Genomic DNA, 144179 nt, shown 5'->3' with positions numbered 1-144179 from the left:
AGGATTTCTTTCTTATTTCAGGTTGCTGGTACTGGAATCCACAGCTCCTTCAGGAGACCTGTCCCGCCCTCACCACATTGCATCTGTTGTTCCAAACCGGTATCCCCGTTGGTTCACCCTAAGTCATATCGAATCCCAGCAGTGTGAGCTGGCATCAACCATGCTAACAGCAGCCAAAGGTACATTGCTCTCAGTTATGTACTCAACTAAATGTGTGCTTTTAATATTGCATAGGTAAACAGATCATAAAACTCATGCTTAGGAGTCCAGGTCATAGTCTGGCAGTAGTTTGAAATGGGCATAACAAACCAAACTGGCTTAAATCTGTCATGTAATTTTCTAGCAAAGTAGTTAATTTAGTTAGCTGGTAGCTAGATGAGCTTGGTATGAGGCTGATGAGACACCTTTTTATTCTCCTGACACATGACATTGACTATGAGACACAAAAGTGGACAAGTCAGTTCTAAAATTCACAAATCAGAGTGACTTTTGGCCCTGCACTGCGCTAACACCTTCAGACAGATCAGTTTGTGGTCTCTTAAATCTTTCATTCATACACAATTTAATTATTGAAGGTTTTCAAAAATAGAGTGTGTGTAATTAAACATCATACTATTGCATAGCAATGTCAGGCTCAGTTATAATGGATCTCTGGGTGTTTTGGGAGCTTATTCCATTTTGGTGATTCTGTTTACACCTTGCAGGTGATGTTCGGAGACTAGAAACAGTGTTAGAATCCATCCAGAAAAATATCCACTCCTCATCACACATCTTCAAACTTGCCCAGGATGCATTTAAAATAGCAACACTCATGGACAGCTTGCCAGATATAACTCTTCTGAAAGTTTCTCTGGAGTTGGGCCTTCAGGTATTTCCCTCATTTTTTGTTATTATAATAGAAGAAAGAAATTTTATGCAGTGTTGGTGCATGTAGCTTTTAAGCGCAGGACAGGATACTGTCTTTGGGCTCTATCTGGACTTGGTTTTAAGTTCTGTTTTCTAGTACAAAGCTTAATGTATTGGTAAACACAGACCAAGAATCTGCAAAGTCCCTTTGTGCCATTCAAGTGGAAGGTAGAGCTGGCATTTGTTGGCTGCACTCTTCTGTTCAGGGGTGAGAGAGGACCAGTGTGGTGGGTTCAGGATTATATTTAGGACTGGCTAGAAAGTAAAATTACTCTGCTTGCTGGAAATGCACTGTATTTTTCACGTGGTCTTCAGGGTTTTTTTCCTTTTCTTTCTCTTCCTTTCCCCTAAATGAGAACTGGTACATGCTTGTTGAAAGCCAAGGTCAACCATAATGACTGGTTGCTAAGGCAGAGCATGTTGACAACAGCCCTCTCACTTCCATCAACATCCTGTACTCCACAAGCTGTGGTATAGTTAGATGCATCTGAGGGTGCTTGAGGTGTACAAGTACTGCAGATCAGTTTTCAGGCTCTGACGAGAGACTTTGCAAGCTAAAAGGAGACAGCCAAAGCTGACACTTTTGAATCTTAGAATTTAAGCAGTTCATTTCAACAAAAGCAAATATCTTCATCCCTCTTTAGGGAATTCTTAAAAAAAAAAACATGCAAAGATCAGAAAACCATTTATTACTTTGCTTCAGTAAATAAAGCTCCAAAGACTTCTGGGGAAAGGATATTTTCCCAATTGCTTCTTATGCTGAAGAAAGGTACCGAAATCTTTAATCAAAAAGATGAGGGTTCTGTATGCTTTTTTAGGCTTTCATATTTCCATGGTGACTGTGGAAATCTGTTTCATTTGCCTTAAATGTTTATGTGAGAGAGAGAAAAGTCCTTAAAATTGACCTGTGTGTCACACCAAGCTTTCACCAAGTATCATTAGAAGGAAACAGCACACTTTGGGTATTCGTGTATTCATGGATACTCTCTTGTGGCTGACAGTGTCATCAGAATGTCTTCAGTGCGGTCTAGTGCAAGTTATGTCACAAACCCAACAAACTGGAACTGTTGTAAAATTTGCCCACTGTTCTGTTCCAAGCTTACTAAAGGTGTTTTAAGAATCTTAAAGATTTGTTTTCCGGAAGGAAGGTGCATAGCAGTGTAATTCCCGCCAATTCCCAGCTGTGTAGTTTCTTACAGTGAGGCTTTCCCTGCAAGAAACAGTCTCAGCGCTGTCTTTAGTGGCCTATATATGATTCCCCCTTCTTTTCTCCTCAACTTAATTGTAATTTGGTTGTCTGTGTTCAGTGTCTAGTATCTGACTACTTAAAATAATTAAATGCCCTGGAATATCACACGATGATTGCTGGTATACTTGTGCATAGAAGGAGGAGATGTTACGTAATTTCAATAATTGGTAATTGATTGTTGGTTGTTGTTGTCTGGGAGAAGGTTTTTCTATGGGATAGCGTTTTTTCTTGCCCTCAGATAAAACAGCCTTTGTCCTCTATCCCTGAAGGATCTGCAGGTGGAATTACTGTCTGCATGCTGTTCAAAAATACTCAAACAGTGTTTTTCAAATTGTTTGACATATCAGCTGAAAAAGAGGAAATGGAGTGGAGAGGGCAAGAGGCTGCCATTTTTAACTCTAGTATGTTTAAGTACTTCAAAATTGCTATCTGTTTGTCTATAGCCTTGGTTTGCTATTTAATTTTTATTTTGTTTGTGTTCTTTTAACAGGTGATGCGGATGACGCTGTCAACGCTGAATTGGCGACGGCGGGAAATGGTGAGGTGGTTGGTAACATGTGCAACAGAAGTAGGTATGTTCTGAAATGTTTCTCTTGTCAGCTACTCTTACAAGGTTTGATCTTCCTTGTCAACACCCAAGTTCTGCAAATGCTTCCCACTTCATGTTCATCTCTAAAATTCCTTTGGTGAGAACACATCATGGCAGTGATTAGTGGGTGTTTTTAGGCACAAAGCAAGTGAGACAATAGTTGAGTAATGCAGTGTGACTTCTTTCCCCCATAAGGTGGAGGTGTGCATAACCTATGGGAAGCATACAGATGCAAATACTAATACTCAAAATACTCAACACAGAAGTGGGAGATCAGTGCTCTCTCAAGTAGCATGTTTGGATCATTTTAGGCTTTGCTATAGATTTCTTGCATGTCTTCTCATAGTTTATGAGGCATCTCATAAATCTTCTGTGTTAAGGTTTACCATCTTCAGAATGATGATGCAGGGTCTGAAAATGAAGATGACTGCATTAAAAGCTGTATAGCTGTTAAAAAAAAAAAACAAAAATCAGCACCAATGCTAATGGGAACAATCTAAGTACTTGTGATAATGGAGCCATTTTAATTGCCAGTAAAGGTATTTTTGGTATTTCTGAGTTGGATTGTATTGCACAGATGCTTCTTGAGTTTCAGAACTTAGGAAGATTGCTGCTGCTTATTCTCTGGATTAATTTATTTTTTGTTTTATGCTTAGCTGGTCTTATATTGGTGTCAATAGCATGGGGAAATAGAGTTTGCCTTTGTATGCTCTCTGCCAGAAATTGGTTTGTGTCTGCAAATTTTCATGCAATCCTCTTGTTTTATTGCTTTTATATCTTTGCTGGGGTAATTTTTGCTAAGGTTATCTTACAGATATTAATGCCTGAGTATTATTTTGTGCAGCTGCATCTCAGCAGATAAAATACTAGAGTTAAAATCACTTTAAATTGGTTTACATATTCTAATATAAGTGTCCTGTAAAGAACCTAAAATGTTGTGCAAAGTACTCTTGAGACTTAATCAACACAGTAAAAAATCAATATGGTAATGCTAGGACTCTGTTTATTTAAATGAAGATACTGTGTTCTCTGGCTATGATGGTTTCCTGCAAATGAATGATTGGGTGCATGGGAAGTATCAGAGTCCTGCAGAGAAAATGAAGACCTCTGTGTGTAGTTTAGGTGGGCTCACAAATGTGTGTAAACTGCCTCTAGCAATAAGGCACTAGAGGTAATTGTAGGTTCAATTTATGGAACCCATCAGTCAGTGTTTCCTCTGCCTGCGAAACACACTGGGAATACAGTGGCACTGAGAAATCCAATATCCAGTAGTTCATATTGCTCATTGTATTTCTTTAATAAGGATCTTGCTGATCATGTACTTACAAATTTGATTGCTTTAAGGTGTGGTTTATAAGTTCTGCTAAGGTATGCTGTGGTGTTCTCTTAAGAAAGCCATTTTGCCTACTTTTCACATAAGCTGTGCCTTGAGATTCACAGTGAGAAAAGAGGTTGCAATTGCCCTGGTGTTCAAGGTGAGGGCTGCTTTTGAGTGAGATGATGAGATGAGCCAGATTTTACCCAAATTGTCTTAAGTAAAACAGCTCAGCTGTCACAACAGGAGATTAAAGCTTACCTTGCAGGCTATTTTTGCTATTTTCTGGGTTTATGGGATTGCTGCAGAGTTTGTACAGTAGTCTTAGTTTAAATGTTCTTTTCTAGCCTTGTTGTCTGTGAGCCCTTCTTGTTGGGATGTACTGGCTACCTCTTAGACTTTGTGGGAAGTATAATCTGCTGAATATCTCTGTCTGGTGGGTTCTATCAGTTGTGACTAATCCTTTCTTTCTCTCCCCAGGTGTTTATGCACTGGATAGTATCATGCAAAACTGGTTTACACTTTTCACTCCAACAGAAGCCACTAGTATTGTTGCTACAACAGTGATGTCCAACAGCACCATCGTCCGTCTGCATCTGGACTGCCATCAGCAGGAGAAGCTGGCCGGCAGTGCTAGGACACTTGCTCTACAGTGTGCCATGAAGGATCCTCAAAACTGTGCCCTTTCTGCACTGACCCTATGTGAAAAGGATCACATAGCTTTTGAGACCGCTTACCAAATCGTTCTAGATGCTGCTACAGCTGGCATGAGCTACTCGCAGCTTTTTACCATAGCACGGTACATGGAGCACCGTGGTTACCCCATGCGGGCCTACAAGCTGGCCACTTTGGCCATGACACATCTCAACCTGAGTTACAATCAGGACACACACCCTGCCATTAATGACGTTCTGTGGGCATGTGCGCTCAGCCACTCCCTTGGGAAAAATGAGCTAGCAGCTATAATACCTCTGGTGGTCAAAAGTGTCAAGTGTGCAACAGTACTGTCGGACATTTTGCGAAGGTGTACTTTGACCACTCCTGGCATGGTGGGACTTCATGGAAGGAGGAACTCTGGAAAGCTTATGTCACTGGACAAAGCCCCTTTACGGCAACTCTTGGATGCCACAATCGGAGCCTACATTAATACAACTCATTCACGTCTCACTCACATCAGCCCACGACACTATAGTGAGTTTATAGAGTTCCTCAGCAAGGCAAGAGAGACTTTCCTAATGGCTCATGATGGTCACATCCAGTTTACACAGTTTATTGACAACCTAAAACAAATCTACAAAGGCAAAAAGAAACTGATGATGCTGGTTCGTGAACGGTTTGGTTGATGAAAATGCGTGAATGGGGGACTGGGGGGGAGGGGTGGTTTGTTTTTACTTGAGCCTGCCTTTGTATCCTTTTTAACTTAAAGAAACAGAGCCACACCGGTATTATATGTGTATAGTTATATTGAGTTTGCAAACTAAACTGTCATGTTGTGAAAGTTTGTGTGTTTAATTTTCTTTTCTTTTTTCTCTTTTGTATGAGAGAGAGAGGTTAAAAAAGGTTTGGTTTACACTGAGTATATGTTGTCAAGTGGCAAAAGCCCACATCGCTCTCCTGTTATTTCTGTATATGTTCACAGCCTCAAAAACAAATATATATTGCAATGGCTTTAAAAACCAAACAAAACACCTCCATCCTGTGATAAGTACCTCGAATGGATTCAGCTTTACTCCTTTGTAACTCATCCTTACATTTCAGCATATTTAAACAAACCAACAAATGAAATACTAATAGTTAAAAGGCTGACCACGTGGCTTTGCAGTGCTGTTCATCCAGAAGCATGGCACACAATGCTTGTGCATGTGGAAACTTAGCGACTGTCAACATACATTCTCAGGGATTTATCAAAAAAATTAAAAAAAGAATGAGAGCATTTATTGTACTGTATATATATTATAGTATATGTCTGAATATTAAAAAATATAACATTAACTAATTTATAAAAAAAATCTATGTAATGCAAAATACTTGAAGCTGCAGTAGCTTGGTTTTAAACAAAAAAAGAAAAACTGTCAGAAGGACTAAAGTGCGCCTTGCTTCAGGGTTGGCTCAGGTGGTGAACTATATGCTGGGTATCTATGCAGAGCCACCTTTTGGATTGCATGGTTGGACTGATACCTATTGGGGAAAATTTTATATATATATATATTTATACAACCTGTGTATACATATATATGTATACACACATACACACATGCTTGTAACAGGCACTATCGTAAAGAGGGACAACAAAAAATACACAGCCAGAGCAGCAAGCCTTAGCATTAAGAATACAGTATGCCAGAACTGGGGTTTGTGCCTCATAGCCTAGAAAACTTAAAGAATATCCTTTTTGACACAAAACGCAAAATGTTTTCCAAAATTATTGACATAATACGTTATGCCTTTGCAGTGAGCTAATAATAAGCTAACCTTTGTGCACAAATAACATATATATATATTATATATATATATTCTGCATAGGTATTTTGACTTTGTGCAGGACAGAAAGTTGTGTAGGTATGACTGTTCTACTTTTCAGTTTGTTTTTTGAATTTATTTTATTTTCTCTAGAATTACTCAGACAAAAGCAGCCTTCTATCTTGCCTTGTCTTAATGCTTTAAAATAACCAAACTGGAGATCTAACTACCAAACTGTTCATTATATTATTAAATACCAACTTTGGTTACAGTATAGTGTCTTTACTTTAGCTGATGGTTCTGTATCCTTGTGCTTTTTAAAGCAGTTTTTATGTTTTGGTGCAAAAGTTGTCCAGTGTCTCTTGTTCCCTTCATTAGAGAACATGCTAGAGGTATGTTTGTAGGTATTTTTGTTTAGAAAAACTATTTCATGCTCTCCATTTTATTTATTATAATAGGTAAAAAGGTTGTACTTCATCACCCATGTAAACATGCTCATGAAGTTGAAAGTAATTAAGATTTGATACACTGATATCAATTTATTTATGTAACTAAATCACTGTTTTATAAACTTGTTAATGATCAACAGTTTTTTTTGTTTTGATTAAAATTAGTTTTTTGAAAGTTGATTCTGCCTCCTTTAATGGTGTCTGTTACTGGATTTGAATTGTGTTCATAGATCATGAATGCCCATCTAACGATTTCATTGCAGTGTGGTGGTATGCAATGCAACCACCAAGTCCAGGAAATAAATGTTGTGTTCTCAACAGTTCTGCTCAGGAATCATAGTGTTCACAGCTGCTGGTGGAAGAAGACCTGGTAAGGAGAGAAGGGGCCAAATGCTGCCTGTGTCTGAAGAGGTGTGTTCTGTACATCAAACAGTAAGCATTGGTGTACCATCCTGGTAGGATTCTGGACTGTGTGTTTCCACTCTGCGTTATTTGGGTGGCCATGAGAGTTGAGATGTGCTGTGGATGTATTCAAGGACAATTAGTCCTGTTTATCAATTGGTTTTTCTAAATTGTTTTGTGTATTTTGAGTCATGCAGCTCATTCTACACAGTGTGAAGTTTTTGCTCATCAGCTGATAGGTGATATTTCTATTTTTTGGAGCCCTTACTCCATAGGAATTGTGTGACTTTTCTAGCCCTTGGAGAATAATGGAATATGACATGATTGCAAATTGAAGAGGAGCTTTCTGCTTTACCACTATTTAATCATCTTAGGAATGTTACTTGATGTCATACTTGATCTGATAATTTTCAATTCCTTTTTTTTTTAGTATTTTCAGCTGAAAAGATAATTAGTATGCAGCAAACAACTAACAGAGATACTAGTGTAAACGTGAATTCTGACAGTGAGGCTCGCGTCACTGAAGATTAAGAAGGAAAAGGTCTGAATCTTTGCACAACTTGTCATGTAAAATATGAGTCTTTTACCAGGTCTTGCTAACAGCTGAGATGTCCTGATCTAATGGTGCTAACATTCTGTGACATTCTGTGACTTCAACTCCTTCCAAGAATTGAATTCTCATTACATTTTTGGTTCATTACTTTGTCCTAGATGAATTATCTGTCATGGACAGTAGCACAGGATGGAAAAGAGGAAGTATCATTTCATTTTGTAATAGGGTTTGCATGGTTGCTTTTTTATGTGGTTGTTTTAGTTGAGGTGTTTTTTTTTTTTTTTTCTACTTTTACAAATAATGCCACAGTAAGGCTAATTCTGGATTATGCAGATTGTAAAATTGAAGCCTCTTTGAAGACCAGGCGTTAGAATTAAATACAGTCGAGGTAGTTGTCACCTGGTTTAGACAAGCACATCGCTGCTTCTTGCAGAACTGATGGAATTCTATTTGGCTTATTTTCTTGACTGAGTAAAATCTCTTCTGTGCCTGCACTGGTGCTGTGCAGGGCAGTTCACACCACGTTACAAGCCCTCAAAGACTAACAGAGACTTGGCCAATCTCTCTAGTAAACATATCTCAATATGTCAAAGAAAAACCTCAGGGCTCTTGTTAGAGGCTTTCAAAAGTCTGAAAGTCACTCTTTAATATCTCTTTAGTGTTCTGTCAAATTAGTTCAAGCTTTTGCTTTCCATTTTGGTTTTGGTTTGGTTTTTTTTTTAGCAATTCAGATTTTCATGTAAGTGGGTGTAAGTAACAAATGCAACAAAACTGGGGTGCTGCTTACATGGAAATTTTATCTTCTGAGGTGTAGTTAGAGTGAATTTGCAGTAATTTGTTTTCACTGAGATGCCGTCATCTCAGTGATTTTGTAAAAATGAGGGGGGTTTTTTACTGAAAATCATACAAACCTTCCATTTCTGCTTTAATAACAAAAGTTCTAGGAGTTCATTTAATTTTAATGGAGGGTATGATTTGGGAAAGTAGCAATATAGCTGATACCTTTACCTGAATTAAGAACCCTTAGATATCCTCTTGCTCTGCAGTTTTGACTAGAGATAAAGTATTCAGAGGCAAATATTTTTCCACTATTTAAATGCTTGTCCTGTGTAAAGTATGTACTTTGTGCAAGAATAAGTGGGGAAACAAGGAACATAAACCACAAAGTGTTTTGCCAGCCCTTGCATTGCAGCAGGCAAGACTATACTGAATGTGAAATGAAAAGCTTTGTAAGAATCTTAATTGGAGAGACACCAAAGTGTCAGGTCCAGCTTTACTTGTGAGAAGAGGTTGGTCGGATCTGCCTCCTGTGGAGAAGTGTACTCTCCATACTGCACATGGGGAGGTCAGTCTTGCCTCGGCTAACACCCTGGGCAGTTAGCATCAAGTGTGCTACCTACCTGTCAGCTGAAATGTTTGCAATCCATATTTATGGTGTTGTCTGTGTCCCTGCTTTTATTAAAAATAGAGAATTGTGTACTCTGAGAAAAAAATCTGTCTTAAAAAGGAAATCACATCAGCTGCTGTATTTGCAGACAACTCCAAGGTCATAGGATCTAAGATTTCTATTAACATATATTGACTACAAAGCACAAGTTATTTCTAAAGCCAACCTTGACTGATTTCTATAGCTTTTTAGGTAGAGAGCAATAATGACTAGGAAGTAGCACAATCGTGAAGCCGCCCAGTGAGTCATCTTTTGCTGAGTTTTGTGAAAAATGCATTTAATTGTTGGGATTTTTTTCTTCCTCTTTAGCTTTTGTCCTTTTGCATATGTAGTTTAAAGAGCTTTGTATTTGGAAAAATGTTTACATGAAAGGTGATGTACTTATGGTTTGATGATGCAAAATGAGCAACAGAGCTATTGGTAACCATGGTCCATGGTGTTGGAAGAATCTGTGGAGCAGTGAATGGGAAGGGCGAGGCTGATGCAGGGGCTGGTGAGCTCAGTAAGGCCTAAAGGAGCAGCCACATCTGACGTGCAAAATCAACACTCTCTGCCTTTCCACCACTCTGACCTTGGAATTGTTTGTCTAACCACAGGGAAGTCTTGGTTTGGTGTCTCAGGCATCAAAGGCACGTCACTGTTCACAGAAGGATTCTGCAAAGTCAAAAAATGGATGAGGGTGATTAAGGACAGAGCTAAATATTCCTCTAGTGAAGCAGCTGGAATTACATCAAGGCTAATGTTGGCAGACACTTTTGAGAAGCCTGTTAGAAGAAAAAAAGTAGGAAGTACTGCCAAATTCTGCCTGGTTAGTGGGCAGGAAAAATCATTTGGGGTTTGTGGCCTTCATTTCCAGACAAACTATATTGCATTAAGCAGCATAATGTTTACTTGTAACACTATAGTGCCCGGCTTTTCCAATGCCTAGGCAACAGTCAGGCAGATGGCAACTCATCACTTTCCCAATGGTGTCCCTGAAGCCTTCTGTTGCCTCTGAAAAGGCAGGGTGTGGGACAAAGGCTGGCCTTGCTTGGGCCATCTTGCCAATATCTTGAGGAGCCCTGAGCAACACAACCAAGCCAATTTAGGAGGCCAAGGTTGCAACAGGGAAAATTACATGAAATGCTTTCCCAGCAAGATCCCATTTGTAAAACTATGAACAGCAGTTGGTCACTTAAATGAATGAAAATTCTGGGTTCTGAAGAAAATATTATTTCTTTTGTGCCTCTAAGTGATGCTTCAAACATGTTTAGTAGATGAGTAGATTAATTAAAAATATCCCAAATAAACACCAAAATGGAAGACACGCTAACTTGTCCCTGAAATGAGCAAATGTACTTGAAGGGGAATTTCATCACACTCATACTCTGCCTGTTGCATTTATGAACATGAAGGTGTGAAAGGCAGCTCTCACTAATACCATTGTGACAACCGTCACCCCTCTCCAGGTGGGTTTAGTGGGAGAGAGGTAAGGTATTTTTAGGTGGTGTTTTCTTTTCTTAGTTTAAAACCTTTTTCTCTCTAGCCACCTGATGACTGATTCCAGGTATGGCATAGATGCAGCATGGGAAAACTCTGCCTGGTAACTCAGGATGTGTTTGTTCCACCAATTCTCTGTGTCAATACAAATGTCTGACCTAGTACATACTTTTTTCTCCAGCAGCCTGCAATTTTTACGTCTTTCAGGAGGTTGTCTCCACCTCTGTCATGCTGCCAATTCTGGGGACTTTCAGTTTTGAAAAATGGGCCTCCCCAACCAGTCTTGCAAATCTGGAATCCAATTTAAAACCACTATGTGCTACAAGGCCTTTGGCTTGGCTGCTACTTAGCAATTTAGCAGGTCTTTCATATTCTTTGTCTAAATCATATAATTAGAAACTGAGAAGCCTAATAGACATGTTTGGAAATTTTAATGTGAGATGATACCAAATACTGAAAAAGAAACTTAAGCATTGCCTTACGGAGTGGTGGTTGTAGAGGGAGACTGTACTCAAGAGTTTTCATCTGCTCTGAACCTCTCAGTGTTTTATGTGAAGGAAACTCCATGTGAGAAAGACTTAACTATTACATGGTCGCTTTGGTTTCACAGCCTGCACTTTTTCAGGTATCACTATATTCTCTATATGAAATGATCCAGGACTTTTTCCATATCTCAGCATTCTTTTTTTTTTTTTTTTTTTTTTTTTTTTTTTTTTTTTTTTTTTTTTTTTTTTTTTTCCCACCAGTCGCATGGTGTATACAATGTTATAGTGTACCAAGTAGAGTTTGTCCAGATTGGGTTTGCTTTGACTTTGTATGTAAACCTTGAGCCTAACACTGGTAAGTTACTGCCCCTCACAGGTAATTAGGGGCTGTATGTGCTATCCTCATTTGTGGAAGAAGTGGCCACTGCTCATGAGGAGGCAATATGGCACTAATCAGAGTTTGATATCATTCATTTTGTGAGCATTTGGACTTCCTTGCACAGCAAATGCAGGCAATAAGAGCCAGAAGCTAAAAACCAAAATTTTTTAAAAGGCAATAATTCACAAGATTTGGTCTTTCATCAGAAAGAATAAAGTCAAGAAAACCATAATTACTGGCAAGAGCTTGAAGTGCATCCATCATTAAGCATATACACAGCCAAGGCACAAATTCTCCACTTTTAGAAAAGTTTAGGCAAACCAGACAGGATGATTTTGTCTTTTAGTTGCCAGTTTTTTAGTACCTGAATGGTCTGTATAAAGTTTGTGAGTAGTGTGTGTGAGAGACCTAATTGGATGAATTAAAATGGCACTGACTCTGTTGAGCCCAATATGAAAACACTAGTTTATGCACTTGTTTGTGCTGCTGAATTGGACAGCAATTTGTTTCTTGCACACTTGCCACACTGGCAATCACACTGGGCTATCTCGTTGCTCACCCTGCATTACTTAAAATACATCTAGGTTATCTATTACCAGCATCAATCCCAAATTTCTGTTTTCTGGTGACAGGAAATAAAATGAAAGACATTTCTAGCATTTGGACAGGTGCTTGAGAAGTGCAGCTGGAATGAGAGCTCTGATCAGAAGCTTGAGCTTTAGTATCTGCTGAGTTCAGGACCTGAATTTGCTGCTAATTTCACAGCAGTTTTGTTTTTGCTGCCACTCAAGTGTGCACTTACAAGTGAGTGTGTTCAGGAGAGACAAATGTAGACTCACCTCATGGTGTGGGGACAATGTGCATGTGTGTATCTGGATGTCCAAGCCCTAACACGGCTATTATCCATGGGCCAAAGTTTTTCTTCAGATGTTGCAGTTGGGTGAAGCATTTGTGGAACAATGGATCATCTGAGTTGGCTAGCTGATATCCATATGCATGAACATCCTGCAAGGAAGTGCTATGACCAGGTGTCCAAGACTGAGCACCAAGATGTTTCCTATTACCATCCAAGTAGCAGTTGCATCTGGACAGTTTTCCTTATCTCCTGTTAATGGGCCCACCAATGTCTTGCCGCTTGACTCAGAGATAACACTCTCCAGGAGCCAGTTCTGTTTAACAGGTGATTAAGGACACACCTCGTGACACAGAATAACATCAGCCCATTGTGAGATGCTCTGCCCAGGGGGAGAAGCTAGGCATTCCCACCTGGATAAATCCAGGAATTTCTAGACAGAAAGGCAGCCTTTCCACAGGTTTCCGAGAAGACACAGCAACCACATCTGCCACGTCAAGAAGACTGCAGCCACTCCAATTTGGACTGCTACCAGCACGCTGGCCAAAGCGGGTGTCAGGTTGTATTCTGACTTTGTCAGTGGTCTTCCTTTTGTATCATTGCATGTATTTTTGTCTTATTTTTTTTCCCTTTTCCCAATAAATTGTATTTCTGACTTGGAGTCTCTCACTGGTTTTGCTTTCAAACCAGAACACCAGGCCAGAAGTCAGCAAGGGGAACAAAAAAATGAGTCAACATGTTTGTTTCTGTCCTTAAGTCCATATCTTGATAAGCCGTGGGCACAGGTAGCCCTGGAGAGAATGGTCTTCCTATCTTTTCTTATCTTCTTTCCTATCCTTTCACTACTACTCATTGCTTCTCTGCTGTACAAATGGTGGTAAGATTCAGGCAGCAGGTTGAGCTGCTCCCTATGTTGGGTCCTCCCAACATAGCCTGACTGACTGCTGCCTTTGTTTGGAGTCAACGCTTTTCTGTGCAGCTCTTGGCTTTCTGCAGATGTTGCAACTTGCCAGCAGTTCTGGCAAGTTTCTGTAGGTAAGAATTGGGAATAATTAAAATACTTACTGAATTGCAACACTCTGGATTTGTGGTTAAATTCAGAAAGCATAGAGTTTTGGAATTTGGCTGTAAAGAATATTCCTTGCCTAGTGCAATGCATCCTTGACATCTGGCTTTTCCAAACAGTCGTGGTTGTCAGCTTGCTACATTTATGTAATGTTCAGCAGCATAACTGCAGAGCCCCTTTAATGTTACAGAAAGCACATACAAGACACAGATCTCTGGAAGCTGTAATTCAAGAATACTAAATACATGTTTTTTGGGCTTTTTTCCCCACAGATTCTTAACCTATACACTAGAAGTCCTATGGCAAGGATCCCTAAACACGAAGACCTGAAAGTCTGAAATTGTCTTTGGATTTAGCTCTATTTTAGTAAGATACGGAACCTTACAGCTGAGGTTCTCTGTACATTCACACAGTCAGTGATGTTGATGGTTAACATCCATAAAGTACTTCAGTATCAAGAGGGTTTAGAAGCCCAGTGGACTGCACAGCCCACAGCCTGTTCCTTCAGCAGCTAGTGGGAGCCCTTGCAAAGTGTATCACCCTAGGGACATCTGCCCAGAGCTGCTGGGGTGATACCCACTTCCACCCCTTTCTGCAAAGCTCCATCGATGGAACCTGGGAGGAGCCTGTCCTGCTCTGCCTGAAGAGAGCCATGCCCATGTGAGACACAGCACATCTCAGAAACAGGCTGCGGGGGAGTGTGCCAGGGAAGCTGGAGAGAGAACCTCCAAGTTTTCATAAATCGGAAACTTTTCATTTAATTTCCTTTGTTTTCATTATAACAGCTTAAAATAAAAAGCAGAATAGGAGTGAAAAATAAAACTTCAGTAAATTGCTTCTTGGCAGCTCTTTCATTCACTGATATTCTGCAAATGTATCAAAGCTCTTTTCATCCAAGTTCTTAAAAAAACTTTCCTATTTAAAGGTAGCTGTTTTAAGTGCCTGCTAAAGTAGGTTTTCAGACTACTGCTTGCTTGTTTACCAAATGGCTCACTCACCTGCTGCAGAAATGTGCATGGGGAGGAAAGGGAGATTCTCTCCTCAGGTGAAGCTCAGGCAGCAGTAATATTAGAACCCTCAGAAGAAGTGGTTGTTGTCTAGCAGCTGCTTTTAAAGTTTATAAAACAAATTACAACAGACTACAGCATGAGAGCAGTAAAAGTAAAGAGCTATGATGTTAGTGACTGAAGACAATGAATTCTTTTTGTTTAGATAATTTTGGGCTACAGAACTGCATTAAAGACTAGGATGCCATCATTGTTTTAGGTATGTGTGTATGCATGCACACTTCTTTAAAGTTCTGATATAGAAACAGGACTGTGTCTGTTTGTGTCTGTCCCTGCAAGTGCCATATGTTTTTAGCTGAGTTATAAAACACTTCAAAGCAGGGGCTTATAATGAAAATAGTAACACACCCTTAAGCATGTTGATACTAACAGGCACCGCCATAAAAGGGTTTAAAGCAGACATCTGCCTTTTTTTCTGGAAGAGGATATATTGGCTTCTGCCTGAAGTGAAGCTTGTCATTTCTGTTCTTCAAACCAATTGAATCTTCAATGGCATCTAAGAAACCCTGGGTATTGTCTGACACTTCAGTTGGTGCCAGTATGTGGCAAAGTAATGTGTTTGATATCTAAAAGCTTTTACAATTGCAATACGGAAATGACAGCCCTTTTCAGAACATGTAGTTTTTCCTATGTGTGTGTGAACAGTGCATATTTTTTCCAGCTTCTTCCCTACTTCTTATGTCCTGAAATAAATCCAAATATGTAACACTGTTTTAGTTCTTTGTGTGCTGGGTGCAATCACTACACCTGCTTTTGTTAAAATTCCTCCCATGGTAAGTTTAGCTTCTAGTCATTAATGTGTCTTACTCATTTTCTTAAAGATTTTATTTGGCTTCTGACTTTCTTATAGGCAACAATAGGCATTTAACATTGGCTGTCGCTCAAACCTTTCACCCAAGCTGTTGTGAGCACTTTTGGAGGGGATCTTTCTCGTTTGCTAACAAGCTGCAGCCAGCTTGAGACTGGAACAGGGAAGCTGCGCAGCATTTCACAGCTGCTCAGGGGCGTGAAGCTTGTCTGTCACACTTGAGATGGCAAAGCAGATTTGTAGCCTGGATAAAGTGATGCAGCTCAGACTTGAGCTGTGATCCCAGGGGATAACATACTCACTCTGCAAAGCAGCACAAGCAGCAAACAGCAGCCTTAAACACAGGAGTGCTGCTATTCTGTTGGACATGTCTGAGCCTTTCCTGGGGTCACTACCACAGTCTTTCCATGTTTTTGCATGATATATAGAAAAAACATATGTTTTTCAGTGGTTGGTTGTTGTATTTCCTTGTTGTCCCCCACAGAACATGATGTTCGCTGTCACAAAGTCTCCTGGTGTGTGCCAGCAGCCCACTGCAGCCTGGTGCCCCAAGTGAACCATGTGAGATGAAACTATGTTGACTGTAGGGTGAAAAATATGCCTGAAGAGGCTTGAAGACAAGGCAGGGAGTGTTGTTCATGGTCAGACTCTGGGGGCACACTTTCACAGGGAAATAAAAAGGGGACCGTGTTGCTTTGGGGTGAGATGCTCAACCAGCTACTGATGGGAAGGAAGATACTGAAGGAATGCTTAAAGAAAAAAAAAAAAAAGAAAAAAAAAAAAAAAGAAAAAAAAAAAAAAAAAAAAAGAGTAGGTTTAGATTAGGTATTAGGAAAAAATTGTGAGGCACTGGTGAGGCACTGGAACAGGCTACCCAGGGAAGTTGTGGATGCCCTATCCCTGGAAGTGTTCAAGACCAGAGCAACCTGGTTTATTTGAAGGTGTCCTTGGCCACAGCAGGGGGGTTGAAACTCCATAATCCTCAAGGTCCCCTTCCAAACCAAACCATTAAAAAAAAATTAAAAAGAAAATCCCAGTGATAGAGAAAATAGAATGGCTTGACTGTGTCTTCTGAGCTGTGGTGTGATCAGTAGTTTTTACAACTGGGGCAGTAGAAAACAGTCTGATATAAGATGGACTGCTTTCCCCTCTGATGGAGGCGCAGTATCACACAATTCCTTTCATATCTTCAGCAAATCTCTCCCACCAACTTCCCAGAAACTTTCAGCAGGTCCCAGAAGGCTTGGGGAGGCGGGTACCGAGTCAGTTGATGGGCAGATTGGAGAACAAAGCCATCTTCAGAACCTCAGGCCAAGGACACAAGCTGCAAGCTGGGACAGCACAGCACAGGGTGAGATGAACTTGGGTGACCTCAGTTCATGACCGTGGCAGCTCTGTCCTTTCAATAAGCCAGACAGGGGCTCAGGTGCAGTACTTCTAGTTATGATTTCAGATCTATGTGCATGAGAAATGCCTTGGTGCAAACGTTAGGTGAGAACAGTGGTCTGGAGCATTACCTAGACAGTCTCTGCAAAGTCACCATTTTCCTAAAAGTCTGCAGTCCATGCATGGGAATCTAATACTCTTTCTTCTCCAAAAGGGCACCAGAACATTTAACTCAAGATCCTGAAGCTCCATGATCTTATTTATTAGATTTTCCTCCCAAAGACTCTGGGTTTTTTAGGTTTCCCTCTAACCTGCCTTCCTTCTGCATCAATCCAGGGAGATATGACTTTCTCAGGTTAGGGCCCTATTCTTCACTATAATGGTATCCCAAAGGGGACTCAGAACATGTAACTCAGGTGGAAACAAAAAGCAAACTCTGTGAAATATATCCAATCTTTACACATGGCTGTACTTTTGTGAAAGGTGGGAGTTTACTTCAGTAAACTTCAGAACTGAAAATAATGATGACAAACATACTGTTTTGTTTTAGACTAATTGCAAATACAGCGGTGGTGTGTTACCCAAATAAATCACTCATTGCAAGCTGCTTTGTGGCTTCCTTTGATAATTAATAATACCTGAATTGAAATTGTCAGGTAAATGTTTTTATTACACTGGTGTCTGAAGACCACAGTGTGGCCCATGTCTCCTTGAATCACCTGCTTTCAAAGTAGGTATTAGAATTGGCACAGAAAGAAAAAGATTTCTCCTATTTAAAACTATATGGCACTTCCCTGGTGGCTCCTTTCCCTCCTGAGCCTGTTAACTGTTCAAGAAAGGAGAATGGCTTCTGCTGAGCAATATATTCTGGCTACTCAGTCTATGTCTCCATTGCACAGATAGTATCTATGTGGTAGCATATGAGCCTCAGATGTAAATTGCAATAACAATTTATGTAGCATTTGGAAGGAAAATGAGATAATACATTTAAAATACTTGTGAGTTTGATTACTGTCTTCCACAGAGCAGAATAAAATTGGAGGGATCAGAAGCAGCAAGTTGTTTAACTTTCTGACACAGCTGGAGAAAATCAACTTTATTTGAATAGCATTGCTGTTAGTACTAGGCTTGCTATCCATGTATTTTTCTCCTCAACAGTGGGACAATGGATGAGCTGGATCCTATTATTAACTTGTCTCAAAGTACCATGTAAAATTAATAAGTATAGAGAAAAAGTGCTTTCAGATCTTGAGAGAATTAAAGAGTGTCAGAGACAACATGGATTTAAATATGTAATGGGAAGTAAGCTGCATTCAGGGATTTCTGTAATAAAGATGATGGAATCTTGAAATGCAAGAGGGTCAGCAAGCTTTTGTTTTGATCTTATCTGCTCTGTAGAAACTGCTGTAATGATGGATATAGTTACAAAACATTGGTATCCTATTGCATTTGCAACACGACTCAGGTAATATTGATAGGAAAGACCTCTGCATTGACCGCATTCCCCGACTATGGCCCTCTGAGGTCTATTGTTAAAGTGCAGATTGGGAATTCAGTTTAAACATAGTCTGGGCTCAGTAAAACTAAGTGATGCTTCTGATTCAGTTGTACTGAGTGACTAGTTGGTCTTCTAAACTATTTTCTGCTAGGATGACATTACAGTCAATTGTCTCAAATATAGCCTAGCTGAGGTAATTTCTCCAGATGATTTTGACTACTGTTTCCCTCCTGTATGCCTTTCCAGAAAAAAAACAAGTTTAATTTCTTGTTTGTAAACTATGGCAGTTTGCTGCTCTCAGCTCATAGCAGAACTGACCATGGGAAATAACTGCTATTGAGCAGCATTTTCTGAAAAGGCAAAAAAAGTTCCATGGTTTGCTTTGTAGAGACTTTTTAATTAGCATAATTTAATCAGGTGTTTTGTTTTGTTTTTACAGGGTAGCCCTCTGTAATCTACAGGACACAGCAGAGGGCAGCCAGTCAGGGCAGTCTTAAGGTTTAAGCTTTGGGCATCCCTGGTTTGAGTGCTGACAGGAATCTTCCAAGTGACAGCAAGATTGAGACATGAGAGAAGCACTTTGATATGGCTTCTAAATAGGTTGGTTTGAGTGGAAATTTTCCTTCATCCTGCACTCTTTGGCAAATTTCTTACAGGTAAAGTAAATTTCTTACATAATATATTCAGTACTAAATATGGCACAGTAAACCAGAAACCTGGGGCAACTGAGGAATCTTGTCTGTTCATTCAAAATGTTTTAAAGTCTGTTGACCTGAAGCATGTATTGTCATTCCTGATTCAAAAGATCTCCAGTTGAAGTCATGTGCAAAAGAGATTGTTCCCAACAGTTATCCACACAGGAGTCTACTTTTCCCAAATGGCACTACAAGTCTCTCCTGAGGAAGCAGAGGCTGCCCTTAGTGATGACTTGTGAGCCAGGTGTTGGCAGATTGGAGGATGCTATAGGTTATTTAATGCCTTTTTTGCTGAAGCATAATCAGTCCCTAGGTGATCCTTTAGCAGTATCTCTTTTTTAAGATAGAGAACCAACAGTGTGACCTTAAGCTCACATAAGAGTTCCCAGGATGAGACAAAGGGGTGTCTCTGTCACTTGGGGGTGTTATGCTCACCCATACATGACCCAACAGTCAAGATCTTACAGGGAAAGGAAGCTGACTGCACCCAAGAGATTCCTCCCACAGCAGGAAGTCAACAAAAGAGCCATGCCCAAAGACCCCTAGGCTGTGTTCTGGGACAATGTGTAGTTTTGCTTTGTTACACTGATTCACGAGTGATGTGAACTGTGCTCAGAAAGACCAAAGTCAACACAGGCTAATGAAACTTGTATTATGACTGGGGTAGTCTTACTGGCTTACTAACTCATTTTTGCATGACAGCCTCCACTGAGTGCAAGAAAATTAATAGCTTCTCTCTTGATTATATTGATGTATGTCTCCAGTTATTGCAGCCAGTCCTACCCAAAATGCAAGGAGGTCCTCCACTGATGTTCTTTTAATATGCATCATGAGTAAAAATATTTAATTTATAATTACCACAAACATAGTTTGCAAATTTTTTGAATGTTTTAATATTTGCCCTAGCTTTATTTAGCTTGGGAAAAAAGGGTGAAATGACAGTCTTCAGCACAAACTACCAACAAGGTGGTCTTGCTCCATGTTTACTCACATGATTACTTTGGTGCTTAAGTTCAACAGAACAATGAATAATCATTTCTGTATAATGTTTCCCTTATTTTCAAATGTTTCTGTACATTCAAATGGGAAAGAAAAACTGCTACATTCTGTCGTGGTTTGACATGGAAGTGAATTTTTTCCAGGAAGTTGGGTCAAACCAATCAGTGGTCAGGTTTGGATATTGGCACCTGGAGTGACCACTGAAAGTATGGACATGCCTCTGAGAACACAGGGGGTTAAAAGCAAGAACTCCCAGGGGAACTGTCTCTTTTTGGTTCCGGTTGTCAGAGAGTGCAGACGCTCCCCTGCCCAGCTACGGGCTGGGTGGGGGAGGGGAAGCCACGAGGCCTTGTCCAGGTAGGCCGAGGGGCTGAGGGTCTGGAACCGAGCCAGCTCCTGTGGACGGAAGGGTGGAGAGAAGCGGAGATGCCTTTGCCCCCCCCCCCCCCCCCCAAGAGGGAAAGAGACAGAGAGCCTGGCGGCACCTGGAAATTTGCCGGCAGAGGAGAAGGAGAAAGGATGTCCAGCGTGGGAGGCGGAACACCGGACCGAGATATCAGCCATCCCGGGAGTCTGAACGTTTAACCCTTTCCAGGAAATGAGGGCTTTTTAAAAGTATTACTCCTCCTTGATTTGTAGTGGAAGAGAGATAGTCCGGGACTTGAGATGTTAGAAGAATAAATATTTAAGTGGGAGGAGATGATGAAGTAGCTTTTGGCTGGACTTTTCTTGTTAGCCAAGGACTGAACCAAAATCTCCTGCAATAGAGACTGCATTTTAGGGGGATGCAGTGGTGACCCAAGGAGACCTGTTTCAGCTTCAAACAGCACAAGAATGGCGAGAAACGAAGAAAGTTGAAGAGGGAATGGTGATACCCTCTGTCTTCGGGAAGAAGATGAGTCCTGTTTTTGGACCCCTCGGCCCCAGGGGAAAATGGGGGGGACGGTAGTCCCAGGATGAGAAACTGAGCTGTTGTATCTTTGGGTCCGTGGCAAAGCATCCTTAAAGGAGCCCTATGAGCAGTCTGTCCATGCACGGTGGTGAGAGCACTGTGACATGGAAAGGAGAGTGTCACACTGGCAGATTTTCTCCAGGCAGTTGCCATGTGTGACAGGGAAACACAGCGGGGGCAGCTGTGTTTCCTGGGGGGGTCTGTGGTGCAAGAGAGACTTCTCTCTCCCTTGATAGTTTGAGTATGGATTACCTGAAGGGTGGTAATTTGATCAGGAATCCCGGGTGATGTTTCATGGTGGGTGTTTTTGGAAATTGGGAGGAGGAGGAGTGTTTTAAAAGGTCTTCATCCTGGATTTAGTTTATGTGTTTTCTGTATTAGTAGTAGTTTAATAAAGTTTTTTTTCCTTTATTATTAAGCTTGGGCCTGCTCTGCTCCGTTCCTGATAACATCTCACAGCATTTATTTAAGAAAGGTGCATTTTCATGGGGGTGCTGGCATTGCGCCAGTGTTCAACCATGACACATTCACAGAGTAAATGAGCAGAATACAGTATGTGTGGCACTGAAACAGAATGGTCGTCATACATGAAATCTGAGAGATTCATAGTCATTGTGTAGGACACATGCAGAAAACCAGACCAAATGCAGCAATTGGAATCACTGGAGAGCTACATAGGAATTTGGAGTAGGGAAAAAAGTAAACAACATGTATTATTCATCGTTTGTCATTTGCAGTTGAGGAAATGGAATGCCTCTGACACATCTGAAGAAGTTCATGATTTATTTGGAGTAGTGTACGACCTAACAAGCCAAATAGTAATACAAACCCCTGGGGATGTGTTGCTACAGTCTTTTACATAGCATTAGAGCCACTATAAATAGTTGTACTAAGATAAAAATCCTGCCAAATATTTGGTATTAAATGCTTGAGATATGAAACTCTTCATTCTTTGAAGTCAAGAGATGTTTGTCTTGTCCAGCACCATAATACTAAGAACTTCTACCTTTATTTGAAAGTAATTCCAGTTCTCTTTCACCCTATGCCCATCTTCTTTTTACTTGAGATGCCCTAGATAATAAAGTAGTGTTAGCTACAGCACCTAGCTTTGTGGACCTGTTGTTGCAGCATGAGAGTCCCTTGAATTTACAGTAGGCATTGTGAGGTTTGCTTTTGACCTGGGAGAATGCTATCATCATTCACTTTCAGTAGCCACTACAAAGAGAAGTATTCCATAGAAACTGGCCAGATGGAACAAAGTACTCAGTAGCTTAAAAAAATAGTTGTTACCTATATTCAGTAGACATTGTAGAAATGTGGTGACCTATTTGAGTAGTTGTTTTCCAAATATTACCTATTAACTTCATTTCTGCGTGCAAGCCCAAATAAGCAAACATGTGCCTTCCTGAACTGGGAATGGCAAATACTCCTGAGAGGCAGCATCACTTCAACAAATTATAAATATGCAGCCATTCATGCCTGGACTTGATCATCTTTAACCTGACATTTGTGTCATGAACACTTACTGTTTGCTTCCTCCTACATTGCAGGTTACTTGCTTTGCTTTGTAGACCATGCATTAGAGCATGGATGGAAAAAAAGAGGATGAGGATTTAGAAGAAACTAAACCAAGAATTCACCTGTCATGGGTCTAAACTACAGAAAGCACATGCTTTCCAAGTATGCTTGCTATGGCCTTTTAAATAGCACTCACGCTGCTGAGAATAACTGGGCTCAGACAAAAGAAGGTGTTACTGGCGAGGTAGTTTGGGGCTGTTTGTTATGTAACTACTTCAAAATTCAGTTCAGTCAAGAAAGTGCACACAGCAAGTAATATGTAATAGTGCTGTGAGGAACCACATGTGAGTGTGACCAGGGTTAAACTCAGGTTTTGTGAGGTTTTGAGGTTTTGGGTTGGTTTTTCTGGGTTTTTTTTTTTTTTTTTTTTTTTTTTTAATCCTCTTGCAGTTTTAACATGAAGTTCCTTTCTGTTTTAAATATCTCTTTCTCAGATGTACAAGCACATGTCATTATTAATATTAGACCTTGCCATGGTACCCATCATTATTTTTCTCCCTATACCAGATGATTTTAGCAGCTAGCTTCAAGAATGAGGGTGTACACTTCACCTGGCTTTAGACACAACAGTTCCAAATTCCTGCACAGTTCTTGGTGCTGGGCTCCCACTCTGGCAGTTTGGCCATACAAATCACCAACCATTTAAGCAGAGTTCAAATACAGCTTGGCAATACTGCTCATAGCCTAGAGTGAGCACAGCTGAAGCTCAGGCATGCCTAGTGAGTTATTCCTAGGCATGCTGCAGGGAAGGCACATCTGTGTTTTGCAATGTGTGCAGCCAACTAGCCCAAATGACAGATAAAATATCCCCTTTTACCCATTGCCACTGAAGTCTCTGCCACCCTTCACAAGTGACTCAAAACCTACTAACATCTCTTTTCTGTGAAAAGAGTATAACACTCTGGCTTGTCTATTCTCATATTTTTCTCTAATTTTTTTCCCTTCCCAAATAATAGGTGCTTGCAATGCAGTATGATGACTTCCCAGGTGCATATCTCCTGCACACAGTTTTTTAACATGATTCACATGAGGTTTTGTTGTCCATTATATTCTTCTTTTGTTGAGGTTTTGTTGTCCATTATGTTCTTCTTTTGTTGTCCATTATAGTTTCTCAGCAGTTGAGGTATCTTTCATTATATGTTGCTGAAAGCAGGATAGCCCTTAGCCTTCCTGCCAAAGAGTTAATGTTTCTGAATGGGTCCAAGCTTCCCCTTTCTTGCCCATCTGATTTTTCTGCTGTTGTGCTGGAATTAGCAATTGCAATGAAGTTGCTTGCAGATTCCACTACCCTGATCCCTTATGGGCTATATGCCACATACATTGCCTTTCAGTGCATGCATGCTAAAGATTTTCTAGGACAGAAAAGCCCTAGAAGGGTTCTGCAGAGACTCTGAGTGAAAACATAGATGAAAGTGTAAAACTGGATTGAAAGCACTTGTTTTAAGCTCATGGAAATAAACATTTACAGCTTTTCTGACCTTTTCCTATAGATCATCTCAAGATCTTCATCAAGTTCATTGTGATTTAAAATTTAGAGGAATGCTTTCTTTAGGCTCTTACATTTAAGTCTAGATGTGAGTGAATGTTCAGACTCAGTATCAAATTTTCCACCAACTTCCAAATTCTTAACCTGCAGGCAATTGCAAGAAGGTTGGCTGCACTTGCCTATTCATTGATCCCATTCAGAGACTCTTTGTATGCAATGGCAGAGGGATGATGTAGTTTCCCCATTACTGCTTTGAAGTAGAGAATTTATTAACAATCTTTTGAGACCCTGCTTTTGGCATATTTTATTCTAGTCTTTACTTTCGAGGATGTTTTCTTATTTACTCTACTGAAATACTATCCACATATAGGATAAAGAAATATTTCTTACTGCCTAAAATTTATACTTGTACTGCAACATTAAATATTCTGCATCTGTTCTTCACTTACACTACAGACCTTGCACAGAATCCCTTAGCAAGGGTGATGCAAATAGGACTTTGGCAAACCAGTTTTGACTTCAGTCGAGAAGGTAGGACAGAATTTAGGAATATAGTTTTGGAGAAACAGCTCACATTGCTGCAGGCCCAGGGACAGGACTAAGCATGTTTTCATGCTGTACTCCCTTCTGGGGAGAAAGAGTCTTCCCCCAGCCTGAGATGCAGCTGCTCAGCCTGACCAGCAACACTGTTTGGCATTACAGGGCTACTGTGCTTTTGCAGTCCCAGCTGAAACTTCATCCTCTGTTTCTACTTAGCAATATCCTTTCCTGCTGAAAATTTGTCCAAGAGCTCATATTTCTACCCCAAATATGTAATTCTTGTGTCTACAGGGTAGACATACCTTCATAGACTAGACAGCTGTGCTGCATATTCTTTGGTCACCATTGAGTGTCAGGCCCATCTCAGACCTGTTGGCTGTTTTGGCTAAGGCTGTGAACTCTGCTCCTGCTCTTAGATCATATTCAAGACTGAGGAAACCTGGGATACATCCTGAACTCATTTGTGTATGCCATTAAAAGGCATACAGTGATGTAGTATGTTTATTATTGTTAATAATTTGCTTTAACAGGTAATGTAATTTAACAGGGTTACCTGGGTCTTTTTAGTCTAATTTTCTCATAGGTGTAGAAGCACATACGGTTGAACATCTCTCCACAAAAAGTAGAAATATACATTCTTGAGACATGGAGGCAGGAAAATAGTTCATGGATTCTTCAAATAGCCATGCTACTTAGAGATAAGAACTTTAACCTCAAATCTTTGACCCCTGTCCCACCACCCCTCCCTTCTCTGAATGTTTCAGGAGTTGGAAGTTTATGGGTGGGTGTTGCCTCTTGACCCTTCCTGCAACTTCAGTTACCGGAAAATAACACTGAATCACTCTGTTGGTGACTCTTGCACATCCTGTGTTTCTTTAAACTTCCTGATTCCCTTTCTTTCTTTTTCCACCTCATCGGCCCCATCCAGCATTGCACAAGGTATTCTGAGGTTGCACTCCCTGCTGCACACTGGTCCTGCTGTTAGGCCATGCTATACCCTAGGATTTCTCTCCTTGCCCAAGGTCAGCAGTCTTTGCTGGAACTCAGCTTTCTAACTGAACACTAGCCTGAGCTTTAAAATTATGTAGAAACTTTCAAAAATCAGGCACATTTTTAAACTCTTTGAATTTCATATGAGAATGAATCATAGAAAGAGTCATCTTGTTCTCATGCTGAATAGGGAACTGCATTAAAATTGGGAAGGAAAATGACTTGTAAAGCAACTTTATTTGTTTCATGTTAAGACAGCCACTGTAAGCTTTTTCAACTCCCCCTCTATCTTTTGTTGCCTAATTTTAAGAAAAGACACAATTCTCCTTCCCTCACTCCCTCTCAAGAAATCTTGTTTTGAGGTTGAATTAAACATTTTAATCCACTTTTTAAACATTTTAATGGTAAGGGAATGCTCCCCTACCGAAAACCAGATTAACTGGTTTAGGTTGACTTGTAACAAAAAACATCTTCTCAGTGTCAGCAACAAACTGACTGAATCTATAACTCACACAGCTCAAGGGAAAGGCCTATTTTGAGTCCAGGAGGGGATAATTGACTTGATGCTGCATTTGACTTCAGTGATCCTTGGAGAGAGAGGACATTTGAGTCAGCTACAGCTCAGTGACATTCTCAAGCAGGCAGCCAGCCACACTGGGGGCACAGGTGTGGTTGGCAGTGCCTGTTCACATCCAGTTCTTAAGCTCTGCCACAGCAGCCTCTAATTCCTGTGCCCAGGGGCAGGTGAGCTGTGGGTGTGGTGTTCTTTCCAGAAGTGATGATCAGGACCTCAGCTCCCAGCCCCACCAATTCTGTGAGCAAATGACCCAAGGCAGCTCATCTGAATCAGGCCTGCCATTTGTCAGAGACCTGTGTTCAGTTATTAGGCTGGAGCCTGCTGCTTCACTTCCAAATGTTATTAATTTCAGTGCATATTGTTCTTGGTTGTGCTTGTCAGCAGCTGGTGGGTTTTGTGCTACAGATGGGAAATGGGGGCATACAAGGAGCTGTCTTCAAATAAAAGCCTTGAGGGGCCTGAACTTGGGAGCATTCCTTTGCGCTTGTGTTTTGAAACCAAGTGCAGGTGGCAATTTAAAAGCATCTTCGTCTCTGTGCACCGGGTTGTGTTCTAGGACTTTTCTCAGTGAAGGGAAACAAAGTGACTAGAACCGGCACTGCTCAAGCAGCTTCTTAGTGCTTGTGTCCCCAACTAAGCAGGAGAGCATCCAGGCCTGCATGAGTATTTGCATTTTAATGTTGACACACAATACATCTCAATGCCAGCAAAAAAGCAGGAATAATGTGCTTGAGGTAATGCATTTGATTATCCTAGGTGGGTGGCAAGTGGCTGGGCAGGACTCCTCCAGCTAAATGGAGATGTGGGCTTTGTGCTGCCAACAAGTTTGACATGCCTTGTAATGTCACTGTAGCTTCACCAGCAGAAGCTATGTAAGTTGTGATTGTCCTACTGTTCCCAGCCCTTGGAGAAGGGATTTCTTCCACTGTCTCTGAAGCAGAATGAAGAGTGTTTTGGGATGCTTCCTTTGCCCTTCACTCCCCATTTTCACGGACACTCATCTGAGAGGGGTCCTCGGCCACAAGAATAGCTCTGGGGTGGCCACTGTGTCTTCTGGCTTTTGCTCAGTGGCAGGCCTAGAGAAGGGAATCAGCTACTACCATGCTTACATTACACTGAGATTTTAGGGTCTGTACAAAAAGCAGTGAAGTCTTGTAAAATTTGATTTTGTTAAGCACATATTTAACTGAGGTTATCCAATGTATTCTTCTGGTTCTTGGGAGATAAGGGAGGGCAACATGACCAGGGAATGACTCATTCCATCCCCTTTGAGGAAGGAATGAGTCAAGTTGAACCTTTCCCTATAGGAGACTTACCATTCTTCTGAAGGACAATAAGCAAAGAGAAATCCAAAGTGCAGAAGGGAAGATGTAAGCCAAGATGAAGCAGGGAAAAAAAGATGGAGGACAGCATAGAGGCAGAAGGAAGGACTAACTGCCATAAAGCAAAGGTATGACTGTGAAAAGAAACCCATCCAATGACAGAGGGAGCAATACCAGGAAATCTCTGTGGATATGGATTTGCTGCAAGGGCAAATCACTAAGTAGCTCTGCTCCTCTGACAGCACCTTCTGCTGCACAGCATTGTCCTCATGTTCAATATTTCTTGTTCAGTGGATACCACAGGTGAAGGTAGACAATGGAAAATATGTGTGAGTTCAGTTATTCAAGACAGAAAAACTGACACCATATTGTACCTTCTCGTTCAAATGAGTCAAGCACACTTGGAGAAAAAATACAGACATGTTTTTCAATATCTCTTTCTCTCTGTCACTGTCTCTTATAGTTGGATGTTTTGGGTAACAAAGCACAGAATATAGTGCAGAAACCACCATAATTTTTTGAGGCTAAACTCCTGGTACTTACAAAATCAATAACTTTTGTAAGAAACATGGGATCTTGCAAAGGGTTTGGGTTTTGTCACATTCCACTGTTTTGTTGCTTTTTTGTAATAAAAACTTATATATCAAATATTGCTTATACTTCTCCCTCTCTATAAAACTTTTACCTTCAGAGCTTCTCCCTGGAATTTCCTCACCTTTGGCTTTTCTGTTTTTATAGCAGGTCTGGAAGACCTTCCCCCTCCTTTCAGAAAGGTATTTGTTGCAAACTTAACCTTACTTTCTCATTGGAAATGTGAAGGATGACTTCATACCTTTCCTTGTCTCTAGCCTTGGAGTCCTCCCTGTCCCCTTCAATGCACGCAGAGCTGGAGGGAGGCAAGGTTCCTATCAGGTCTTCTGAGGCCCCACAATGTCCTGCATTTGCCCTCTGCTTCCAGGGAGAGTCACATGAGAATTATTACCAGAAGAGGGAAGTAATTAAAGATAGGGCCAAGGGGACAGGTACAGAGTTTGGGACTTTTGTATAGGCCATGCACTATCTAAAGATCTAGGTGTCCATCATGGGCAGTCTGTTTCAGAGTCAAAACAGGAGCTGTTTGGTCAATCAATGGGAAGGGTAACACAGCTCCAAATTTCCAACATTGGCTAAGCAGCAATCAGGAGTCAATTGGGGGAGATACTAAGCCAGATATTCTCCTCTCTACCTGCTCCTTCCTAGTGCCTGAATCAGAGCCGTACCCTGGCTGTTCTACATCCCCTCAGGACACAGTGACCTCCTTTGTCCTGGGGTGAGCAGATCTTGCTGCTTAGAAGCTGTTTTTCACCATGCAAGTGCAGCTCAGAGGGTTTCTCCAGAAAAATGCCTTGGGTCTAGGTCTCCCACCAACCAATTACACAGTTAAAAAATCAGATTTTCTTTATTTTTAGTAGTTTTGGTAGTTAGATTTTTTTTTTTGGTTGGTTGGCCGATTGATTGGATTTGGGTTTGTTTTGTTGGCTGGATTTTGCTGGTTAGGGTTTTTTCCCTTCTTTGGTGTGTTTTTGTGTTTTTTACTGTTTGGGTTGTTTTTTTGGTTGTTTGTTGTGTTTTGTTGTTGTTTTAGGGTTTTTTTGGTTTGTTTTTCTTTTTTTTTGGGTAGGTTTTTTTGGGGGGGGTTGTTTTTTTTTTGTTTGGTTTTGGTTGGTTTTTTTTGTTTGTTTGTTTTTTTGGTTTTGTTTTTGTTTTGTGTTTTTTTTTTTTTTTTTGTTGTTGTTGGTTTTTTTTGGTTTTTTTTTTGTTGTTGCCAGCCCCTAGCTTCAGGAAACTCATAATTTTGACTCATAAGAGGAAAATTTTCAAAGTGTTGTGTAAAGGATGTCCCTACCTGGAGACTCAGCTAGGGAGGAATGGACCTGCAGGAGCTGCAGGGATGTGACTGCATTGCCTTCAGGCTGAAAAGGAAGTTGATCACAGATTTCCCATTTCTTAGGTAAGCATTCTGCCACTAGGCTAAAAGCTGACTTTATTTATTTACCTACAATTGTAGTTTTGTTTCACATTTTATTGATGGCACATGTAAACACATAAAATTTATTTTCTTAAGGATGTGCAAAGGAATTGGAAATGTTACAGGTATTGGTAAAAAGTGCATGTGACTGATTTTCCTCATTTTTAAAACATGCAACTTGAAAATACTTCTCGGTCTGGGGATAAAAATTCTATTTTACTTTGGTGACCAATCACACAGTCCAGCTATTGAGCAAGCAGTAGTTGTGGCACAGCATTCACAAGTGAATACACAGTCTGCAAGATGTTCCCATGCATTATTCAGTGAATAATTCTAAATACTGAAAACACTGAAATCTGTGTGCTGATGTAATATGGGTGACAAAATTAAATGTGTTATTTAATAGAAGAAGCTGACCCAGCTCTAGTGGAAACCAGCACCAGATGTTCAGAGACCTGTGGGTCTGTGTAATATGAATTAATTGTGTGCTAACAACAGTAACCCAAGTCCAGCAATTACTAGTGGGTGGTAGGTATCGTTCACAGTGATGAAGCAGCTTCCAGAACACACAAGCTTCACCCACAGGCTACCTTCACTGTAGAGTCACCTTCTGAGTGATTTCCATTTTCCAGGTCGGCTCCTTGGGAGCTGACTGCAGTCGCTGGGAACCTGTTGGCATGGCACCCGCCTGGTGTCTGCAGCTCATGATGACCCTGGTGGCGGCTGCTGGGCTGTGGGCACTCAGACTCCAGCCTGTGCCCCCCTTCACACTACCTTCGTGGGCAGACCAGCCTTGAGTTCACAGCAACATACAGTTTATAACCGAAATTGATTGTTACAGGCAGTTGTAGGTGCTTGCATGTATCAGTCTGGATGATACAGCTTTGCCTGCATTTGGTGGTTTTACTCTGAGCTGTAGCACTTATTCAAATATTGCAGAGCAATAACTCTTTCATCCCTTAAGACACCCCTCAAAGTAATCATATGAATAAAAACCCTTGAACCATTGATGCAAAAATAACTCATGACCAATACTTTCTTGGAATTTTATTTGCCATATTATGATATAGAGGAGAGGGGCTAAAGCTCACAGCTGTCGTAGCAAATTTCCATGTTGCTTTCAAAATGTTCCTATGGATGCAAGGCAAAACTTCAGGAAAATTACTGAAGAGCAGCAGGCAGTGACAGTAGATTTAGATGTAAACAAGAAAAATCAGACCCTGGTAAGACGTTTGCCAAGCCATAACTTGGTAGATAAGTGAATTGAAGTAAAAAACTGCACATATTTTTATTGATTTTTGATGCATTGTTAATTTTGTCCATGCAGGTAGGACAAAATTAACAATGCATCAATGCAGTATTTCAGGCTGCAATTAAGACCTGGCAGTGGAAAAAAGAACAATAACAAGAAATTGAATCAGTCATTTGTTTGAAAATAAGAAAAAAGCAACGGTATGGCAAGAAAGGAAGGAACTTGTGAAATATCTACTTACTGCTTTATTTTCAACATTCAGCTCCTTAGTTTTAATGGTGTTTAAAATACCAGTCACAAGTCACGGCTCTGAAGGAAAACACACAATGTTTTCTGATGATTGAGAGATTTTTTCTAAAGGCACCACAGGAAAAAAAATGTCTCGAGGGTTCAGCAGGTTTGAAATATTGTACAAGAACTCAGAGTGAAATTGATCTAAAACATGCAGTAAATGGATTTACAATTCTTATTGACTACCCTGCTGAGTTGCTGCTTCCAAAAAGCTCTGAACTGCAAGTCTATAAAAAAGGTTTTCCTTTCAGTTATTCAGCCTGCACAATTTGCTGGCATCCAGCATTGATACAGGCTTTTATTTTTACTGGAAAAATGAAAGGGACAGGTTAATGCAGTTATTTTTTTCTCAGGCTTTGGTGATCTGAAATCATAGGTGGTTTGAAGTATCCAGGTTATTTTTATGAATGCCCTTGAACTTTTGAGATGTTGTAGCATGAGGCAAACTTTATTTTACTTTGGTTGTTACAGAACTCCAAAGAACTGTGGGTGCGTAGCTGTTAGGTTTTATTCAAAACACTTCAGAAATCTGGATCAGGTTGTGTTTTTACTAGAACCACAGAGTTGGATGGGAAAATCTGGATGATTTTGTTTCCCTTCCCTCCAGCCTTCAGCTTTTTTCTGCTGGGAGAAAGCATGTTTGTTATCTGAATGCGTGTTGTCACAGGCTGAAGTGCCACGCAGCCACTACGGGATCTTTTACACCCATGCCTGTAAAAGGCATGTCAAAATGAAGAATGGTGTACCAAGTGGTTTGATGAAGAAGCCATGTCTATAAATTTTGTTTTGATTTGCATTATAGAGTAGCTGTGACCTTCACTTGAGTTTTGATACTGAATTTGTTCTGGCCAGTAATGCCTTATTTAAGAAGCTATAGCTGAAGGAAGGGAGTTTGGATTTTTATTGAGGAAGAAAAGTGTCTGAGGGGAAGAGCTTCGGGTTTTGGAAAAACCTATGCTATTGCCTTTAAGAGGGCTTTAATACTATTGTTGTCCCAGGAGTCTGGGCCAGAGCTCCCATGGCCAGTTCTGGAAAATTCTCAGCTGCTCTGTCACTAAAATTGTGGGCAGCATGGAAACCTCTTAGAAAACGTGGTATCCTGAGCAGCTCTGGAACTTGTCCTTGCTTGGAGAAATTCAGCCTGGGACTGAGCAGAAATAAAACAGCAAACTCTGAGGAAGCCACAGAAATACAGAAAGGACCCATGAGTCTTCTATAAAAGTGCAAAGAATATCCCATACTCCTAATCCCCTGCTACCTAACCAAAACAGTTCCTTTGAAACTCTCTCCATGGGGGTAATGAATAATTTTAAGTTGAGAAGAAAAATAAAATTTAAAATTATTCCAGTTTATTTTGGGGAAATTACAAAGGCATGGTCTATCCTTTCTTTGAACTTTCAACATGGAGAGAGACTGGCAGAGTTTAAGGCTTAGCAGAATTTTATCTTGTTGAAGGACAGCCATTATTGAAACTATGAAAGTCATTCTGTCAGGGTTAACAGGGTTAACAAGAATGGAAATATGAGACTAGGTATGGAATCCTTAATGTCAACCCTCCTTTCATTTTCAAAAGCATTTTTTTTAAACAACATCAAAACAAGGTGTAAAAAGAAAAAGAAATGTCTGCTTTCTAAAAGGCAAAAGTTGTGAAGAAAATCTCTCCCTTTTGTAACTTCTATCTCCTAGTTTAAAATAGCTATGATATTTTGGGAAGAAGGGAAGACAAGAGTAAACTTTGAAACAATGCAATATTTCATTGTGGGGTTTTTAAGCTGAAGCAATCAACACCTTTTTTTTCTCTATTTTTTCTTAGTAACATCCTTTTCCTCACCAGGAAGTTATCACTGTCAAATTTGGAACAGGCTATCCTCCTTCTTACGGGTATTCCTTCAGTGCATTTCTAGCTTTGATGATCCTGTGATGACTTTGACCAATTTCAATAAGATTAGATAAAGCAAGCAGAGTGGTTGAAAAACCTGAGAGCTCTAACCAGGTTAGCTGTGAACCTCACTGCTCACCCAGGGCTTTCATGTTGAGTTTCATGTTGCTGTGGCACCCTGCTGGCTATACCCAAGTCAAACTACTGTCAGACTGCTGTGCCCATAGGTGGCTGCAGGAGCAGCTGATCTCAGCACTGATTGCCACAGTAATGTTCCCGCAGTGCTGGCACACTTTTAAGGCAAGATCTTTCCCTCACCACAATCCAGGCTTGCATTTTGAAGAGGGAACACTGAAAAGCTGTTATTGCAGAGTACTAGTTTCCAAAGGTTTGTTATCAGCAGTATGGGAACAGCATATTGAGCAAATTTAGATGAAGATTAGAAAAATATTTACTGACTGTGAAAGAAGAACAATATGCCAAGAATGTATATGTAGCCCATAATTTGGTGTTTTTCAGCTCCAAATGGTAAGGAACAGCTCTGCATAGTCATAAAAGGACGTAACTGCTTTAAGTGATTTAGCTTAATCTCTGCTTTTTAAAGTTTGTAATGTTTTAATGAGACACCTAGGAACACACTGGTGTTAACATAACTCTGTATGTGAATAGACTGTGAAGGTGTGTGGGCTGGTGCAAGCACGCCTCATTCTGAATGCTATTCTATACCCCTGCATGGTGGCTCACATGATAGGGAAAGGCTGGTGGCACACATCTTCAGCCAGAAAGAGGCACCAGCATCTTCCATTTCCATTCCTTCTCCCCTGTGGCTCCACTGGGCCTCCTGTGTCACCGGTGCTGTGCTCACCTTCATGGATATTTGAAACTGGGGAATTGGATACAGACTCATACTGTGCAGGGCAGGGGGAAGGGGCAACAGACAGGGAACAAGAAGAGAAATTAAATCCCCCCTGGCGCCAGGGTAAATCTCTGCCTGGAAAAAGGTCCAGTACAAAGACCTTCTGGAGCAATTTTTGGCATGCAGATAGACCACATCAGCTGTTTCTTGATTACAAGCTGAGAGCATGCTCTTGCCTATGGACTATGTGGAGTAACTCCTTCCCTGAGCAGGGAGAGAGACTTGTGTATATTTGCCCTGGAGTAAGAGCATCCCCATGGGTGGCTACCCAGAGCAGCTGACAGCATCCTATTTGTTCTCATTTCAGCTTAGCCTGTGATAAGCTGTTTGTGAACTATGTGTGTGAAGATATTAAGAAGAAAACTGCTTGTCTAAAAATTAAATATCAGCTTTCTTTTTCAGGAGGAGGAAGGATTTCCTGCCATATTTTAATTTGGAATTTGTTTATAGTATTTACATTTGTATTCAGATAAAGTTATCAACATGAACAATGCAAAATTAGTGACTCTACAGCAGCATCTCAGACAATGCCAGAAGGGCCTTTGGCATCACATGATATGATTAATATGAAATTCTCTGCTGTTGCAGTACATCACTACAGTGTGATACACTTTTTTCTCAGTGGATGCTTAAAGTGAGCATATTAGGAGAAAATTCATTATTCCAGACACAAAATCCTCTGCTACAAATCACAATATACCATCATTCAAATAAGCCACTTACAATATAGAAAATATACAGAGGAAAAAACAAATTCTCTTCTGCAATTTTTTAAACATAGTTTATATAATTGCAAACATTTTTGCAGGCAGATATTTTCAATACTGAGTTATATGGGATACAGGAATGTCCTGTTTTAGTACGTACACAACTATTCTGCAATTATGATAGCAGCAGGGGCTCTAGTCAGCCTTGTGGCACAGCAACCTTTTTGTTATGGTGCATTTTTTTTTCAGTTTTTCATACTGAAAACAAATCAATGAAGTTTTTTGTCTAAATTTTTCTGTAAATTTTAGCTTTCAGAATTGTCTTTTGACCAGTATTAGCCCCTTACATTTTGTATTTTAGCTTATTTCAGCAGGAAGTTTTTCTTAATTTTTCTTTTCTATGACATTCTGTCTTTCATTCTATATACCATACTAGGGGAATAAATTTTCCTGTAGTATTTTCAGTGGCACAAGGAATGGAAAGCACAGGGCACTTCATGCTGGTTTTGTGTTCTGTGTACAGGTGGGTAGGATGATAATAATATACATTTCAGTGGTTAATTATAGGTTAAGTCATTTTTGTCTAACTAAAATCCAGTTTAAAGTTTATTCTAAACGAAAGTTTATTCTATGAAGATAACCATTGAATAACAGGAGAAGATGTATGAGTGGAAAAAACAACTGCTGAACAAGTAAACCTTGAATGCATACATCTCATTACAGGATTCCTTTTGTGCCAGATCTGTTGTATTACTCTCTGCTCTTCATTGCTGGAGTTCACACTGACCCAGCTATCACATAATTATCAAAAACAGGACATGCACAACAATAACTACAAAGACCCAGAAAGGAATTTACAGCATCATGACCATTTGCCACTTACACAAAGACTTGCTCCAGGATGACAGATGTACGGCTTGGAAAATGCTGGTGCTGCTGTGGGACTCAGAAGAACTCATCCACTGCTTCATATGCTCAGATTCCAGACTTGAAACAATATCTAGAGGAAATGTAACATCTGTGATATTCAGAGGAGATTAGACTAGAAGCCTTCCTGCTTTTAGAGTATGTGACAATTTGCTCTTTGATTTTTTCATGTTATGTTTCTCACCACAGCAAAGCAAGGAAGAAGCAATGAAGCTGTGCTGAGAACAGTGCTCATGCTGACATGTTTTGCAACAGCAATCCCTTGTAAACTAATGAAGGCCCCACTTGACACCTCAAGCAACAGGGCAGGAGGCATGATGCCACATACATTCATGTACCTATATTTAATGCACCAAGCTTGTCACACAAGCCCCTGACCAGGGTGTCAACTACCCCTGACCTGCATGTAGCAGATGAATCTCCTGGGAGATGGGCTTGTTTTGAGCCCACTCTGCTGGTTTGTTCAGGGAAGAGGCAGAGAGCACACACCCACCACCATCATCTGGAAGGGAGATACTGATCCTACAGGGAAGCCCTGACCCTCCAGGCCGAGGAACAACTTGCCTGTGTGTGACTTTCTGAGTGTATACAGGTGCCATGAGATAGCCCTTTCCAGCCTGGCTTTCTTGGGTGATGAAGTGTCACAGAAGGAGCAGGCATGGGTCCCAGCAGGCATCAGGGAATGTCTGTGCCTCTGGGGCACTCAGGTTGAACATCAGTCAGACCATGTCTGCAGAAGTCTTACAGACCAATACATACAAGCCTCTGCAGTGGTTTTGTTCCTGTGTGTCCATGTTGTCCAAAGCCCCTGTGGCAGGTGTTGCAGTGTAACACTGACATGAGACCTGTCCTGCGAGTGCCAGGGTGGGTGCCAACAGCTCAGGTACTCTGCCACCACCAGATGTGCAGCTGATGGCAAACCTCGATGTAGCTCCCACCCGAGGGTCCATGGAGCAAGAAGCATGGCTGGGGTTTGCTGGCAGGTGGGAAGAGCCCCAGTGCTGCATGTAGGACTGGTACAAGATGGTGCAGGTGGGACTTTCCTATGTTTCCTTGCTGACAGTGCTCATCGGCCCACTGCTGCAGTGCTCTGCTTCATCTCTCACAGATTGCTCTTTGGAGGATACAAGAAAACTACCAAAAAAATTGTGGTGTGCAGAAGGTGGCCCTAAGCAGACTGATCCTGAACTCATTTTTATAGTATCTGTAAAAGTTTCCAAAATTCAATTTTCCTTGCCATTACCTTTTCTTTGTCCTTGTGAGGAGCTCCATCCCTCTCTCTTTCCTCTCTGCTCTGAGCCAGCAGGATTGTTTACTGACACTGGACGGATGAGAAAAGCCACCCCTGGCAAGTGAGGCTTAACCTCACTCTCTCCAGGGACTAGTTCATTCCTAGCGGGCTCATAAATTTTCAGAAACTTAACTTTCCAGCTGAGTGTGGCTAAAAGTCTTTAGTGGCAGACATTGTTCTGTTATTGTGGGAGGTTTTGTGTGGTGGTTTTGTTTTGGTTTGTTTTTTTGGGTTTTAAAAGATATATATATGAAATATAAACCTGAGGAGGCAGAAGAGCTGGGTATAGTGTTGTTTGTTTGTTTTTTTAAATTTCTGTTGCATAAGACAAAGATATTTTTCCCTAGATCTGGCAGACGATGAATAGTTTTTGTGAGATTGCTTATGAACTTTGATTATACAATAAAAATATAAATTCCAAGTCATGGTAATGGCCATCAGTTTGGTGACAAAAGTCTGCTTGGATGGAATGTGTGGGGAGGAACAGAATGCATGTTAATGTAGTGAAGGAGGAAGTAGGGGAGGTGTGTGTGGTGAAAAGGTTGCAAATGAGAATGAAAGGAGTGTAAAAATGCAGTCAGTAATCTAGGCTTCCTCTTGCTATTTTTGTGAAGACATTCTTTGTTCAAATTAGGAATGAGCAATTACAGTGGGCTGGGAGGGGGCTGCTGGAGGTGTAGGAAGCATTGTTGGCACTGAAGGGGATAGTGGGATCTCAGAGGAAGAACCAGATGAAATTGTGGTTGGAACCAACTGATGTGGTGTACAATTTGCTGTTGCATCTCACTCACAGGGAACAAATGTTTCTGCTATAAGGTTGTTCACTGTGACAAAAGAAAGTCCTAAGACCCTCTGCTCAGCATAAAATAGCTACAAATAAAACAGGCCTGTGGAAAAAAAAAAACAACAAAAAAACATGCAACCCTAGCCTAGTGGTGTCATTAGAATGAAATATCTTTTGCATGTCAGAGGGTGCAACACTGCAGATATCCCATCTGGAAATGAGTACCTAAGTCTGGTCTCCTCTGTTTAGGAAGGAGCTCAGATGGGAGCTGGGCAGACGGAGGCTCCTAGAACTGCCAGGGCAGTGGTAGCCTATCCAAAGGGCCAGACTCCCAGCTTCTTGTCTTTGCCAGTGGATAAAGGGACATGGCCATTCTCTGTAAATACCTTGGGAAGCAGAGTTCTTTACTGCCAAGATGGAAAACAGTCACAGCTAAGAGAAAATACTGACTTCAAAATGAATGTCTAATATCCATGCCTGGAAAAAAACTGAGCAAGCAATTAGCAGCATTTTTTTTTTTTTTGGTTTGTTTTTGTTTTTTGTTGTTGTTGTTGTTGTTGTTGTTGTTGCCATTGTATTGAAGTATTTAACATCCATTCATTCTCTTTGGGACATAAATCTGCTTTTACATTTTGCTTATTCTGATTATAAAACAATAAATTTTGATGCATTTGCCTGGGACAGCAGGGTCTGATCTCCATGTCCCTTCAAGCCTTGTCTTCCATGAAAGCTATGTTCATTGGAGGCTTTAGTTTCAGTAATGCTGAGAGCAGATCTGCAATGGAGTCAGCTTCTTATTTGTGTAATCCAGAAACTTAAGAACTGTTCTTTTAAACAGTAGGAACATACCATAAAAGACAGTCCCTTACTCAATGCCAGACTGACAATAATCAATCATATTTGCTAAGAGTCTCTGTCAATAACTATTTTATCAAAGTGTAAAATGTATATATTTATCAACATTTGCAGCTAGAAAGCCTTCAAATCTTACAGTGTTGTGCAACTCTGAGTTGACATGCAGCTTCTCCCTGGCACTGCCAAACTCTGCTGCAGCTGGCTGGGTGCCAGCTGTAACTGCATGGAAACATACTTCATCTAAGCCATACCTAGAGAGGTGGCAGTTACTGGTTTGGATCTGACCGCCTTTGTCATGGTGAATCACTCCTTCAAGACACAGAGAGAGGATTCATGCGGGGATAGCAAAGGGTCAGGTCTGAGCCTGCGGAGGAGAGAGTGCTACATTTTCTGGTTAGGTAAAACTCACATGTTCATGAACACAGCCATGAGTCAGAATGCAGAGGAATCATTTGGAAATCCTCTATGAAAAGCCCACGTGCAACTCAGCCAGACTCAGTAGCTGAGACAATCCTCCGGGGAATACTTCCCAAACCACAGGAGTTTTCACTTTGTGTATTTTCTCTTTCCAGTGTCCAATCTGGCTCCAACCCCAAGGATGGCAACATTGGCCCTCCTAATGTTTGCAAGAGAAATAGGTTGATATTTCAACCTACTTATCTTGACTGTCTCAATAAAATTCTGCCAGCGCATTCAAAACCTTGGTGATGGTCTTGGAAAAGGGATCAATATGCTGAAAGACCTGCAGTATCTTAAATGATTAAGTGGCTCCTCTCACCAGCAAAAAACATTTTAAAATATTTTGAAAAATAACGTTTTATTGTAATGCTTTCAAGGTCATCTTCTCAGTGGACATCTCTGGTATTTAAACAAAATAACAGCCAGCAATCCTGCAAGATGCAGTGATTTCTCCTGAAAATTTAGAAATGTTTTGCCCTTAGGCTGCTGCCAGTGATTATAAGCTTTGTGTTATTGGAGTAATTCTTCTGGAGCAGAAAAGTAGTAACTATGGTGCCATGGTTCCCATCACAGAAGAAAAAGAAATCTTTCTCATTTTAAGCACTGGGGCAAGCTCAGTGTCCTGCAGTGCTGGCAAATAAGGGTCAGAGTTGAGCCAAAACTCAAAAGCTTCAGAATTGCTCTAGAAGAGTTCAATTTATTGAGGAAAGACCTCCAAGACCTCTCTGGGGTTTCATAGGTCTCTTAAAATATAGAGAAAGAAGATTATTCCTTATGAAAGTTACTGTGGTTTTGAATTATTTCTTTAGATTCCTACAGACCTCAGCCCTATTACTTACAGCTTTTCCAGACAAAGGCAGGTATTAGACCTTTCAAAGGTGACAGAGCTGAGGTCTGCCATAACCCTGCTGCACTTAGCACAAAGGTTTCAACTTACTGTGAGGATGAGCTCACTTTTGTTCACCTGTTTTGTTCACCTTTGGGCAACTCTGGTGGAAAAAAAGGAACACTTTTCACAGCTAAAAATGGGTCACGAGTAAGTTTAATAGAATATGGCCTTGCACGTATAGCTATATACATGCACGGTCATCCATTGATGAACCCCAATAAGTTGTGAAAAAAATTATACTCCCATTTTATAGATGAAGAAACTTAAGAAATGGAATTCAGAATAATATTTAGAAAATTAAAGCACTCTTAGGTCCTCTTTAAGAGGTTATTTTTTGAAATGAAGAAGTTTCTGGGTCTCAGACCACCAGATAGGATAGAGGAGCCTTGAGCAAGATACCTTAGAAGTTCAGATAAAATTACAAAGTGCAAATAGTGTTACCAAAGCCCATCTCTATTTGATGTGGTTTAGAAAAGATTTATTTGTATTTAAAGGGCTAATAACTTGCTCTTTACTTTCTCATGAATGCTTTCTTCAGAAATGTAAAATACTTCATGGTGACCCCACCACAGATACATCCTAAACCAGTGTTTGCCTGCACACCATTGCAGTGATTTTAACTGTGTGCAGAATCAAACCCCATGGGGCAGGACTGGAGTCAGGCAGCACCCCCAGCTCATCCTTGGCATGTGGTGCTGCCTGCAACGTGCCAGAGCCTCTTCACCATCCTTGCACAACTGGGCGGGCACTGGGCACGTGGGCAGAGACCTTTGCTACCTGCCTGCACCTCCCTGCGCCACCAGCCAGCCACTGGAGGCAGGCTCACCATACTTACTATTTCTAGTCCTGGGAACATACTTGTTTTTCTCCAGATTGCTAATGACTTCTTGAGGAGCTCCCTTGCCTCCAAAAAAGGCCATTTGCCGTAATTTCTGGAACATGCCTCCCCAGCTGGTTTTCCACTGGTTTTCTTCCCCCCAGTAAGTTTTTCTACTCCAAAGCAGGCATTCTCACGTGTCAGAATTTTCTTCTTACACTTTCAGGATTTTCTGTTATATTTTGTCTTATCTAGCCTTTCATCAGGCTGCACCTTGTAGAATGCAGTGATTAGGAAGGGATCAGGAGCCTGAAATCCATCTTTATGTGTTCATACAAACTCTCCCTGCTACCTCTGTGCATACTCAGGGTCTGGGAAGCAGATTAAAGAGCATGTATAGAAAAGGATTATGAAAAAATAAAAAATAAAAGGAAAAAAATGCAAGGAAAAGTGTATGTAAAAAAGGCTCAGCATACCTCCTAACATGGTAGTGAGAAGATATTTAATATCAGCAAACTATCAAAGCAAGCTGAGGTCTGTGACTCTGTGGTTGTACCACCTCTGTCTGTGCTCTTGCCCAACCTTTGAATACTTTTCACTGCATTCACAACACAAGTAAAAATTGGACCAGGCAAAATCAGTAAACACACAAAACATCCCAGTGGGATGCCACTTCAACCCATGACTATATAATTGGAATTGGTAGGAGAGAGATAAAGACTAACTTTTCTAAACTGTGATATATATACACACTTGTGGATGAGCAATAGAGTAAGAAGGCATGCAGCTAGGCACACAGAGCCTTCAGACATGGGAAAAGTCCTGTCTACATCTTCCCCTCCGTGAAGCCATGTATGTGAACTTTGCTTCTGCCTGTTTCTAGGAAGTCCTATGAGAGAGAGTTCACTGGTTAAACCTGGAAAATGCAGAAACACTATATAGAGGAACTGAAATGGTCCATTTTCAGTATTTCAACTTCCCCAGCATCATAGTGCAGAGGGATGTCTGTGTTGAAATTCTCCTGCAGTTCCTGACTCAAACAGACCACGTCCCAGCCATGGTGTGATCACTGTATCAAATCTTCTCCTGGTGAGGTTAATGAGCCTTGATTACCTTACACTTTAGAGTAGCTGCAGAACAGCAGTTTTTGCTTGGTGTTGTACCCAGATCACTTCTATCATTTGCCTAAACAGAAGTGAAGAACTTGAGAGATTATCTTTATTTCCTTTACTGAAGCATTCCAGATTTTGCTTTCATCCTCCAATGCCCACAAAACTCAAACACAAAAAAAACAGGCACTAACAAACGTGCACTTTCATGTGTTGTACATTAGGCGTTTTCTTCCCAATAAGATTTTAAACCATGGAAGCTTGCCAAATTCCACTGTTTACTGAAATATTTTCTGGAAGGTGAAACGTAATTACTAATTTCTGACTAGCCATCAGTGTGGATACATAAACTCAGGAAAGGTATAATTTATTTGTCTGTGTAAAATTTTCTGAGGTGTCCTGCTAACACAGGCACATGGGATTGGGAAGTACTTGCTGTGCAACCCCATTCACTTCTGTGTTTGAAGGCAATTGTACCTGAGTAGTACACTAAAAATAGGTTATTTTTCTGATTGCACTTTTCTTCTTCTCCCTGTTCTGTTGGAAAGACATAGACAGACGTGGCCTTGCCAGAAAAGGAAGTAGGGTTAGGTTTGTTAAGTATCCATTCTGTCATTCCGTACAGCCAGTTTCAGAAGACCTACTAATGACTCAATCAAATGTCGCCTAGGCAATCATTGTTCTTCATAAGGCAAGAGCAGTCTGAGGTTCTAGTACTCAGATCTAGAAACCCAAGTGTGTGCTGCTTATGAAGAGATACTAATTGATGGAGTCTATCTACTATGAAGATAACCTACAGAACAAGTCACAGAATTACATCATCATTTATGTTGGAAAAGATCTCCAAGACCATCAGGCACAAACTTTGACCGATCACCAAGCAGTTAACTAGATCATACCACAAAGTGCCACTTCCGGTCATTTCTGGAACACCTTCAGGGATGGAGATTCCATCACCTCCTTGGGCAGCCTGTTTCAATACTTTACAATCCTTTCCATGAAGAAATTTTTGATGTACACCTGAACTGGCCTTGGGACAATTTGAGGCCATGTCATCTTATCCTGCTGCTGGTTTCCTGGGAGAAAAGACTGACCCCCACCTGGGTACAGCCTCCCTTCAGGTACTTCTAGGGAATGGTAAATCCATGAGCCTCCTTTTTTGGGCTAAACACCCCTAGCTCCCTTAGCTGCTCCTCACAGGACTTGGGATCCAGACTCTTCCCAGTTCTGGACTCACTCCAGCTCCTCAGTGTCTTTCTTGCAGTGAGGGGCCCAGAGCTGGACACAGCACTGGAGGTGTGGCCTCACCAGTGCCCAGTACAGGGGGACAATCCCTGCCCTGGTCCTGCTGGTCACACCATTGCTGATCCAGGCCAGGATGCCATTGGCCTTCTTGGCCACATGGGCACATGCCGGCTTGTGTTTAGACAGCTGTTCCACCGGGCACTTTCCAGCCACTCTGCCCTGTCCTGTGGAGCTGCCCGGGTTGCTGTGACCCAAGGGCAGGACCCAGCACTGGGCCTTGTTGAACCTCACACCATTGGCCTCAGCCCATGATCCAGCCTGCCCAGATCCCTCTGCAGAGTCTCCCTGCCCTCCAGCAGATCAGCACTCCCACCCAGCTTGGTGTCATCTACAAAGTGACAGTGCATTCTATCCCCTTATCCAGATTATCAATAAAGATATTAAACAGAGCTGGCCCCAGTATTGAACCCTGGGGAACATCACTCTTGACTGTTCACCAGCTGAATGTAACTCCATGCACCACCATGGCCTGGCCACCCAACAGTTTTTACCCAATGAAGAGTCACCTGTCCAACCCAGGCTGCCAGCTTTTCCAGGAGAGTCCTGTGGGAGTCTGTATCAAAAGGTTTGCTGAAAGCCCAGGTAGAAAACATCCACAGCATATGACCATACTGATCATGACCAATATGCTTCCTTCTAGAGGGCTGTATACACTGGTTTTTGGTTTGATGGAAAGACCCAGACTGAGCCCAGGAGACAGAAAGTTTGCTGTTTACAGAGCTGCAGGACCAAGCTCAGTATCCTGCTTTTGCTTACTCACATCATAGACACCTTTCATGAGCTGAGCAAGAACATGAGAGAGGTTAAATGCTTGTCTATGGAGAGCCACAGAGAAGCACCAGGTCTTTTAGAGTAAGAATTGTCACTGATCATGTAAGCTGACAGGAAAGGCCATAATAGAAGAGGGAAATTTCCAAAACACTGTGTGTACAAAGACTCCTTACCACTGAAGCATACCTAATCCTGTCTGTTGCAGCCTGACACTCTTGGGGATGTTAGGGGCTTAGTAGAGACCGTCCAAGTCTTCTTTGCATCCATTTCTGATGCCTACACTATCAACCTGTGTTTGACCACATTGCAGATAAACCTGGACTTTGCTAGGAATGTGTGGAATTGTGCCAAGGCTCACCTCAAAAGACAGCTATGTACCCTGTGCTTTCATTTTACCTCTTGTGTTTTTCTTCTCCAGAGCACTCTGGACCCCATATTCATTCATGGGAAAAGGTACAGATAAGAATTGTCATGGGTGCTTTCACATCTTTGAGCTCTGAGGCTATGCTGATCAGGGGGTACCAGCCAGGGCTGCTAGACCCCAAGTACACCAGAGCCTGCAAGCAAAAAAGACTCTACTGAACATGCTATCCTTTTTACTGGGTTCACAGAAAAGTTAGAATATACTAGAATTACCACAGAACCAGCCAACATGCAGTTCACGGCCTACACAGAAGACTTGGCCTCCTACTTTTGAGTTTGTACTAGAGAGGGAAGGTGATAAATTTGGTTTTTGGGTCATTCAATATGTAAAGTAAATGTAAAGGTGGCTGGGAAATGTGATACAGAGGTAAAAAACCTAAAACCTTTCTTAATGCTGAAATGTGTAGGTCTGTCTCAATCTACCAAAAATGGAAAAGGAAAAAAAAAAAGGATAGATCTGTGTTCACATAAAACTCTGAGGCTTATTAACTGGGAGATGGAGGAAATACATAAAGGTAAGATTTGCTGTCTTAATGCTTGAAGATACCACAATTTCTTTTGAGTCTTTAGTGACTACTGCTCAGCTCTTTATCTTCTGGAAGTTCAGTAAACTATGTTATTAAATTCCAGAACTGATATGTATTGCAGCACAGAAGCAGCTGGTAAATTTGAAGGAATATTTATGTTAACTGCAGTGTTCTGTGGAGACTTAATGTAAAGAAATATATTCAGGTACTCAGTTTGCTATATTGGAAATGGGAATTGGGAGCATCACTGAAAGGAGCTGCATCATTCATTTATCAGGTTTAATTTTATTAACAGATGCAAATTATTTGTTAAACAAATATAAAATAAAATTAAAAGAAGAACTAATTTTGTGTCATTGCTGGGTGCTTCATTCTAAACATCTCACTAAAAATAAGCAAAAAACCCTGGGTACCAGGTGCTTTTTATCTTGGGTTTACACTACAATGCAATGAAACACTTTGGAAGGAAACATCTGAAGAAACCACTTAAAACTTCAGTATTTTCATGTCAGTCACACATTTACTTGAAAGCCAGGTTTAGACCTCTTTAAGCTGTATTGGGTGTGGAGAGCAAAAAAGAGCTTGGTGTTATTAGGCAGAATCCCTTTTATATGCAAAGAATTGGATCAATTTGACCCTGATTTTCTCTCTCGCCACTTTTTTTTGTCCCATTACTTCAAACCCTTGACATTATCTCAAAGAAGGGGCTGATTGAACTGTAGGTCTAGCACTTGTCAGTTGTGGATAACATTGGCTTCAGTCAGTCATGTTCATACATAAATAAGCCATGACAGAAACAGACCAGTGAATAGAAAAAATAGGTTTACTGAAGGTAATGTTCTTGCATTAGTGTAACAAATAATAAAATCTGTTGTGTAAGAAAGGTGACATGTATCTTGAGTAAAATAGCAGAAATGGAAATCCTATCCCTTTGCAGTTCTCAGGGGTTTTTTGCTCTTTATTCTTGTCTGGAAGTTAGGAATCTGAAAAACATTATCTTCCATTCAAGCAAGGGAGGGAAAAACACAATTCAAATGTAGACCTTCCTAACTGGGAAAAATTAAACCCAGTATGAGCTTATTTATATCCGTGTGATGTCACTGCAACTCTGCTATGTATAGTGTGGAAAGAAATTAAAAAGAGAAAGGAGAGAATGGTGAAAGAAAGGAAGGGTTTTTTCCTAAAGCAAATACAACTCAAAGCAATTTGCATAAATGTCTCTCCCATGATTTTTTATTTATGGCCCCTAAGTTTCTAATTAAATACTGATTAATATTTTCATCAGAATTGTCTTACATTCTCAGCTCTTCATAACCTTGTCACTTTGATTAATGCATAGTCATTTATTAACTTATTTAACAAGCTGAGGTGCTTCATGAGAAACCAGATAATCCCACAGCAGTCTCATTACTGCAAAAAAGTAGTTCTTTTGGAGCTGACTGAGGGGCTGTGGCTTTCTGCCCAGTGCTGAGGGGTGCAGCACCACAAAACTGTGATGCTCCTGTAACAGCAGGGCTGGTCTCTCCCCAGGGATCACAAATCCCACTCTCTTCGCTTCCACCCCTGCTGAGATGAAAACTCACATCCCACAAGGAAGCATTTGTGCTGTGGAGGACAGAAAGGCCAGGTTTGTGTGTAATGAGGATATTCATAAGGTAGGCATGCTGGGGCTGTTGTCAGGATGCAAGGGATGTGGGAGCCCTGCGTCAGGCAATCTCTGGGGGTCCCAGAGGACCTGGGGATTTTTGAGCTGCAGCTCTACTGCTATTTGATTTTCAGGGGCAGGTAGGGTTGAAACAGGCTGGCAGGCAATTCACTGCATTTCACTGCATTTCTTCCTAGACCTCTTGTCTTCCCCTGGGCCATTTCCATGAAGATATATTTATTATTTATTCCAATTTCCTCTAACCAGGAACTTCCCATCATTCTACTTACATGCACCTTAAACAACATATACTGACCATATAAAAATAACAGGAATGTGTTTATATGATTGGGAAAAGCCTCCGTAGTACCCAGTTTCCCTCTATTCTCATACACTCACCAAAAAGGATGTAGGGGAGCAGCTTCAGGTGACAGTGAGCACATCAACACAAAAGGGAAGATATGCTTCTGAGCACAGGGGATGTGTAGAGAAGATGCTCAGTGTTCATTGTTGTGTCTGAGAAATAAATCAAATGAAATTTCAGGGGAAAATGTCCTGCTATGGACCGATAAACTGAAGTGTGTTATAACAAGTCCCCAACAACTGTATCCAAAGAGCAGTTGCACACTTAAACAGACAACAATCACTATTTTTACCACCTAAATTAGTCCCTATTTAGGTAGATAAAGGTTACCTTCCAGGGCTTTTTGTCCCTGTGTTTTACTGTGTAGTATGATCCAGAAAAGCTGGATCACCAATTATAGTAGTCATTGCACCAGCATCTGATAAATACTTGCAGCAATATGCCATTTTGCAGATGCAGAGGCTTTAGGACATAAAAAATATAAGTATGTGGCAGGTTTGAATTAAAAGCAGATGACAGGAGTCTCTTTAAAAACTATTCAACAGCCTGTACTACTATTGCATTTCTTCTGAAATAAGTCACCTTTGCCATATGCTCATTTAGAGCCTTCTCCTTATTTTTCTTTTGCCTCTTCTTACTATCTCCTACTGAGTTTTTATTTTGTGAAAGCTGAAGATGGGTGATGGCAGATTGCTGTGCAGGTAGAGATCAAGTTTGACAGGATACAGCACCCATAGGCCTTTCCTGGCTTCATTTAAGAGTCTAGTAATGAGTGTAGAGCCTGGGTTAAACCTAGGTTAAAGAAGTATGTTTTAATTTCTGCAGTTAAATAAATAAAAGCACCTTATTCTTCAGAGAAGAAAAAAAAAAACCCAGAAAAACAGGAGCTCTTTACAGGATTGCTCTATGTAATGAACACTTGCCAAATTCCCAACTATAGAGAGTGCACCTTGGTGGCAATGCAAATCAGACAGAGCACTCAGCTTCACATTCTGCATACCAGAGTGGGAGATTTCCATTCTCTCCATCCAGCTCATGGGAGCTCTGCAGAGACCTTTCACATCACACTTGGTTCCTCTATGAAGTTTATGGGTTGCTATGACAGCAAGGGTAGCTCGAAGAACCTTTGCCAGTCTCTAGTCCCTTTCAAAACCTTGAACTTCAGTGCCAAAAACATGGATATGGAAGAGTTCAAGGATTTTGAGCACCTTTTTGAATTAGATGCCTGATGCAGGGGATTGATTGCTACTAGTGACAATGAACTTATGTTAGATTCAAAAGAAAAAAGGAACAGAGGAAAAACAACAAAAGAGATCTGTGTCATTAGGTCATAAAGAATCATGGAATTAGTTCCTAACACTGGAAATGCCATTAGATATGCTACTAGGAAAAATGAAGGACTAAATTTAATGATATCTATTTTAAGTATCAGATTTAAAAATCTGATACATAGCAAATACAAAACCTCCTTAATAGTTGATCTTAAAAATAATAACTAAAAATAGTAAAATTCAGATTCTGATTTCCAGTTTATAGAGCTTCTGTTCAATCTGTCTAAAAGACACCAGTAGACATTACACATGATGCTCAATGGAAGAGGGTATACTAACAAGAAAGTTCCAACAATCTTTTTCAAATTAAAACTCAAGAATAAACCTCTAAGTAACGTTCCTCAGGTTAAAACAACAATCAGTCTTATTATTTTAATCACAGATCTTTACAGCTTCTTTTCTCATATACAACAACTTTATTATACTTGTTTCAGATCTCTCTTGAATATCAGTTGTCAAGGATGCATAATTTTGCTGAATTTTAAAGTGGTTGATCTTTCTATGTAGAAATATTTCATTTCTTGTCCTCAGTATTTATATGAGAGGGTCGTTTAGCTACCTTGCTCCCCTGGGCAAGATTTCACCTTATTACTATCTCATATTTATGCCTGTAAATGTAACATACATTGGTTCTTGCCCCTGATTGTCCCTTACCTTAAATAGCATTTCTCTAACCCCCTATTCATAAAAAATCTCCTTTAGTCTTCATTTTGTCTGCTAAAGTTATTGAGCTCCTTTCTGCTGCATTTCACAAGTGTGTACCTTGCTGGTGGTTCAGATTCAAACCCTGCTTTTCTGATACCAAAACCATTTTTTTGGCTGGTGTGTTGTTCCTAGTCAATGTAATGTTATGTGTTCTGGCCAAAGTTCCTGCCATTGATGTCTCGGCAGATGACATTCATTCTGACCATACATTTGATGCTAATTGTATTGCAGTTATCCCCAACACCATAAGGTGCTTTTAAAATGGTCTTGTGATCCTTATCTGTATTGGTGATGCCTGTAAGTGCAAATGCCCACTTGTCTATATGCATAGGGGGGAAAAAAACAAAAAAAAAAGCCTTTTTCTTTTTTTTAATACAAGAATTTCCAGTGTAAGAATCCAGAGTAGATGGTATTTTTCAGTGGGGTATATAAATCAAATAGTTTAGTCCTATGAAATTTCATATTAAGTTGTCTGACCTAATTACTCTCCCTTAAATATCTTAAACTTAAAGAAAATGAGTGGAGCAGTTTCTTTTATATTTAGTATTTACTAGTACAAGCCATTACTTGTAAGGAAAGGAATAAATGTGCCTGGACCAATTTAACTAAAGGTGTATTTTTGTTATTAAATCACATGTTGCATCTTTAATAATGTTCTCATATTTTCTTGATAAGAGTAACCTGTGAAATTTTACATGGTGCAAAAATGTACAACATCTATCTGCTAGAAGAATTGAATTTCTACAAGCAAAACCAGCATATGGTTTCCTGGGAGAATACAGAATTAATTCACTTCTTGCCCTGCTGTTGCATAAGATGTAAAGCTAAATTTCAAGGTGGAGAATCACCCAAGAGATTGCTCAGACTCCCTCAATACATGAGATATCTTTGACACCATTGCATAGGTTCTTCTGTACTTTTTACAGGGGACTTGATAAATGCATTAAATACTTGAAATATTTATTGGTTTGGGGACAGGATACAACATTACAAGAAATGAGATCATTCTCTACAGTGCTACAATATATGAAAACTGAAACCGTATTTTTCTCCTTCTCTGAAGCATTATGCAAATAACAATTTTTCTATGAAGAATTAAAGTATAGAAACGCTCTGGCAATTGAAAGTTGCAGGTTTTCAGAACCAGTTACAATTCATTCTGTTTTAAAATAAGTCCTTGTGCAAATTGAGGAAGTAATATTGCTAGCCATTTTCTCTTTAGTACATTCCAATTTAATGTCAGCTGCTAGGTAACATTTAACAACATACATCAATTTGACTACATCAAAGTAAATGGCAAGAGACTTACTTCCCTGTCAAGAGAGGAATGAAAGTTTTGTGCATATGGAAACGGGATGGCGGAATTGTTCTTGATTGCAAGGCTGTGTGCACTAACACAGTGTTTAATTATTTGAGTCAAAGAAAGATGCTGAATATATAGATGTATATATATATATATATATACACTGAAAATACATAGATGCTGAATATATAGCTCTGTTTTCATCGGAGGTGACCTCTGCAAGTGCAACTCTGGCTGCACTGGGACATTCCTGGAGGCTGGTTGTTCAATCTCCACATGCACTTGACTGTCCAGCTCAGCTAATGTGTCACTCAAGGTGAGACAGCTAATGCTTTTCATCAATGCACACACACTGTTGTGCGTGTTGTCACCATGTGTAGGCAACTCCAGCCAGCTCCAGCCGTGCTTCAACCATGGAAGAGACATTACCTATTTTATGAGCTGTCAACCTGCCCATCTTGGGCTGGAAGAAACACACAAGCTCATGCCAGAGCTGCACAGCAGAGCTGCAGTGCAATCACAGAACAGCCATTCTGGGAAAGGAAATACATCAGAGGTGGGGGCCAGGTTGGGATGTCCTGGGCTTTAAAATGGGAAACATCAAGAAATCATTATCTATTACTTTAGAGTTTGCATTGACACCAAACTGTAATTTAGTTGAATCAGTTTCATTTTTCCAGTGAGGAAAAGCATAAATTTTGTGTGTTTGCACGCATGGATGTGTAAACAGAGGCACAAAGGATGATCAGGAACTGTGAGAAGGTAGAAATCATAAAAACCTCCCATTACTGATACTTAATCAGCCCTGGTATTATGCTCTGTACCTCCACTAAGAACATAGTTGCTTCAACTCCTCAAACTGTACAGTGCTTCCAGTTGTCTTTCCTCACACCTGTTTCTGCTTTTTAATTCCTTGCAAGACAGAAGCCTGTGTGTGGATGTCATTTCCCCAGGGTCTTGTTTAGTGGTGTCACCATTTCTTACAAAACTTTGGTTTGCATTTGCTGTTCTTCTTCCACAGACCCACACAGTAGCAGTAACAGCGCATTGTCATTCTCAGAAAGATTGGAGTATCTAAATTTTTCTCCTGTTACATTATTTCCAGGTGAAAAGCTCCCTGTTTTCAGTAGAAATGTGCATAATTTCCAGGTTCCTGATCTTGCATTGGGATGGTTAATTTTAATCCTGTTTTGTAGTATCAGTCTCACTTCAGAATTTTTCCTCTGTGATGCTCTGATTGACATTCATTCCACTGCCCTGTTTTCTGTGCCATGGTAAGAGAATGAATTAATATCTGTTCTGAAATGTATTGATCAGAGGCTGCACTGGCAAATCTATGTACCTGTAGTTTTCTTTTTAGAGATCCATTGTTTTATCTCCCTTCTGTCTAGTTTAAAGCATGTATTGGAATTTTACTCACTCCTATTTTCACCATTCTAATAGCGTCCTATGTGGTGCATTATTAAATAATATGTAATTATCACATTTTATTGTTTTACTAAATATTTAATCAAGGTTATTTAAAAAATCTACTGTTTCAGTAAAACAGGATAATAAGTTGTTCTATCAGGAGTCACCTTCCCAAGGTATCTCTTACATGGTCTTCTGTCTAAAGCCTTTCTTAGTATTGAAATGAGTCTGAGAGTCCTGTTGTTCAAGTCCCTTTTCTTTGGTCCTTGATGTCAGAGTCTATGGATGCTGTTCTGCAGCCATTCAACATTACTTTTACTGGAAGGATTTACAAAAATTCCTTGTTTCTGGACCTGCAATTTCATATGACAGGTCTTTTACTGCAATGGTGGTGATCAACCATGCCCCCCATGTCAAGAGACAGCTCTTCTCGTTATCTTGGATCCGTTATGTGATGTAAGTTTTAGTTTAATCCCAGCTGTGGTGAGCTTTGTTCCTAAATCTTCATTTCCATTCCATCCTGTTCCTATCTCACTGTTCAACTTCTTCTTTCTATTAAAACTAGAGCAAACTATCTGAATTTGAACCCTAACTTTTCTGGTCTGTCCCCTATGTAGCTGCAAAGCAAACCTACTACTCCACTCTTTTTTCCTTTTTACATATATGATTTCTTCACTTTTCATAGTTTATTCATTATTTTCTCTGTAAAGTATAGCTAAACATGAATTTTAAACCCCAAAATGTGCCTACTAGTATTTTTCTTCTTTTTTTTTCCCTCTTCGCTGACTTCTAATAGTTTTTGAAAATGACAGCTTATCTGGCCATTTCTAAAGTCTTTCCAGTCTTTCTCATTTTCAATAACTTTTGTATCTTTTATTCAAGAATATTTCTGGATTCCACATGTTTAATTTCTTCACTATTTCACACTATATCAATAACTTGTTTTTATTGCAGATTTCCTTTTTAAATTGACAATGTTCTGGACCTATTTTTATATCACTCTCTGTTTTTTTTTAACTACATATTCTCATTTTCAGTCAATCCAAGTTAATTCTATATGACCAACAGTACTACAATTTTCTGAGCACCAATCAAACCCACATCTGACACAATGTTATCTCTAGTACGTCTGGTGTTTATTTGGCAAGAAATTTGGCATCCATCATATACTAGAATAACTAACATGTGCCATTAGTTATTTCATTTACTTCTTAATCCACATTTGGAAAATCAATGACTCAAAAGAGACACATCCCTGGTAGAGTTTATCTCTCTAGAAAACTTGTAGATATTCATCCATTTATAACATCCCACCTGATAGCTGACAAAGGTACTACTCCAGAAGTGTGGAATTTGCTTCTTCAATATAAATCAAATTCTCACAAGCTGCTCAGTCCTCAATGTCCTTACCCAACAGTTCAGAAAAATTCAGTCCTGTGCCAGACAATAAAGCCTCTCTGGCCAATGTTCACCCCTTACTTGTGTACTTCCTTTCTCCAGACTATCCACACATTGAGGAGTTTTGGCCTATTTCCACCTTTTTTTTAAACCAAATTTTCTAATACTTGTATGTCAGGACCCAAAGATGAGATGACTTTTCTTCATTCTAAGCCTTTTAAAGCAGGTGTGTATGTCCAGCCAAATATCAGCTATATTACAGATGAAAACAGAACATGCAGTAGGCTCTTCAGAGAGATGCTGTATAAATAAAGAAATAAACAAATAGCACAATAATTGCTCCCAATCCCACATCATAGATGTCACTGGGTGCTCAGTAAAGTAAGACCCACTTAGCTTATTCTTACACAGTCTTTTTCCTTGCTAAAATGTCATACAACTACAATACTAATACAAAAAGAGATGTCAAAAGTGGCTATAATTAGATAACATTAGGCAGATTATAGTATTTCTGTCTAAGATGCTCACGCAAAATGCTGGCTCTAATTTATCCCATAAAAGACTGCTTTTCTGGGCTACAAAGCAGATTATATAAAATAAGTAGTTACCATTATAGCATGCCACATTAAAAAATATTGTCATGAAAGTGGCAAAAGAATGATAATGAGCTGATGAACTCGTAGGTTCTGCAGTTGTTAGCTGAGTGCCTGTACAAGAGCCCCAACACTCACAGGTGCTAGGCAAGAACTTGAAGTGGGGAAGTCTGGAAATATATGCAATATGCAAACCTGCTTGATATGTTTTTTATTTCAAAGACAGATGGTATTTTGTCATGAATGGTATAATTTCATGTCTGATCCCATTAAGATGAAAGCTCTTTCCAAGTATTATTGGTACTGTACTCATACAGTTTGTTTAATAACAGAGGGCTGAGCAGACAAAGCTATTCTTCCCAGCCTCTCTTCTCAGCCTCTGCTTGCTCTAGCGTAGGGTAGATTACAAAGGAAGGATATCCATAAAATACTTTTTGAGACAAAACACTAAGAACAGTTATGGTTCGGGCAGTTGGAATTTTAAAATATCTTAGAATTACTATATACTTCTGCAAGATCAGTAGTCCTTACAGCTTTTGTAAAAAGAAACTACTACCCATCCCTGAAGGCTTGTATGCAACACCATACAGAATATGTTTTTGATAGAACTGACAGCACTTCTGTATGTTTATTTTGTTAAGAAAGTCCTCAAATGTGTTATATGCATTTAACTTGTAGCTATAAAGTCAGCAGTGCAAGATTCATGAGGATGAGTAAGTTTTCTGCTGGTTCAGTGTCCTCAGGTTCATGAAAGATGAATGGTATATATACCAGCTATGTTAACCTACTTCAGCTCTATGCAACATAAAATGATACCTTTAATCTCAACAGAACAACTTTGTAGAAGGATGAGATCAGATAAATGGCTAGTAAATAAAATGGTTTTGGGTTTGTAACCAATTTTAAGAGTGTATTACAAAGTCTAAATCATTGAACAGGAAAAGACAATATTCTGTCATATTTTGGAAACTGTCAAAGAGGTGAATAAAGATAGAATAATTTCCCACATGAAAGGAGTGGAAAGGTGATAATACTATGACTGGCATTATGACATGACTTTTTGGGTTTTCCTCTATGTACAGTAAGAATAATTTTGAGCCCTCCTTCAGCAGAGGTAAAATGTTGATGAAAGTGTTCTTAAATATTTTTGCAGAAAACTACTGAGTTGATTTCCACTGATATTCTGAAAGGTCTTTTTTTGTTGTTGTTGTGTTTCATAGTTTGTTTGTTTGTTTGTTTTTAATAATTTCAGTATTTTGTGAAAGTCTATCCTTGTAAAAATTGGGCTAGAGGTAGAAGGAGAAACTTGAATGTCAGAATTAATTTCTTCCAATATCTCTCTTCCTTCACAGTTCTGTCCTTTTAAATTTTGCCACTGAAAATGGATGAAGAAAAAAAAGGTGTATTTCCAATCACGAGTTATTAAAAAAACCAAAACAGCAGGTTCTGCATGTACAAATTATAGATTATAACCAAGCAGGGGAAGGAACAGACCCCTTCACTGCCCTGCTGACCTGATTCCCCCCTCGCCTGCTAAGAGCAGGGCTATGACTCACCAGCCCATCATGTATCAGCACTGGTCAAACACCAACTTGCAGGGGAGCCTGCAGCCTGGCAGTGGGCTGGGGCTGCTTTCTGTCAGTGGAGGAGCAGGGGAGGCTTGGAAAGGGAGCTGCTCTCGTGTTCCCGCCTTCTCAAGTGGCACCATGCTGTTGGGCCTTGCTTCCCCTGCTCCTAAACTCCATCACCTTGGAGACACCAGGTCTGCAGATGGAGCAGGCAGTGCCACAACACTGCCCTTGCAGTGGGGAATGGCTCCATGGCTCTGTGACTCACCAGGGGTCTCACATTAGAGATGGGGCCTGGGCTTCCTTGGGTGCACAGGACTCTCTGGAACAGCACTGGGGAGATCTTTGGGGAGGCGTTCTAAATTCTGAGTTCTGAGTAAGTAAGAAGTTCTGAGCCCCTAAGTAAGGAGTTCTGAGGAAACAGCTCAGACAACCTGATATTACAAGTGAAAACATAATTTAAAATTAATAATGTACTGATGATTTTCATCTCTTTCTAATTACAAATTGTGCATAAACAAGACCCAGTTTATCAAATATTCTCTTTTAAAAACACCAAATTACTGTGAATAATTAATGAGGTACAACTTGTTCTTGTGTTACTAGTTTTAAATATTTAGTGCTCAAAATATGAGTTCTTTTGATTGAACATACATGTCATGTGGTGCAGCTCTGTCATGCCCATGCATGACCCCACACCCAGCACTGAGGTCTGCAGCAAGAATGCTGATGGCAGTGGGCTCAGGGTGCTTCCTGGAGGATTTCCTTCCAGGTTGCAGAGTTTAGCAGCTTTCCTGCACGTACTCAATGAAAAACACAGAGGGGATGGAAACAAACCCAGCAGCCATGACCAAGTCACAGCAGAATTATTAAAGCCTTTCTTTGATGTACAAGCTGGGGACACATGTAGTGTTCTGTCAGGGTCTGTTTTGGTTCTTTATGGGAATACTAAAAAACGTTTACAATTCAGTAATGTTTTACAATGCAAGGTAAATCCAGCTCAAATCATGCCCATGCCTTCTTTAAAAATCTTGCATTACAGAGTTTTGCACAGGTGCTGAAACCAAGCAAACCTGCCTCTCCTTCCCTGTTTCTCCTTCTTCAAAAGTCCTTTTGGAACTTCTGGTTCCTCACCATAACTGGGGAGTGCATAACTCCCATTTTGTGCATAACTGCACAAATAGTGATAATAACTCAGCCTGTTCCCTGAGCTTATTAAGCTGGACATGACATGTGAAGATATTTAACTTTCCTCATAGTCTCTAAGCTTATCCAAGGCAGATATTTTTCTCCTTTTTCATGCTAATGTCATTTGTACTATGTACCTGCTCACAACTATTATTTTTGTAAAGCTTTCCTAGATCTCTGAAGCTGTATCACAAATACTGTTCTCTTAGTTTCTCATGCTGAAGCTATTTCACTCCTATAAATGAGAAAAAAATTTACCAGAGCAGGACTTTGAACTTGGCCAACAGCTAGAGATTGTGCAAATCAGCAGGTCATCGTGTCTTTCCTAGATTCTGATGAAAATGATACCATACCTCTTTCACTGTCATTCTGTCTGAAAGAGGGGAAAATCACTGCTCTTTGCACACATTGCATTAACACAGAATGGAGGAAGGATATTGGACAGGATAATCCAACAAAAGTTAAGCTAAGTATGTGTCTGCATATGTCTATAATAGCAAATCATATGGCAAGTAAGGGAGATTTTCAGAAATCTTAGCTGTAACTGGGTTTCTCAACTGCAGGGTGAATCAGCCTCAAGATATTTTTCTTCCCTAGACTTTGAAGAATTACATCTTGTGGGCTGTAGTACCATGTCCTCCATATTCTGCAGTGGAACATGTGAAATGGGACACATTTGTCTGGGTTCCATATGTGTGCCCATCTTGATTCATTGCACCATGTGAGGATGAGGGCTTGTCCAAACCAGAGGATGCAGGAGTGAATTTCCTAGTGAGCATCGTTAGACTGTTCAGACTGGATAAAGAATACCAGTCTGGGAAAGACTCCCAGGCCAGCAATTCCAGTTATTCCATGCAATGATATTGTAAAGCTTATTTGTACCCCTGTAGAAGGATTAGGTGTGATATTTGCTCCCGCAGTGTGTGCTACATGCTGTGGTTATTTCATACATTCCCCTTGATTTGGAGATAAAAAGGCAGAGGTACACAGCTTGGGAATGTAAGCTTGCTGTATAAATCCATACTTAAACTTCAAAATAAACAGCTAATGTTCAGAGGTACCCTGTTTCTTCGGTGTCACAGATGTAATATCACCCAAAATTGAATGTTTAACTGTTTGTTCCCCTGTTTAAAAACATTGGTCCTAGCCACCCTTCAGCTCAGATGAAGAATCTGCCAAAAGCCACAGGAACAGTTATGAAAAGAGCTGAGAATAGAAAAGAGCCTCCTGACTTGGTGTCTGATTCACCCACTTTGGTTGGGTGTTATGTAAGGAAGCCGAGTGAGCTGTTGGTGCCTTACTTAGCATTCTGCAGCTCCAGGCTGCACTGATCTCATATAGGGTAGCACAGAAATTCCTGTGTTTTGGCCTCAGCATATGGATTTGCAAAAGTGAACTAGAACAATGTTCTGATGGAAAAAAAAGGGTTTTTTTTTTTTCTTTCAGTATCTTCTTTAGTCTCACATCTCTTTTGCTGACTTCTAAAACCTAGAGATAGTCTCTTCAATGACCTAAACCTGCTGATGACTACACAGTTTGAGTGAGAACCAAATGGTTTGAGTTCTATGATTTTTAGGATTTAAGTTGATTTCCACACAATCTGATTAAAACAAGCTGCTGTCACAGATGAGGTTTTTACCACATTATTATCACTCTCTCCAGCATACCTTTGTCTAGAAGCTTCTGTACTTAAGTTTGCCAGCATACACAATAAGGTAAGTACTCAATTTAACAATGCTTTCCCTTGTGCTATTGATCTGCTACAAAGAAATTGGTTTTTGCTTCAAGGGACACTGCTGCTTACCTTCAATGAGAAACTAATTTCAAGCTTATCACTAAAATTTGCATGTATAGTCCATATTGCAATTAGATTACTCAATATTGTTAAAGGGAAAAGACTCCTGGGTCTGGAGTTTGAGGATACTATGAAGAAGGCAGAAAGAAATGTCTTGATCCAGATTTCCTTGGGGAAAAGTGTTGGAAGAAGGAGCATGGAGAAAGGGATTTTCTAATAAAATGAGTGGAATAGGAGAGGATTCCCAGAGTCTGTCTTTGGTAGGGATGTTCCGTGAGGCTGATGTCATATGTGAATAACTCTTTTATACTAACATGTTTTCTATTTTAAAATCAAGCCTAATAGACTTGCCTCATTTCAAATTTTTTAGAGATAAAATGATAAAAAATTATTCGGATCTGTGTCCAGGATATTTTCAGATTGCTGTCCCTGAGCATCTCTGCACATCAGTTGCCATGCAAGGAGTAGTCAAGCTTTCATTCTCCACTGCCCAAGCGGCAGCAACTCTGTAACAGAACTGCAACCAGGAAAAAAAGATGGCATGTCTAATATTTTTGTTTGACTTAGCTTCAACGGTAAAGTTTAAGAAAAACTTGAAAGACCATTTTATTTCAACTTCATTCTATATAATTTTACTTAGATAAGATGGAAATTATTTAATTTTTGAGAGGATTTCCCTCTGGGTTTGACTTTTCCTATGTATTGTCTTTCACATGGCACACCCACTCACAGCTTTGCTGAAGGTTTGGATTCCAACTGTTTCTTCTTTTCCAGTGAAAAACTGTCCTACAGGAACATTTTTGACAAATGGTGCTAGACAGTAAAGTTTAAACTCATTATTGAATGAAGAAGGAAGATGCTCTCTGTGCCAGTTTCTAACTGTAGCAGGAAAACTTCAGTTTGCATGACTGTTTTTAGCCTTTAACCTTGCCACAAGACTGTTAGAGCAACACAGTTGGCAAGAAAAGCAGCATAAAAGGTACTGTCAGCCTGTCTCCTACCCATGGAGTTAACACTTGGGAAAAGATTTTTTGGGTAATATTTAGTACAGCTTGCAATTGGCTTTCTGACCAGCAGTGATCAGATTTAACAGTAAACTATTAAAGATGTTCCTTTTGGGGAGATCCAGAGTGGAGCATTGTCAGTAATTGAGCATGAAGCTTTGAGAAAGAGGAAAAACATTATTGTTGGGTAAAACCAGCTGTGCCTGGGAGTGTTTCCAGGTGCTGAGAAGGGGTCCTGTGCTCAGCAGAGGTCTCACTATGGGCCCAGCACAGAGCAGGTGGCGTTCAGCACTGTTCAGGGACCATTACCTGCAAGCGGTTTGCAGGCATTCCCCCACTTTTGGTGCATCAGAGTGTTTGCTCAGATGTGGGCTGTGGTGAGCCCCTTGACCTCCTTGCCGGGGCTGATCCCTAACATGACCCCTTTTAAGAAACTCAAAGAAGCAGCAGAGCTGTGAGCCCTTTCTGCAGTGCACACATAAGACAAATAAGAGACAGATCAGAACAAAGAGAAATAATTTTTGGAGAAGAGGATAAGGGTCTTTGGAAGAAAGTCACCCTGGGAATACCTTCGTCAGAGGCATGTTTCATATCAAAAGTTTAAAGTTCATCAACCACACATCTGTTTCAGGATACACATGCTCCCATGTTGGCAGTGCTGCTTTCTCTTTGTGTACTAAGCATCCTTAGAATAGCTAATCCACTGCATGGAATGCTGTTTTGCCAGATTGATATGATTTCATACCTCTGACCTCACAGAAATTTATGCAACACTTCTTTCTAAAAGCTAAAAGCTAAAAAAAAAAAAAAAAAAAAAAAAAAAAAAAATTTATGAGATTTCATTTCTAATTACAGAAAAAGAGAAAAAGCAGTCTGTGCAGTGCTTGTTGCAGAGGACTTCTTTAAGTGAAGCAACCTTGGCACCTTAAAAATGGTTAACATAGAACTGATACAAGGGCTGTTTAAGCTAGTGGGAGATTTTAATTTTGAAAAAAGTTCATTTAGAGGTCATAGGTGGAAGTTATTGAATAACTGTACCAGAAAGATGAGGATGGAAAAGGATATATTTCTGAAGAGAGAGATGCATGGAAGTCTTCAGGTGCTTCAGAGCATCAGAGCATTGAGAGTAAGATTCTCATGTTGCAAGCATGAGGGATCAGAGGGAATGGAGTGGGGTAGCTGGCAAAAGAGAGCTCAGTTATGGTGCTTCAATGGAGATAGGAAAGTCTTGCTGTACCTAGCATGGGATCATCCATCACTTCCTTTCCCTAAAAGGGCCAGTGAGACAAACAAAGGGCTGTGATTAGCTGCCAGTGCTTTTCATATGACCCCAAATTTTTTCTAACCTCACTGATTTGTGTAAGTGATGAGCTGGACCCAGAGGAAGTGGGGAAAACAGAACTCCTGGTAGCCACTCCTGTTGTTACAGAATTTGCTGGTTTTCACAGGATGAACACTGGTCCCTGCTCATACCCTCTACATGTGACACCTTCACCTGAACATTGCCTCCCAACTGTAGATCTCATTGCTCCAATGAAAGTCAAAAATGGACTTGCTCCAATGAGAGTCAAAAAGACATGATGACATACCCCAAATGGCCAGATGAGATAACTTTTCTGCAAATCATTCCTTCACATGTCCTTCTCCTTGACTCATTTCCTTGTGTTGTGTTTTAAGTTGGATGAAACAAAGATCATCAGGAAATCTTACTGTGTCCTTGTTTGTGTCCTGTACACTGACAGATGATACTTTTTAATGGGTTCAGTCTTCCTTCACAGAGGGTTATAGTAAAAAATCACCTGTATCATGAACTATATACAAATTTTTAGTTTGTATCAGTTTATTTAGAGCAGGAAATTGGATCTCGAATTTTCCCAGCCTGAGGAAACTGGGTTTGCAGCTATTAGGACAGCTGAGCTAGAGCCTGAGCTAGAGCTAGTTTACTCATGCATGAGGAGATATGACTGTCTTAAGAAATATGAGGAGGAAGAGGAGGGGGAAGGAGGATTTCATAGTTCTATGCCAAGTCCTTAGGCAGGAATAATTCAGCAAAGGGCTGATAGTGATGTTTTCTTTTCACAGGAAGGTGGAAGCTTCTTGGTCACCTAAGCCAAAATATTGAGGCTTTATCCAGTTAAGATGGTATCTACCTCTTTAATAGGACTGTGACTCAGAGAGCAACTGATGATGATGGCTTCTTCTCTCTGATTATAGAACTACAATCCTTATCAAAGGCATAAATTACTATTATTTTCTTACCAGATTTAACATCTTTCTTAAATATATGAAAGAAAAATTGTAGGTTGTCTAGTGAATTTTCTGCCTGGAAAAACTGCCTATTCTTAGTATACAAGTTCAATGAAAGTTCAAAAGTTTATCAATACAAAGACTCTATTCTAATAATTTATCTGCCAGCTTCTCAGGTCATATTTTGATACTTTGAAATAAGAGATATTTTTGTACTGCCTTCATCTAAAAGTAATTAAACATCACTTTCCACAGGCATATCATGATATCTATTGATTAAAATCAAATAACAGATAGTGTTAGTATTGGAGAGCTCCTGTGTAACTCAATTTGTCAATCACCAAAGTGAGCTGATACTGACTACCACAGGACGTTTTCCTCAGCCAATATAATTCCAACAGGTTTCACTCTATGAAGAATTGACACAAGGCAATGCTCATGAACAATGAGTTTGAAGGTAAATAAGATTGGGTTTTTTCATACAAATCAGATGTTTTCACACTTCCTGGGCTCACTGATCCTCACTCAGAGAGAAATAAAAGAGTTGGCAGTTATTGGCTGTAGTCTCAGTGCTATTGGTATTATTGTTAACAGCCTGCTCTGGAAAAATGAGAGTGAGCAGGAAAAAACATAGTCAGAGGGCAGGCAAGAGCAAGGTATCTATCTTGATGAACTGGGCTAAAATAGGGTTCGGAACTATGGAGCTTCCAGGTTGTTCTTAGTTCTTGGAAACTGTTGAAAAAATTTAAAAAATTAACACAGTTTTAAAGTATTGGTACACAGAAGGAAGCATAGATTTTCAAGGGTAAGCAATGTCTGTTAGTCTTACACCACTTGATGAAGAGTTTTCAGGCAAAGAAATGGGAATAATTCAATATTTTTATGTTAGGGAGATTTTCATGCCAGGTTGTAAGACTTTTTTCTAGCATGACTAAGTAAAAATGACCTGGGTGAGGCAGCCCTTAAAATGGGGGCAATATTATCTGGGTGACAAGAAACTGCCAGGAGATGCTACTAAAACAAATTTTAGGTGATGAAGTTCCACAGGAGTCAGTCCTTGGTCCAGTTCGCTTCAATATTTTCAATACCAAACTACAGGGGGGAAAATTAAGCATGTTTAATCAATTTCCTGAAAGCACCTCAATAGAACAGATAACCTGGAAAATAAAGATAAAATTGAGTGTTATCCTGACAGCTGGGGACAGTGCTTTGAAAAAGTAGAATGTCAATGTAAAATGCAAGGTACTATTCTTTGGAAGGCTTCATCAACTCCTTCTGGACAGAATGTCTAGCACACAGCTGGATAAACACACCATGTGATGGGAGAGCAGCTGGTTCATGGGCCAGGCATAAAGGTTAACAGTGAATGAGGTGACATCAGAGTGGTGACATGTCAATAGGGGTGTTCCACGGGGCTCCACTTTAGGCTCTGCGCTCTTCAACATCTTCATTAAAAGAGAGACTCAGAAAGACTGAGCTATAAGGAAGGATGTCCCAGAACAGGATGCATGCCTGTGCATCCTGTACAGACCGCATGGGCTACTGGCAGGTGGAATTGGGTAAGAGAAAAGGAAGATGTGAAATAATGCCAGCAGCTACTTCATTAAAAAAAAAACAAAACCCAAAAAAACCAAAAAACCAGAATTTCCATTTGAAGCCTAATTACATTCCTTCCTACCCTAGCCTTACTGACATCAGCACTGGCAGTTTTTTCTAAGGCCAGGTCTAGCTTATCTACATAATGTATGAAAAATCAGACAACATATCCTGAACCGAACTTTCCTTAAAAAAGTAGAATAGATTGAAAGCCATACCTAGAAAAGAGCTAAAACTTATCGGATGAAACATTCTGTCATTCTGTGCTTCCTGAACTGTGACTTAATATCTGAGACCAAAATTTCTTTGATTATACAAGCTGCTTTGGTTTTTTTTTTTTGTTTGTTAGTGGTTTTTTTTGTTTGTTTGTTTGGTTGGTTTTTTTTGTTATTATTGTTGTTGTTTTCTGAGAAAGATTTTGATATGAGGATTATATGAGATGCTCAGGAAAGAATGCTCTTGCAGAAACAAATTTCAGAGCAGAAGTTTTTCAGTCTAGAGGGACATCCATAGTTCTGGTAGGGGTCTTTCTAAACCCTCTCAAGATGCTCTTTTACAGCTCACGTATAACAAACACCTTTTCTCAAGACAGATGTTTTGCAGTGAACTCAGCAGAATCATGCTGCTACAGACTTTGGGTGAGTGAGAGGCGTGTGGCTTGCATTTTTTCTCTAACTCATGTCAACAAAATGATGTTAATGTGCTGGTGGTATATTGTTCCCCTGAATGGAGTGTGGATTATGTTGCTTTCTATATGGTCCCCTGCATAGAAAGCCCTTCAAAGATAATTATAAATTAAAGAGAAATGCATTTAAAAATAAGTTTCTTATTTTGAAGCATGGAAACTTGGATCACCTTCTAGACTAAAACCAGAATTTACCATTTACCAGAAATGTAAACAAAATAGACATAATTCCTTGGTTCAGTACTTTTATATGGTGTAATAAACACTGCCATTTAGTGTGGAAAAAAGTCAGTTCTTTTTTGCCATATGTAGTAATATGGAACAATATTATGTTGCAAGTTTATTGCCTCTGACCTCATTCTTCCTAAATGGCATCAATAAATACTGGAGATACTGGTGACATATTTTTGTTATCTCAGATTACACATTTCTAGAGTTTAGGGAATGGCTGGCCAGGACTGAACTTCTCTGGCATATCATCTTTTTTTCCAGAACATATTGTTCTTGGATCTATCCCAAAACATACACAGGAATGGTCCAATGTTGACAGTCTTTTTCTTTTCCTTGGGCAATTTGACTTTTGTTTTGAATGCAAACTTAATAAAATCATCATCTAAGACTGTTTACTGTTCATCCCTGAAGAAGAAGTAAGGAATGTTCTAGAAAATTCCAATCAATTCTAGTAGAGTCAAACAATGTTAAACCAACCTATTTGTTTTGGATACTTGTTGTCTTTTCTATTTATTGTTATTCAGATTTTTCACAACATGGCAAAACACAGTTAAGAATACTCCTTTTCTGTGTTCCCAGTTTATTACCATTTCCTGAATGCCCTGTCTTGTTATTATTCAAGATAATGAAAATCTTGATTTGAATATGAGCAGAAAATTACCCTAAGTGGATGGTTTTGTCATTGGAAATTACTTATTTTTTAAAGGGCTTAGTCCTGTAAATTATTGAATGTTGACAAGCAAAGACTGATGATATTCAGCTTCCACTGAGGGGCTGAGAACACTTAGTAACTTGCAGTACTCAATTAGCAGAGAGGAATAATTTCAAGTAAAGGCAAAATACAAATACCTTCTCTGGCATCTTTATTATTTTATCACTGTATAAAACAGAATGCTGTGTGGAAATTATACCTTTTCAGATATATCAACTTTATTCCAAAGTTTAGACACATTCTTACACTGTGAAATATTTACCACATTCTATTCATGCTTGTAAGGTCGTGACTAAGATAAATAGATTTTAGAGAAATATTAGAGTGGGAGTATGTGGGAGGAATTTAATTCATATTTTTAGCAGAGAGAATTTTAAAATCTTGTTGAATTTTGTGCTCCATTCCATCAGAAGGGGATATGACAATGGATCCTGTAGAACATACATCCTTATAGAACAGCACAATTAGAATTGGTATGAAATGGAATATATCATGGAAAGCTAGTGACTAATATCTGAGGAAAACAACTTTAAATCCTGACATTTAGAACATGGCAAATGGATGCTGATGGCAACAAGATTTTAAATAACTTTGAAAGGGTGTAAGACTTGGCCCAGTTTCTCTCTAAGCTAGTGACAGGACTCCAAGTGCATGTTAATGAGAACTGGATGAAACACCAAATCCTGAAGATTTTATCTGGCTCACCATGAGTCCCCACTGTGGCACAGCTCTGCCAGAACCATGTCCTGTGCTGTTTGTTCCTTCAGGACACTGCCACTCCCACTGACCTCTGCCTGGTTGCTTCAGAGACCTGTGGCTAAGCCAAAGCAAGTCTATTTTATTTGTATTTCTGCTGCAGTGATAGGTTTATTTTGTGGAAGGTGAAGATCATATTTGGAAGGCAGAAATGAGATTTCCACAGGATGGACAATACAAGTTACTGTGAGTGAGAATGGACCAGGAAGAAATAGGGCATCCAGCTGATGCATTTAGGTCTTTGTTCAAATTGAGTGATATAGGTATAATCTGATCCAAAGACAAGCACATCTCTTGGTAACATAGGAAAGACAACAAGCCTAGGAATAAATATTTGAAGGGTGAGATCTTGAGGGACAGCAAAGGATGAATAGAGAAAGAAACTGTACAGCCTTATGCAGGAGTCAAGGAGAGGAGTCAAGAAGTCCTAGGCTGGGGAAGGCTGGAGGGGTTATCAACAGGCATAGAAATCAAAAAGTAAGAGAGGGTTTGGCAGAAAACATTTAGAAGTTTATGTAACACTATATCCTCTGTTATTTACATCCTGTTGTAAAAGAGTAAAGCTGAATTTGGGACATGACTGTAACATTTAGTAGACTGAGTATTGTAGGCACAAGACAGTGACTTTACTGGAGAATGAACACAGGAAGAAAGCTGTCATTCCAAACTAAAGAACTACCTAATCACAAAACCAATAGAAACAGGCCTGCAAATAAATCATATTTTTAAAACATGTGATTAGTTTTGCCATAATAAGGTGTTTCTTGACCCTTTAAATTGTATTAATTGGGTTCCTTAGGAGTCTTTGAGACAAAAACCTCAGAGCTTGACATAGACTCAAAATGCGTATTTTTTCCATGGCTGCTGGTAGGATGCTCTACAAACTAAACCCCATGTGCAATGTATTGCATATTCATTTTATTTCTCAGTTGGGCTGTGTCATTGACCTTTCTCTTCCCTCCCATGTGCTCAATAACACTTTTCTCAGCCTGGGACTTTGTGTCAACAGCAACTGCACAGCGGATGCTTGAGATGATCCTTTGCAGCCAACTTTAGAGGCTGGGGTGCTCTTAGGATGAAGGCAATTATGCCATGCCCAGGAACTGACTGTGCCACTCACTACAAGAGCAGTCCATGCACTTGGTCCCCTTGATGGCTAGCATGGCTTGGGAGCTGCCGTTTGCACTGGAAAGCTGAAAAGAAGAAGGGTGTCTTGCAGCACCTTAATGCTGAGGTGACTATCCAAGCATGATGCTAAGTCCCTCTCTTCCCTCAGGTGTGATCAGAGCAAGCAGTGTTGTAATGTTGGTTTTTAGACATAATGCTTATATTTGACAAGCAAAAGAATGGTTTGTTGTTTAGTGCTAGTTATTAGTGATATTTCCAAGTCCTACTCAGAAGCTGCTGTTAAAGGTTTGCCCATGCAATCTGGAGCTGGAGCCAAGATGCAACACTCAGAGGTGTTGAACCCACATGTGCCATTCCTGTTTTTAATATTCTGTGCCTTTAACTGGAATGATTGCATTCACTCTAAGATCAGTAACTGAGAATACCTGTCAAGGACTAATGAATATTTGCAGAGCACCCATGTTAATCAGCTAGTTTCAGTCTGCTTGTGTACTTAAAGCAACGTGGTTGCATGACGTGCAAAAACTGGCAGGAGCCACAGGGAGAATAGAAAAACCTCTTGGGAATACCTGTGAAGTGCTGCAGTGTGCTGCACTGGACAGTGTGCTGTGACCCCTGGGAGCAGACAGCAGGCATTTCCAGGAAGTAGGTTTCCTCTCTGGAGGGATTATGTTGGTTGTGTTGGCTTTGTTTGGTTAGATAGGTATTGCATCTTTACACTCCTAGGTGGTGGTGGCTTACTGGAAAGGAAGGGCTGAGAAGTCAGGAAAGGGAGTAAAGAAGATCCACCGCAGGATGTCTATGCTTTGGCTCCTCTGCACGTAGCTTAAGTTTTTAATCTTCATCTTAAACTTTGCCATTGCATGTTCATTTCAAATGCAGGCTCAGTGTTTTGAAGGGCATTTTGTAATGATTTTATCCAGATTCAGATTATTTGAAATCCAAAGGGAAGGCATGCATTCTTTGACAGGCAAATAGAAAACATATCTGAGCACAAATCAAAAGAATGACTACAGCCTGGACGTTCTGTACCCATTACTGAATCCCCAAGGCTCTTTCTGTTTGATTAGGTGCTTTTTCTTCTGCTGGCTCTAGTTGGATTGGATGTAAACTCAGCAGTGAATAAGAATAGTTAAAATTACATAACTTGACCTTCTTGAAAAATTCCATGTTTCAGACTTAGATTCAGGTGAAAGCTACCAAAGGAACACCTCCTAGTTGTCTCAAGTAGATCTTTCTTCAAGAATATCTTTCTCAAGTAGTTCTTTCTCTGTTTTCTTCAGCACATCAGAAGTTTGCATATCCAAATTCTGTAGGTGCTCTTCTGATATAATTTCGATCCTAGTCAGGCTCAGATTAATTGTGTAATGAAAAAAGCATATTTGCACTAAGTGGAGAGGAAAAGCATTGTTTCTACAGTACTGCTTAGGAGAAAGCATTTCCTATCCCATAAAAAAGCATTATCTGAAACTTACTGTGCATACCATAAAAAGCATCATTGTGCCTTTAAAAGAGATGTCTGATCCCTGAAAACATTTTCTCTCTCACATTTCCCTACTCACCAAGTAACTTGTGTTTATCAGGAGATCCTCTCAGCCCCCTAATAAGGACCTAGAGTAAACATCTGACATGCACTGCTTTCAAGATCATCTTTGTTTAAGCATGTATTGTTCATTTCTGTGTGTTTTGTATACTGCCAAAAGGAAAGGCACATGATAGAAGGGATGTTTTACATTATCAGTTGTGGCAGAGTTTATGCTTGTGTATATCTGATCCTCTTTTATTGCATTATAAATGATAAACTGAGCATAGAGCGGTCATTAATGTCAGGGTGTATTTTCACACTGGATTTTTATTTTTAAATGTATGAGATACAAGATAGCCAGTTGTCAAGTTTCCTAATCATTTGCAAAAACCTGTGGAAATCTCATGTAATAAAAAATTTCTTCCTAATATCACTGTTCAACTAATTTTAAAATATGAATGCCTACTCTGTTTGCATTAGGTAAGATCTCTTTCCCTGCCTGCCCAGTTACACAGTTCAATCACCTGTGTCAGGAGTGACTTATCAAGCATATCCCCAATTGCTATGCACCAGTGCCACACAAAACCTCAACACTCAAACCTGTTAAATGTCTGACAACACAAGGGAAGAGAGGAAAAACCCTATAAAAATAGAAAAAAGCCAGGTGTAGATGTTGCTGTAAAATACACATGTGCACCTCTGTCCTTGTCACAATTTTCCGTCTCGGGAGAGCTTGATAAAATCAATATAGAACTTTGAAAGGGGAAGAAAATTACATAAGGACTATGTGCTTCTTTTGTCCTGGACTTTAAATTTCTTTGCTGCGTGACAGGACCTGCTGTCGTATACACTACTTGCTTAACCTGACAGAAGCTGAAACTCCAAGCATAAATCTATCAATGAAGCAACTTGTTTTCTTGCCCTCCAGCTCTGGATCTTGCAAACAACAGCCAGATTTCAGAGCTTACTGAGAAAAAAAAAAGTGAACTAGGAAATGTTTACAGCAGAGCCTGTGCTGCAGTCTAATATCACCCTGTGAGCTGAACCATCAGCACAGCTGAGGTGGCTTAACACTTCCTTGGCAAGGTACCAGTTTTCAGCCTCTCATAGCTGAAGACATGTGGATGCCTTATTGTGCTCAGTTTTAAGCATGTGAAGGGCAATATTTAAAGATGTTGCCTTTTTCTAGGCAGGCCTTTTCAATAATCTTGACCCCTAGATTCCAGGACTGGCACAACATACAACTGCATGGCCTCTTCAGAGGACAACTTCTAACACGCCAAAAGTGATTTCTCCCCTTCTCTGTGGGGTCACCTCATTCCTTCCACCAAGAGAGAGGAAGGGTTTACCTAATTTCAAGCACTACACAACCAGATAAGTATTTCCTTTTCCACAGCAACTGTGCTTTAATTGCAATGGCTGGGGCATCTCTCCCTGCTGCTCCCCAGCTGGGATCTTCATCTGGTCCCTGGGGAGGCAGAGGGTGGATGGCAGCAGAGACCCCAGGGACCCAGGACTCCGTGTTGCACAGCCACATTCTGCACACCCTATGTGTGGGAGAGGATGTAGCCACATATCTGTTGGAACCCAAGGTGTCCCTCAGACACTCTTGGATGTTCCGGGTCTAAGGCAGAAGCCTCTGAGACCCTGGCAGGCAGCTAGGAACCCCTGTGGTCTTGAGTTTGACCCATGGAACAATTTATTAACTTTGTAGGAAGAACAAGAAATTACAAAAGTTTAGATATTATAATAGAAGTAGTCACAAAGTGAAAGGTAGGATTTTTGAGTGCTGTACAGGGGGGTTTTAGGCCTTGTACAGAGGGGTCTGAGTTTTGTACGTGGGGGTCAGAGGTTCTAAGATGGAGGGATTTGGGCGTGCCCTGTCCTCCTTCTTTCTTCTTCCTATTCCCCATGTTCTTGGTGATGCTGGCACTCACAGATTGGTTTAGAGTAGAAAGTCACTGTTCAACATAGGTAATAGGCATTAGGGAAAAACTATAAACATCTAATACGTAATGTATGATATAAAAGATGGCACCAGCCCCTCGAGAGAGAGAGACAGAGACAGAGACAAAGACAGAGACAGAGACAGAGAAGAAGACGAAGGGAGACGAAGACGGAGGGAGACGGAGAGAGACGCAGAGGGAGAAGGAGTCAGGGACAATGTCAGGGAGTCTGTGTGCCTTGAGATAACATGCAATAAACTGCCTTGAGACCGGATGACTGAAGACTACTGAGTCTTTCTTTGAAGGCACGGGTTGGAGGAGAGACTTTACCACCACCCAGGGTCACCCCAATCTGGGGGAAGGCTCCAGCACATATCCACAGTCAGCTCAGCAGCTGCGGGTGGGGTTTGAATGATTTCACTGTTTTTTATCTTGCTCCTTATGCAGTGCAGCTGGGCTGCTTCACAGAGGATGCAAGGTTTTACTGGCTCCATCCTGTGAGTATAGAAGGACATTGGTGTTAAATATGGTGCAGGACATGGGAAATGTGTGGTGTGCAGCCTCCAGGATGCTGCAAGACATTGTACATTTAGCTTTTTTTGTCACTTTCTGTGGCTGCACCAATCCTCACCAGCCCAGCTGCACAGCTCTCCAGGAAGGGAAATGATGGCAGGCTACTTGCAGGGGTGTTTTGTGTTATCTTCAGCTCCACTTCAGAGTCACACTTCCCTGGGTGTTACATCCCATTTCCAAGTCCCTCTTGCCCTTTTATCACATCCGGGTTCTCTGTATGACTCTGCACTTACTTGCTGTTATGTGTCACCTACACTACCATACCACATTGTCATGCCCCAGTTGTGTGTCTGGCAGCAGCTAGATGGATTCTCTCCATCACAAAGCACAGTGCTTGCTAACTGTCCCGATATTTGACTGGCTGCCTGGACCAATTCAGCATTCTGCACTTGACTTCATGCTGTCTCATCCCAGCTTTCCCAGTAGCCCGCTTGGATGTGCCTGACTGACACAACAGGCTCAGCACCTGGTGTAGCTACACCACACAGATACTTCCCTCTAAAGAAATCTAGTGACACAACCAAAGAAAATGAATGTTTAAAATAAATTTACTACTGTGCTCATTACCTTCTAGCCCTTAACCACCTTATTTTCCCCCAGGGTCCAATGGTTTGCATGCTTATTGAAGGATCCCGGAGACTACAACCCCCTCCCCAAAAGGTGCTCTGGCTGGGAGTGGGGGTTCTGCAAAATTCAATAATCAGCCTTATCTCCTTGTGCTCCTTCAGCTGATGCTCAGGCAAGCCAGTGACAGCGGGCCTGGTATTAGCTCCATCAGGTATTCTAAAAACATATTTTTTCATGTATATTGTTTAGAACACCAGTGAAATGGTAGATATTAACTGATGATACACATGTAAAAGCATATAAATGTATGTGATTGGGCAGCAGTTTAGTTATATCTGAAGGGATTGCTCACTACTAACACAGAAAAAAGACTGGAAACTGTTCTTGTGATCTCTCACATAAATTAAAACTACACAGGTGAAAACTGTCCATGTTTGCATTGAATGTATATCTCTTAATTGTTTACATTTTATGTTGTCTCTAGGAGTAATCAAAAATCAGAATAATTTCAATTGGGCAACTTATTATGTAGTTATAATAGAATAACAGAATTATAACATAATAACAGAATAATGAACTCTCATTACATAATATTTTATTATTTTAGTAAATATTAATATTTTACTGTTGTATATTATATATTGATAATAATATAAATCACATACTATAAAATAATACCTAAAATAATATTTATTAATTATATATAATAAATTGTTGCTATTAGTAAATTAGTCAATTATCATTATTCTCAAGAATAATTATAATAGAGTAATGGAATAATAAATTATTCCAGTAATTCTTGTTACACTGAAATAAAATCAAATAATTTCCTATGACTACAAAGGAAATAGACCTGATGCCATGAATGAGCATTTTGTCAGAGAACTGGCTTTTAATTTCTTTGTTTTCTGCTGGTTCCTTTATTGTGATATGTGGAGTACAAGGGGCTTGATCTGATCAAACAGCTTGTCTTGTGGTCAGCTGCCTCATCGGGTGCACGTCAAATGCCCTGCCAAGGTTGGTGATGATTCTGCTGAGAAGGAACAGCTTCATCAGTGACTGCGTAAGAGCCTGGGGAGTTGGTCTGGGTGACAGGCAGGTGTCACCTCAGATATATATAATATGTATGCATTTCTTCAATATTCTCAGGTGTTGCTATTTACAGCCTTTCCTGCTAAGCCTGTTAAGTCACTATATTTATGAAGTAATTGTCATCATACAAGGGATGCAACTCTACAGTCACTCTTCTCCTACCACTGTCCTCTCAGTCTATGGATCTGGCAGGTGGACAAAACAAATCCTCAAGGTGAGAGCATGCAGATCACAATCCCTGCCAGTCTCCTTGACACACATCTTTTCTTCCACCAAAGCAATTACCCTGTGATGTAGCAAGTGTCCAAAAAATCTACCCCACAAAAAGACTGAAAGACCTATCACAAAAATGAGGGAGACCCAAGAGTATCTCTCAATTACTTTCAGTATTTGTGACCCCCGACAAGCAACATGGATGGAGAACAGAACAAGGGTAAAGAGGCTTTTCTAAAAGGTTGGGAAGGAGAGATAAGTCAGAGTGACAGAAGACGGCATTTTTCTATTCTCATAGAAGACAGGACTGCTTTTCAAACTTTGACTCCACATCAGCCGGTCGCAAATTTCATTGGCAGGCTATTGCCAAAACTCAATCCCAGTGCTCCCCGTACTCACATGGATGGGGTGGCAGGTAACATAGGTGTGCACGTCTTATGTACTGTCTTATTTATTTACTGTAAAAACTGTGTAATTGGTTTCCATCTGCATTGAGCTCTTTACTGGGGTTTCATCTTACTTCTAAAGCCCTTGTGAGGGTTGTAGCAATAGGAATATTAGACATTTCAGTGATGCCTTTTCCTGCTTACCTACATAGTCTTCTCTGATATACCTGCTTTCAGATTTCAGGTCTTTCTGTCCCTTTGAATCACAGCTTTGTGAGCCGTGTTTCAAGGCAAATGTTCAATTAATGCAAATTCTCTTTAACTCAGTTGCTGCTGATAGGAGAGGTGGTTGATTCACACATCTCCACAAAATCTGAGATTTGGAGCTTTATTTTAGAGACTCCAGTGATTCAGGAGTCTGTGTGTGAAGGGAGCCCTAAATTTTGTGAGAAGCTTTCTGTTTTCCAGAGTGCAGGCAGTGGGGTTGTAAAACTGGACCAATCCTTTAAATGAAAATGACTGAAGCCACCTTTGATTGTGTCTAGATACCAAACATAAAGAAGATCAATAGGTCTAAGTAGTGGTGCCTAAAACCTGCACAACAGGTGTTTCAGAGGTTTTACTTTGAGCTGAGGATGTAGGTGTTACTCATCTCTTTAAGATACTGCTGCCTCAGGCCTGTAATGCACACTTAACTGGACCCTGTCCCAGCCCCATGTTATATCACAGCAGATACAAGTCTTCCACAATGTTTTTATGTTCACTGTCCAATGCTGAATTTATTCCTGGGAATTAATGGTTAAAGAGGTGATGTCACCACTTCACCCAGGTATTTTTCTATCTAATGTCAGGTCCCACTCTGAGTTAACTGGTGGGCTTCTGCACTCCCTCAAAGGCACTCTTTCCCATGAAGCTCAGTTCTGTTCTCAACAAAATATTAATAAATAGGTAGGAATGTGCATAATTTTTAGAATTACAGAATAAGGAGATTAATAAAGAATGACATCTGTAGTGTACATGCAATTGTTTCTGCCATCTTCCATGTGATCTCCCTGCAATTGCCCAGGCACTTGCACAAGTGCAAAGCAAGTCATGCTGTCAGGCTATTGCATTTTGGTTTTTTAGAAGTGACTGGACAAGGTAATTTCCCATCTTAAATAATTATAATTCTGTGCTGTTCATCCTATTTGCTGGTAAATTTCTCTTTTTTCTGCCAGTTTTTTAGAAAGCTTCCTGTGAACTTCAAGAAGACACTGTCATTATTATCCTATCTTACTTTCACTTTTCCACAGTGCCTATAGGAGCCCAACACTGCTCAGGCTGCTGATTTGCTCTAAGTGTTCCTACCCTGGTAAAAAACAGTACTGGATATGACAACAGACCTCAGCCTTTGAATGTATGAAAGTTGGTGGCATCTGAAATTGGGTAGGCAAAATTGATCTACTAAATTTTCTCAATTTTGGCTTCCACAAAAATAATTTTAAAAAACCACATGGTTTTCCTGCTCAGAAAACATGTTAAGATGTTAAGAATGATGTGCTTTTTGAGGTAGGGGTGTTCCAGAAAACTTCATACTGAAGCTAAGTGATGAACTCTAAAGAAGTAAGCCATGGTTCAGTGCAAGCCAAACATCACCACCTTTAAGGAGGCTTAGAGAATATGTTGAGCTGAAGCACTCACAACTTAACTGAAACTGGAAAATCTGGCTAATGTTTATTCATGAAATATGCTATATTTACCTCTAAATGTGAACGACCTAGAAAATCTGGCATAATAGTTTTTGAATTTTTTAATTATAATTAAAACAAACAAACAAAAAACCGCTAAAGAACCAAATGGAGTCAAATTAGCACATTTTTTCAAAAAGAAGTGGTGGCTCTCTAACCTTCTAGAATGTAGAAATAAATTCCTATGAGGTAAAAATTATATGGACTTTAAATGACTTGGTAAAGCCTACCAAGAGAAGCTGCAAAAGAAACAAAGAGGACAAATACACATAGGAAAAACTTCCTTTTTAGAAGGGACACTGGCTAAGGGAGAATAAAGAATAGGAGGTAAACTGCTGACATAGCAAAGCAGAAACTTTAAAAAGTGTTTTCAATAGAATAGGTTTCTGCTCTAGAAACAATAAAGTAAAACTATTTGAATCACATTGTCTCACATGAACTTGTCAATTTCAATGAAATTTGCTATGAAAAGGGTAAAATTGAGTAATCTGCACATTGCAGTTTTAAATATGCTGCAACATTTCTTTATAACTATAATTTAATTTCGTGGCCTGAACATTTAATGTTACTATTCTATTATATTTTCAATTTATTATAAAATTATATTCTACAGCAAGAATATTTGGGCAAACTCATGATAACTACAGATGAAAAGTATCCCAATTGTCCTAAAATCTTTTTTCCCCATAAGTTTTTGCTCTGCATGAAATTGAAATTTTCCTTCTGGACAAGAATTAAAAAAGAAACAAAAACCAAACAAAAAATCCCAAGTTTTCAAACCATTAACATTTTATTTAGGATACTGCTTTTCCATTTAATAATAAAAAGATGGACCAAGTCACTCTCTAGAACTAACATTCACACACATACGTTATTCCTCAGATGCCCATGGCATGTCTACAGGGCACATCTACAATGAATTTACTGATTCTCTACCTAAGACAGCTCATTCGTTGTGCTTACAAATAGTGTTGTATGGAGATATCTGTAATTACGTGCAGATGTTGAGAAAACAGACCCAGAGTATAATTTTCCAAAGTGTGTAGAAGTCTCAGGCAGTCACCAGTCTGGACAAACAGAGGTGTTCTCAACAGACCTTAGCTCAGCAGCAGTGAGTGTCAGCAACCCTACCAGGCTATAAGGATCCACCACAAAAAGCTCCAAGAGACCACAATTCAATCACATAAATAAGAGTATGTTCTCACCTGGAGGGCTGTGTTCAGTTCTCACCTCTCCATCCCACAGGTGAGACAGAAATGTTAAAAACTCAGGGACACCTTCACACACAAGAAAAGCTTAGAGGCCTGGAAAAGCTTTCATGCCACAAAGTGTAGAAAAGACCAGCAGCACTCTTGTTTGTGTTTTGCTCTGAAAGGAGCACCCAAAGGGTCGATAAGTTGCTAAGCTCTGTTCCCTGAGTGAGCACTGGTGTTCAAATGTGTGTAAGTGTGAGCCTGGGCAAAGAATGTACATAGCTTCAGACAGGTTCAGAATAACTTAGAACAAAATTAGGAGCTGAGGTAGAGTGCAGGAAAATTCAGTGGTAAATAGTTTTAAGCAGTGCTCTTCACTCATAAATGGTCTTGCACTCAGGTATAGTCTTTCTGTGATGGAGTTTAAAAAGAAAAAAATGTTAATTAGGAGTCTTTAAAAGGGAATTTAAATTTTTTTAATGTAGTACTGAAAGTCTTTGTGTAATTCTGGAGATGGTGGCAAACATCTAGTTTATACAAGTGTATAACTGTTAAATCAATTTAGTCAGTGTCCTTGACAGAATGGTAACTTCCAAAAGGTTCTGCAAACAGATTTTAAATTGTATAATGAGTTAGGGACTGTTTTCATTTGAACCCAGTGTTTTCTGAGTGGGTAAGCCTAAAGATTGATAGATGCTCTCTGAAACCAGCTTAGCTGATTTGAACAGTCCATGAGGAGGGCTTTATTCCATCCGCAGTTCCTGTAGGTGAGCCCCTTCTCATAAGTGTAGATCTCTCACATAATGTCAGGAAGGGCTCCTGAGGCCTTGGGGGTTTGCCAAGGATGTTTTCCCTGCGGTACTGGGAGAGAACAGTGTCTGAGCAGCAGCCCTTGAGAGGTGTGCATCACTGGGTGACTCTGGGGAGGAGAAGAGGCCATGCCCCGGTCCAGCCCATGCCTGGCAGGAGTCAATGCTTCTTGCTCCTGCTGGCTCAGGTCAGCATCCCTGAAACCGCATTCTCTGGCTTTTTGGAGTGAGCTTTTCCACCCCTGTTAAGGACATTCTCTTTGTTTTTCAAGAAAAACTTTTGCATGACTTGAAATGACCACCAAAACCACAGTGGTTTTGTGCAACTAAATGGACCAATTCAAAGTCATGTGTAAAAGAGATATGCAAAATAAGACCCATAGACATCTGGGAGGCTCCTTGTCCCATTTGGTGACCTTGTTTTTGATTAATCTCTGACATAATATCTGGACAGCTCTACCTCTTTCCAAAAAAAACCTGCCTTCTATCAAATTCAAAATTTTCCCATATTTGTTTAGGTGAAATCAGTTATTTTGCAAGTTACTCTGTATGCCTTGTGCAAATTTAGGTTCTTTTCTGGCCTATAGATGTCTAAAACCACTGCTCCAATATTTCAGTTTTTTCTTATGGATTAGAAAAATTTCACAGCCTCTTTCTGTGAACAGAAAAAAAGTGATTTCTTCTACATTGCTACATGCAGAAACTTTTTTTAGCACATGGCAGATATCTGTGTGATTCAAGTGAAGCTGATTATTTTTAATGCAATATGAAATACATCTTAATATAAATACATTCCATGTGGAATTCAGTGATAGTGTCTTGAAAATATTGTAATCATTAGTGCAAAGCCACAACAAAAAAACCTGTTAACTCTGTGCTGCTATTCTCCCATTTCTCCCTGCTAGAATGGGTCACATCTGCAGTATTATGTAGGTGTTTTTTTGATATACAGTACTGCATTATACACATATTCAAAATGGTGAGAACACTAAAGTGTGAAATAGCTTACTCCTGAAAATGTTCATGGCAGGATGTAGGTGCAGCATCTTGCTTCTAAGCCAGCACATATGTCTGGATCAATGACCTGAACTGGCAAGGGTCTGCTGTAAGGAATCCATTACCAGGGTCTGCCACAATGCAGTTTTGTGCAGAGAAGCTGAATAGTGAGATAGGAGCAATCAAAATACATATATCATAAATCACCAGTAAAATTTGCTATGTTCAGTTCCCGTAACATTTCCCCTCCGTTATTACCTTCTATTACAACTGATTTAGCAGAACAATGATAATGAAAATGTTTTGTTGGAGACTAGGCCTCTTCAATTGTGCTGCTGCCCTTGGAATCAATTTCTTTTCTTTCAGCTTGACCTTGCTATCTATTTTCCTCAGTATTCATCTGTAAAATCTTGAACTTCCTTAGACCTTCCCCCATCCCCCAGATACCTGCTGCAAGGAACATTTTTACAAGGAAACTGGAGACTGAAAGGCTCAACAGAACCTGAATGCACTCTATCTAACATGTGCCTCATTAACACAAAACACATTAGCCCAATCCTGTTTCCTCAGAGTACAGCAGAGGCAACTTAGTTTGCATGTCTGAATAGACTGCTTTAGATAATATTATGTGTCTTCAGACTTGCAAGAATTATTTCCATGATGTATAAGGAAATATTTACTCTATCACCAGTGGATTCATGGAGCATAATAAGCATTTAATTTTTTCCCATTCTTATATCGCCACTTGCATTAATGTTAGGCTGGGATTGAACTGAAAATAAAGTGCCAATTTCAGCATACAAGCTAGGGAAGACAAGCAATAAATAAAACAGAAAAAGAGCCATCCTACCAGCCATGAAAACAAAACCATATTTAAAAAGAATAACATTGCAGAATCCCAAGTTGTCTCTCCATGCTCCATGCAAGCCCTGCTGGGAAGCCATTAGTGAGGAGCAGTCTGCTGCACTAGGGACACTGGTCACTGGCAGAGAGGAGTGAGGAGGGTGGGCTGTGGTGGCATGACCAATGTGCCCCTTCAGATGAGTGTGCATCAAATGCATGGCAGCCAGCAGAACAGCCACAGCCCATGAGCCTGACACTGCCATCCTTCTCCCTGAGGGTTTCAGCCTGCAAGTAGTGGTGCTCCCAGAACAGGCATGCATACCAGGAGCTCAGCAAAATGAAAAAAAAGCAACCAGTCAGGAAAGAAGTACAGGGAAGGTGCTGGTTTTCCCTGGTCAGTTCTGCCATGTTAGTGCAGAGAGCCTGGGTTGCAGTTTACCTACTTCAAGCAGTCCAGTCTCCATGGAAATCAGCTAAGAAGGGCTGTGAGCCTGTGTTTGGGGTACCTTTGGTTTACAGAGGACACAGCATGATGTTCCAGCATGGGATGCTCTGCTACCATGTTAAGACTTCCTCCTGGGCAGGTTTCTGTTGGGGTGCATCTCATGAGTGAGGGGTGGGTGCAGAAGGTGCCTTGGGCCCCTGTATGGAAAGAAATGTGCCCTCTGGGTGAGGACTGGAAAGATTCTTGCTAATGTGTTTGGGTCTAAGACGTAACAGCATCCATGCTTTCCCCAGGATGCTTCTTTCTCTCTGCAGCTCCAAGGCAGGATTGATTGGCCTCCTCCAACACATGTATGGCTTCCCCAGTTCTGGAGTAACTGTGGGGGTAAAGAAATAATGAGCAAAACTGTAGAAGTGTGTACTTTTTTCATCTGGAATAGAGTTAATTTTCTTAAACCAAGAAAAAGTGTATTAGCATGAGAATTTGAAATAAAAGAAATAATGAAATATATTCGCTATGTTAGAGAGCACAGCTGTACTGGTGATATAGAGAAGTCCCTTGCCTGGCCGGGGCTTGCAGATGTCAGATGTGAGAAACATTGTGAGATGTTTCATTCTTGTTACCACAGTCAAGCAATCTGTCAGGGAACCAGTTTTGCTTTAGCTAACAGCTGAGACAAGAGAATGATATTCAGTTACAAGCTGCTCTTCCGAGTGCTCAGAGGCAGTCCTGGCCCCTCTGGGTATGCTCTATGTCCCAGGTTGGGGTTGCTTCCCTCAGGAGCACACTGGTTTCACAAGAAGTGGAGTGTGGTCACCTCGGGGCTGCCAAGCTGATCTCTGCCTACCACTGCTGCCTGGTCCCACTGCTGTCTCCATCCAAAAAGTGAATTAATAACCAGAAAATGAGATAGAAATGGGGAATGGAAGGGTCTTGACATTTGAATGTAATCAGGAGCACGCAGCGTGGGAGAGTAAAGGTTTCTTCCTGTCCCTGTGTTTACTGCTGCCTGCACATTGACTTGTTTCCTGACATATGAGCCATGACTTGAAAGGAATTCAGACTCCTGCAAATTTTGCATCGCACTTCAATGTGGCCTCTGGGATTGAATGAAGGCAAGTCTATTACACAGTTGCTATGGTAACCCTGGCAAAGCCATGATGAAGAGTGCTGATGCCATCGGCCCAGCAGAGGCACAGGTGGTGGCACAGGCAGCGCAGTCTGGCAGGGTTGCACCATGAGGGGTGCAGTGCCTGTGCATTCACCTTGCCTGCACCCCGCCAGGCTGCCCCTTGGACAGGCCTGTGCCTTGTGGATGGAGAATCAGAAGACACCAAGTCCCCTTCCAGGGTCTGTCAAAATTAGCCCTTACTTTATTCTGGGGGAATCAGGCTCCTGCGGTAAAGGTGAGAGGGGTGTCCGTCGTTTGATACAGGTGACATGAATCCTGTTGTCTGGCTCTTGGAGGATCAGTGGTGAGCCTGTAAGGACAGCCTGTGCTTGCTAAAGAGGGCATTTATAGTGATGGATTTTAATCATTAAAATGATTTTATAACAAAGAAACAAAGGAAGCTTGATTTCTCTTTTCTCCTTCTCTTGTGAGCAATCTCAGCTTTGCAGATATTGATTCTTCTTGCTCAGGTGGACTTCATTTATTTTCTGTCATGGAGATGAATATTTATTTTTAGTAAATTCTATTCTAGCCTTTTTGCCTTCATCTTTTTCCCTTCTGAATGGTCAGTTATGGAAGACCATATTTCCCCTTTTTGCTTGAGCAACAACAGTACAGTTTGTCGTGACCTGCAATTGTGATAATAGTTCAATTCAAAGCGTCCCAGCTTCAGCTTCAGTGTGCAGTAACTAAATCCAGGATTGAAAAGCACTGACAATGGGAGAGTAAAACCTGCCTCTGACACTTGATAAGATGATGATGATTATTATTATTATTATAGAAAGCAAAAAGCTTTTGCTTTATTTTCTATTGCTTTGCAGACCTCATAAGGCCCTGCTCAGATTTCTGCATAGTTAATTTGGCAGTTTATAAATTACCACATTATGTTAACACTGAATGCTTCAAAACACAAATATATGCACAGAGGGCTTGAATATTTGAAGTGTTTTAGTACTATAGGGAAATAATTTTGTTGTCAAGCTGTGGCAAATATAGAAGTGCTAGGGGATACATGACCATTTCATCGGGACGGTGTCAATGATGACCTGTGAACATCCAAGGGGAGAAATCATCTTTTATCACTGTTGTATATGATGCAGGTCCAGATGGAGGATAAAACATGCATGAGTTGCCTGCAGCTCTGAAAATAATTATACTCATTTGCCAGAAATGTAGAAAGTGCATTCAACCAAGTTACCACCCATCATAGTGACACTCCGTTTGCATACTGATGAAGTTTAAAGCCAGAGACAATGATGTTGGTATCAATAGCAGAGGGGGCTGGGAATCACCAGTGCTATAGGATTAACAGTGCCATCATTTTATATTACGCAGCATTTCACTTATCTGCATATCAAAAACTCCTAGTGCTGACACTTGTGTAGCTGTTTAAAAGATGGGTTTGCTTTGAGGCTCCAAACATTACAAGACATTCTGGGGAACAGAGAATGAAGACTATTATATCCACCCCCTGTGAAGAGTTTCTCTGCAATTACGTTGGGTGTGCTGCGAATGTACACACAGACCTGTGTGTGCAGGGCAGGGAGTCACACATGCTCTGCACACTTGCAGTGCCTCCCCTCGCCTCCAGAAGGCTGCACTGCAATGTGAGCAAAAACCAGCATGCACATGCTAGGCTCTGGTGCCACTGCAGAGTAATTGATGAATGGGTTTTATAGTTATTTCATTCACTGATGTGTACAGCATCTTTTCCTATTATAATGAAGAACCTTAGGTACAGTGACAAACATACTGATCATTATTAAGAAAAATAACTAACTAAATCTTGTAAAAGGATGTTAACATAGCACATACCCAGGTCTAGGGGGAAGATCTTGTTTACCTATATTCTGTAGTATACTGCAAGCTAGAGGACATATGTCATAAAAACATGTAAGTCAGTTATGTTTTATAAAATCATAATTTAAGCATCCAACTTTATTTTGGTTCTGGTAAATCTAGTATGTAATCACCATAATGACATAAGGACCCGAGATGATCTCTGATGTAATTCCATAGATAATTTATGTGACACTACTAATGAATCACATCCATGTGTTTTATAGTTTCATATAATCCCTACAGTTTGATACTTTATTTTTTCAGTTCTTTAAAAAAATGTCTTTGAAAGGAAAATGGATGACTAAATTATAAAAGTGTGCTTGCTCAACAATGTAGCAGGCTGGCCTAGATCTAAGTGTACCACTAGGCAAAATTAATCCTTGTTTTATGCAAACAAAAAAGAGCAAAGGAACTATGGTCTTTGCAGTCTCACTGCTTGTGAGCCCATTTTCTTTTCTTAGTGCCACATTTTACTGAGCAATAATGCAGTTTTTATGAAGTCCAGCTGCCATCAGAGGCCTCAGAACAGCATACACTAATGCTGCCATTAGTGTACGTTGTCTTATTAACATGTACTCTATGCCATTTATAGGGACACTCCTGGCATTCAGCTGAAGAGCAACCAATCAGAAGAAATATCTTTCAGTTCTTTGGCCAGGAAAAAAACAATGATGGTGATTTGAGTAAGGAAAAATCTAGGAATTGAAATGCATCCAGATCAGACCTGAAAAGTAAATTCTTGGGCCAGAGGGATTAAAAAAAAAGAAAAAACTTGATTGAACTAAGGATGCATAAAGTAAGTAAAACTTTATTATGAAGAAATTAGTCTACCAGAGAAGCAAAACAAGGCCATGAGATTGTTTTCAGCCCTAATTTCACAGCATAACTCAACATCTAAAATAAAGAAAAAATACCAATACCTGCAGGAAAAAAAGAAAAAAGTTTGAATTACCCCAAACATAAAACATGACCTTACAACAGTATTTCTGCAGCCATAGTAAGGGAGATACTCAGTACTCAGGTGGGTATCTAAGCATAAGGGAAGCCAAAGGTAGTTGGAACCAAGTTTCATAAGGGAACATTCTGAAGCATAGAGCATGGTTGCACAATCTCATCCCTGGCCTTTGTGCTACAGAAACCTGACTGTCAGGGACCTTTCCAGTTGCCAGTTTATTAATAACTCCTTAACTTACAAACAGGCATTGCAGTCTTGGCAAAAGGGCAAGGTCAGCTACCATCTGACTGGGCAAGGGTATTTTCAGTGGGAAGCGGTACCTCTGGGGGTCTCTGAAATGCACCAGTGGGACCATCTCCTGCATCATTCACTGGGCCAAATGAAGCAGAAGCTTCTAGAAATCTTGATTCTGTCCAGCTGCTGAACAAGACCTGCCACTACCTATAATGCAAAATTCATAAAAATTCCAGTGTCAAAAGGGATCAGTTAAAAACTGCATAATGAAATTGCAAGAACAAGTGGAGATAATTTAACCAGGACTTTCCCCTCTCTCTGCAAGCTGTAACCACAAGGAGGTAACTCAACAGAAAGAAGCTTTATTTCTGGCAATGAGTGGTTCTCAGATAGTTGATGCTCTTAGCAGGCTTCATTGAACTCATGCAGAGAGGACAAACTACAAAGATGTCATACATAAATTCGAGAAATCCTGAGCCCTGCATAAGCATATTTGCTTTCATAAGACTGTTCAGCATATGGTTTCTATGTTTTTAGATCAAGACAAGATGAAGAAAGGAAGAAAACAGAAGTCCTCTGAATGATTGAACCCCAAGGGATCAATCTAGCTGGCGGGCTGGAATGGTTAACTGTGCCCCTGATTGGGCATGAGGCCCTTGTGCCAGACAATCTGGGGAACAAATAGAGGACCCATAAATAACTTATGACAAGACAGTGAGAATTTGCCAGGCAAACATAGTTGGGTACTTCTGCCTGAAGCTGAGGGAAAGCAGAGAGTACTGTACAGTGTGTGCACTGGGGGATCTGAAACAGCATGAAAATAGTCAAGTGCCAAGAAGAGTCATAAGGATCAAAGTTGGAATTGATAAAAACTAGCACTGATATAAATACACTTTGGCAAAATATACAAGTCCAGACAGTGTTCAGCATTTAAAAAAGGATTAATTCCAAAGGATAACACAGTTTCAAAAAACTTCTAAGGATTTGCATAGTGCTCAACTTCGAGAGGATGACAACACTACCATTACACTCACAGGAAACCCTTTGCAAAGCAAGCCCTTTGCAACCCTTTGCAGTGCAAAGCATTCAGAATGACAGCTCAGGGTGGATGGACAACTCATAAAAGAAATGAAAGAATGCTGATCAGGAGGTGACCACTAGTCTACCCTTCTGCTCAAAGCAGCACTGTGACCAGCACCACATGAATCTGACATGACTTTTTCCATTCCAGTCTGTAAGACCTGCAAGGCTGGGGATTCACAATTGACTTTCAGTAACCCACCTCAGGGCTATGCTGCCCACCCTGACAAACTATTCTCCAATGGCCATTCAGTAACAACAGAATGGGAATGTGTGCCCACAGTGCTAGAAACTGTGATGTGAGCATGGCAAGGAAAGAGGCAGAAGAGGTGACTAATGAAACTGAACACTTACAGAGTAATCTATTTCTAAAAAAGGAATTTTGATCCAGGATATCAAAGACACATGAAGGCAAACCTTAAATATTGAGATAACTATTGAGGTCGTACTCTGAGCAAAAGTCTGTCTTACTCACAGGTGCCTCTGAAGATCATACTGATGCTGTGCTCATACATCTGACAGGTCTTATTTGAAGAGTTACAATGTATATGCCATAGGTATCAGTAAAAACTGGAAATTGGTACTTGTACATAGACCAGGATGCTTAGTCCTTATATGCAAAAGCTTTCAGAACTTTTTTTTCTGAGAGGTTAGTGTCAGTGCAGAGTGATTATATAACATTCATCATGATGGCCAAAATAGATGTTATTCAAGACTAAGGGGATTTCATTTTCTGTTAAGGTTTATGATTTGCCTCTTGAATGTAATAGTAAGAAAGATCTGCCTATTGCAAAAGCACTTTGTAGAGCACTTGACAATAGGAATAAAATGAAATCCAGAAGATTTCATATATTTATCAATGGGCTCAAAAAATATCTGAAATGAAAAATGGATTCTGATTGCTGTTGACATAGCTGGAAATAAAAATGAAATTAAAGTTAAAGAGGATACATCTAAATTAGATATTAGGAATAAATTCTTTACTGTGTGGTTGGTGATGCACTGGAACAGGTTGCCCAGAAAAGTTGTGCATGACCCATCCCTGGCAGTGTTCAAGGCCAGGCTGAATGGGGCCCTAAGTAACCTGGTGTAGTGGAAGATGTCCCTGCCCATGACAGGGGGGTTGGAAAAGGATGATTTTTGAGGTCACTTCCAACCCAAACCAATCTATGATTCTACGAAATGAGACCAGGCTCATGGTATGACATCCCAAATCACTGTAGATATGTTTATACTCTTTGATGAAGCCAAGTAATGTAGTCATGTCACAGACTATTGTTTCCAACACAAAAGGCAATACAACCAAAAATGTGATCATGCATATCACAGCTATTATTACCAGATGTAGAAACCTTGACATTTTGCAGTCTGAAAAAGGCCATGTATGTTTGTTGAACAAGACTTTCAAGCATGGAAGCCTTGTTTAGACAAGATAGTCTTGTTATCTTTCATGTAGTTTGGTGGAAAATGTCACCAAAATAGTAAACTTACTTTTGTTCACCATGACTATTCACTGCTTCTATTATGGAAAATGCAAAAAGGAAAAGTTGTCCCACATTGCTGTTCTAGTAAACAAAAGTCTGTAAAAACACCCCAAAACAACCCCTGAAAAACAGAATGCAAAGAAAGAGTTCCTATCATGTGAGGTTGTCTCCTAAAATGGGCACAAAGTACCAACAGTAGCTGAGCTGTTCTCCCTATCTCAGAAGTCTCATAGCAATAAGGGTATGAATAAAGTAAACACTTCAAGGAAAGGTGTCACACAAGCTTCAATAATTCTTTCTGGAAGCAGCTGAAAACAGAAGGGTTTGGACATGAGCAGAGTGTTACAGCTATGCAGAAGTTAGTTCTTTTAGTTAATACATGGGTTATAAGATTTCAAAACATTGTGTCAGAATAATTGTTAGTTATTATCAATTACATCTTTCATTGGAAGGGGTAAATAGGGAGATCTGAATCTTGAAAGGCTCCAATAGCACCTGATCGAAACAGGGGACAGAGATAATTGTGTTGTACAGACTTGATGTACTACAGCTTTCATTGGCAGTGGGTGGGCTTGGTCAGGCTCTTGGTGCTGAGCAATTAGTGAATATCTAAATACTGCAGAGATAAAAGCTGAGTTTCCTGGCAGATCTGATACTTCCAACAAAGGTATAGATGTCTAATATTTGTCTGGAGGTTAAAATCAGCACCAAGGACCAGTCTCAGCCAGGGTACTCAGAGGGCCTGGTAATAACAAGTCCACATCTCTGTTCAAAAGTATGCATAACTTCTGGTCTCACAACTGATCAAAGAGATTATGTTTTCGTAATGACCTGTTTCTTCACACTCAGAAACAGGAGTGCAACCTGGGGATTGTGAAACTTAAATATAAATTAATTGGAAAAACAAACAAATAAAAATTACTTGACTAAATATGTGTGTCAAAGAATAAAATAATTTTTAAAAAGCTTACATCAGCAAAAAGCAATGTGTTGGCTTGGGGTAAAATATTAGAATTTCCCAATCTAAGGAAAACATGTGTGAGCTAGAGTAGAATTTATAATCACTACTACATGCTGTAAAATATGTACCAATGTTGCAAGTTACTAATTCCAAGAAAAGGTGGGAAAAGACTTGATGGAAGAAGATGACTATAATGAGGCAGGTGTCGTTAAGTGAGATTGCAGGGGTGGGGATCCATTTGTCTTTCTACCTTGGTAATGTGTGTGTGTGTGGGGTGTTGTAACAATAAACATATGTATCAGTGTATTCCAGTTTTTATTATTCCAATTCTGGGTAAATAAATCATTACATAACCTATAAACCAAAACCTTCAGATCACTGGTCTTTTAGATATATGTTTTTCCATATGCACGGAATGAGTAATTTACCAAAGAAATGAGAAGCCATTGGACAGAAAATTCTCAAGAAACACTAGAAAATATACTATGTCTGGACTTCAGTCCAGATTTTACACACAGGTTTCTGCATGCACATGAACCCCTCACTAGAAAAATATTCTCTCATACAAGGAACATAGTGAGAAAACTTGCCACACACTTTAAAACTCTGCATCTAAGGCTGCATCAGCACAATTTACTTCAAGGAGTCTCCAGACAAGAACACACAGAAACACACACTAAACGTCCACCTGTGAAAAACTCATTCATCCCAACAACTTGATAATTAGTTTCAACTATTTACTAACATTTTTCAAACATTAACCAAATGTCCAAAGACACTCCAGACACTCAACAACCAGAGAAATGGGGCCCCATTAGAGAGCTGGAAGTGCATGAGGAGTAGGGATGCGTCACTGGTCCCATCAGGGGATGGGACCACGTCTGGGGAGACACTACTTCCAATGACCCTACTCTGGCTGAATGCCCAGGGAGGAATTTGAGCAGACATGAATTGATATCACTGCCAGGCACCAATGTATCTTGTACCTGTCCTTTTCCTGGATGATACATAAATAACTGGCTGTTCATCCACTGACAGATCATCCCACTTGCAGATGCTGGAAAGTGTCGTAACAAACCTTCTGTCCACACCTTTAAGCTCCTGGTCTAATTTCACAGCTGGAGCTTTGGCTTTCTGGGTGTAAGGAGCAAGCAGTTAAGAGCAGTCACCCTGACAGTCCATTTTATCCTAGCCCTGACAGGACTTGAGTCTTGCACAGAAGCAGCTCCTAAGCACACCAAGCTGAAGTGAACATTTGCTCCAGAAGACATACCACTGGCTTGCTCCACTAGTCCCCCTTACCATTGCTACCTTGCCCAGCCTTCGCCGTGAATAAAACTTACAGGTCAAACCAAAGCTCTTGATTGTTCTGCCTGCCTCTACCTCCACATCTACTTCTCTTCATTGTTACCTATTTAGAGCAGAACCTAAAAATGCAACAGGATGCACCAATACTTTAACAGCAAATAGCAGCTCCTCGTGCCGTCTCAGTGCACTGGCATGCGAGGAGGACCTGAAAAACATTCCTTCCCGGGAAGCCTGTCTATAAATATATGCTTTTCAGCATCTCTGAGATGTAACAGGGGAAAGATACAATAAAAAGTCATGTGGGAGGATTTCTTCATTTCGATTCAAAAGTTAATGCTTAAAGAAGAGTTAATGCTTAAAGAAGTTAGGAAGTTGATTAAATATCGGATTTGGACAGTCAGTTTCATTTATATTGGTAGAGGCTGTTGACTGGGCTTTAGTATGGTACTGCACATGCCAACAACCTGCAACATTGCTGTTAGCACTAGGGAAGTCCCTTGCTGTGTGTTTCGGCTTAACATGGAAAGAGCTATATGAACTAGACACGAATCTAGCATATTTAAAAAAAAAAGGTCAAGTCATATACAACATCTCCACATAGATATAGCTAACACCTCTGCTGTGGAAAAAAACCTTAAATGTCACCCAACCAATAAGGCATTTCTGATAAAAATGTCTCCAAGAAAGCAAAGGATCTCTGGGCCCTGAAAAAGTACTACTCTCTCAAAATCCTCACCTCCCTCCAGCCAGCAGTCTATGTGAAATTTTGTGAAGTGAAAAAAGTACATACTTACTTATTTCTGAGTGCACAATAAAAAAACTTGTGTATAACTGAGAAATCTTTGAGATCTGGAGTGTAATGGAAAAGCAGACAAAATTGCTATTCCTTTTTTTGTAAGTGCTCAGGAGAAGCACACTGGAGCAAAGTGAATCCTCTAGTAATTGACCCCCATGGAAGCACTGAGGGACAGCAGAGTCAGAGGGAGACAGGGCTTAATTCAGATCAGGTGTGACTATGTTATGTTGAGTTGTTAAGACCATGTCAAAAGAATTGTTTCTCTGTCCTTTTTCTCCACCCTATTCCTATGCGGTTGGGCTCTTTGGAGCCCCTTGTTTTACATCCAGATATGGAAATAGTCACAATCAATTTTAAACTAGTTAACTGTGCCCAAATCTGTCCTTTCAGGTTGCTGAGCTCACTTTTTTTTATAGTGTTTTCCTTTTTTATTTTTTCCCCTTTGTTTTAATACAGTTCTGGCACATAAGTAGTTTGTATAAAAACTTTGTAATATTGTACATTCCTAATCCTGTGCTATCACTTTTCATGTTGTGGCTGGTAGATACATTTGGTTGTAAACATTTGATCTGGATTATTTTTGTTTAGTATTTTCGATATTTTGATTATAGATTGAGATATTCCTGAATATTATTTTCCTCAAAAAAAAGAGTAAGAAGAGTGATAGGTCCATCCTTTCCTTCATATGAGGCCACCATGTGCCAGTGCACTGAGGATCATTTGTGGCTCTGGTAGCCTAACATAAAACCACACACTGATAGTGCAAAACAGGCAGGTATGGAAATAGGAAGCGACCACTACTGAGGGCAGACCAAGCCCAGATACAGACCAGAGAGAGCAGGGGACACCATAGCCCAAGCCGTCTCACAGGAGCTGGGCATGCAGAGAGCCAAGGTCAGCAGCACAAGGAAAGTTTCAGCTCCAAGCCCTCACCTGTACCTTCACAACTGACCAGCTGGCATGTGTCTTCACAGACACTCTCAGTGTGACCTTCAGCAAGTACAAATTAGGGTAAAAGAGAGGAGGGAGGCAAGACTCCAAGGAGAAAAATGGATATTTGAGGGGAGTTTCTTCTACCAGCACCAGGGACAGAATCACAATAAATAACTGGATGTTTGCTTTAAAATAAAGAGGGATGACTGCAGCAGGCAGGTCAGCAGAGACACGTTCAAGGTCACTGTCTTTGTAGAGGAGATGGGGAGAGAAAGGTTTGCTATGATGGAGGGAGATCAGGAGGTGGGCACACACGAAGTGTCTCTGCAAGGTACCACCTTGAGTGTACAACACATGTTGGAAGAAACCTCAGTGGCATCTCTGACAACCACACCAAAGATTTTTTTTTTTTTTTTGTTTTTTTTTTTTTTTTTTTTTTTGGTATTTTTGTTTACCTCTCTTGGTTTCTCTGGAGCACCTCTCCACTGACTAGTTGCTGGTAGTGCCTATTCCCAATTAAAGTAAGTTTTTCCCTGTATAAAAAAAATACAAAATAATAATACCCCCCACCCCTAAAACTCTGAAACTTAAAACCAAGCCTATGTTAACATAAAATTGTTAAGTACATTTAAAGTAGCTGATAAGGTGATATAGAGATGGACAATATGACCAGTACTGTGAAATTCACATCAGTTTTAAATCACCACTTATATTCAGGGGACCGTAGATGACTAGAGATCAATAATTGCAATGAAATCTTTATATTGCCATTTTTGAAATTACATCCATTAATGGACCTGAACAATTAAACAAATTTTAAAGAGCAAGAAATCTGTCAAAGTATGTCTATATATTTATATTTACAGATACAGTCTGTAAGATTACAATGAATATAACTTTCTCTCAACAGTATATACAGATATGCACTGCCTACATACATTTGTGAAAATGTCTTTGAAATGTATTCATTGAAGTTAATTATACAGGTGTAATACTTCTCTTCATTTAATGCTATAAAATTAATCATTTTTATCTCCAATGCAAATGATCATGTCATTTCCAACTGCACCCAGCTCTTTCTCTCATATGCTGAATATGATTAGTTTTCCTTTAGCAGAATTAGAGCATGTGATTATCTGAAGTTAAGCAAGAGCAATGTCTCCTGATGTTATTTCAGAGTTTCTGTTATGCTATAGTATTCTCAACAAACAGGATTTCAGAAATGCATGCTGCAAAAATGTTAGCCAAGTGAGCTCTAGAGGCTGTGGCCTTTTGTGAGCGCAGAGAAACCAACAATGGCAACTCATAAATCTTCAGAATCTTCATAAGAGATTAGCTAGACATTACAGCAAACACTTGGAAAAACAAAAGGAATACAGCTACTTCCAAAAGTATAGGCTGTCTCATTTGGAAATACTTCCACTGAGTTGCAGCTGAAGTGAATGTCTTGAATGATTTCAATGGGAACCAGGTAGAGCTTGTAACAGCCTCTTTTTAAATCAATATTCCATATTTGAATGAGAGAGAACTAGACAGGTGTCACCTAATTTTCTAGAAGTTAGACATCAAAGCTCAAAGCCCAGAGACATGCGCACTTACAGCAGATATTAATTTTCTTCCTCCATTTTGGTTGTCAATCAACTGCTTGTGCATGATGATGATGGAGCACACATCTACTGTTCGATGTGAAAAACAGACATAATTTTAAACAAGTGTTTCTAGCTTTCAGATATTCTGCTTGCAAACACGGCAGACAAATTCTGCACTCATAAATGTAATTAGTGATTGAATGATTTTAAGATATATTCTCCATAGAAATTAACTCAGAGTGTTCTGTATAATGGCAATTAAAAAAATATATTCTTCTCTTTCTTCAAGCAAGACAGGGGAACTTTAGAATATAATTTAAAACATAATAAAATTAGATGAAAAAAATTTTCTAAATTATGCATTGCAGGTATCACTTAACAATTTTTTGCTTCTTTATCAAGTCAAAATGTCAAGCACAAGTTTGGGAACAGGGTATGCCAACAGGGTGCAGTTGGAAATGACATGATCATTTGCCAGTGGTGGAGCATTGTTTTGTGCTCAAAGCATTTGCAATGTAATTTGGTTTTCTTTGCTTTCTTTCTAGCATAACTGAAGTGTCCTGTTGCTATAGAGGCCAGAGCTGAGCTGGCACCAACAACTGTACATACACCTGAAGCATTAAAAATCCTGATTAAAAGCTGCCCTCACAGCTCCATAGATATACATCTTGTAGAGGGCATCTGTCTGTAAATGCCAGATGCATTGTCAAACATCAACTTTTGCTTTTGGCTCTATACATACCAAAGTTCTTTACCTGCTCTTTCAGCTTTCTATTGCCATTTTTCGTGTATTAGGTTTAGATTTCTAGAAATTGAGTAGGTCACTGTAACCAGCTATTGTTTGGGTGAATGACACAATTCTTATCTGCTCCTTTCTGCTTCTTAGATGTGTTTTGAACTACATATTTCCATGTATGTATATAAGGCAACCCTGCTAGTAACTATGCTCTTAGAGCATAAATGTAATACAGTAAACACCTAGGCAGAAACAGAAGGCAGTTCATGATGATATATGTTAGGAGTGAAAAAGCCTGCTAAATCAGCAACCCACCAGAACTGAGAGGTAATCTAAGGCCAAATACCTAATTTGTATGTGGGTTTAATTCTTATAAAGAAACAAGCCTTTGTATCTCACACTCAGTACTTTTGGGAAGAAAAGATTCAGATCAGTCCTCTGTAAAGCCTTTTGCAATGCCACATTATTGGCAAGGAACATGTATTTTTCTAGTGCAGCCAAGTTTTGTACTAACTACCTCTTCATTGGAGTCTGTGTGGTATGTTCTCATAGCTTCATTTCACATTGCAGATTTATAAAAGTGGAAAAACTACAAGCTGAACCAAAATGGTAAGGGCAGTGGATTTCATATACGCCACACACAGCTGATAATTTCCCTGATTTTCACAGAGAATTGCAGATTTTCCCTTCTCACTTGGAAAAGCTGCAGGCCACAGTGAATTTGAGAATAACTTGGCTTGGTGTGTGCCATGTGTACCAAAATGAGCTCAGGAGAGCGGGAGAATGGGGGCAGAAGGGCTGCTGCGTGTGCACCATACTACTTGTTAGACAGGATGTGGGAATGTAATGGGTGCAGTTCCAGGGTGTCCTTCTCAACTGAAAAGGAGATCTTACAAAAAGTATAATTCTGAGAATGACATCAACGACTTGTAGGGATGACCTCATGTCTGCAGTTCTGGGTCACAGATCTGATTAGGATGCACTGCAAGGAAAGCAGTGGGGATCACTTCTGGATCTCCTTGTAGAGCCTGGAGAAGGAACGTCCAAATAAAATAAGAAGTGGAGAATAAAAGGTGGTGATGATAGAACAAGGAAAAAAGCAGTGAACCCTTTCCAGCTTAATTTTAAAATCTGTGGGGAGCTACCACTTTGTATTAACATTAGATAAACCCATTTCTCTGATGCCTTTGTCCTTCATGCTCCTCACAGAACAGTCTCTAGTAAATTGCTATGTTTCAACTCCCAGGTGATCCTATTCTTGTATTTATTCTTAGTTGGCTATGGTGATTGTTACATGGAAAAAACCCACAGATTTTGAATCATTTGTGACCCACTCAGGCTTTTTCAGTCTGTCTACAGCTTGACTGTTGCTGCAATGTCTACTAGTAACAAACAAGAATTCCCATGGGCTTAGAAATGTTTCAGCAGTAAAAACACTAAGGTGCTACCCAGAGTAAATCTCTGTGCAGCAGCCTGCAGCACTGCCCTTCAGAAAAGAAAACATAGTCCAGAATAGGGGGTGGCAGTGTAATTTTTTTGTTGCTGTTGGACACTATCTTTGGAACTGTATCCATCCAACAACATGGTCATTTTTAATGACACAGATGATTTAATGTTATCTTGCTCCTCAGTAATTGTGGAGAAAGCTGTGATACAGAGAGCACCAGTACATAGAGCATGTCTATATACACTTGCAGTTGTATTGCAAGAGCAACCCTAGCCCTGCTCTGCACTGTGGTTTTGCTCTCTGTGCAGCTGTTGGGAAGCCTGAGAGAGTCACACTACCATGGGATGAGCCTCAGCTCAGGATGTTGATGGGTCTACACCCTCTCTGTCCTCCCCTAGGCCTCCTTCTTTCAGAGGAAAGATTTGTTGAAAGAAAGGGAGTTATGGCTGATGTTACTTTTTGTAGCTGCTTTTGCTCATCCTGAATTTTGTGGTCAACATACTTGAGCCTGTAATAAGAAAAATCCTCTGCCTACCAGCTCATTCTGTTTGGTGTCCTAAGGTCTCCCACCATGAATGGTCAGCAAGCTCCAGGAGGAAGACTGGGGCAGAAAGCCCTGCTGGGTGATGCACCAACAGATAGGTTCATAAATGAAGTTCTATGTTTGGCTACAAGTCAGGATGACCTCAGGAGCACTCCTTTGTCATTTGCAGCTCTTAAACTCAGGACTCCTTATTGAATTTATCAGAAAATTGCAGTAATTTGAGCAGTAGCTACAAGACATATTGAAGTGGGCTAGCTAAATGAAACAGCAGTCTTTGAAACCATTTTAAAAAACCACTCTTCTCTCCGATGAGTTCTAGCAAAGAACTATATCCACTGAAATCATGGGGAATTATCTGCCACTAAATCAAAGGAAAGCTGTTTTAACAAGATGACTGTGTCAGTCCATCTTCTCTTGCTGCCTATCGGGTATGTCAGCAGTATCAAAAAACTTGGGTAATTTCTTACTTCTTACAAGATCAGTCCCTGTACAGCAATGGTTGTGCAGGAGTGGGAACTCTCTCCTGCCCATTTCTGCTAGCAGTGAAGTTTTTGAGCAAATCTGCATTTATTTACATACCTTGCAGCAGCAGTAACCATAACCTCACACTATAATTATGCAGCAACCAAACTCCAAACAGGGAGTTTAAATGAAGTTAATTTCTGAAGTGCTTTATTTGTAAAAGAAAAGTACAGTATCATGTTGATGGTTCTGAATTCCTTGAAGGAAGGTAAAGCTTGTCTACTACCCATTTACTACTTGCTGCTTGCCAGTCTATCAAAAGTAATGGGAGACAAAAATTGTTTTCAACATTGTCTTTTCATATGCAGGTGTCCTCTTTCTTAATTTTTTTCCTGAAAAATCTGCAATGCTGACCTCTGTTACAAGATGCCTCACATCTAATTGAACACTTTACTATCCGAGCGCTGGTCATAAGACATGAGCCTTAATCCTGAATCCTTGAATCCCAGAATCAGAGAATCATTATGGTTGGAAAGGACTCCTGGAGATCATCTTGTCCAACTGCACTACCAAGGGAGGATCACCCAGAGCAGGTGGCACAGAAACATGTCCAGCTGGGTTTTGAGTGTCTCCAGAGAGGGAGAATCCATGACCTCCTTGGGCTGCTTGTTCTAGTGCTCTGCCACCCTTAATATAAAGTTCTTCCTCAAGCTGAGGTGGAACTTCTTGTGGTTTTGTTTATGACCATTGCTCCTCATCCTGTATCTGGGCACCACTGAAAAGAGTCTGGCACCATCCTCTTGGCACTCACCTTTCAGATATTTATATGCATTGATGAGATCCCCTCTCAGTCTTCTCTTCTCTAGACTAAACAGGCCCAACTCTCTCAGTCTCTCCTCATAAGAGAGATGCTCCAGACCCCTCATCATCTTTGTGACCCTTTGCCAGACACTCTCCAGGAGCTCCTTGTCTCTCTGGCACTGAGGAGCCCAGAACTGGACACAGCACTCCAGATGTGCCCTCACCAGGGCCCAGTAGACGGGGAGGATCAGTTCCCTTGACCTGCTGGCCACACTCTTCCCAGTGGAGCCCAGGATCCCACTGGGCCTCCTGGCCACAGGGCCACACTGCTGGCTCATTGTCACCCTGTGATCCACCAAGACTCCCAGGTCCTTCTCCGCAGAGCTGCTCTTTAGTGGGGCAGCCCCAGCCTGTGCTGGTACTTGGGGTTATTCCTCCCCAGGTGCAGGACCCTGCACTTGCCCTTGTTGAGCCTCATTGGGATTTTCTCTGCTCAGCTTTTCAGCCTATCAAGGTCCTGCTGAATGGCAGCTTTCCTCCAGTCATTTGGCACCTCTTCAGTTCTCCATGATTTTTCAAAGGTGATGGACAGCAGCTAACAACATCTGCCAGCTCCCTAATACCCATGGGTGTATCTATCAAGGCTCATGGATTTATGTGTGTTCAGTCTCCTCAGCTGATATTTCACCCAGCCCTCCACAACCAAGGGGAAATCTTCCCTTCTCCAGCCTCCCTCTCTTACCTCCACGATCTAGGTTTCCTAAGGAAACAGCAGTAAAAACTGAGGCAAATAAGGCATTCAGCAATTCTGCTTTCTCTGTGTCTTCCCTCACCATGACATCCATCTGATTTAGCAGTGGCACCACATTTTCCATAGTATTCCTTTTGCTACTGATGTACTTTTAGAAGCCCTTCTAGTCCTTGATATCCCTTGCCAGACACAATTCCAAGCAGGCCTTGTCCTTCCTTTTCACATCCCTTCATACCAATGATGTTCCTACAGCCCTCCCATGCGACCTGTTCCTTTTTCCATATTCCATAAATTTCTTTCTTCCAACCCAGATTAACTAGAAAGTCCCCGCTCATTCATACAGGTCTCTTGCCCATGAACTATTTCTGATTCATGGGAATACACTGGTCTTGAGCTTGGAGGAAGTGATGCTTGAATATTGACCAGCTCTCTTGGACTCCCTTATCTCCTAGGGCCCTAAATGATGGAATTCCTCTAAATAGGTCTTTGAAATGGTTGAAGTTTTCTAAGAGTTTGGAGTTCTAGTCCTGCTTATTGCTTTGCTTCCTCCATGCAGGGTCCCAGTTTCCACTGTCTCATGATCACTGCAGTCATGTCTGCTCCTGACATTCACATCTTCAACCTGTCCTTCCTGGTTTGTTAGTACAAGATCCAGCAATACACCTTCCTTGTTGGTTCCTCCACCACTTACATCAGAAAGTTAGCTTCGATGCTCTGCAGAAACTTCTTGTGTGTGCTGAGTTGTGTTGTCTCTCCAACAATACCAGGGTGGTTGAAGTTCCCCAAGAGAATCAGGACCTGTGATTGTGAGGTTACTTCTAGCTGTTCACAGAAAGCCCCATGAACTTCATTCAGGTAGCCTGTATTGAACACTCACAATAGTGTCACCTCTATTAGCCTGTACCTTAATTCTTACCCATAAGCTCTCAATTCTTTCATCTATGCTTGAGTAGAGCTTGATACATTCCAGTTGCTCTCTCACACCAAGAGCAATTCCACACCTCACTGACCTGTCCTTTCTAGAAAATACATAGCCACCCATGACAACACTGTAATTTTGTGAGCTATCCCACCACGTCTTGTAATTGCAATGAGATTGTGGCCCTGCTACCACACATAGAGATTTCTAGTTCTTGCTGTTTATTCCCCATGCTGTGTGTATTTTTATGTACAGCCACTTCAGAAAGGTAATCAAGCATCCAGCTTCCCCAGAAAAGGGTTTTAGAGGATTCATCATAACCATATGTTGCATCCTGGGATTGGGTTTTAAGGGTTCTTATTTGTGTTAGCTAGCCGAGTCCTGGGTACCCCCACGCTTCCCCCATGTCGTTCCCCTCCTCGCGGTGTCTGGCCCCATGCTGCCTGCTGTTGGGCTTTCCCCTCTGCCGCTCCTGTAACCACTCCCCCATCCGGCCCCGGGAACCCCCATGTCCACCGCCCCATCCCCACGATCCCACTCAGCCCGAGGCTCGGTGCCTGCCCCTGCAGTTCTCGGGTTGGTCACCGTCCTATGTCACCATCGCATCACCCGCATGGACTGGGGGGGGGCATCTACCCTCCCTATCACATCCCCTATATCATCCCACTCCCTCACGGGTTCCGGCGCCATTTCCCCCACATGGAGTGGGAAGTGCAGGTCGCTACCCCCCTACCGCAATTCTCAGTGACAATAAAGTCTTCCTGCCTTCCTCGTGGGTGATCTGGACATTCCTTCCCTCTTTACCTTGGATCCTGTAGCACGGGCGACAGAACCCGGCAGACCCTGACCCGTGTGCCGGTGCCAGCGGCACGCAGGAGAGAAGTGGCGAACCTGGAAGTCCGGGAGGAGGTGGCGCTGGAGGGCGTTGGAGCTGCCCTGGACTGCAGAGAAAGAGAGAATGCCGCAACCATACACACACTTGATGTGGTTAGCCCTATGATTCTCATCTTGAGAAGCAGTCAAGGAACATCTGTCACCGCACTGGTTGAAATTACCTACTGCCCAGGAGGAAGAGATGGCACAAGCATTGCGACTTTGGACCTCATCATCTGACTCCTTCATTTTAAAACCTATCTCACCAAACTGACCAGCCTGCTGCCAAAGATTCTCTTGCCCTTTTTAGATGGAATGATCCCATCCTTCTCTATCAGACTACAATCATTAAAGCACAATCCATTGTCACAAAAGCCAAAACCAGCACCAGCCACAGACCAGATGTTGATTTGAACTATGTGCCTACTTCTGGCTTCTTTTCTAACTTGGAAAAATAAGCAGACGTTGACCATGTTAGAAATTGTGTAATATACTCTTTATATTACAGTGGAGAAAAATATGAGCCCTACTTTTCTTGCTCTGACCAACATTTACTTCTCTTTGTTGGTGTATTTCAGCCAGTAAAAAGGGGAAAGCAATAAAAGATGCGCTAAAGTATAAAGTAAGAGGAAGCTTATCTTTACAACTGTTAGATCTGTGAATTTTATTTATTTTTAGTGGTAAGTACAGCACTTCCGTGACCCACATCCACAGCACTCTATCCTTGACGACAAAGAATCATTTTACTAGGTTGAGTTGTATTACTTCATGCTGCTACCCAAATACTGCCTGGCTTCCAGTTTCTTAATGTATGTGGTTTGGGTCCTGGTTGCTAGTTGGAGGTCTTTCTAGAAAGGCTTTTTTTTCCTCCTAAAATAGCTGTTTAAAAACTTTGAGTATTGTTTGCACTTTCTACTGTGTAAGCATCTTGGTAAGCATAGAGACATATATCTAGATAATCTATGGTTATTTCCTAAGGCTGTTACACACATTCCTTTCACTTACCTGTTCTTCTGGCCTAGCATGGTCCCTTACCTATACCAGAAGAAAGACTATTAGTGGTAGCTTTCAGATGCACTCTCCAGCTAGAAAACAAAGCAAAATATAGAGGGTTGGGGTGTTGGTCTGTATGGTGTTTTCAGGATGGCAGTAAAGAGGGGAAGTATGTCCAACAGGCAACCCAAGCAGGGCCGCTACTGACTGGGAGACTTTGCAGCCTGCTGGAGAGATGCTCTGCCTCAATTCCTGGAGTTGTGGGACCTCCTTGCTATGTCCAACCAACTCTCAATTTCCCATTAGCTCTAGATCTAACCTGAGGCAGACTATCCCTGTGCTTTACTTTGAAAAAATTATAGTTTTAAGAAACATGATGTCCTAGGGTGACTTTATGATGCTTCTATCCACAGTTGTCTGTTCTTTTTATGCTGGATATTATATTCTGTGACGTCAAGATGGGCTCTGAGAGCAAAGGTGGGGAGAAGAAGAAGCACAGAGTTGTTGTCAGCCTGCACTCACTCCTCTAAAAGCAACACTCTTCCACATTCTGCCCTGGACTGTGTTGTCTGGGCACGGACAGAGCAGAACAGAGCCCTCCTTTGCTTTTTAGTTAGTTTAGCTAGCTGAGGCAGTCCAAGTTTTCCCTGGACTGTTTTTCTTTCCCTGTTCTTGGATCCATTCAAACCTGCTCCGGACTGGGACCTGGGGAAACACGGAGAGCTCACACTTTGTGGCCCACCAGGACCTACTGTGGGCAGCAGCAGCCTTTCCCAGCGCCGGAGGGACTGAAAACAGAGACACCACCCACCAGACAGACTTTCTGACTTTGTCATCTCTTTAGAGCGGCAAATTAGTTTTGTCATCTGGTATTGTTCATTTTGTGTGCTGGGGAGTGCTTTGCCTGTTAAATAAACAGGTTTTTTTCCACTTCTCTCTGAGGAAATTTTTCCCAAACTGGTTGAGGGGGAGGGGCTGCATAGGTTGGCTTTCTGGGGTGGCCCCTTTTGAAGGTTTTCTCCCAGATTTGCCCTAAACCAGGACACATGGGTATAACTAATTTTTTTTTTCTTTTTTAGTTAGTGTTTATTTCCTGAATTGATACTGCAGTCCAAAAAGAGCATGAAAATGAAATGACAGGTGAGTGCAGAGAGAAACTAATCATGATGGTGTGAAAGAAATTTTCTATAAATTTGGAACTAAAGGTTACTTAAACAAATTAAAAATATCTATGTAGATAGGAGTCATCACCTATACATCCCTTTATGGCCTCATTTACACCACTGGCATCCCATCACTGGTGTCAGCTTTGTAGGATTTGTACCATTTCCAGGAGGCTTTACCCTTCCACTCATGTGTTGAGCAGCAAACGGTGAGGCAGGGCTGCTCCTGGCCCAGCATTCTGTAACTGGACCAGAGAGGGTGCCATGCACTTTTTGTGCACAGATCAGCCTTCACCCCTCAGTTCTGTCTGTGTGTTGCTGTCTGGAACAATGGTTTTCCCTGATCTGCCATTTCTCAAAGTGTTCAAAGACCAGGAACTCGACTTCTTGTGTGGTTTTCTGGGTCTTTTCTGGCCAATAGCAGAGATATCTTTATACTGTTGGCTGCAAGTAAAGTAATATAAGGCTCTTTTTTGAGTTTACGGATCTAGCTATTCTCGTGCCATGACATTCACTTGAGATATATTTTCCTATCTCGTTTTCCTTAGTGCCAACCCTATTTTTCTGCAATATCCTCTTCCTGCCACAAGACAGACTCCCCTGACACCTACCATTACCCTCTCTTGTCCAATGAGCTGCTCACCCAGGAGAAGTTTCTTTCAAACCACCTCACATAGTATTTCTTGAAAGGGTGACACTGATATCCACAGAAATAGGTTTCTACTGTGAAATTCTGACATCCAAATGAGTTTAAAATTTCTTTCTCTGCTATCTCAGTGACTGTGCAAGTTGTGACTGAAGCAATAATTGACGGGTTTTGACAAGTGCAGATTTTAAGTAACTATTGAGGATGCAAATGCCTAGAATAACTATATAAAACAATAAATATAAACCAGTTTGAAGTAAAAAGATTCATACTAATCTTTCATGTGAATAGATAAAAAAATGTCCATTTTTTTGCAGAATTTTTCTATCTTACAAAAAAGGAATGTGCAGATCCTTGCATGTCATACTTCCATGGCATTATTTAGCATTTAAAGCAAAAATCTGTGTGCAGTAGGGATATGTGTGTATAACTAATGGCAGCATTTAGGCCTTTATCTATCATGTCATTGAAAATGGTGTTAATTTAAAAATAAAACAAGGCTTTGGGAATTTTTCAGGGTCCTATTAATTAATTTCAAAAGTTCCATTAGTTTGATGGAAGAAAGGCTGTACACTATAATCATCTGCCAGCTGGTGATTTGTAATTTTAAGTAGATTTAGGAACACAGTCTCAGCCTCTGGCTTCTTTGCTTTACAGAGCAAACAGAGAGTCTACAGTGGCCTCCAAAGACTATCAGACATATCAGATTGGACGTTCTCCACCAGTTTCCCAATTGTTTCCTAGCCTTGAAATGAAAAAGGCAAAAAACACCAGATTTCCCTGGTGGATACTCCAGCTCTGGGTCAGCATGACAAAACATCTTTCAGGACAGTCCATGATGTGCTGTAAACTACATCACACTCTTTTGGCTCCAGGAAAGGCCAGTCATGGGGAAGGAGGAACAAGCTCTTCTCATCTTGTTGGTGTCTGCTCAGCTGTCAGAGTAACACTTTTATTTGGCTGGGGACCCCATCTTACAAGGATTTCTTCCAAAGTGGCATTCTGAGAACAACATTGATGCCAAATTTGTCTTATCTCATTAGGTCCTAGATATGATTTGCTCAATGTCCAAATAAACTGTCTTCCCTAAGTCCTGACCTTGAAAGTGAATTTGACAGCCAATCTGGGTTGGTCTTTCTTTTCTCTGCTAATGATATGTGAAAGTGGAAATTCAGAAGTTTCCACAGAAGTGCTACTTTCCATATTTCACTTTTCTTCTTTATTTAGAGACATGGCGAAACACTGGAGTTTAGTGAGAAGTTGGCTGTACTCTGGAATTCACCAGCACCAGGGTCCAGGACTTTGTTGATGCATGAACAAGGGAGGACAGAGCTGTGACTGGTAATGCATGCAATCCTACTCCTGATGAACTCAATAATCAATTTACTGCCATGCTAGGATCAGCACTGAGAGGAGAATGGAACAGCTGTGATGGAGAGCTGAGATTAACAGACACCTGTGCCAGGATATGAGTCATGAAGCAGCAAAAGCAGCAGAAAAGAAGAGGGTCATGACTGTAGAGGAGGAAGTGGACACCCAAAGTTGTGTGAAACATTAAAATCATAGAATCATGAAACACTTTAGTTTGGAAGGGATCTTTAAAGGATGTCTAGTCCAGTCCCCCTGAAATGGACACCTTCTGTTATGGTGAATTGCGATGAAAAAATTAAGACCCTACAATTCCTATAAAGATTTGTAGGGATGGTATGTTTATTCAGTGCTGGAGGCATGTAAGGGATTTTTCCCTTTCAAAGAACATGCATGCCCCTGAAAACACCTGATCTTTTTTTATTACTCTAGCTAATTTACATATTTATAGAATTTCACAATAATTTCATGCATATTCATTCTTCTGATTTCATGTTACAGTTAGTTACACTTGTACTCAGTTTTTGTCAGAAAGTACAGAAAAAACTCCTGGGTCACTCTGCGCTGTCTGTTTCAAGGTCTGAAGAGTCTTCCTTATCTCTTATCTCTTTAGCTTGGAAATTTGCATTCTTTCTCCTTAGCTGGGGCAGTTTTGCTAGTGCTGCAGTTACCAGACTAAACAGCATATTTTAGCAAGCTCAAAGTAGCACATTTCACCTAAATCCAGAAGAATTTTTACCTTGTTAAATTTTCATTCTGTTTCAATGGGACATCTTCAAGTAGTTGAGGTGGTTCAGAGTTCTTTCCAATATGACTTTGAATGAGCCCCAAGAATGGGGCATCTACCACTTTTCTGGTCAGCCTGTTCCACTGTTTCACCACCCTCACTGTAAAAAATTGATTCCTTATACCTAGTCTGAATCTAAAAAAACCAAAACCTCTTTTGGTTTAAAACCATTAGTTCTTTTCCTGTTGCAATTGACCCTGCTAAAATCCTGTACCCATATTTCTTATAAAACATCTTTAAGTACTGGGGAATTAAGGTCTCCCTGGAATGTCTTCTCTTCAGGCTAAAGAGCCCCAACTCTCTCAGTCCTTCTATATAGGAGAAGTGCTCCAGCCCTCTGATCATTTCTGTGGTCTCCTTTAGCCTTGCTCCAGCAAGCTGATGCCTTTCCTGTGCTGAGGACTGCAGAGCTGGATGCAACACTCCTAGTGGGATCTCGCCAGAGCAGAGCAGAGGGGCAGAGTCCTCGCCCTCAGCCTACTCAGTCTTTGGATTCACCCCAGGATATAGCTGGCTCTCTGGGCTGTCAGTGTACGTTGTTAGTCATGTCCAGCTTTTCATCCAAGAGCACCCCCAAGTCCTTCTCGGCAGGGTTGCTCTCAATCCCTTCAACCCCCAGCTATATTGATACTGGGGTTGCTCCTATCCAGGTGCAGGACCTTGTTCTTGGCCTTGTTAAAACTTATGAGTACTTGGGCCACTTCTTGTGCTTGTCCAGGTCTCTCTGGATGACATCTCATCCTTCAGGTGTGCCAATAGCACCATGCAGCTTGGGGTCATCTGCAAATCTGCTGAGGGTGCACTCGACCCCACAGTATCACTGATGAAAATATTAAACAATCCTGGGTCCAGTATAGATACCTTAGGGATACTACTTGTCACTGATCTTCATTTGAAAGCGTATTTTTCACAACTCTCTGGCTCTGTCCATTGATCCAATTCCTTATACACCAACAAGTACACCCTTGAAATCTGTTTGGATTCAGTTTGGACTTCAGAATGTTGGGTGGGACCCTGTCAAAGACATTACAGAAATCCAGATAAACATCATCCATAGGTTTTCACTTGTCCACTCATGCAGACACTGCACCAGTTCACTGCACTAATTCACTGCATTTCCACTGCAGCTCTGGTTGCCTCCTACCTCAATGTCACCCATAAGCTCACTTGCACTGGTGACCCTCAGGTTCAGTAACAGATCCCCTCTGCAGGGCTGTGAACTACCTGTCTTAAGAAGTTATCCTCCCTGCATTCCAGCAGTCCCCTGGATTGCCTACAGCTCACCAGAGATGTTGGGGGTTGAAGTTCCCCAGCAGAACAAGGTCCTGTGAGCATGATGCCTCCCATAGCTGGAGCAAGATTTTGTAGTCAATAGATTCTCAGTGATCAGGGGGCCTGTAAAAGGCACAATCCAAAAGCTTCCTTCTGTTACCTCATTCTCTGATTCTCACACAAAAATTCTCGATCTGTTTGCAGCTGTTCTTCAGAGAGACCCCTTCATATTCCATTCATTTCTTGATGTAGAGCGCAATCCCTTATGAACAGCCTGTAGCCATCGGTAGCCACACTCATCACAAGATTCATCCCACCATCTTTCAGAGATGATAACTAGTTCATATCCTTTTAGCAGCACAGTGACTTCCAGCTCCTCCTGATTGTTACCCACAACTGCATCCATTGGTGTAGAGGCACTTCAGCTGAGCTGTCATCTATGTAGTATTTTTAGAGGCATGCTCTTTAATCTTTCTGAGATTTTTCACCAGTGTTCACCTCTACACTTCTATTACCTTGAGTCATCTCTGTAAGACTATTATTTTCTTCTAAAATAGGGTATCTTTACGAAAGTGTCACTGTTATCTTTGATATATCATGCCCATCTTGGCAAATCTTTGCAATTAAGAGGTTGAGTTGTACCTTAAAAATGAAGAGTAGTCAAATAGTTTTCCAGATGAAGAGGACTTCTGGCTGCGTCTATGACCTAGCAATTTTAACCTCTATATTCTTGAATTTTCTAGTCACCAGCTTTGGAGTACCCATTAGATTATTTATGCAGAGGGCACAGATCCAGTTTAATGATATGCCACCATCACTCAATAAATATGAAATAAATATATTGTTTTCAAATTTATATTTTAAATATCTGCTTAATCAAGTACAATGAACGAAGTGAGTACCTACATGTAGCATTACAGTCCCTGGGTGGGCATGGATAGTTTGGATTTAAATTTACACAGGGACTGCACCTATCACATTCCATCCTAAGCAGCAGACATCTCACTGTTCAGCTGTGTGGGGATCAAATCAATCAGCAGTTGAGATCAGGGTGTTTCAAACTCCCTGTATATACTAGGTTTGGACAATAAAACAGGCTGTTTGTTGCATGAAGCTTTGAGGTGTGTGTGTTGTCCCTGTCTTTGACTACTGGCCCCATGAGACACGTGGCCTTAACGTACCATGTGATGACGTCCGTGGAGAGCAGCCAGACCAGCAAAAAGCTGGAAATGACCAGAGGCGTGCATGGAGACCCACCCAAATTATACAGTGAGCAGAGCTGTTTTGTGGCAGAAAGCTGATTAAAAAAAATCTGTATTTCCTTTGTATATACCCATTTTAAATAGAAGAAAAACTCCACTGGAAAACATAGTAGAATCCATCTCTGTGGAAGAACATCCAGCGATGCAGGTATGGAGTAACTTTCTAAGGGAACAGGACATAGATTTTGAAGAAGAGAATTTATTAGATTTAATAATCTGAACTAGAAATAGAGGATTGGAACCTACCAAAGAGAATGCATTAAATAGACACACAGACTGGTAAATATATAATGGATGCAGCTTACAAGGGTGACAATAGTGCAGTTAAAATCCTAAGACCTTGGAAACAAATATTGAACTTAATAATACAGATAAAAACCAAGACGCATAGTGAGGACTGGGTGCTGGGAAAAGCAGCTGCGTTGTGCCATACAGCACTGAAAAGGCATCACGTGCAGGAGCAACAGCCACATGAGCAGCGGGGCCAGGAAGGACAGCTGAATCCCAGCAGGCGGCAAGAGCCCACGTGGTGCTGATACCTCAGCATGTGCAGGCAGTTCCCCGGCCACTGGTGCAGCCTTGGAAAGCAGCAGGGGTACAGCTGGCATAGACAGTCCGCTTGCTGCTTGCAGTCGGCGGCTGCTGGTGCTTGCATGGGTGGCATGCTAGATTGCGCTATTCAGCCACATGAGTCAGTGCATGGCAGGGCAGAAGCCAACACAGCCATGGCACCCACCCAGCACCGCTGTGCTGGGCTGAGTCCCCTTCCAGCCACCCTGAGCTATCATCCCGGGTTAGGCTGTGCCACCGCAGCAGCCAAGCACCCCAGGACCATCCCACAGTGCCACGTGGTCCCTGGGGCCGCCCACGCACTGCCTGCACTGGGCTGCTGTGCTGGGTGGGACCATGTTGTTGGTGTGGGTGGGTACACTGCACTGCCCTGCTCTGTGTGGCCAGACCACGAGGCGGCCGCTCCGGCACCTCCCTGCACCATCAGTTGGGTGAGAATCCCACAGCCATGGTGCCACGCCATGCAGATACAGCAACTGCCCCACCACCATTTGCACCAGAGCAGCCCACACCTCCTATCACCATGGAAGCGCTAAGACAGCCTCCTTCTGAGACCAAATGGCCCAGCTCCAAACCTATTTGGGGGGGTGGGGCTCCGCCTCCCCACCCCCAGTCCAACCTCTGTGGAGCATGGCTTTGCCTCTAGTGGATGTGGCCCCACCCCCAACCCTGCCTCCATGGGAGAGTCTGGGAATTACATCACCAGGTGCTCCTGCAGACATCATACCTAGAAGCAGGGCCACTATCCCTACCGCACCACCTCTGCCGGAGCTACAGGCTTCCCTGTAATATACGCTGTCAAGGAACACAAGAAATACCATCAAAGAAAGCCAGAACCATTGTTGTCCTGCATAACACTGTGAGAATGCTGCAGCTGCTTGGCTGCCAGCAGCCCTACCAAATCCTGCCACCACTGGAGCCTCTCCAAGCCTTCCTACATCTCTGACCATCAATTGCAAGTTTCCCAGGGCTGTGGGAGGACCAAATGATACCAAAGAAGGCAGTGCCGGGTTCTTAGTCCACATACCTAGCAAAACCTCACAGCTGCCTTGCCTGTTACTGCTCTAACTCTACCAAAGTTCTCGTACCCTACAGACTAATAAACTGATGCTGAGTGAAAGAAAGGATAGGGCTAGTTTAACAGCCCCTTCCTCAAAAGGGAAGACTGCAGCATTTGAATGTGCTGGGGTTGAAACCGATTCATATGTCATGTCTTTGTTAACTAGCCCTATTGCAGTCACTATAAAAGTGTTAAGTCAATATTTCAAATATGGGCTACTGTTTACAGAATATGAGTTAAGACTTGCTGTAGAATGCTTATTGGTTTTGCTTTTGTACACTCTGCAAACATCATATTTACTCCAACAACCTGAGATTCTTTTTTCCTCTCCCAAAAATCTTACCATTTTGGTTACAGGATTTCAAAATCTAAAATAAATAATTTAGATTCCTTCCTGCCTCAAGAGACAACTTTGTAAGTGTCCTTTAGATGTCAAAGTGATTCACTTTTGTTATCTCTGTTCTATAGTACTACAGACTATCTGGGTGTATAGTTTTAGATTGGTTTATTTATAATGGGAGGCTAAATGGTGCTTTCAAGAGATTTATTTACATGTGTATGTAGTTATAGTTGCTTATAGGGTCTTTATAGCATCATTGATTGTTTAGCTGAGAATAGATAGCAAACCACCTGTTCCGTAAGTTATTACTGAAAGATTTTATTTGAGGATATGAAAGGGAAGCCCACCCAGTCTGGGTCTCAGCTTTGGCCAAGCTGTGGCCTTTACTGTTGGGAGGTGTGTTCCATCATGCCTTCGCAGACTAGGTGTAAGAGACGGTCAGAAGTTCCCCTCATTTTTGCCTCACGACTGTTGCAATGGCAGAGACTAAGATCCTGAAGACCCCAACTGGAGTTCTGGCCTGGTTGAGGTGGATGCTCACCAAGTGATTGTTTGCAGGTGTGTTTGCTGTGTTGCCACACTACACTGCTTTGAGCAGGGCCTGGCAAGGAGCGGCTTGCTCTGTAGGCTTACACCTGCTTCACGATCCCTGCTCATCACAATAACCCATGAATTTTCCCACCTCTTGGCCAAATGAACTTTCTGGGGTAACTTTGGTGATCTCCCATGGAAGATCCCTCATCTGCCTCACGACCACCAGACAGACAGGGATTGAAGCTCCCTCCCAAGGACTGAGACTGAGACTCCTATAATCCTAACACAAGGGCGCTAGCCTCACTGAAGCAGGATGTTTGCCAAGTGTTTCCTGCAGGTGTGTTTACTCGGCCAAGAAAACAATGGGTCTCACTCACTGCTGAAATTAACTTGCCCTGCTTTGGACTGTCTGTACCCATTTTTCAATAGACTCATTTCTCCATTGTCTTTTACTGGTTCCCCCCCTCGGCAGAGGACTATAAAAGACCCCTGAGTTAACCAGAGACTCTGAGACTCTCCCTGATGGACACAACTGATCTATTGGCTGGACCATGAGGATTTCGTCTCTCTGTTGGTAGCTACATCCCCGTTCCCCTCTTTCTCTCTCTCTCTCTCTCTATCTCTCTCTCTCTCTCTCTCCTTCATTTCCTTTCTAATCCTTCTATCACATTTGCTGTGGGCACTCAATAAAAGGTGCATTTGTTGTGATTAAACCAATAGTCCCCTGCTGTTTGTCTTTTGCACTTTTGGGATCAGTAAATGAACCATCACGACTCCCACTTGTACCAGTGGATTGTGACACTAGGTCATAGCCCTGGCCAGGCTATGGCTTTGACTGGCAGGTAAAGTTATCAAAACCAAGTGTTTCTGTACAAGAAAGATGAAATAAAGTCACTTTGACTAGCTAATTTGGCTTTGCAAAAGCTAAACAGCTTTCCTTTGAGATAAATGTGGAGACTTTGTCTGGAAGAAGCCCTCCAAGTCCTTATTGTGAGAAAGAGGCCCCTCAGCAATGGTAGACCCTGGGTGATAGCAAAGCATATAGGCAGTAGTATGTTTCATCTGATTGATTTTGTTCAAAAGTACCTATTTTGTTCTTGTTAAAATTGCTGGAATGAAGAAAGAGGGTGTTGCGGTGTGTTTTTGTTGTACTGTTATTCTCAGTGGTTTGTTCTGTACACTCCCTACCCTTCTCTCTGAGGCATTGGTTTAGTCCTAGTTGTCTATTGTATCCTAAACATGCCCCTTCTTCCTCATTATTCTCTGCCCATCCTTCTTCTTAGTTATCAATCCTACCTTGGACCAACCCCCAACCCTGGAAAACCCTTAATCCTTGACACCCCATTAGTTTGTTTAAACTGTTCCCCTCCCCTGTAACTCCTTATTGGTTTGAACATTGTAATCCCCACTTTGTGTTCCTCCCCAGTCTCTTTGCTATTGGTCCCCAACTCTAAACTCCACCCTTGTCCTATCCCTTTAAAAACCACTGCCCTGCCCTTGTTTGAGGTCCTTACCCCTGTTCCATATTTGAATTATGGACACTTATATTTCACTACTTTTATGATGTAATAATTTATTTATTTTTCATCTCGCAGTTTCTACGCTGATCCACCAGTGACTGCTTAGGAAGTTCAGGGCCCCGGAGGAGGTGTCACGCCCCCGTCAAGCACACAACATCGAGCGCATCACAAAAGGGGAAGAAGAGGAAGAAGAGATGTACACCCCTCACAAAGGTTTTGAGTGTTCTCATGTTCTCATATTTTTCTCACGTCTTTCAATCAATTCACAAAAAAAAAGGACAAATTGTGTTACAGTGCACTTGGGCTGTACTTTCCTCCCTTTCGGGGACCACTGTGACTAGAATCACATAAACAGGGTCCCTTCCTTTCTGCTCCCCTGGGGTTGGCCGAGAGCCAGAAAGCCCTACCTGTCCAGAGCCTAGATAAGGCCATGATCCTTCCCGTTCGGGCTGTCTTTTCCCCTCCATCTCATGGATTAAACAAGCTTGGAGAACCACATTGGGAATTGGAGCCTCTTTTGTACCTGTGCCCATCTCCTGACATGCCTTCCCTCAAGGCTCCATATATCTGGGCTGGCCTGGTGATTTGGGGGGGCTGAGAGGGTAGGCTCCTGAAAATTGTTTTTCCTGTTTACAAATTCTTTTCCAAGTAGCTGGGATCTTCTAAGAGTTCTAAGGGTTAAATGGTTGCTTGGTTTTAGTATTAATTTCTAACTTTGTAACTTCTAAGCAAATTGCCTCTGACAAGCTAGCCTGAGTTCTCACTTAACAGCTTCTAGTTTTGAGTGCTGCATCTCCAGTGATACATGAGAAACATCGCTAACTGAGAAAGCTAAGTTTGTCAATTTGAGTAAAACACTCATGTTGTCTTTGTCATCCTATCAGGTAACAAAGAACACTTTTATATTTTTTTTATATAACTCAAAGGGTGAGTTGTAGCATTACAGTCCTTGGGTGGGCAAGGATAGGTTGGATTTAAATCTGCACAGGGACTTTGTGGGAGGTGGTCCTGGGGGGGATCCACCAGGAATGCCCTGGGACACTACAATGGTCTAAGGAAAAGCATTGTCCTAGGATTCCCTCCTTCCCTCATGTCTATCACTAGTTGTACCCTCCCCTGTTAATGTCTATCAACCAGTTGTACCATCCCCAGTTCTGGAAAGTTCCTAGTTATATGTACTGTGATTGGTTCTCTCCCCGAAACTACTCCTTCCCCTCTCTCCCACTGGATCACCCCATTCCTACTCCTCCCATGAGCCCCTATCCCATTGGCCCCTATGTACCCTGACCCCGCCTCTCCTTCCCCGGTTATAATTCCTGACCCCTCCTCTGAAGGAGGCTCTCAGTGTCAGCTTCCCTCTCGAAAGGTGGTCTCCCTGCATCTTCCCTGCCTTTTCCTGCCTTCCTCTACCCCTGCTGAACCTGCAATAAACCCTCGAGAACAACAGCGCTCTGGGTGTCGTCCTGTCATTTGGTGGATTAATCCTCATCGCTATCTGGGCTCCTGCCGACCGGCCAGCAGTGGGCTTCCCTGCAGGACCAAGGTCCAGGGCGGCCACAGGACTTCACCTATCCATCCTAAGCTGCAGACATCTCACTGTTCAGAAGCTGGGCTGTGTGGTGATCAGATCAATCAGCAGTTGAGACCAGGATGCTTCAAATTCCCTATATATACACTAAGTTTGGACAATAAAACAGGCCGTTTGTTGCATGAAGTTTTGAGGTGTGTGTGTTGTCCCTGTCTCTGACCACCAACCCCATGAAACACGTGGCCCTAACATAGTACCTAAGGAATTACATTGGAGTCCATTCATTTTAACTCTTGCCACCTAACTCTGAAGCAATATCACCAAAGCCAATTCATCAGCTGTACGGGTATTCCTCATTTAGGCAGCTTGATAAGTGGATGGACAGGACAGAGAGAAATGCACCACTATTACTAAGAGAGATGCACTAAACAGTGACAATACCTGTTGTACTGCATTCAGGGCTTTCCAAGAAAACATTGCCATAACAAAATCAGTATGTCCTTGCCTCCTACCTCAGACATCAAAATCTAGGCACTTTAAGTTAAATGTTTCTTTAAAGTCAGTGAAGGTACAAGGATACTGGATTGAGAAGGTACAAGGATACTGGATTGAGAAGAATCAGAGCCCTAAAATGTTTGTGATGGTAGAAGGGAAATCCTGAAGTGGAACAAACAACTCAAAGAGAAGATTTCAGCTTACCCCAGTCTGGACAAGATCATTGCTTTTCCCTGTGCCATTTCCCTGTGCAGAAATTCTTTGGAGCAACAGGTTGAGCATTGGAAATAGGCATGATCAGAACAGAGCATGAGGATCTCCTGAACAAGATAATGAGCTTCAGCTAGCTCAGACCAAAGCTACTTAAATAGCTCCCCATACCTTCCTTCTTCAGTAACAGTAATACTTAAAAAAAGACATTGGCAGTGCTTCATTTTAGGTACTTACCAGCCCTGTCTACCTGAATTCTGGTGTGCCATGCACTACTGCATTGGTTCTGCTGTGGTGGGATGCTGGGTGCAGTCACCTGTCCTGCTGTTGCAGCTGCTTGCCTGAGGCCTTATGAATCCTAATTCCATTTTGGGATATGGACTTGCTGCCAAGTTTGGTATGATACATTTGCCTTGGGGTCCTAGATGCATGTTGCCTGCAAGACTGCCTCTTGTGATATTCCTGCTGTCTGCCAACCTTGTCTCCCATTCTAAGTGCTGGCAGAGTCATTTTGGAAAAGGAAGTGTCAGGTTCTCAGCATATCAATTTAGGCTTTTGATGCTGTGTTATACACTTGATAGTCCCGTAAATTCTCACATGAGTTTCAAAACATTCCAGTGCTCCAGCTTTGGGTACTCAGTGGGATAAAAGGCTAGCATGTGACATCCATGACTCATTGCTCACATCCAGGAAATGCTATAGGCAGACTACACTCCTGGTCCACATAGGTGGAGTTGGAATGAGCCCTATGGGTGGGAGTCCTGTGCTCCTCAGAGTTGCAGTCATTGCAGAGCTTCTCCCAAAACTCCCCTGTGCCCTGAATTCACCTCATCCCCTAAGTACTGCTGGGTGCTTAGAGTTTCTTTCCTCCAGAACAGAGCTGACAGCTGTAAGCAGAAAATAGAGGGGAAGTTCCTTGTTGTTTTCAGCTAAATTAAAAAAAAAATAAAGTACAGAAGACCAGGAAATTTCTTGATTACTTGATTTATTCAAAGATCTGTGTTTCTGGGTTATTTCTTATCCTGAATGAGTGTAGTGAATTTTGAAACATTTGTCTTTCCTTTACACCTTAAAGTAAGCAGCATCTGTTAAGGCATAGAGTAGTTTAAAATATATACCTGTGTTACTGGGAAAACAGGACTTATGTAGGAAAGAAAATGGTGCCTTCTAACTAGCATATCCTATAAAGCAAGAGAAAGCCCTATACCTCCATTAATTTATGTTGGTCCCTTAATTTCAATATTATTAGTTACACAAATTAGTGTACACCAGTTTAGTGGCAACTATTTCTCTTTTATTCTTTGAGTTAATTCATTCATTTGCAATTTCCCACTGGAGATCCGAAGTGTGGCTTTGAATGCAAACAGTCACCATGGGCAGTTTCTGCAAACCAGAATAAAGTTATTCAAAGGAATTAGTGGCTTTGTTTTGATCTTCTTGTTCATCCCCTCCATGGAAGAAAATTGGAAGACAATTAAAGTTTCATTTACATAACACTCAGTGCTAGGGTTTTGACTTGTACATATTGGACAGAAAATAAAAGGGTTAATTTAGTCCTCTAATTTATTGTTATAAGCCTAATTATTTTACATGTCTTCATTTCATTAATGAATTCCAGTTTTTTTCCATGCATCTCCTTCCCCATTGCTTTTGTTTAAATCTCCTGGTGGGAAGGGATAGATTAATTTTGTTGTGCCTTACTGGAACTGTATGCTACATTAGATTTAACCATTTGGCATGCACTGCCAACATCACCATTATGCATAATGAATTACTTTTTTTGAGTCCCAAACTAACATAGATCTTCAATGTTCCTCTGTAGATATTGCAACTACACAGCTGGCAAATATCGTTACCTTGAACTTACATGGAAACCTAGAGCTTGACTGAAGAAATCTTCAGAAATATTTCCATAAAAATATGAGAATTTCTTTTTAAAAATGCAGGTGCTTTCAAGAAAAGATGTGGAAAGCTCATTAAGCTTTGCTGTTGTCTTCCATTAACTGTTTGATATAAGTGTGCATATCCTGGGCTTACAGCCACATGCGGAACCCCCAGTGAGGCAGTGTGTGCTTTGTGTCAGGACCAGACAAACTTCCTATCCTCTGAACAGTCTGCCTGTGAGTATGAGATTAACATTTGTCTCAGCTGCTGAAGCTTTTCATGCATGAACCCTTTGCCTCAGCAGTCAGTCTGAGGACACTGATAGGATTTCTCTCGCACAGCTTACTGCCAATGGAACAACATAGGGAGAAAATTGATTGAACATGCAAACCAAGCTCCTTTCTCCCAGGTCCAGTGTCCGGTCACCTCTGTTTTTTTTGTTTGTTCTTCATCAGAGGTGCTTATCAGCTCATCAGCAGGGCACTATATGCAGTACTTCATGAGTCAGGCAGTTGGACGCTTCTTTCACTACTCCTGCAGTCACCTGGTTAAACGTTAGGACATGGAGATCCCACATGCAATCGACCACAACAGGGTCCTTTCCTAGGAGCATAATGGTTGAGCTACCCAAGGAGAGGAGAATTAAATGCAGTCCATGCACCTGCTCTTGCACCTTGTTCCAGGACCAGCTAAAGTCTGGCTACTGCAGCTCAACCTAAATCACACCTGTCAACCCTTCCACCTGGGACATCTGTCATGGTTTGACACTGGCACAATGCCAGCGCCCCCATGAAAATGCACCTTCCCTAAATAAATGCTGTGAGATGTTATCAGGAACAGAGCAGAGCAGGCCCAAGCTTAATAACAAAAGGGAAAAACTTTATTAAACTACTACTAATACAGAAAACACATAAACTAAATCCAGGATGAAGACCTTTTAAAACACCCCTCCTCCTCCCAATTTCCAAAAACACCCACCATGAAACATCACCTGGGATTCCTGATCAAATTACCACCCTTCAGATAATCAATACGCAAACTATCAAGGGAGAGAGAAGTCTCTCTTGCACCACAGACCCCCCAGGAAACACAGTCGCCACCTCCTGTGTTTCCCTGTCACACATGGCAACCGCCCGGAGAAAATCTGCCAGTGTGACACTCTCCTTTCCATGTCACAGTGCTCTCACCACCGTGCATGGACAGACTGCTCATAGGGCTCCTTTAAGGATGCTTTGCCACAGACCCAAAGATACAACAGTTCAGCTTCTCATCTTGGGACTACCGTCCCCCCCATTTTCCCCTGGGGCCAAGGGTCCAAGAACAGAACTCATCTTCTTTCCCGAAGACAGAGGACATCACCATTCCCTCCTCAGCTTTCTTCTGTTCTTGCCATTCCTGTGTGGTTAGAAGCTGAAGCAGGTCTCCTTGAGTCACCACTGCATCCCCTTAAAATGCAGTCTCTATTGCAGGAGATTTTGGTTCAGTCCATGGCTAACAAGAAAAGTCCAGCCAAAAGCTACTCCATCATCTCCTCCCACCTAAATATTTCTTCTTCTAACATCTCAGGTCCCGGACTATCTCTCTTCCACTACAAATCAAGGAGGAGTAATATTTTACAAAGCCCTCATTTCCTGTAAAGGGTTAAAAGTTCAGACTCCTGGGACGGCTGATATCTCGGTCCAGCGTTCCGTCTCCCACGCTGGACATTCCCCCCCTTCTCCTTCTCCTCTGCCGGCAAATTTCCAGGTGCCGCCAGGCTCTCTGTCACTTTCCCTCTGGGGGGGGCGGGGGGGGGGAACAAAGACATCTCCGCTTCTCTCCACCCTTCCGTCCAGGAGCTGGCTCGGTTCCCGACCCTCAGCCCCTCGGCCTACCTGGACAAGGCCGTGTGGCTTCCCCTCCCCCACCCAGCCCGTAGCTGGGCAGGGGAGGTCTGCACTCTCTGACAACCGGAACAAAAAAGAGACAGTTCCCCTGGGAGTTCTTGCTTTTAACCCCCTGTGTTCTCAGAGGTGTGTCCATACTTTCAGTGGTCACTCCAGGTGCCAATATCCAAACCTGACCACTGATTGGTTTGACCCAACTTCCTGGAAAAAATTCACTTCCATGTCAAACCACGACAGCATCTCAGAGTCAGGACAGTTACAAAGCTGTTTGTCCAGGAGTAACAGAAGTCGTTCAAACCAAGAGACAAATGTGGCATACCCCAGCACAAGTCTAATATCTGATAATTGGTCAATGTATGCTGAAAAGCCTCTACTGACAATGTCTGCCTCTGTCTGCTAACCTCCACCACCACCCACTTTCAGTCTCCTTGGTACCCAGCTCTGAACACTCAACTCTGTCTTATTCCCAAGCCCCCTCTGAGCTCTCTTGTTTTTGCTGGACACAACAAAATTAACCCTGAAGCAACACTGAGCTCTCAGGTAGAGACACAGGAGTTTGAAACACTACCTATATATCTTTGCCATGCCAGTACAGCTTTCTGTGATCACTAATGTGTGTGTTAAGCTAAAAAAAGTTTTCAGACAAAATCTGACATTAGGCAAAACAAAGCATAGGAAAAGCCAGTTCTGTGAACCTTTAACTCATCAAGAACTCAGTGTTCAGAACTCATCAAGGAAAGCTAGTAATATTCTGTGCATATGCCCTGCAATTTTTAATTACAGACACTGAAACTAATGAGTGCAGTGTTAGACTGCAAGCAGGGACACTGACTATAAAACTAAATTTAACTTGTGGCGATCTACTCCTTTTTTGTTCAAATGTCCTTGAAAATTACAAATAAAACTGCTTGGCAGCACCAAGGCAAGCCAATACTTTCTTCAGCTGGCAAGGTTCTCTTCTAATAATTTTTTTGTTTGCCAAACAAAAGGGAATTAATAGAAAAAATGTTCATTAAAGTTAGATTTATGTCTACATTGTAAAGTTGTATTTATTTTAGATCTATGAAAGCAAGAAATTTCTTGTCAAATCTGAGCATCTCAGCTGATACTTTAAGTAAACTGGACTGCTCTGTCACTGAGAATTTGGAGATAGGCAATTTTAGGACCCTCTGTTAATGCATTATGGTGCTCAGGAACAAACAAGTGGCTGCCTGCTATGTTTCCTGATTTGAAGAGAGGTCTCCTAATCTTCCTGCAGCTCCATATTGTTGTGTCTGATGCAATGACTTGAGAAGCTAACTCACATATTTTTTAAACTTTGCACCACAGTTACAACTGTTGTAAATTTTATTTTCAACTTTAAGGAGACATTGGTGCCAGATGAAGAACAGTGAGACATGAACTTCTGCGACCCCAGGGTCAGCAGAAGGGCTTGGCACTGCTCCTGGCTTAGCATCCCTTATCCTCAGAAGATGTAGTGGAAGTTGGTGAGCATCCGGTGAATGCTGACTAGCTGCGCAGATGTGACAGGATGCAGAGCTTTGAGTGCAAAACACTGGTGTAACAGCCCATCTGAATGAAGTGCTTGGTGTAAAATGCAGACATGATCAGGTTTTACTTCAAATTATGGACTGTTCTTCTGGAAAAAAATAGCAATAGCGTAATTTCCAAGGCCCATCCAGTGAGAGTAATGGTCTCAGAGCTTCCAGGAACACCCAAGATACCACATGGAGGAGCACCTAGGTGTTTATGCTGCACACAGAGCAGTCCTGAGAGGCACACAGAACATATGCTGCATCCTAGAAGTAATCAGCTGTAGAGGAGCCAAGAGTAGTGCTGGGTTCAGGATACCTTGGTTATCCTCAGTTTGCTGCTTAGATTTAGAGGTGCAGATTGTGTAATTGGAAATTTCAGTTTGGCATGTGTTGCATCCCGGACTTTGGGTTTAGGTCGGGGTTCTAGTGTGTCTTAGCAAGTTCTGTGTACCCACATGTATCCCCTGGTTTCCCCCCCCCGCCGCAGTACCCAGTCCCCGAGCTGCTCTACCATGTAGCCCGGCTCCCATCCCCCCTGTCTCTTCCTGTGGGTCCTTTCCTGCTGTTACCTGTGCCCCGTGGCCGGGGCCACCCCGGACCCCTGGTGCCGCCCCTGCTGTGCCCCTATTGGTTCCCCTGGGCCACGCCATGCCCCAGGAGCGCCCCAGGACCACCCCGGGCCCTGGTGCCATCCCCTACTGCATCCCTATTGGCTTCCCCAGACCCCGTGACACCTCCCGCTCAACCCCCTATAAAACCCCCATGCAACCGAGGCCGGGTGGCCATATTGTCCAACGCAGGAATTGGGAGCACAGCAATAAAATGCTCTCAGCTCCTGCCGCGGAGAATTTGGTCCTTCCTTCACCCCCTTTATCGAGGTCCCTCGCACGCAGCAGTAGAGGTGGCCAACCCACCTTCCCGGAGCCGCAGAGCCCAGGAGCAGCGGCAGGACCAGGACCAGAGGAGCCGCCGTGCCCCGCTGGGCGCGGAGGATGCTCTGGACCTGGGAGAAACAGCAGAACGCCGCAGGCATGCAGAGGGAACTGACTTAGATATGTCACTTTGGAGACTGGATTTCTCTTCATTGGCAGAAGGATGAAAAGTCTAACTCAGTAATGACCATGGTGCCTTGTGGAAATATTAGCAACAGTCTTTGGAAGATATACTCTTAAAAATTCTGGCTTTTGGCCCAATACTTCTTTCCTTCTCACCTTACAGGGTGCATTAAACAGGGAAGTTTTTGTCTCACATTTTCCTTATCTGCAAAAGGCACAGGAAGAGGTGTGACATATGACTCCCCATGAATTAAGGACTTGCACTGTACTGAATAAAACGCAAAATTGTAGCCCGCCATCTCACTGAGATTTTCATTTTATGGATTTTGGACCTCCTTACAGCATTCATATAATTTAATCCAATTTCATTCATGATGTGGTATTAGTTATAGAGCAGCAAATCCCACAGACAGGCCATGAGGAGGTTTTGGAGTGACTGATTGTTTACCTGCTTCATTGGTTTCTATAAAGCAGTTTCAGTGAGGTTCATGAGTCCCATATTTCTGGTCAGGTGTTGTCATTGAGCATCAGCTCTTACCTTCTTACACAGGGGTGAAGTGAGAGCCACTGGAAACAAAGGCAATGCCAATGTAATGTTGGTAGGACACAGCTGCAGGGGTTGGGCTCCTGCAGGCCTCACATGGAGAATTTTAGCAGCATCACTACTTAGTTGCTGTCACTTAGAGGAACAGATTAGCAGAATCTGGTGTCCAGGCAGTACAGGGTCCCTGAGTTAGCTTCCCAAACGTCACTAGTTCTTCACTTCACCTTGCCAAGTGCCAGTGTGCAGGTGACCTGAAGAAAGTCTACCTCGTAAAAAGAGTCAAGTTTGTTACCCACACAGTGTGACAGACTCAGAACTGCCCCAGATCTGCCATTTATCTTCTGCTGTAACTCAGTCACCCCAAACTTATTATTGCACTGACCTATGGACCACTATCATACCCAAAACCAGTAATGAGTGGAATGAGCTCACTCTATCTAGGTGTTTGTCATGCTGCTAACATACAAACAGATAATGAATTAAAGGATAAAGAGAACTAATAGTAAAATGCAGATGGTGAATCACATTTTTCCAGTCTTCTAAGGTTCTCTAAGAACTATCAACAAGAGGATCATCCACTATATCCCAAATAGTTAGATTAAGGGAGATAGGGAGATCTCTGAACTTTGACCTTGGAAATATGCAAACCAGAGGTTGTTTTACTTCATTTCCCTGGCATCACCTTTTTTTTACTCATGCTCACTGTTTTGGAAATTGGAAATAAAATATTTGTGGAGGCCCATGAGCCTATTAGGAAAAGGGCAGTGGCAATGCCCTGGAGGGATGTGCCATAGGCTCCGGGCATCTCCAATAGGTTAGGGTGAAACAGAAGGCTTCCCCCATGGTGCTCTGCAGCACTATGCTAATTTATCCCAGTTCTGTATTTCCCCATTGGCCCGTTGCTGTCCCTACCCTTTTTACCCCTATATGGTCTGGTTCTACAATATATCCCCACTCCCTGTTTCCCCATTGGTTAATGTAACCCTGCCTGTCCACCCTGGCACTCCCTATTGGTTCCTGCCCTTTGTAGTGCCCCTATGCTCACAGCTGATTGGCCCTAATGCTTTGCTCCACCCTCTCTTTCGCATATTTATACCCTAGACCCTCCACTGTCCCTTGTTTTCTGTCCCTGGACCCCTTCAGTGCCAGACCTTAATAAACCCTCGCTGGAGCCCCATAAAGAAGATCCTCCCATGTCCGCCTGCCTGCTTGAGTGCTTGAGTGTGTGACTGTTGTGTGCCTGCACAAATGTTCTCCCTCCAAGGACGCTTGTGGGGAAGGGAGTGGCACTGATCACCTCGCCTTGCCACTACAAGTGGCACCTGAACATGGCACTCGTCGTTCTTGACCCTCTGCAAGCATCTCCAGTGGTGACTGTGATTTTAAGTCGCATTTGGGTGACCGCTTTCCGGAGGGAAGACTTCAATTTTGAGAAGGCCCTCTCGAAGGAGTGACAAACAACCCTCCTGGAGCGAGGATCCATTGTGCAGACAGGACCCCCACAAGATCTTTTAGTTGACCCACCAGTTGGTAAGTGTTGTCTTGGTTAGGGTCACCCTTATCCTTTCATTTTCCCTTTTAAATCTTGTGGGTGGGAGACTGCAAGAATGGGATCCAAACTCACCATTCTGCAATGGGAATTCTACCTCCAAGTTAAAGCTATCCTTGTTTCTCAGGTAGTTCGTTCATCAGGGGGAAAGTTAAAGGCTTTTGTTCATTTTATTTTCAAAAATTTTGTTAACGTTATGAGGGAATCAGTTATGTCACTTCAGTTTTGGGACAGGGTTCAGGTGAAGTGATATCTTTTGCAAACAGAGGGAAATTATAAAGTGGGGAAGTTTTATCCAGTTTTTCAGTTAATTTATGATTCTGTTAAAGCTTTTGGGAAAGTTCAGGGAAAGGTTTTGGTTCCCCACCCCACTTATCTTCCCAGCTGTTGCCTTCCTCCCCCCATGTTCCTAACTCCTCGTCCTCTCTGGGAAGGTCGGGAGATGGAAACTGCCAAGACGCGTAGGAGAGCCACCCATCTTCTGCTGTCTCCCATCCTCCTCAGTCCCCTCCTCAGGATGGTACTGATCATGCCATCCTGAGAACTAACCTAACCCTATTCCCTACTCCCTCATACCCAGCTCCCTCATCTGCATCTATAGGCCCAAATGGTGCCCAGGACCCTTCTCCTCCCTTCTCTCCCCCTCCTCCACTGTCAGGCTCCTCCCCGCAACGTGTTCCTTTCCACCTACCGTGTCAATGGTGACTCCTGCGTCAGGACCTGCCCTCCTTACCAATACAATCGCTTCTGGCACAGGCCCTGCCTCTCCCCTTCCGGCATCTACCTCTTCCATCTTAGGTCCCACACCTACTGGCCATGACACTTCTGGTTCCCACGACACCAGAACCAAAAGTGGACATGATGGCAATCGGAAGGCAGCCATCTTGGCTGCCAGTGGCCCACGACACAGGGCCTCACTGGTTTGCTGGAGGCACCACACCCCTGCCAAGACTTCTTCCTTCCCCTCAGGTAGGAGAGTGACTCCTCAGATTCTAACACTGAGTCTGAGGATAACTGGACAAGGGTGCAAAAGCAGGCCAGTAGGGAGTGGGACTGGAAGACTGCAGAGAGGATAGATAGATCCTGGCAGCCCCTGTTGAATTCTCAAGAGGGAGGAACTCCAAGTGGAAATCTATGCCTTATGAGGAGATAAAAGAACTCTTGTAAAGCATGTAAGGACTATGGAAGTGGGTCCCCATATTTTAAAAATCTTTCGTGAGTTATATTCAAAGCACATGTCCTCACCCCACATGATCTGAGATACATTATGTCTGTCATCCTTTCACCTTCTGAACTCCTCCTTTGCAAGGCAATCTGGAAAAAACAACTTAAAAAATTACTAAAGCTCTATAAGGGACAGGAGGATCAACCTTGCAGACTTTCAATGGACCTATTAAGTGGCGAAGGTGATTATGAAAAGCCCAGTGGACCAGGCCCAAGACATCCTGAGGCCTGTCCTTGAGGACCTTAAAAACACCGCTTTACTAAAAACCCCAGATAGGACCACCCCACAGCAAACCTTTGCTACTATCCATCAAGGCCCAGAAGAAAACTGTATCCAATTCATAGACCACCTCAAAAATAGTATTGAGGGACAAGTTGATTGTGAGGAGGTGAGACAGGAGCTTTTGTGGAAATTTGTCATCTCCAATGCCAACACAGAATGCCAAAAGATCCTCCCTCTCAACCCTGTGAGGGAGAACACACCCTCTTGACCTTGAACCTAAGATTGAACAAATGATAGAGGCTTGTTCTAAACGTATGTCTATTGAATGTACCATGGCCTTGGTGGTAAGCAAAGGGGTGGCGGAGGTGTTTGTGTCAGCCCAGGTAAAACCATTCAACAAGGACAACATCTGCTGTTGAAACTGTGGAGAACTGAGTCATATTCAAGTTGAATGTGACAAAGTATTTCTAAAGAGACACCCTTCCACCTCATGTCCCTCCTCCGCTTGCCTAGAGTGCAGAGAACATTTTAAACATTGTCCCCAGTTTAAATGCCACCAGCGGGCACCATCATCATCCCAGCTACCAGCTGTGTCTGGGAAACTCCTGGCCTCGCACAGGACAGCCTCACACGACGACACCAAATACCAAATATCAATCTGTTCTATCCCGCGCTCCCCACCATCCCAGAGGGCATGTGTGCTGAGAGATGTCACTGACGACACTGACCCTGAAGGCCACCAGCTCTCCGAGGCCTACCAACTCATCCAGCTAGGGACCCAACATGTGCTGGTGAGCCTCCAGTCCATTCAATTTGATGATAAGGGCGTTTACCAAATACCAACAGGTAAATGCAGGCCTGCTGATGGACCCTGGGATGTTTTAATCATTGGTGACTCTTTTTGTGGACCTGATGCTCTACAAGTTCTTCCAGAAGTCCAGACAGTGGGGCCAATGGACGAAATTACCATCAGAGATGTGTGTAGACCCATCCTGGTTTCTGCATAAAGGCACTACCATTGCCCAGGCCTTTCTACTTCCAGACCACGCCAAGACTATCCCAGAAAACCCAGTGGCGTTCTAGACAGAAATTGTGGGACATGACAAACCCATCCTTGAATGTTGCCTATTAAATAAGGGAGACGAGATCTACCTTCCAGGGATGGCAGACACTGGAGTGGATGTCACCGTCATTGCCTGCCACTGAGTGGCCACTGGGTTGGGAGTTGAATTAAAATTACTTCTAAATAGATAGTAGAAGCAGATATAATAGAAAAAATATTTTCCCAAAAGAGATAAAACTGAGCTTTCACTATCAGTTGTGACATACTTGACTTTCATTATTAGTTGTGACATTACTTCAGGGCCTGTAGTAATGGTTTTAGTCATTTGATTACATAGGAACACCCATTCTAGAATTAGCAAAGGGTCTGGTAACTTTTGGCTCCATTGGAAAATTAAGCCATGAAGGTGTGGACTTTCCTCCATCAACATAAACAAATAGGGTAAATCTGGGTTACATCTGTGTGCTTGGTGGGTTTGCAAAGCTGTGGACACTCTCTTTAGGGCTGCTCTTGCTTCTTGAGTTTGTTTTCTGGGGGAGTGTAGGTCCATATCTCCTCTCAACAAATCAAACAATGGGCCAAGTCCTAGCTGGTTATTCCGAGAAAAGTCTGAATCAAATTGACAAAACCAATGAGTTTTTGAAGATCATGCAGCACCCTTGGGTTTTTCTGCAGTTGGATGGCCTGCAGGACAACAAGTGCACTCAGTGAGTTTGTACCGTAAATATTTCCAAGGAGGGGATTATTGTAATTTGTCTTCAGCTATAAATAGTCCAGCTTTACGAATCCCTTCAATTACTTCAGCAACAACAATCTGTAAGGCTGTATTGTCTTTGGTGGCTATTAAAATATCATCCATGTAATGAAGTATGGTGGATTGAGGGAACTTCTTGCGAATAGGTGATAAGATTCTGGCCACATATCATTGGCATACAGTCAGGGAATTCCTCATGCCTTGAGGGAGCACAGTCCAATGGAATCTTTTCAAAGGTGATTGTTAATTGAAGGTACCAAAAAAGTAAACCATGGTGCATCCTCTGGGTGGAGTGGGATACTAAAAAAATAGTCTTTGATATCAATAAGCATTAGTGATCCATTGGAATCATGTTGGGTGATGGTAACCCTGGCTGTAATGGTCCCATTTCTTTGATTACTTCATTATCTTTACTTAAATCTTGCAATAGCCTTCATTTTTCACTATAGGCTTTTTGATAACAAATATTGGACTATTCCAGGGGATGTTGGGGGAGGGGGGGGTAATGTGTCCTTTGTCCAATTGTTCTTGAATTAGAGTCTCTAGCATAGCTAATTTGTTTTCTGGGAGGGGCCACTGGTCAAACGAGATGGGCTTCTCTGTTAACCAGTAGGGTGCTGCACTTGTCAGTGGCCCTCATTAAAAATCTGTTTCCAGAGTGAGACTCCATTGAGATAAAATGTCTTTCCCCACATAATTATTTTTTCTTTTTTGACTATAAATGGCTTTACAGTGGCCACTTGATCTTCCGGCCCCTTAAAAGTGACGGGATGGAAGCTACGCATGGTGATACTGTGTCCTCTAGTTCTGATTAATGAATCTAAGGAAGGGACAAGAGTCCATTCTGGAGATAAGTAAATTTCTGATATTACAGTTACATCTGCCCCTGTGTTGATGAGACCTGAGAGGGTGATTTTCTTACCCAAATAGGTCAAGGTGCAGGTCAACCAAGGTTTTCCTTGTGTGGTGTGTAGGGTCCATGCAACACACGGCCCTTCAGAGGTCTCATTATTGGTGTCTTCATCAGCATCAGAAAGGAGAAAGGCCTGGGCAAAAACTAATGCATTAGGCATGAAACAAGGGGGACATATGGTCAAAATGGTAATTTCCTGACTGGATGTAACTGATAAGACTGTAGGTAACCCATAAAATCCTTCTACAGCTTGTCTGTCCACACTTACAATTACAAAGTCTTAAGGCCGCTGGTCTGGGCCAAGGTGCCCTGTAGAAACTGCCTGGTGTGTAATGTCAGTGATCATTACTGGCAGTTGACAGCTCCAGTCTGGTACCTGTTGACATTGAAACTGGGAGTTCACTGATGAAATGCTGCAGTTCCGCACTTGAAGGTCTCCAGTGCTGCTCACCAGGGCAGGTAACAGGTTATCTTGTGTCACTGCGTGCCACTGTCCTGCACTCCACTGGCAGTTTCCCAGCTGGCAACGACACTGTCTTTGGACTTGGTAAGATTGGTTAGTATTTTGATTGCCTTTATTGCAGTTACGCTGTCCTTGACCACTGCCCCTTTTTAGTTTTTTGCAGTTTTTTGCCCAATGGACTTTTTGACCACAGTTAAAACATTGTCCATTTGATCTAGTTTTCTGATTTTGTTGGCTTTGAGGCTTTTGTTGAGAATGTTTAATGCATTGGCCAACACTTGGGCTTGCAATTTAGCCATATGTTCTGAAGTGGTTAGTTTATTACAGGCCTCAACCATTTGAGGAATGGTAGGTTCTAGTTGGGAAGGTAGCACCTGTAAAACTGTCTTGCATTCTGAATTGGTGTTTACAACAGCCAATTGTTTGAATAGTTTTTCCTTCACTGGATCATGAGTTACTTGTTTTAGTTTGGCAGCTTTGAGTCTGTCTAGAAAAGTCATATAAAGCTCAGTAGCCCATTGCTGGATATCAGCATAGTCCTGATGAGGTTTTATTTGCTTCTGGGATTTGTATCAGTGCATTCCTAGCCGTGTCCCCAGTATCCTTGAGGATTGGCTTAGGAAGGCCTGCGGCTTGCTGGTCAGGGTTGTGTGAGCCCCCTTACCCGCCAATTGGTCTATAGTAATTTGCGCCCTCACCTGGTCATTGGCATAATCTTGTAATAATTTAGTTAATAGGCACTTCCACCCCAATTCCCACAGTGAATACTCAGTGGGTGGTAATAGCGAGGTCATTAAGTACTGTGCATCATGGAGTATAAAAGTGTTGGCTGAGAATGTCGCCACAACCAGGATAGAAAAGTATGGTGACCTTCTACCATATTCTCAAGCCACTTTACTTAATTCTTTGATTTTGCTGAATACCAGAGTTTCCCAGTATGGATTTCTCCTCCTGTTGTACCAGACTTACTGGTACAACAGTACTTCCAGTACTTCCAGGTTGTCCACCAGTTCCCAATACCTAATTTTCATTGCTTTTCTTTGCATTTTTTCCTAGGTCTCTTTTTTTAGATTCTGGCCAGTGGATGAGGAGGAAGAGGAGGAGGATTTGGAGGAATCACCTTTAACTACATAAGCCTTTTTGTACTTGTGGTCTCACCTCAGGCTAGACCTTGAGGCAGGCCAAGGTGATGTGGGCACTGCCATTTTGGGGACGGGCCCTTCCAGAACCCACCTGGTTGTGGTTCCAGCCTCTGGAAAAGGGGAGTGGCTATTAGACAAGTTTCCCATACAGGCAGGGGGGGTTGTTTTCTTGGAGCGTTGGACGTGTCCTGAGATGGAGTAGGCAGGACAGTAGGAGGGGCTTTGGGTGGGGTTTCCTGACGACTTAGGGCATCAACCAAAGATGTTAACATGATCCTCAGAATGGTTGTCATTTTTAAAATGGCGGTCGGTGGTATTACGATGTTTGCGATGGAGGTGGATGTGAGTGAACTGGTGGGATGGTGCGGGGGAGGTCCAAGATGGTCTGCGCACTACCATCTCGGGCCCCAGGTGGAGGGATAAGTGATGATGATGACAGACACAGGGCGGCGGAGTCACCGGCTAAGCCACATAACTCTCTGGGCCATATATGGGCACAGGCTTCTGCCATCTTGGCTCTGTATCTGTTCTCACAGTAGGCAGAAGGAAAAAGCTTGAAGGAAAAGGGTTTGCTGGTTTCCCTAGGCTGATCTGAAACAGAATTTTTTTGCTCTGTGTCAAAGAACTTTTCTCTCATTTCTTTTTCCTTTTCGTCTCTCTTTATAACGTTGAATGTCATTTTGAAGATTGGAATCAATTTCTGGGTGCAGCGGTCTCAATATGCTACCGAATTATAAATCTTTTTCCCCACCAAATCCCAAAAGTCCAGTGAATTTATCTTGGACTCAGCAATATCCATAAAATTTCTACGGATCCAGCAAATTAATTCTTGAAGTTCCTTCTCAAATTTTTTGCCCTGATTTGCCAATTGTAACTTAAAACTTTGGTAAATATCTCTCTCTGTTACGGTTGACATCCTCACACTCATTTTAAAAACTTAATTTTGAATGTCAGCTGAGGGGAAACAAATGTGATGAACATCTGCCCTTCTCTTACCTCCTTATCTGGCAAAGTTCTACCAGGCTTCGCCCCGTTGCTAGCACACATGAGAAGAGCAAGGTCCTATGACCCACTCCTGGAGACAGAGTGGGTTCCTGACTGGTCTCCTGAATATCAGGAGTCCCTGTATAGGCACCAGATGTTGCAATCTGGTCCAGGCCCAGATAGCTTTGGACCAGTAGCAACTATGTCACAAATCCAATTAGGTGACTTTGAGGAGAGAGACGCATGTCCAGACTAGTGGCTTGGGAACTGAAGACTTTAATAACTGTAAAATAACGAACTAGAAGGCAAACAATCTACATAGGAGCACACCAGAAAAGACTTCCCAAGCCTGGAGTCCAGGGTAAGGCAGGGGTACATATAGGTTAGGGTTTAGGATGGAGTCAAGGCAGGATCTGAGGGCAAGGTGAAATAGGAAATAATATGAAAAACAATGCAGGGGTACATTGACCAGTAAAGGGTAATGAGGTAACTGGGAACAAATCAGCTCAGGGAAAACAGAGAACTTTCTAGCACAAATCTGCATATAACAGCAGGGAAATTCTAGGACTGGCCTTTTTGATTTGCTATGAGTTTGAGGGGTTTTCCCATGGCCTTATTCCCAGCTCAACTTTTTCATCTTGGGCCGAGTCAACCCCAACATCCTGCACAACAGACATGAAGATGGGTGGAAAGAGAAAAAGAAGAGCTCTATCCCAGTTTGCTGCAGGTTCTAGATGTTCCCATGCACCCCATATAGCTCCTCAGCATTTCCTGCTCTGATGTTGTTCTGCACACCTGAGTAAGAACTACTTTGTATATATGTTATTCCAAACGTCCCTTAGCCAACTGGGTTGTTGCAAATTCCATTCTGTACCGATCCCTTTAGGCTCTCACAACTTACCAGCACCACAGAAATCCCAGCAGGAAAAAAGGTGAGCACAACCATTATTGCACTCATTTCTTCTGTATTCCTTGCATGCTTCTTGGAGCCATATCATTGTGATGGTAACATCTGTTGCTGGTTCACCTGGAGTCAGACAGTATGTATGTGCATATCCTGTATGATTACTCATTTATATTTGCATACTACAGTGACATTTACATCTAGATTTATTTCTAAATAATACTATTTCAGGTGTGTTAATTTAAATTTTCTAACTTTTTTTTTTTTAACTAAGCATGTATGGGAAATTCAAAGTACAAAAATCCAGAAAAATTCTCTCACATTTTAAACGTAAAGGCAAAAATATTATTAAACATAAATGATATATCAGCATTTTGTCTGAAATTAAATGTTTGCTAAGAAATGTTTTTTTTTCCTGTAGTTCAAGTAACTTACTATTATTTTTCAAATTACTGGATTCACCCTGCGACAATATGCTTATTTTCTATACTCTCAAGGCATTATTGCAAGAAAGAAATTCCTGTGATTTTACTGCTAAATTACAGATATCAGACTGGAGAATTTTGGGGCTGTATTTCTTTGGCCATGTAAATAGCTTTTAGATAGCCATTTCAAAGTTTTATTTGCAAGTAATGGAAATTTCTAATGCATACTTGTCATTTCACAGTCAATGCAATAGTGTTCCCTCACAATTCAGTTGTTTTGGATTACCCAATCCAAGAAAAAATTTAGGAACTTTTTATAGCCACATTTTCCCTTGGCCCATTATAGCCATTGAGATTCTATCTTCTCTGTGCAGTGTGTAAAATGATTTGTATAAAGTTTGCACAAGTTGGAACATTTTAAAATGTTGTATTAAATAGTTTCATATTAGCAATTATTTATGAATTATGAAGCCAACAATTAAAGCATAAATATGAGATTAAGAATCAAAATGGATATAAGTCATGAGTTTTTCTGATGTGGCAAAGCACAGCAGTCATTTAGGTGAGACTCCTGTTGGATGGATAAAAAAACTCCCATAAGCTTTAATTTGGAACTGACCCCACTTATTTACAATAGAGCTTGTTTTCCTATGATTTTGTGTTTTAACTAATTTTGCTTCCATAGCATTATAGCTACCCTCCCACCCCACTCAAATGATTTCTCTCCACATCTATGCAATGCCATTGATGCAAACCTTCACAACTAAAAGGTAAATGGTATCCATTAACTTAATATTTAAATGGCTTTTAAAGTTTTATTAGAAATGTTGAAGTTCTTCCTGTATTTATCCCAGAAGTTTTTTATGTGTCCCTCAGGAGAAGCATGATGCATACTAGACTGGCCCTCAGTAACAGTATTGACTTACCTCTCAAAATAACTTTCCCTCTATCTGGCATGGAATGAGAACTGTTGTTTTACAGATTTGTCTATACTGATGAAATGTATGAAAGACAGACTTTTGAGTATTTTAATTTCCTTCTTGTGGGCCCATTTCTTTCTTTCTGTGTGTTATCAATTTGATTTCTTTTACCAGTCAGGACATGAAATAACTGCCATTGTCAGAACCTGCTTTTATTTTTATGTCCAAAGTGTAGCATAATAGTTACACACTTTCTGTCTTTTGCCATCCAGTGAAAGCCTCTCCCACCCATGTGTAGTTTTATTGCTGACTGTGTTTTATTGCAGGATGTAGTGCATAATTTCTGCTGCATTTCTGCTTAGTGCCTCACAGGAGGTGACCACATACTTGTGATGCAGGACAGGTGCTCTTTGCCATGGGGCTGCAGAGGTGGGGTGATATCACCCATTATCCTAAACCCTGGCATTGCCATCCAAGCACTTGCTTCCCCATAGCCATGGGTATGCCACAAACTCTCCAGTGAAGTCTTTATGACAGAGCTGCTCTGTCCAAGCCACATAGCAGTCACTGGTGGATTTCCTGGGCAGTGGTGCTGCAGAGGAAGGATGTGCCCTCACCTGACAGCCTGCATAGTTGGCTGATGCTCAATGGAGCCAGCAGTCAACACACATTGGCAGAGAAAAGTTGGAAGTGTAAGGACAGGCAGAGAGGATTTTTCAAACTGAAGAGTGAATGAGAATAGGAAGAAAATAAGTAGAGGAAAGAGACCTAATTTCTGCTTCAGCCTCAGGTAGCCAATCTGTTGGAATGAGGCTTTTCCTGAGTCACTGCAGAACAGTATTAGGCAATCTGTGTTGAACAGGCTGGTTTTTACATTTTCAACTGATGCATTAACAGTGGTGGCATGACAAAAGAAAGCCTGCAACCTGATGCTGAACAGTGAAAGCATGTAGTGAAATTGACAATTTCATGCAGTGAAAGCAGCTAAAAGTTCAATGAAAATGGGAGCCTAAATCCTGAGTTTTGGTAGGGTGTTTGTGTGTGTGTGTGTTCTGCTGGCACAGAGAGAAGAAATGCTTCAACACTCCATGGTCAGCTTTCTGGGAGGACCTGAGTCAGACTTAAGCTATGAACCAGCACACAAATGCAAAACTAGAACTTCTAAATTAAATGGTGGATGGCACCTCTGGGGACAGATGGAAGGTTATGGAGTGTAGGATGGGTGGAGGGAAAGCTAGGAATACAAGAAAGAGAGAGAGTAGAGAGAAGAGAGAGATGCAGGAAGAAAAGGATCCTATTCCTTAAAAGCATGGCCTTTCACTCCATTCTGCAAAATGGAAAAAGTCCTTCTGTGGCTTTAACTGTGTTTGAGACAGGCAACTGTGCTCTGCAAGTCCTTAGAGTGGCTGATAGCAGCATAAGTCATGAAAATTTTCCAGACACCGTATAATTTTACACAGAAGGTGCTAGGTAAAACCCAATGGAGAACAAGCAGGGATTTGGTTAGTGCTGCAGCTTGACAGCCAACCCTAAGGGATGGTACATTATCAGCCACAGTTGGCTACTTGGACATACATACACATTATGGAAAAAAGGGGGTTTTACCATCAGATTCCTTTTCGGGTCAAAGACCCTCATTTGAAGTGATCTTTAGTAGCAAATACAGAGTCAGCTTAAGACAACATTGACTAAACAGAATATTTTTCTTTCATCTTCCAGCCTCTCCAGGCTGACACAGAGGAACAGAAAGGAAATTCGGGGAGTGGGTTTCTGGGGGATGTTCTCTGATCCTTCCTTTTCCTCTCTTACATAACCCCTAAGTGATGTGTTTTGGTATTTTCATTTTATAGGAATTTTATAAATTCCTAAAACTGTTTCCATTGTAAATTTGCATAATCAGAGGACATGTTTCCTTCTTTGTTGCTCAAAGTTAGGGGAAAAAAAACCCAAATTTGGAACTGTTTCACTGGGCAAAACAGAGACAATGAAGTAAACTACTTTTACAACATCTTCTTAAACTGTTAAATTATTGACAAGAACAGAAATTGAAAAGTAACACATTTAAAAAAATTCCTTTGATGTGTCAAAATGATAGGAACTATAATTTTCAGAGCTGTGTACAGTCGCATGTACAGAAAAGCAATAGTTCTCTATTAATTTTTAGATCTTTCTCCAGCCTGAGGGTGCTATTTTCAAATGGAAAATGTGGGGAAAAGAGAAATGTAGAGTCTCTAGGGGCCAAATAATGTTTCCATTTGTCCTAGGTTGACTGTATGATGCTTTTATCCCCAATCATCTGTTCTGTTTATGCTGAATAATAAGTTTTGCACCTTTAAGACTTGTTCCAGGAGTGAAGGGAGGGAGAAGAAGCGCGGAGTTTGTTTTCAGAAACTGCACTCACTCCTCCACGTTCCTTCTCCCGAACTGTGTTGTCGGCAGATGGACAGACAGCGAGACAGAGCTCTCCTTTGCTTTTTAGTTAGTTTTAGCTAGCTGAGGCAAAGAAGTTCCCTGGACTGTGGCTTTTCCTTTTCTTTGGACCTGCTCAAACTGCTCTGGACTGAACATCAAGAAGAGCAGCAGCAGCTCGCACCTGTGGCCCAGCGGGCCGGGCCTGGGCCGCGGCGTTTCCAGCACTGGAGGGAGTGATCAGAGAGTGAGTGAGCCAACCTGCAGCCCGGGGTGGAGGGGGGTTTCTCAGTTTGTCTCTCTTTGAAAATGGCAAGAGCTTTCATTGTTTAATATTGTTAAAGTTTTATTGTTTAATAAACAGTTTTTTCCACTTTTCTCCAAGGAAGTATTTTCCCCCGAACCGGTTGGGGGGAGGGGCCAATTGAATCTACCTTCTAGAGGACCCCCTTTGGGGATTCTCTCCCAAATTTGCCCTGAACCAGGACACCATTAAATTAATGGAAGTTTTTTCCATTGTCTTCAGTGGAAGAAACACAGTGAAAATGAAGACCTAGTAAATTTACTTTCTGTAACTGTTGAGAAAATCAAGAATGACGCATGGTTTATGAATAGGAGGCTGCTTGCTCATGTGTTCCTATTCAAGTGACAAACTTTCTTTCATTTCAAATAAGTATTTCAAAACAAACAGTAATCTTCTGATCATTTGATCATTTACCCTTCTATCTATAATGGCATCCCTTAGTTAAAAGAGAACTGATGTAACAAGTTTTGGGCAAAACCTAAATTTCCTGGATTCAAGTTCTTTGGAGTGGTGTGACAGAGGGAAAGTATGTTTTCCCAATAAGATTCTCTATAAAATAGTTTGGCTAATTTCTCTGTAAAATTATTTGGACTGTAATAGCCTGATCTTGTAATAGTATACCTAGCGCTAGGACCTAGTTCTCAACAGGAAAAAAAAAAAAAGAAAAAAAGAAAAACAACAACAAAATGTTGAAACCACTCTTACACCTGAAGCTCAACTGGAAGTGATTGTGTCAGGGCTTCTCAAGCCTAGAGCTGCTTCAGAGGCACAGCTGTGGTGAGGACTGCCCAGCACAGCCTACTCTTCCCTCAGTCTAGGCCTTGCCAGCTGAATTGTGGGTCACAGCAACAACACCATCCACACACCCCATGCAGTTGTTTTGATGCAAGCATGTTAGAGACAGGCCACTGAGTCAACCAGCTTTTATGCTATAAAAAATTTGTCAACAAAGAATGTTGACTCAGTTCCATTTAAAAATCATCAGTGCCACAGCAGACATTGCAGCAGATAGTAGTGTACAAGGTAAACCAGACAAGACCAAGTGATGTCCTATATCTGAACTTCTGTAAGGCCTTCAACGTTGTCCCACAAGACATCTTTCTGTCAAAAACTGGAGAGACATGGATTTGAAGAATGGACTGTTCAGTGGATAAGGAATTGGCTGGATGGGCGCAGACAGAGAGTTGCAATCAATGGCTCTATGTCCAGAAGGAGTGGTGTCCCTCAGGGCTGTCTTGGGACTGATGCTCTTCAGTATCTTCATCTGTGTCAGAGGCAGTGGGACTGAGTGCACCCTCAGTACATTTGCAGTGACAGGAAGCTGAGCAGTGCAGGTGACGCTACAGAAAGATGGGATGCCATCCGAGGGCACCAGGACAAACTTGAGAACTGAGACCATGAGAAACTCGTAAAGTTCAAGACCAAGGGCAAGGTTCTGCACCTGGGCTGGGGCAGTACCAGACATGAGTACAGCTGAAGCTGTGCACTTCAACAAGTCCCAGAGAGCAACCTGTGCTTTTGGGGCCTGGAGTATGCTTGTTAGAGGAGTTGACAAAGGAGGCGAGGGACAGGTCTTTGTTTGGAGAGCCAAAAAACTTTACTGGCACAAAGACCGTCCAGGGACAAAGACACAACAGCTGGAGGGCACAGGGTAAAATACAGGGAGAAGGGGGTAGATGTGAGGGTCAAGGGCCAATGGGAAAAGGGGAAAATGGTGCAGAGGTGGGGCAGGAGACTAGGGAAACCAATGGGATAACAGGGGCAGAACTGAGGCAAACTGGGGCCAATAGGGTTCAAGAGAGGGGAGAACATTCTAGGGGGATACAAATATGGTAAAGGGGGTTGAACAAGGGTTATGTTAACTGGGTAAACCAATAGAACTTAAAACATTAACATGTGCCTGCAGATGTCTATGGGAGGGAAGCTCTTCTCACCCTAACCTTGGATGGGTGTTTCTCCTTGCTTTTTTCTGACCCTCCCAAATTGAGGTGTTACCAATGGCAGGCCCCACAGTCTCCACATACAGCCAACAGCCTGGGGAAGAGTTCATTAGGAGCAGCTCTCCAGAGAAGCACCTGGGAGTACTGATGGATGAGAGGCTGGATATGACCAAGACATGTGCACTCACAGCCCAGAGAGCCAAGCATGTCCTGGGCTGAATCCAGAGCAGCACAGACAGCATGGCCAGGGAGGGAATTCTGCTCCTTTGCTGTGCTGAGACCCCACCTGCAGTGCTGCATCCAGCTCTGGGACACAGCACAGGAAGGACATGGACCTGTTGAAGCAGGTCCAGAGAATGCCACAAAAATGATCAGAGAGCTGGAACACTTCTCCTGTGAAGTGACACTGAAAAAGTTGGGGTTGTTCCACATGAAGAAGAGAAGTCTCCATGAAGATCTCTGCAGCCTTCCAGTACTTGATGGGAGTTTATAAAAAATGGGTAGAGTGATTTTTAAGTGGACAGATAGTGATAGGACAAGGGGTAAGGCTTTACACAAAAAGAAGACAGATTTAGATTAGATGGTAGGAAGGATTTTTTTACTGTGAAGGTAAACATTGGAACAGGTTGACCAGAAGCGTAGACACACCATCCCTGAAGTATTAAAGGCCATGTGGGATGGGTCTTTGAGAAACCTCATCTAGTAGAATGTATCCCTGCTCATAGTAATGGAGCTGGAATTAGATGATCTTTAAGATCCCTTCCAACCCATATCATTTTGAAATTCTATGAATCTCTCAATGATTAGAAAGAATCAAGAGAAGTCAAAATAAATTATCTTAATTACACTGTAACAGTCAAATATAAAGTGATCAGATTTTGCCACCCAGTTCCCAAAAGGGAAAAGGCAAAAGTTGTGTTCCACAACTTTTTTTTTGTATATTTGCAAATACTTCTGTAAACTGGAGTGATTATCTTTCCCCTTAATTAGCATTTCTTGTGTAAGCAGACTCAGAGGATATCTGAAAACTTACACAGCCCAGACAGCCTAGGATAGGTAAGGTCATAAAAAGCGTGCAAGCAACAGAGTAGCAGAAAAATATTGATTGGAACCACTGGCATTCATGTGGTTTTCTGGTTTTAGAGAGGTGCAAAATTTAAATTTGTCAACCACAAACGCCTTTGGGGTTATCGAGTGAGCAGCCTATACAAGAGAAATATTTAGAGCTGTGTCCCACATACAGCTCCTTAGCAGCCATCCCTTGGAGAGAGGGAATCTTCCTCCCATTGTTGAAGAAACAACAACCAGTCTGAAGAAGTTTGGAAAAACATGTTTGAATATGTATCATAATTTAATTTTGATTTGTTATTCTGAAATGTATATGTAATGGCTAATATTATTCTTCTACACATCAGGCAACAAGACCTATAATTCCAGCAGAAATCTTTGGCAAGAATAGAGGAAGAGCTGAATATCCTGTGGAGTCCATGAATATTCTATGGATAGCCAAGAAATCATTCTCCAAATGAATGTGCTTGTCAGATCAGAACAGTCAGAGCTGATTAAATCATGCCTGTTTTTATTGGCATTGTCTCAGCATTACAGAGATTAAAGCAAAAATTAGTTTAATAGGATATGTGAACAAGTTTTGACTTTCTTTTTTTTTCATTTAGCTGATAAAATTGGATGTTGGCAAACAGGTTGTGATTAACCAGACCTGACTGGACTTGACAAACATAATGGTATTATAGGATTTTTAACAAAATTTTCAGGCTTTTCAGTGTATTTTTGATGACCACTTCTCTGTGATGAAGTTCTGCTGAAGGTGATGGCAACATCCTCCCAGGGCAGGGGTTTTTCCCTGCTTGGCTGACCATCCAGACCAAACACAGCTACCAGTCAGGTTACTGACAGATGTCAATATATACATCTATGTTAGCTTCAGAATCACAGCAAGCGTAAGCATCAATAAGCTTTGTTTGGGATTAGAATATATCTTACAAGATCTTCTTAATGACAAGCAGGAGCTCCATAAAGTGGCAATGTCTTTGTCCTTTGTCACTACCCCTATTTTTCTCTCTCACATCTACCTCATTTCTGTGTGGGCATTTCCATCCCTCTGGTAATGTCACGCACAAACACACAAATTTGTACAAATTTGGCACAAATCTTATGAAGTAAGTCAGGAAGTTATTGAGCAAAGAACAAATGAAATTTCAAAGAAAATCCAGCATGTAACAATCTGTAAATAAACCCCCTAAAGTTTGCACAAGTGTCATACCTTCTGTTTGAGTTATGAGTCATGGTTCCTTGTCCACAGTACCAAGTTAATTAAGAAGCCTGCTTCACCAGATCCTTGTATCTGGAGTTTTTCTAGAAAGTTTAATGGGCTATGTGTGGGAGATAGATCTTCTTATCTACAGATTACAGATGGAATTCAGCCCAGGTCAACTAGCTGACAGCATCTGAAAAAACACCAAGACTATAAGAAATCGAAAGATGCTGAAAATTCAACAGCATTGCTAACAGTGAGTGTAAAGATGGAATATGAACACTTTTACAGAGAGAAATGGTATCTCTTCTTAGGCAAGATAACAGAGAGAGTGGACAAGTTTTAGGACTTACCTTTCCTTCACCTGGTCTTACCACAGTAGGAAACTTTAAGTCAAAACAAGTCAGACTCCAAGTGGCAGTGATTCAGTCTGAGCCACTGGCCTAAAGTTCAATAAATCATCCTCATTTCCCATCTACTCTTAAACTTTCTCTGCTCTGCAAATACAGATTTGTGTAACTCTTTGCACCTGGGAACTGCCAAGTCTCTCTGCTCTGGCTATCAGTCAGCTTCTCCTCTCCTCTTAGTATCTTTGCCTATTTCATTCATTCTTCCACCTCTGCTCCTTCCCAGCAGATTCACATACAAGTGCTTTCTAAGTGGAAGAAGGATGAGCAAAGATGGCACAGGCCATCTTTTTGTGTATTTTCATAAAGCATTTGAGAGTTAATCTCTGAGGCCTTTTCCCTCGATCCAGGTGGGGTAAAAAATGGTGAATGAGTTGGGAATTTACTGATATACTTGCTAAAAAGATTACAAAACATGATATTTCCTCTTACGCAGTACTTCACATTTGTCTTATCTAGTGGTCATGGTAGCTATTGCAGCACAGCTAAAGATGATGCATCCACACTGTCTTCCTCAAGAATTGGAGTTTGACTCTTCCTTTTTCACACTGCTGTCATACACTGAATAAATAATTAAAAGCTGTGCTACATGAGCCTCTGATTAAGCATGTCAAAGTCTTCATGGTTTTATCTTGGACTTTGGATTTCTACAAGGTTACACTGAGACAATTTAGCTGATGCAAACACCACTGGCCCTCATGTCATATATTCCTATTCAGGCTAGATTAAAATGAAATTAGGATATTTTCTCACAAACCTGCATAAAGCAGTATAACATACTGACTGCTAGCAGTTGACTCTCCACAGTGTAAGGACTATCTCCCTAAGCTGGTGCAGGTGCTGAAATGAAACAAGCACCTCCATACAAGAGGGATACTCAACCAACTGAACCACCATATTTTAAAGACATAATAACTGGTGCTGTCATAAGGCTGTAGGTGGACAAGATTTGATGCACTCATTGGCAAAAAATGAACTATTACTATTTAGGAGCTCTCACATATGCCAAGCCCAGGTAATGGTTTTTTAAAATACTCTTACTGAGTGGTGGGGGACAGCTTTGTGAAGTAAATAGTCCTTTAGTATAATTTTCTCAGAGGCTGTATATAGCATGGCATTATTCAGCAATGTCTTTCAAACAAATTGCATCATATTTAATTTGTTGCAGTTTCTTTACCTTGAGGGCACTGAGAGATCCCTCTCTTGTGCTTTATTGCTACTATGAGGGTTTATGTCCTGCCCTGACTCCTGAGGGGCTGCCAGTAACCTGGCTTACTCAGCTGGGATCTCTGCAAAGCTTAGTCCTTTGCTTCTCCATGCCAGCAATCTACATGTTGCTTTGGAAGAGAGCAGCCCCATCTCTTCCCTCTCATTCTCTCAGTGAAACTGCAAGTGAATGACTCAGTGAACTTACAAAAGGAGTTCTCACAAGGCCAGTCAACAAAACAGAAGGAAAGGATCATATCTAAAGTCCAGCTGCCCATCTCACAGGCTGTTTCGTGAGATTTGAAAGGAAGTTAACTTGTTTTCTCAAGGGAAAGGATACCAGAGCACCATTTTTGTTCTTGTTCACTGCTGTATTTGGAGATTTGAGCACATCTGTAAAGCTTTTGTCACCTGAAGCTGGGTGTACAGCAACAGTGTGCTATGGGACATACTTCTGTTTATTATGGTATAGCAGGATATAAGCACATATGTGTCCTGGATACATTTTGATGAGGTGACTCTCACCATCTCACCATATTCCAAGTGTTGCTGGAATAGCTGAAGCCTCAAATATTGCCTGAGAGTAAACTATTTGTTCTTTCCTGACAGGAACCAAATATAGGTCTGGCAGGATAGAGATATACTGAGGTGGTTCTCATGGAAACCAGGTGAAAAAATAGCATAGAAAGTAGCTGCAGGAGATACTGGGGAAAACTGAATAATAGTGACAAGTAGATGCTAATTGCCAGTCAAAATTTAATTGACATAAACAGCTGTTTTTCCACCATTGCTAGTAGGAATGAGTCAGGATAAGTGTGAAGATCAATAAGTATGCACAACAATTTTGTCAACAGTGGTGGAGACAGTTTTAGTATTTTCAGTGCAGACAGAAAAACCAAAGGAGGGAGAATATTGAGGCAAGCTGAGAAAACCAGAAGAGGGAAGTCAAGCTGGCACAATGGAGAGGCCTTGGATCAGAGAGTCAGCTGAAGAGAATATGGTGGACCAAAGATAAAAAGAGAGAGTAACTGGAAAAATCAGGACACAAAGAGAACACCCCACTGAAAAGGTGATTCAGGAAAGTCTGACATAGTGACAACCAAATAGCTTAGGTCATGAAAGTCCTTGAAGCCTCAGACAATATCTCAAACCCACCTGGGACAGTGTTCCCAGTAAAGATTAGTTAGGTTAAGACTCTCCTAACCTACAGTCTTTTAAGATTTGCATGTCTTCATCCCCTAATAGAAGTAAGAGTTGCATGGCAAACAGCCATCATTTAGTGAAAAATGTCTGAGTTAACTCCAGATCATCTTGCAATGACAAGTCATGGAAGATGGTGAAGATAAAATGTGCCAGCCTGGAGAAATTAGGTCCAAGGTGGTGGAGCTGGAAGGAGAGAGGCCTACTGCAGGACAGGTACTTCTTGAATAAGCCCAGGTACATGTATGCAAATCAGACCACTGGACATGGCTCTAGATATGTAGAGGTGGACTGGCAGTGCTTTTGACAGGGTGTGAATGGAAGGTGGATCTTGAAGACCAATAAAAGCTGAACACTCTTCAGAAGAATGTTTTAAGAGAGGAGCTTGGCAGTGCTTCTGAGGAGGGATGGGGCTGTAGTCTCCACTGTTTTCAAACTTGTATTCAAGCTGGATTCCTATTTCTGCTAAAAGGTGCCTCCCAGACCTTTTCAATCTTCAATGTTTTCTTTTGATTTGCCCAAGAGTAACTCTTCTCAGAAGCAGACCACTCAGCTCTGTACTTCCAAGACAAGAGGTCAGTTGCTGAGATTAAGCCACAGAGGACTGGACATATCTTTGTTGTATAGTTCTATTCCCCAGCAAAAATAATTTATTTCAGCAAGGCCTTTTTGTGAAGGTGTGTTAACTCTAAGCTAGAGCTTTTACTGCAATACCAATGTCATTTCAAGAAATCACCTCCCTAACCAGCCACTGTCTGCATCAGCTGAGGCTTGTGCAATTTTCTATTTAGAATTATTCTGGATTCCTGAAAAGGGAGGAAAACAAAGGGGACAGTTGTATAGTTGTATCCACTGGATGTCTGTAGCAGCTGCAGCAGTCCATGGGTCTGTCCAGGTTTGCAGGCAGAGGAAAAGAAATTTGGTGTATGGGACTCTGCACTAGCATTACACATAGAGAAGGAGAGCAGATACCTTGCATCCCTCTTCATGGCCATTTATACCCAGACAGAGCTGACCACAATCCATTCCCAAGTAATAAATATTGCTCAGGCAAAAGTGAATAGCATTTCTTGGCCAAGGTAATTAGATTTCAGCAATCTCAGCTCACAGGACAATACTGTCTACTCTGCAGAATATTAACTCCAGTAGCTGAAATCAACAAACAACACTGCAAAAATTCTTGCTTGAAATAATATATATTAATATAGGAACATAATAAATAATAAATACTCTTAATACTGCTGTAAATAATATATCATGCTATATTTGTGCAATAAATAATGCATAAATATATAATCATCCTTTGAAATACTGTAAAATTAGCAACTGTGAGCTTTACCTATTAACATACTCCAGGAGAAGAAACCTACAGGTTATTCAGAGCCTGAATCACTATGGTATTGTGATAGTGTAGCCAAGAGTAACACCAGGAGCACCACATGAGGAGGCAAAGTAATAGAGAGTTACCTGGTGCATCACAAAACAAACAGTTATGTTCTTCTTAGTTGTATGTTCAAGACTAAAGGTCAGTTGATCTACTGGGTGTGCTATGTTTTTTTTGTTACAAAAATTGATTTATTGCTGATTCAAGGCCTTGAGCTAGTTGTTTTCTAACAACTAATATGAAATAGAGCAACACATGCAGCCAGCAGATTTAGGAGAATCGAAAGATCATTCCTGTGATACACCTGCACAGAATTACTCAGGGCTACATCAGGGAGACATGTTTTGGCTCCATTCCCAAAGTCCTCATAACACCTTTTATCTCAAGGCACCTTACAAATTTGGGCCAATTAATATGCAGGCAGTCCCTTTGGGGTCAGCCTGTTTTATTTGGTCTGGTTTCCAGAGGAAGAAACTGGTACGTAGATTTCTGAGGCAGATTGGTAAAGATTCCCACTCTTCTTTTGAGTGTATTAGTGTGGAATAGCTAGTGAAGCCATTGTATCTATGGCCAGACTTTCTGAAAATTGTCATCAAAATGTTTTGTACTTTTCAGCACGTTGTGCCACACAGTTTTCAGTGCTGACAGGGGAGCACTAGTGAGAATAGTGTCTGAATGATTAATTCAAAACCACAGCAAGACATCACTAGAAGAAAAGTATTTGTGTAGCTTAAAGCAATAATGGGTAGTTTTCAAAATTGACCTATGATTTTTCAAAGGCATTTGAGCTAGAATTGCAGGTGTGTACCTGGCAGTATTTTTGCAAACATGTAAGACAGGGCTAATTCCTTTCCCTCAGGCAGAGCTGTTAATTGTGGAAAGGGCCTGCAAGAAACTAATAATCTGAAAACACCACTTGCCACCAAAAGCCAGGTCTAAAACACATGCTGGTCTCTTAAATGAGCAATGAATTCTGTAACTTCCAGCTCTCCTACACTGCAAAGGGAATGGAAATCTCCAATATTGCTTCAGAGTGTTTACTCTGCAGCCATAGAAAGAAGCAATGTCCTTTACAAAACCATGTAGGCAGCAATAAGGTGATTTCAATATTGTGATTCACTAACCTCAAATCCCATAAAACCAGAAACAGGGAGCACTAGACTGTTGCTGCAGGCCCCCAGCCGGGTAATAATTAACATTGACTCCATGATTGCAGAAGGGTGATCAACTGCTTTATTATATCATCTTATATTATATTATACTATACTTCTTAAGAAACTCAGTAACCCTTACAGCCAGTCTGATACAGCTTTGACCTGATTGGTCAATTAATCTAAACGCCATCCAGTGTCCAATTAAGAAATCGCCCTTTGGTAAACAAATCTCCATTACACATTCCACATGTGCACAACAGTAGGTGCAAGTGGAGATAAGAATTGTTTCTCATTCTTTGATCTTCTCACAGCCTTCCCTGGGAAAATGCCTGGGAAAGTCTGTGCCTGCTCTCTGTGGCCAGAGAGCTGCTGCCACACTACACTGAGATCAGTTTAAAGCAGATGAAGCACGTTTCTCCACAAGGTGGGGGTAGGAAGTTGTTGCTACAAGAGACGGCAGAAATGAACAGTGCTGGTGGGCCCCCTGTGGGGTTGGGCAAATTAGAGGATGGAAGATTCTAAAAGTCCTGCTAGGAGAGCTCTGCAGGGAGGTACCCTCTGGAGTCCCTTCCACCACCGCTCCCTCTTCTGGGGAAGTGTGTGGAAATCTGCATACAGGGGCAGGGATTGACCAGGCAGGTCATGGCCGGGTTCACAAACCCTCACAAAGACACAATGTGGGGAGGGATGAATTGCCTCTTGCATCCAGCAGGACATTTCTTATGGTCTTGTGTCATGGTGCAAGGCAGGTCTGCAGAGGAAACACCAGCATACCCCCGCTGCAAGAAGGACGCAGCTGGTTACATGTGCTACAGCCCCTCGTCCAGTGGCAGAATTTGATGAGAGGACTGCAGTGTCAGAAGGCAAGCCACACTGCCTGGGAAGGCAGCACGAGCTCTGCTGGTGAGTGCTGGAGCACTTACCACCCTCTGGGTCTCCTACTAAGCTCTCACCACAAAACAGGCTCTCAGCTTCCAGCCCAAATTCATGTGTCAGAGTGTAAATGGCAGTGCTACTCTGCCTCAGTGGGAGATTCATTTCTCCTTGCTCACATGGAGCTTGGCTGGTCTGGATACAGTGAGGGTTGCCTCTGAAGGGAGCTAGGCTCAGGTTCTCTCCGCCAAAGACTCACATCTGACACTCACGGGCTGAAAAGCCTTGGCTGACTGAGGACAGTCAGTGAATTACCAAATTAGAAAGCTCACTCAGATTGCTTTGCCTTGTCTGTATACCATTCTCAATTAAAACTGGAGGGGTTTATTCTGTATGAGACAAAACTAGATCCTGATGCCAAGGCCAGTGACAATTACATAGTGTGTGAAGGAGGTACCATCCACAGAAATATATGATCTGAAGATTGCTTTCTTGGAATTTCCTCTTAGGTATGATTCAGACAGCCAGTCCTGGAGGCAATAAAATGGCATTTTTTCCTCTGGAACTATTTCTAATAGGCTTTGAGATTGCTGAGTCTCTCACTGCTGGATTTGTAATCACCACCTAGACCCTTACCATTTCATCAGCTACAGAAAGCAGAAATGAAACCAAATTATTTGTCCTGCTCTCATTCTAGTGTCTGAAGAAGCAGAACATCTTGAAAGGCTGTTGCAAGCAGGGGAAGGCTCAACATGATCACCTCTGCTGCTGGCTCAACCAACACTCTAGATATCCTGATAGTCAGGGTATAAATTGCCTCATTGTCATCTGTGAAGACTTAGAGCAGTCCAGTAGGCAGGCACCTGGCAGTGGGGTGAAGGGCACAGTGCCACAGTATGACATTCATCAAAGACTGGACTGGCAACTGGGACACCACTCAGAGGCAGTAATGGGCATCAGAGAACAGGAAAATAGCCTTGAAAAGGTGTATTTCTGCAGGACAGGAGTGAAGCTGGAGAAGAAGCAACATGGAAAGAAGACCCATCAGTCAAAAATTTCTTCAATGCAATCTTGAGGGAAGTGAACAAGACATGAAGTTTTGCAGAAAGATGTCAGAAGTATTGAAGTGTGTAAATGGAGTGATCATGGCATGAAAAATTTGAACCAGGTCTACCAGAACCAGTTTTGGTTAGTTCAGTAAAGGTTTCCTGAAGGGAAAGTCATTACACTGCTGATTCCTGGCAGCTCCACCTCCTCTCTGTACCAGATCCCGTGCATCACCAAGGATGGGGATTCGTTTGGTCATTGTGAGTAAATACACACTACAGCTGGCTTTCTTCCACTCCCTGCTACTCGAGTGTGATCACTGCACTGTTCCCATGGAAAGCAGGGCCTGTGGACCTGGGCTGCCTGTGGGGCCCCTTCCAGCCAAACTCTGGGGAAGCAGGCATGCTGTAGCTGTTGTGCCTGAGCAGGTGGAACCATGACTTTTAGCACAAATCACAGGCAAGGCCCAGAACACCTGCTTTTCATCCTTTCAGGTTTCAGTGATGAATTAACTCAGCTCCTTAAGATAAACTGTAGCCTACTGAAGTTCGTGGGAACTTTGCTACCAAATGAATGGTGCTGAGATATCACCTAATGAATGCAGGCATTTTTGAGGTAAATTGATCTTCTTTTTCCCTGAGCTGAAGACTTCTGAGTGTATTTTGAAAGGGAACCACCTTTGCAGGGAGAATGTAAGAAAGGAATGAAAAGAAAACCTTTATATTTGCTTCATTTGAGCCTGTGTGCAAATTTATTATTAACTTCTAAGAACTCCACAGCAAATTACTTATTTCTGAAACACCTTGAAATATATGTTAAGATCCAGTTCTAATTTTTCTTGCAGTGATGATTGATATTTCTGAGTATTGTAGCTTGTTTCCACTGCGTCAGTTAAAACTTGAGAACAAACTATTATGGTATTGCTCTTGCGTTGCAGTTTTGCTCTTTTGTTAATTTTGGATGTAGTCCTAGATGTAGCAAAATTATTAAACTTGGTTTTACTTAGGTCTCTAATTTCTGTAGCTCCTCTATTACCATGTAGCAGGGCACCACATAGGCGCAATAAATAAATAATACAACACTGAGGGCTGTAACAAATCACAAAATACATTATTAAAAATTAAGAAATAAATATCCCTCTGTTACTTAAATAGAGATTGATTTTAT

General features: G+C 41.4%; 1 protein-coding gene and 1 long non-coding RNA gene across 9 annotated transcripts in view; both read left to right on the top strand.

Annotated features, from left to right (window-relative positions):
- The window catches only part of ZSWIM6 (zinc finger SWIM-type containing 6), a 109226-nt gene extending 102078 nt beyond the window's left edge, over positions 1-7148 (top strand). For all 5 annotated transcript variants that reach the window (XM_054002794.1, XM_054002793.1, XM_054002795.1 and 2 more), the window contains 4 exons: positions 22-179; positions 705-868; positions 2646-2727; positions 4540-7148. In XM_054002794.1, the coding sequence (XP_053858769.1) occupies positions 22-179; positions 705-868; positions 2646-2727; positions 4540-5402 (1267 nt within the window). In that variant the 3' untranslated portion in view covers positions 5403-7148. The remainder of the gene's footprint in view (positions 1-21; positions 180-704; positions 869-2645; positions 2728-4539) is intronic.
- Positions 7149-57581: 50433 nt separating this feature from the next.
- Positions 57582-110561, top strand: LOC128822630 (uncharacterized). Of its 4 annotated transcripts, none has more exons than XR_008441531.1 (6): positions 57582-57960; positions 58411-58615; positions 99673-99733; positions 101630-101743; positions 108068-108169; positions 109191-110561. It is a non-coding gene; the product is annotated as an uncharacterized LOC128822630 (long non-coding RNA). The 4 variants fall into 4 exon arrangements; XR_008441530.1 differs by lacking the exons at positions 57582-57960; positions 58411-58615 and adding exons at positions 72010-72073; positions 72160-72316; XR_008441528.1 differs by lacking the exon at positions 58411-58615.
- The last annotated feature ends 33618 nt before the right edge of the window (positions 110562-144179 follow it).

This window comes from Vidua macroura, chromosome Z, assembly GCF_024509145.1.
Source record: "Vidua macroura isolate BioBank_ID:100142 chromosome Z, ASM2450914v1, whole genome shotgun sequence".
In the NCBI taxonomy this organism is placed as follows: Eukaryota; Metazoa; Chordata; class Aves; order Passeriformes; family Viduidae; genus Vidua; species Vidua macroura.
This window is presented reverse-complemented; position numbering and strand designations above follow the sequence as displayed.